At 37.6% G+C, this 127,911-nt stretch overlaps 1 protein-coding gene across 3 annotated transcripts; it reads right to left on the bottom strand.

The window, feature by feature from the left end:
* Positions 1 to 8,600: 8,600 nt before the first annotated feature.
* Positions 8,601 to 72,384, bottom strand: FLRT2 (fibronectin leucine rich transmembrane protein 2). Of its 3 annotated transcripts, XM_059475367.1 has the most exons (3): positions 72,311 to 72,384; positions 70,627 to 71,534; positions 8,601 to 16,438 (listed from the first exon to the last, which is right to left on the bottom strand). In XM_059475367.1, exon 3 carries the CDS (start codon positions 16,026 to 16,028, stop codon positions 14,043 to 14,045), a length of 1,986 nt encoding a protein of 661 aa, XP_059331350.1. In that variant the 5' UTR covers positions 16,029 to 16,438; positions 70,627 to 71,534; positions 72,311 to 72,384; the 3' UTR covers positions 8,601 to 14,042. The 3 variants fall into 3 exon arrangements, with proteins under 3 accessions (XP_059331350.1, XP_059331351.1, XP_059331349.1); XM_059475368.1 differs by lacking the exons at positions 70,627 to 71,534; positions 72,311 to 72,384 and adding an exon at positions 72,001 to 72,287; XM_059475366.1 differs by lacking the exons at positions 70,627 to 71,534; positions 72,311 to 72,384 and adding an exon at positions 67,513 to 67,587.
* Between the last annotated feature and the right edge of the window lie 55,527 nt (positions 72,385 to 127,911).

Raw genomic sequence — 127,911 nt, 5'->3', positions numbered from 1 at the left:
GACAGTTTGGGAAGCCTATTAAGAATTCTATTTAAGTAATAGAAGTATGGAAGATACCCTATAGCATAGACTGAAACATCTCATTTGAATATTATATTCCTCTAATATGTGTCTAGTAATGCATTTAACTTTAAGCCAGATTTCTGATCCTTGTCTCTAGATGAACAAGCAATCACTATGTAACATACAACCACATAAATGTATGCTTCTTAGAGAAGTATTGAGGGATATGGAATACTTATCCTCTTCAGATTAAGCAACAATTCCCTACATTTTTAACTTAGAGAGCAATATCTCAATATGAGAGTAATTAATTAATTACTTTAACTGTTGGTAAGGTTAAAGATTCAGAATCTGTTCAGAAAAGAAAAATAGGACAGAGCATGAGAATAAGACTTTAGGAAAGTCTTAGAAGAATTATAATCTCATTAGAGAAGCCAGCCATCACACTGAGAAGGATAGTGTCTTCTAAAGTGGAATTGACAGCTTGTAAAGACTTCTCAGAAACAAATTTTTGCTATCTGAGGTTGCAGAATCACTGCAGAAACTATGATTTATTTTGTAATGGATTTCCACAATACATTCCCTTTCAGTAGGCTTTGTTTAGACTAAACCACAAACTTAAATAGTAGAGCAATAGTTCTAGAAAAAAAAAAAAAAAAAAAAGCCAAATTTTTTATCCACACTTTTGTGTTTTTAAACTCTTTAAACAAATTAATAGGTACTCCTACAGCTAAGATTATGCTTTCTAATCTTTAGTAGATTTTCTTACAATTGTGCAACTAATCTCTAAACTAGGGTACAGAGGATGTACAGTGGCTTCATTACAGCATTTTTACCATGTGCACTATGTGTCCTAGCCTGTAGCTCAGTATTACAGTATTTTTGTTGCCAGAAATGGGCCACAGGATCTGTACTGAGTTTATGAGGCATCAGGACTATGGCTTGTCAAGCTTACTTTGCACAACTTTTTCTTGATTTGCCTGCAACTTTGCTTTGACCTAGTTCAACTGTAACAGTATTTTTGTCTCATAACTGGATAACCATGTTTAATTTTTTTTTTAATATGGCTTGTCTTCCTATGGTATAACCAATTTCACATATAGTTGTAAAAAGTAGTTGTTCTATATAAGTTTGTGAGCCTAATGCAATGTGGCGATGTAGAGAATCACAAGGTTGGCGTGTTGGTGGAGTCCTTGAGAAGAGGAAGCAAAGCAAGCAGTGCAGAGGAATAGTGGTGTGGGAAAAGAGCAGAGCCACAGCCTGGCACCAGAGATCCCATGGCTATGAACAGCTCATCACCACTCAGTTAAAGAAATGCAGACCTGAACAAAACTGGGGTATGGGGGTATGACAAGTGCATCATATGTAGTGAATTTGAATGCACTGCGGACTTGCACAGCAATAAAGAAAAAACATGTGTGAAAGATCATTTAAAAAAGAAACAAATATTATCACAGCAAATCCTAAAGTGAAGAAGAATACAACAATTTCATCATAGTCTTCACAGTGAAATAGTTTGGGTGCTGGTGATTTCTACATGGTACCATAACTGGCGGAAGGATCCTCCCAAAGGAGTGTGAAAGGTTCAAGAAACCCATTAGCAGCTAGGAAATGTGTGATACACTTCCAACTGTACTGTTACTGAGGGTTGTTTTGCTTTTTATTTTACTTTGGTTTGGGGCTTTTTTAGTAATGGTGATATCCTTTCTTTATGCTCTTTATTTTCTTAATTTTCTGTTATAATTAGATGTTGGCTGGCTTTCTCATTAAACTTTAAAATTATATTAATTATGAAGTCCTGACTTTATGTACAATCATTGTTTATTTTTTTACCTATCATGTTTTTAACCAGAAGTATGGATATCTTGATGATACAATTCCATTAGATTTTGTATATTGTTATTGAGTTCCTGTGGAGTCCATATATCAAGGAAAACTCTCAAAATGGTAAAGCAGCTTCTTATGTACTACTAAAATGGCTCCAGCTAAATTTAGTGATTTTGAGCAGACCTGACTATTGTGAAATAAGAAAAATGCCTAGCTTTTACCCAGTGCTTATCTCCAGGTTAGTGCAGGATGTATTCTTTTTCCCATTATAAGCAAGAATCAGCAAGTATGCAGGCTCAGGATCATTAACATTTTAGTGTCAGAATTTGTCTTTCCAGTACACTAGATGACACTGAAGATTAGAAATTTATCTATGGATCTACAGAGGAAATCATAACTAGATGGCCTTCTACATAAATTATTCTAATCTGACAGTGGTTTTATAAGGTGTTTGGCTAAAAAGATATACTTTAGGATTCATTTCAAAATGTGAAACTCTTAGAATAATTCCCTTTGAAGAAGACTGTAACAGGATCCACAGATTATTGCAGTCCTTTTAAAGTCCCATGCAATTTACATCCTGTTGATCTTTTTTATAAAGAGATGCATCCAAGTACTCTTTAAGGATGTGGATACCCTATTAAAATATTAATATAAATTCTTATATGATATGAAAAACTAGAGCCTTCAGCACAAACTTTGAATTTGCCATAAGTCACAAAGGCTTTCGCTTTTGTTAGTTTAATTTACGTTTCTAACACTTTTTCGGGAATGTAGAGCACGTAGCTGGTGAAAAGAAACTGGAAAATGTGGATCTCGCACTCAGCGAGCAGATCCCAGTCCCCCCAGTACCATTCACGATGCTCAACAGGCTCATAGGCACACGAGAGGTGACTCAGCAGGGACGCATCTCCTGCGCAGGGGTGCTGGATGGGATGTTGCAGCGGCAGGCGGCAGGAGCGATGTGTGCTGCCGAGGAGACGCGACAGGCACCGCCATCGTCCATCGCACCGCTGCCATCCTCCTCTCTGCAGCCCCTGCTGAGGGCTCTGTGCCACCTGGGCAGGGCACACTGCACAGCGAACTCCTTGTGGGCCACCACCTGAGGACTGAAAGGATCTGTCCCCGTTTGCCTCTTCCCTCTTGTCCCGCTGTCCTGAGAAAAACATGCACATGGAAAAATGGCATACGCTTCATGTGATTGGCTCCAACCAGGTTAGTCTAGCAGGAAAAACAAAAGGAAAAACCCTGCAAGAAATTTCAACAGAGCATTACCAAAGACCTGTCAGGGCTGGAAGCAGTTAAAACACCGGAGTATTTAGCATGGCTAAAAGATGTCTCTGCAGGATGGCTTCTGAAACACAATTTTTGAATAATTATGAGAAGTATCTTGATCAAAAAGTTTTGAAGGTCATAATGTTCATTAGAAAATACAACTGCATTTTACAGCAAGCAGTAAATTCTAACTTTTGGAAATTCATGTTACTTCAGTCATATCATCTCTGTCCTAAACTAATGCTGTTAGTGTTTTACTCATAACTTTGTTATTTGGTATGGTTATTTCACTTATCCTTCATCAGCTGTCTAAATCGAAATTCAAATGCGTGCATATCATCTTTTAGAATTAATGCAAAGAAAGTATTAATTCTAATTTCTTACTACTTCATTTCTTACTACTTCAAATTTGTTTACTACTTCAAATTAACATCATTCTTTCAAATATTGCTAATTTTTTCCCCAGTCCAACTGTTTGCTGGATTATTACGGCTTGAAGAAATGTTTCTCTAAACAATTTGTCTTCTAAAGCAAGGTGGAGAAATGTCTACTGTGATATTTTTTTAAAATTATCAGCATGCAGCTTTCCAAATTCATTTTAACATAGCAGACACTAGTTAATTTGGGGAAGAAAATGCAAAACGAAAATTCAGATTTTTAATGGAAAATGCATGAAACAAAGAATTTTCTTCAACTCAGGCAAAGATTTTCTAATGGTGTACTAATTTAGTCACTTAAAATAAGCAGCAACCCTAACTGAATCCCACAAATAGAGAAAAAATAGAAGAAATCTTTATATTTACCACAATTGTGTGGTACCCTATTTCTAAACAAAACTCTTACATTTTGGCCCATATTTATTTAAAAGTCATTTTTATTTGCAGGATTTCTGTCTTTCAAATTTATCTCTCTGTCTCTACACCTGCTTCAAATACTAAAACAGCTTTGATGTTCAGAGTAGTCTGTTAGTGGAACTTCATAAACTAGAAGGAACTTCACTACTTATATCAGTTCATTTACTATTACTGCAAAGTAAAACATTAAAATAATATTGCCCACCAAATTTCTAAGTTTTCCTGTAATAGCAGACTGGCTGTATGGCTCATCTCAGAAAGATTTTTTTCAAACAGATTAATGACTTAAGGAGGATGAGTGGCAATGAAAACTCCCTTTGGGCTGCTGCACACAAATGCATTTGCTCATGTATAACAGAAGTGCTCATTTGGGGCATTCCACAAAAATCCTCTAGAAAAATCAGGTTCTTCATGAAGCAGAAACTCAAAAGTGAATTAAAAGACAGCTCCTGTGACAAGGAAAAACTGTCAAATACAGAGAAAGAAATATAGACCACAGAAAAAAAAATTATAGAGAAAGTCAACATTAATGCTAATGATGTAGAAATACTTGAATTTTTCCCTTCTTGTTCATACTAGGTTTCAGTTTCATACATCCTTCTTTCACATTCTTCTCTGTCTACACTTTACTTAGCAACCACACAGAGCAGTCCTGCTAAAAACTGAATCCTCAGATGTGCTTTGTGCATTCCAAAGTGTACTCCAAAAGGTGCACACTGTCTGCTTCCAGGAGCTCTGATATTCTTCTCTGTAATTTTCAAGTTTTAGCGCATAGGTTGTCAAAGCACATAAATTGTTGAAAAACATGCTCTTACTAATACTGACATTACAGTGCTTCAAAAAAAAAGTTCATGCTACTCTACCTCTTTACTGTCTTGAACAAACTAAAGTAGAACTGAATTAATGCAAAAATCCAGATCAAAAGATCAGTAAAGGACTCAACATAGATCAATCCATAATTATACTACAGATATGCATTCCATCTGTCTATATATTTGTATATTCGAATATACATAAACATAAAAATGTATAAATATAGTGTGATTGTGCACATGTTTATGTGTGTGTGTCTTTTGTGTGTGTAAAATGGTGAGAAACCAATAGTGCAGGGGACAGGTACAAAGTAAATTACTGCTAGAGCAGCCCAAAGATGCAGACAATCAGAAAAGAGCCTAGTTTTTCTTGATTTAATCTTAAACGTAAACAATAATAAATCAGATAACCATATGAGGCATCAAACAGCAATCTGTCCTGTAAGCCAATCATGCTAGAGAAGGTCAATGAAGCATAAATGAAATGAGGTAAAAGCAACAGAAATTATGAGATTGGTGCCTCTGTATTTTTCAGAGTCTGGACATGAACTGAATTGATATCACAGTAGAAGATGTGACTTCATGAAAAATGGTTCACTGTATTGGCATCATTTCTGTAGCTTAGCTTTGCTGGGCAATCATCCCAGTTTGCAGGTACAATGGTTTTGCAGAAACCTTTTCCTTGTGTTGTGACATATAAGCAATAGTACAAACTGTTCAGTTTCAGGTATTAAGGAAATAATTAATTTCACAAGAAATAAGGGAAAAAAACCCTGAAAGTAGTGTCTGATCTGATGGCTAACACAATGATCAATCACATCTGCTGTGGGTTGGAATCTTGCCTGCAAGGACCTTACTATTATTTGCATTGGTAAAAGGAGAGTCATCAACAAATGTGACCTTTCAAACCTGCCTTGTTGCACACTCCTTCTTGAACATTGTGGCGTAGCTGGCACTCTAGAACCTACAGGAAAGAGTAATTAAAGATGCACAAACAAAGTTAAACCCAGATCCTTCCTTGCTTTTATATGTGCATGGGTTTTACCTTTTGACACAAGCCCTCCAAGAGCATGGAGCTCAGTGAAGGCACCTTAGTAGGGTTCTGGACAAACCAGATATCCCATATGATAATGCAGAACACCTGTAATTTGCTGCATCCCTCATAATATGATTCAGCTCTACTTCTACCAGCTTCAGTAGTCATCAAAGAGAAATGTCATGACTGCATGAATTTTCCTTCTGTTCTGGCCACCTTGCTTCTTGAGGGAGATCTCTGTGAAGTAGCTGCATTTCCTCCTCAATCTCCACAGAAAGGAATCTGATACTTCAAAGAAGAAGAAACCTTTGTTCCCTTCTCTTTGTGCAGCTGCTAATAATAATCTTTAAAACTGAACCTATGAACCCAAAGTTCCTATGACCACAAACCTGAGTTTGCTCGGTGTTACTCAGTGTTTCTAGCTCAAATTCTCACCATGACTATTGTAACTAAATGTTGAAAAATAATTAAACTGAAAATTGATATCAAAATTCTTTAAGATTATTTTTCTTAACTCAGTATTCTTGAATTTTGTCTTCTGATCGAAAGACAACACTGTCTTACTGCTGTAATTACAGCAGAAAATGGTTAAAAATTGATCTACTTCAAATTTGCTTCATTTTTATAAAGTTAAATTTCAAAAAGGAAAGCCAAAATAAAATCAGTAAACTCTATACATATACTTGCTACTTGTTTCTCATGAAAGAAAGTATTGCATGTATAGTAGTCTATTCCTCAAACTCTTCATAGCTGATAAAAGAAATCAGTGCATGAAAAGACTTCAAATAAATATCAATACCAATTAAAAAAAAAAAAGAAAACACTGGCTTTGAAACTAAGGTCTAACAAAAATGTAAGTAAAAAGCTGTCTAATCTAATTTCTTGTGAATTGAAAATGAACTATATCCTCCTAGGGATGGGATATATGAAAACCTTCAATACTTTTATGAACCCTTTTTTTAATTGCCTAAAGTTCTTAACTGGATACTATTAAAAGAACTGCGATAATATGAAATATTTCCCCTTACTCAGGTTTCTATTTTTCTAAGTAATCTACTCTTGAAAACCCATATGTGCTTTTTGTCAGGTATAGTATTTTCTTCAAAATGAAATAATGTGCATGCCTTGCTTCTGCAGTCCTCACTTAAAAATGCATGCTAATGCTCTCCTTGAATAAATATCATTGTTCATGTCAGCATATACTGCAGAACTTGACTTCACATCACCTCTCAAATTTTCTTAACATGTTTTCTAAATGAGGAGAAATTCCTATCATTTGCATTGTTAGTCAGAGGGCAATGAATTATGTATTGGTTTCTGACCTGTGAATGCCCAAAGCAGTTTGTGAAAATATATGGTCAGGATTATAAGACCTTCATTTAAACTGTTTGACTTTCTAGTCAAACCAACATTCTCTCTTCCATTCTTTCTTCTTTTCTTTTTTCTTTCTCAGTATTCATACATGCATTTTTCAGTCACAATTTAGCCATAATATGAGGCTATAATAAAAAAAACCACACATGTTTATGTGAAAAAAGAATATTTTTGCTATGCCCACTGGCCCCTTTGTGGCTTTTAATGTCCTTATCTTCCATGCCTTTATATTGGCCAGTGTTGCTCAGAGCATACTTAGCTCCCCTCTCATTTTCTGCTCAGTCTTTTTCACAGCTTTCTCAGCTTTTCATAAAAGAGGTATGGGCCTTCTGCCTTATTCAGTTGATGTAGTTCATTTGGGGATACATAGTGTGAGGTGCTATACAATGTGTCATATTGTATGTTTTTAATAATCCTTCTGTTATATATTATTGTGGTTTATAGTTGAAGGCAGTGGGGTCAGGATTTCACTATAAAAATGTGCTAATTTGTTTCAGGAATTATTGGTAAAAAATTCACCAAGTCTCTCTCTGTGTAATGGAAGTATTTTAGTAATTTTTAGTTTCGGCCTTTGTTGACAGTGGCATTTCAAGTAGAATCAAAATATTTGTTACCTACTTTATTGGTGTAATGCAGTACCATAACTCTTCTTCAATGTGGTACCTTCCCCATATGGTATCATAACTCTTCTTCAAGGGAAGAACTCTTTTTAAAGTGGAATATTAAAAATTTTGTCTGAACAATAATGAAAAATGCTCCTCCATGTGCTTTCTTTGAGAGATCTCTGTAGTTAAATCCTCTACACAGAACAAATTGATACACAATTGCACATGCATGAAAAATTCCAGAGCTTGGAAGTATTGAAAATAAAGTTTTATCTTTGCTACAATAAATAATTTTGGGTTATTAAAATATTACCTGATGAAGTCAATGGTTGTAAATTCCTTTTTTTGAAAGAAAGTATTAACAATTGAAAATGATGATTCCTTTGTTGTCAGAAATACATAACTGATGGTGGGCATTTGTCATTCTCATTATCTCTATAGTCCACTCTCCTGTGGTAAGGCAAGTAGGTTTAGTTATCAGGATCTAATGTGCTTCACCAGAAACATCAAATGAGGGGAGGCATATTACAGGGGGAAAGAGGCAGGACCAGGTGAGGATATATTGCACACCAGCCCTAGGTAGTTTTACATGATACTATGGGTTAAGAAAGAAAGTAAGATACTTTGTGGAGGAACTGTGACATTCAGAAATATTAAATTTCTAAGCTTTGAAATAAAATAGCACTCAGCATCTTACTTTCTAGTAAAGCACAAAATTAGTTCTTGTATATAGAAGAGGGGTAATTTCCATTTCTAAGTAGCTAAATCATCTCTTTATATATAGTATATATTACAATATATGTTATGTATAAGATTTGCTTTATACAAAAATTTATTAAGGCTTATGTATTAATGTTGTGCATTTTGAAAATTTAAGAACAATTCTGAAAGACGAATCGGAAAAAAAAGTCATATTTCATGTCAAGGAAACAGATTAAATAGATAACAATAATTAAAAAACAGATTCATGATTGTCATGTCATAAATGTCAAATGCATTTATCAACTGGCTATGCATATAATGAGTCACAGCTTCCACATATATATATATTTGTTATTGACATGTGTAGCTCCTTAAGTGTACCTATTAATTGCAAACACAGGAGTACAGTCTGTTCTCATTTTACATTGCTTTTCTATATGCATATTAGAAAGAGATAACTTTTTAAAGACAAATCTGAGAAAATGAGGTAAAAAATTATTTAACTCTTTGAGAGACAAATATTAGTTGTCTTTTAGAAACTGAAGAGAGGATTGAACAGACAGAAGTTTCAGTAGAACATCTGAAAATATCTCCATGAATGAAAGTACAGAAAATGGATAATTTTGTCCCTTTCAGATACCCCCATCCTTATTTTAATTAGCTTGCTAATATAAATACAGCAAAGTTGTTGTATTTTTTAAATAACTCTTTACTGAATATGTCAACAAGATAATATATAGTGTATAGTGAGGTTTTGAAGTTAACAATGCGTGCAACATGGCAGATTGCAGAAAACAGGTAACGCAGACTTCAAACCATCTATTTTTCCATGTTAAAGATAGAAAGTATACCAAACACAGAACAGAATCAAGTGTGCATATCTCAGTTTAAATCAATTTTATGAAAGATTACCTTCAGATATTTGGGATATCAACTCTTGATAACAATTTGTTTAGTAGCTTATCTGTTTCTGAGAGGGTCAGAATTCAGCTCTCATGAGGCACATTTCCACAGAGCCCCAGTGTAATAAAAGGTTGCCAAATCCCTTCTGTGCTAGTTTTCCATATGGACTACTAGCCAGCGTCCTTTTAAAGAGTAAAACATTCTCTGCTGTACAAAAGTTTAATGCCAAATGCTTCAATATTGCCTGTAGTATCATCTGGGATACAAAGTGCCCTGTTCAATAGAGTTCAGGGAAGGAGTGATCATCAGCTTCCTAGGATTATCTCTGTGTTTAGAAGAGAGCATCAGGCAGGATTTGATGAGGTTCAGAGCCAGTAACTTTTGGTTTTGGCACTCACTTCTGTTTTGTTTTTCCACTGAGCTGTAAAGACAAGTCATGTGTAAAACCATTATTCTCATGTTCTAAAGAAAAAAAACTTTAATATCTCCATGTTAAATTTAAGGTGAAGAAGTACTATAAATGTAGAATTCAATGGGAATTAACCACTTTACTGTCAAAAGCTGAGACTGAACTTTCTCTTCAATGCCTTTAATAAAGTGCCTTATGTAGACCCTTAAAACAATAATATCACTATGCATAAAGTTTTTCTTTTTGCAAAATTTAAATTAATAAATTTTTCAGAGGGAGAAACTTGTTCTCATGAAAAAAAGAAATTTCTTCTGAGAAAAATATAGTTGAATTACTCTAGTAGCAAATTTCATATGCTACTTCATTTTTTACTTTTTCATGATATTCACTGTAGTCCTTTATTGGGTTACATGGAAAACTGCTAGTATCTTTTCAGATCAAAGTAGCTTATTCCCTAAATATTCTTATAAAGAAATTCAGTAATAATGTTCCAATAAGAACCTGTTAACACAAAGTCCATGCATTAATCTGGTATTTGTTTCTGCCAGCAAGCCACATGCAAGTAGCACTTCTTAAAGTGACAGAATCCATGAAAATAAGGACCTGTTTGTAAATATATACGTTTTCAGAAAGAAGCCAAGTACTAGGAACAGCAGTGTTGTGATAATTCTTTAACAAATTTCACTTAAATGCTTATTTTATTCTACACCAATCTTTCTGCATGTCTGTGTCAACTATTAGCAGTATACAATATAAGATGGGTGAGATTTTAACTGAAAAAAAAAATTGTCCCTAGATCCAATGAACTTGATCAAATCAGGGCTTAAAAGTGAACATTTTGAGTGAGTTGCACATATTCAGATTTGGCACCTCTGCTCTACAGCCTTCAGTTTTTATATGTGGTCGGATATCTACCCTAAGTGAAGATCACCCAAGTTTTACAAAGCCCAAGGAAAAAGCTACTAGTCTTAACCTTTATATTGACAAGATATTGTTGTCCATTTTTAACTGATTTTTTTCTACATACTTTACCTAGTGAAGTTTGCTTGCTAAGTGCTTATCTAGGTGAGAACTGAAATGAAAACTCAGATGTTTGTGTGGCTGACACTTTGAGAAGCCCCAAATTCTGTTGTAGGTTGAAATACATTAACCCTTTTGGAGCTAAGGAACAATTAAATAGGGAGAAACATTCTTCAAACTACAGATATGACCTTTCAGTTGACTACAACTCTGAACTTTTTTAGATAATATTCCCATCTCTATCCACAAATTTTAGTATAAGGCCCTAGCAATGTTTTTTCAGAAGAGCCTTTATAGTAAAGAAACTTTTGTTGGTATCACATACAAAGTGATTTTTTTTTCATACTGAAAAGAAGCATAAAGTAGGCTATCTTTAATATCACTGTGATTTTTGATCTAGGTAAGCCAGTCATAGTCTACGTATATATATATACACATACATACATATATATGTTTCATCATTCAAGAGCAAAATGACCAGTTTGTGAATGCCTTCTCTTTTCACCCTATTCTATAAGTAACCAGATTTGCTGTCATCAGGTTGGGCTTGTGGATCATTCACTTGTAGTACATGCCAAACTCCCTGAATATTGCTATAAATAAGGTGCCTATAGTATACTGAGGTCTAGAACAGAAGATTCCTCCTGCATCAGTAAATACTAATCAGCTTGTACTTTCAAAGGAGGCCTTTTGAAACCAAATGTACAACTAGTTATTTCACTGAAATTAAATACTAGTACCACAACCAATGGTAATCACTGGCTCTCCTTAACTTCAAGCAAACTGCAGCATTCAACAGAAGTGTGCAGAAGCACAACTGTTTGCTGCTTGTCTTTTGAGCTGTGGCATCTATAATATGTTAAACAAAACAAAACAAATTAAAAAAACCCAAGAAACCACCAAAACAAAAAACCAAAGCCCAAAAGTATAAACCTTATCATCACTAAATAGATGACAGAAAAAACCTGACCACTTTGCATAGACATTTCTATCTAGAATTATGCTATTTGAAATCATATGGTAAACTTTTAATCAGCCAAATTTTAGTGACATAACTATGACAGTAGCCACACAGGTTGCTTAGAATACCCACTATAGCTGGAGAAAATAGCCAATATATAGAATATAGACTGGAATTTCAAAATGCGATTTTAAAAGGTGTTGCTGGGAGGAAGTGGTTCCTTACAAAATGTACTTTGCCATCAATCATAACTGGGTTCATTTTGTCATTGCAGACAATTAGTGTTATCAAGTGATCTGAATTACAGAAAATACATGCTCATAGACTGCTGAGTTTCAAGAATGGGTTGAGTAAAATGAGTGAAGGAAAGGATTAAAACCTTTTTTTCCAGCATAAGGAGCTTCATAAAGTGACAAGTCTAAGCATTCCACTGTGAAGGTGCTTCAGCCTTTACTTCGAATCCACATGCAGCAACTTTCTCTCTACCCCTTCGTGATCACTGTAAAACTTTCTCTCTTTGGTTCCCTACTACTTCTGGGAAGTTTCGTCTCTATCTTTTTTCTTTTTCTTTTTTTTTTCATGATGTGATGTAGCTTTAGCTTGTTTCCAAACCCAGGAGAAAAACAGCTACATTAAAAAAGCAAACTGAAAAACCCCCAAATATAAAAAAGCAAACTGAAAAACTCCCAAATAATTAGATTCCACCACAGTTCTTGGCAGTCACTGAGTTTGCAGAGTGGCTGAAATATTACATAATTTTGAGAGCTGCATTATGGTTTTAATAACAAGCATGATGTTTTGCATGGTGCATGTAAAGCTCAAGGACTGAGAAGAATCTGAGGGTATAAAAAAACAAATTCTAAATGCAGCTTCTGCTTGTGGAGCAGAAATCATTATGGAAAACTTGAAAATGCTTAAGGTAAAAGAAGGGTAATTCAGAGGGACACTGTGTACCTGTGTTCTCAAAATTCCCCAGTCAATCAAATGCTTAGCTAATGTCAGTCTCTGTATACTTTAATTAGGAAGGAAAAAAAGCGAAACAAACAAACAAACAAAACCCACAAAGATTTGTACATGATTTTCCCCATTGAAGATATTTCAGTTTATAATAGCTCTACTGGTCTTCCCAGTACTAAATAATTTTTTACAATATATTTCTCGTTTGTTTTCTCTTTTTGTCTTTTTTTTTCTCCTATTTCTCCATACTGAACATAACTCAGGCCCCTAAGTCAAACAAATTATTAGCAAAACCTTTGCATTGCCATTATATTTTGCACCACATTTTCAGCAATATGCACTTTTAGATTTCAAATTACATGAACACATACATGAATACTGCAGAGCTGGGAGCACTCAGAATTTCCCTCATTCTGGCCTTACCTGAACATGCTCTGTCAACAAATGATGCTCTATTGAGAGGTGCAACTTAATGACAGCTCTCTGTTATGTACTGTTACATAACCTTCACCTCCCACTGAGAAGGGTCAGAGAATGCCTAAAGCTTCTTAATCCTACTGAAAAGCGCAAACAGTTTCTGAGATAAAGTATATAGTATTGGGGACATTTTTGGGGCAACTTTTGCAAACAGGAATCAAGGTCACTTTGAGTTTTACACTGACTTCTTTCCACGTTTCCTATTCCAAATAGATTGAAAGAAACTAATCAAACAAGAAAGTAGCTTTTTTGGCAGCACTCAGAACTCCAGCTTTCAGTTGGAGGTGAAAAGTGCAGACCTGACAAAGAGGAAGGGATGTATTTCCAATTGTTTGAAGCTCAACAGCAACTACTGGGTTCAAGTCAGAAGGGTTGTGCCCATTTTATCTGAATTGCTTTTATCTGTTCCTAGTGACCCTGTTTTAATATGCACTTATTTTCCTGTATTCCAGGCCACCTAGAAACTTAACATCCCTCACTCAGACTGCTTCGACAGCAAAGTGGTTAATGTTTGAAGAATGAGTCATTCTTTCCTTTGCCATGACATTGGGTTCTTATTGTACAACCCTGTACAGTACTCAGCAATAGTTTTTAAAGATTTAAAAAGCAAAGAGTTACAAAACCATTTGCAATTAACTTGAAATAGAAAAGATAGCACTTTTTTTTAAATCCCATTATATAGTACACCGTATAAATTACAGAGTATTCAAATGCATAAATGCATCTGTGTAACATTTATCAAATGTAATTTTTTCATTATTCCTGGGGGGCTTATTTTTTCTAGAGTTCTTTCTCCTTGTCCTAGAGACCCCCATGGTCCTTCACTATCACGTATGACAGTGCTCCAGGTCTGAGACGTTGCTGTTGCAGTATCGCATGTTGTTGGGGATGTGGCAGTCTGTGTAGTTAATGCCCCCGTTTGGGGTATAAATGGGCTGCAGTCTGAAATCTCCTTTAAGGAGCTGATCATTATTTAAGGAGACAATCTGGAAGCTGGTTTCCGTCATCTCCAGGATGGAGTTGTCCTTCTTGGTCCCTGCCTCACAGTAGTCGTCTTTCCGACGGCCCCGGTTATATTTCCACTTCTGGGAGGTGTAACGACCTTTTTTGTGCATGTGCCAGCAAAAAATGCTGAGCAAGACCACCAGGACAAATATCACTGCACCCCCAATCAACCCTGCCAGCAGAAATGGGGAGCCTAGGTTCTGAGAAGTCGTCTGCTCATGGCTGGAAGGGATGTTGCTGCCATTGAAAAAGGAAGCCTTGGTTGTGGCTTCTGAACAGACAGTTTCTTCTCCAGTCCGGTAGTTGTTATAAGTATCCAGTGGAACTAAACAAATCCGGTAAGTGGATTTGGGCTCCAGATTTACCAAGCTTGATTGCTGCTTCTCACCACTAATTATTCGTTCATGAACAATTCCTCCTACCAGACTATGGCCCATTTTAACCCATGTGAGTTTATATGCCATCACGGTAAAAAGTGACATCCAGTTGACTTGGATGCAAGTGTCATTCACAAAGTGGATGGAAAGCTGAATCCAATCAGACAAAGGAGGTGTCACCCTTTCTTTGTCCTCCCTGTCAGGCACAGTGGGGAGTGTGGCTATGATGGGAGTGAGAGGAATATATTTACTACTCGAGGGAGGAAATGATGGGCTGGGAACTAATGTAGTTGGCATGGTTGTAGCTGGGCCTGGGGTGATGATAGGTGGCAGACCAGGGGTGGTGGTGGGGCATGACAACATATTCATATTGAGCTCCCTGACTGCCATACCTCGGACCTGCTCTGGTCCCTGGCACATAAAACCACGTACATTGATGGAAGAAGGAATAAACTTGAGCCATTCAGTGACCCACTTAATGCTGCAGTCACACAACCAGGGATTATTCCTTACAGTGAGTTGTCTCAGGCTATGGAGATTATCAAATACTCCCTTTGCCAACATCCGAAGTTGATTGTTGGAAATATCAAGACGTTCTAGTTTGTGGAGGTTTGAAAAGGCTGTGAGTGGTATATGGGTAATCTGGTTGTCCTGCAAGTAAAGTCTTAGCAGATGTGTACCTGGAAGATCGGGAGGAGGGTGAGTCAGTGAATTCCGAACTATTGAGAATTCCTTGAGCTTGGAGAGGTGGCTAAAAGTGCCTTCAGCTATGCCTTTATTAGTGAGGAGATTGCCATCCAAGATCAGACGCTCCAGACTTGTAAGATTCTGGAAGGCCAGGTCTGAAATGACGGCAATTCGGTTTTCGTCTACGCGAAGTTCTTGTAAGTCCAGCGGAAGGCCTACTGGCACGCTGCTTAAGTGATTCTTGGACAAGAACAGAAGCTTGAGGCTGATGGCTTCCTGGAATGCCCCATCCTCAACGCCAACAGTGGAGATGGAGTTGTCATCCAGGTGCAGTTCTTCCAGCTTCAAAAGCTGAGCAAGAGCAGCACGTGAAATGGTCTGAATGTTGTTTTCCTGCAGGTGGAGAACCCTGACATTCTTGGGCAGGTTCATGGGGAATTCATCCAATTGATTTCCATAAAGGTAGACTGTGTGCACAGACTGGACATTGTGCAACTCTGCAGGAAATCCAGCATTATTAATTTGGTTATTATGGAGGTAGAGGACGGTTACACCCTCCGGTATCCCAAGAGGCACTGAGGTCAAGCTTCGTTCATTACAGTAGACAAAGTTTCGGTCACAGCGGCAAACTTTTGGGCAGGCCAGAGTTTTGGAGACCTGCATGTAGAGCCCCAGGGAAAAGATAAGCCATGATTTCATGAGAAGAGCCCAATCTGTGGGCCACATTTTAGTCCACAAACCCATTTCTAATTTAAAGAAATAAAGTACCAAAGTGTTTAAGAACTGATAACAATAATAACGCACAGGTAACAAAATCTCAGGTCATTAAAATTGGCTTCTATTTATGTCCAGTGTTCAGGCCAGAGTTAAAGTCTTGCAGGCTAAGCATAAAATAATCCTTTTATAATTGGCCTGCCTCCTACTTCTGATAAGGAAAACACAGTCTGATTAGCCAGGGTTACAATGTTTGTTGCCTTCCTCCATGTGTGCTGAAAGAACCAGTAGCCATGTCTTAGCAAATGACCCACAGGTTTCTTTAAAGCTACCAAAAGTCTCTGTGCTTGGAGGTGTATTTCACTGAAGTCTGTTGGCTTCTGTCAGCTTTCTGAAGTCAGCAAAGTCCTCATATCCACTATCTGCCAGATCTGGTCTGCCTGTAGAAGGAAAGAGAAAAGAAAAAGCTTAATAGCATGAAACGTTTAATAGGGAAAATTAGGCCCATTAGAAGACTATTCTAAGTCTGAGCTCTTTATGGATTTCGGGGTAAAAAAAAGGAAAAAAAGGCATTAATATTAAACATTAGCTTAATATTACTGCTAAATATTCTTGAAATAGATTTGATGCAAAGTCATTGCAATGACTGAAAGACTTTCAGTGACTTCAGTGAAGGCTAGATCTATTACTTTCATTTGCATACTATACCTCCAGTCTTTGTCCTCTCACAGTCTGTTTAAAATTTTAGAACTAAAAACAACCCAAAAACCTAAACCATTTAACTGGAAATTTTTGCTCAGGTAATTATTTTTCTTTTGCAGAACCACTGACTTCAATGACTACTATTCACTGATGCCTGACAGAGCAGACTCTGGGCTGTATGATTTAATCATATTCTACGTTTTTTTCATTTTCTACCAGACTCTGGAATATTCTGCTTCTATTTCTGTAATACCATTACATATATTGTCCAAATTAATGCACACTGCCGGATTATTTTGTCTTGCTCTAGTGAATTATTGACTTTGAGAAGAGTCTTTTAAACAAATATGGTAGTCCACGAATGTAAGATACCCAGCTGTTAGACATGTACTTGCTAAAACTATCATCTTGATATTGGTTCTGATGTGAACTATGCTGTCAATAGATTCCACAACTTGCTTTCCACTAAACGAAACAGGCTCACATCTGCTAAGTTATTGTTTCAGGAGATCAGCTCAAACTATGGCAGTTTTGCAGAACAGCTCCTTTGAAACCATAAAGGTTAGATATGGCTTTTAATTTTGCTACACAGTTATCTGTGAATGGTTACATAAACAAATGTGTTAACTTTGGTATAGCTGAGTTCCTTAATGTGTATCTTCAGCTTGTAAGCATAGGCTTTATGTTCACAGCTACTATTTATTATTCAGATCTATAATCCAATATTTCCTCTCTCTAAAGTATGCAATGAAAGGTACTTTGTTGTTTGATGCTGTCTTGTCTCGTTGTATGTTGTTTCCAATGATTGTCACCCCATCCTCCCCTCCAAATGCATAGTTGGACCTAATGAAGGATATCAGCCTTGGCAAGTACAAAGCATGTGTAGATCTCAGGGTCTTCAATTACAGACACATAAGCACAGTAATCTTCCAGGTTTTGTTTATCCAGATCAAAGCTCAGGCTAGAATTTCAAGAAAATAGAATTTTAGTGAACAAAAATCTTGTTTCTTAATGGTGGTTGATTTTTTATTTTTTATTATTATTATATTTATATTTATTTAAACAAATTAAGAACATCCAGGTCATTCAGAAAGAAACTTACTTTTAGTACATAAAACCTTGTTAGTCTGATACAGCTGTGCAGTTTATAACATGTCCCTGATGCTACTTTTGGGAATCCCATGGACGGGTAGTGTAGAAAGCATCCTTAGGAGTCAAACTGTTATATCCCTTCAACCTTGCACTTGCAGATTATTGTATTTATTTAGGGCATCATCAGGTATCACACTCAAGGTAAAAACAGCTGGAGATAAAAAAGTGAAACCCTGAAAAATCCTGTTTATCATTATGAATACAAATTTTAAAGATATGTAAATGTAATACTGTAATACAGCCTATAACATATTGTTCTTTTATAGAAACAGTAAGATTAGGTACCCCACCGTTCATGGGTTTCTCTCTCACAGGCATATTTCAGTCAAGACTGATTTCTTTTCAATTATGCCAGATGACGTGATACTGTAGAGAAACTCTTAACAGGATTACATTCTAACATGAGCCCAAGTGTGACAGTTCATCCGCCTTTAATGCGGCCTGGCTCCCGTCTAGATCACAGTGCTCTGATCCGTCATGACACTCTCTTTTAAAATGAGAATGGATATGTAGAGCATCCTCTGAGATGCTCAGGACCACAGAGAGTAATAACAGTTGTTCTCTCACTTTCCTGTCATTGTCAGAGAGAGACAGCCTGCACCTCCTCACAGATCCAATACCCTGCACTAACCTCGCTGCCGAGTCCAAGCCCAGTTACTGATTAAGTTTTATTTCACTCCCGGGTACAATGGAAAGCCCAGCTGAGAACGTGCAGCCACAGGCAGCTGCAGTTCCTGGTTTGCTGGGAATGTCCTAAGAAGGGACTGTCACATTAAAACTGATTTATGCATTCACCTCAGTCTAGTACTCTGTACAGTGTACTTCTCACCTAAGTAGATGTGACACCTGAATTAAAGATTTCAGTAATGGTTCAAACATATTAGGTCAAGCACACAGCATTTCTCATTAGATATTACGAGAAAAAGAGCTTTGATTGGACAGTAACTTAAGCAGATTCTGGAGTTTCCTTTTTTTGGTTGCACGAATTTTGCAATTAGAAATCTGGTAAAAATTTCCTGTTTTCTTCCCCCATGAGGGAAAGAAAGGTAGTCTTCTTATTAATGTCAGTATCCTCAACTCTAGATATCAGTCCTAAATAAAGTGATACAAGAAGATTATATGTATTTGGGACTACTCTTGATTGTACTAAACAAGGGTACAAGGACATATCTAACTAGATATCTATGACCTCATGGTTGACTCTGGTGTGGCAGAGGTAAAGAATGAGGAAGTAAGGATAAAACTGGATGTATTTAAATGACTTTTTTGGGAAGGGTTTTTCTTTGGTAGTCTTTTACAACTGCTTAATACTGACTTAAAATAGGGCTCATAGTTGCTGTACTTTTCGGCGTATCTCAGGGACCCTAACGCAAAAGGGAGTTCTGTGTGTCAGAAATCTCTACCTCAAAGACATTAAAAAGATTGAAGAGTTGGAAATCTACTTGATTTAAAAGAAAGTAAATTTTTGAAGTTAAACTCCAAAAGGCTAGAAAAGTATAAACAGTTTTTTTCTTCAGTAAACTGCCAAAACTAAAGGCAGGTAGAGTCACTCAGCTGCCCCTCTCCCCACCATTCCTGGCATGCTGGCTTCCTAAAGCAAGTTCTGTTTTCAATATGACTGCAAATACTAAATTGAGTCTCTCTGCAAATTTACTGATTTTTTCAGAAGTAGAAATTTGGAAATGGAGGAATTAAAGGCATTTCTTAGTTATCGTGATTTTAAATCTTGGGATTTGACTGATAAGCTATAGGAGGCAATAACTTTGCTTATTTGAAATGAGAAAGTTCTATGAACCAGTCTAGGTCGAGAAGAAGGCAAGTGTCATAATTAACTTAAGATTTAAGAAATTTTCCAGCAATAATTATTTGTTATTATTTGCCTCAATAATAACACATCTATCCATCAACAATTTGGGAATTTTTGTTTCTATTTCCTCCCCATGACACTTGATTTCTATTATTTCTTACTATACCCTCCTTAGACACAAGTTATATCTTCCAAGTGTGTAAGACATTTCCTGCCTTACTGCAGCCAGTAATATTAAATCTCATTAGAATTTAAGGAATGATACAATGAAGTCCAGAAAACTGCTTTGAAATAGATGAGAAAATATCACATGTTTTAGGTGGCCAAGTCTGAAAATTTGGCTTAGGAGTTCCTGTAATCAATGGAAATATTTGTTTTCATAACTTACCATGCATTTCTGATCAACATTTTTATCTCACTGTCTTTTTTCAAACCTGCCTTGTTTAAATTTCCTTTTCAGTGATGCTAGCTGGAAAAGAAAAATTCTGGCTTTATGTACTGGGTAAAATATAAGGTGTTTTGGTTAAAGATATTTTAAAGGTTGAAACATCTGGTTGTATGTTGGGAAGGTGAAAGTTCTTTACTAGTCATGCCTTTACTGGTCAGAATCCTCCATACAACTTCCAGCCTTTGCACACTGCACATCCATGCAATAATTAATATATTACTGAAAGTGATGTTGAATTATAAATTTGTGGCATCTAAGGGGAAAAAAAATCATCTCACTAGTAGTCAGCTTAAGGAACTTTTTCCTACCTCACTGACTGGTCTACTGCCTCAGTGGCTCTACCTACACTGTCTAAAGAATCTCCAAAGCTGCCCTTAGAATCATCTTTCCCATTTTTCATTTTGCAGTCTTCCAGTCCCTGTGGCTACCTGAGAACCTAGTGAAATTCAGGGAAGATAAGAGAGAATAAAGGGAGAAGATAACATGTGGAACCAAGCCTGCATAGGAATGTTACCTATGACAACACTGGTTACCTATAAGCACAGAGTTCTGAGGTGATCCTAAAGCCAGGTTGTCTCTCTTCATTAGCCTAATCATAGTTTACATTAAGGCTACAAATTTTTCACAGGTAATAACATTAAGAATGCTTGGCTATTCTTTCCTTTAAGGAATACTGAAAATAATAAAAAATAGGCCAAAGGAATGCAAGGCCTTTTTTTCTCTGACAGCCTAACAAGTTAGCATCACTTTTCCCAGCAGTTCATTTGTTTATCTGGACCTGAGTGCCATGCAACATAAATTGAAAGGCAAGCAAAGCCAAAACCAAACAGTCATACTTACTCTTTTCACTATTACCAGCCAGTGACTCTTACTTAGCACTAAACCATTGCGCATAAATTTTCTTGGCTGTACTGCAGACCAGGGTTATAATCAAGTCATATAATCTAACTCTACATAATTATAATACACAGTAAGTACAAGGCTATTATGTCTGGAATTGAATGACAAACAGAAAACAAATCTAATTCCTTTCATATGAAATCTAGTACAGAGCTCCTTGTTTTTCAGAAAAATGTCCCCGTGTATCTATCAAGTAGTAACAAGAAAAATTACAGAATAACACCTGACATATGTCTTTTTTCCATACAAGTATAGTTCATATCTGTGAGTGTACACATTAGTGAATATCCTGGTGTTTTGTTTTTTTTGGGGTTTTTTTTTGGTTTTTTTTTTTTTTTTTTTTTTAAGTGATTAGGAGCCTTGGGTGATAGTTTGCTGTATGTATTTCTCTGGGAGTGTCTTGGGTTTGAACTTTGTGCTCATATTTTAATAAGAGTCTATAATCTCTGCATCAAAGGCATGGGGAAAATGACTCAAAGGAATCAAAATGCTTTTATAGGAAGCCTTTTTGCAAGCCTGCTGTACTGGCTGCTGCGTAGCTATGAGTGTGTATTATGTAACAAGAAGAGGTAAGGAGGAAGAAAAAGAGGAGAAGAAAAAGATATACAGAGGAAAAAAACATCCTTGGTGCCCTCTTCTAAAAGAAGTATTGATGACAGGATAATGATGAGTAGCTAGTATATGAAGGAAATCTTATAGTGTCTCTGTAGATTGTTACAGACAAATGAAGTCTATATGAACAGATTTTGGCAGAGAAAGGCATTACTGTCTTTGCAATATTGTTAGCAAAATGATTCAGCAAATGTACACATCTGAACTCTTGTGCTTTCTTCTACTCTGATCAGGATGTTTCTGGTTTTACTTGTCAATTTGCATTTATAATTATTCTCAAAAGCTCAGATCAAGCAGCCCGAGGATGCAAGTGAAATTGATTTGGACCTGCCTTGGTGGAGACAGGAGAAAATTTAGAGAGTGGTACATCTTGCAACAAACAGTGTAAAGACATTATTTGCCACCCTTCTCTTTCCGGTTCTCCTGTAATCTTCCAGTCCTCCAAGCCTTTTTTCTCTTTCCAGCTACATTCCTGCAAATTATTATGCGAACACATTGCCCAGAAGGATGCAGGTTTCAGGAAATCCCATTTTAAAAGGCATGCTATAATAGTGAACAATAGCTTTGTCTTTGGAAATTTGGGTAGTGTACAGGTTTAACAGGACTCTGATACTGCCCAATTCCCGACTGCCAGGAGAGGGAGCTAAGCCAGCAGGAAACTTTCTCTCCCCTGAATAAACAAATAAATAAATAAATGTGGGACTTAGTTTCTTCCCACTTTGTCTGTCCTCACACATTTGCACACACTTCTTCCTCAAAGTTATCTGTGACTGCTGACTTGTTTGACGGCATCTCTGTTACACACCTGAAAAACTGAGTTGTATTGGACTTGGTTACTGGGAAAATTAATGTTCATGTATTCTTATAAAAGCACTATTCCCACCTTCATGGTTCAAGACTTTACTTGTGGGTTACTGCAGAGTGAAATTGGCATGAGGAGGCAAGTAAGAAGGAGGGAGACAAAAGAGAACAAATAATGGAAAATAGATAGGTTTTGGCGGGGGGAGCTCAGGTAGAACAGATTTTTTCCTTGCAGTAATAGGAACCAGTAACAGGTCAAGAGAGAGAACCTGCTACAAGGCATAATCACTATAGTGAGTGCTGTACTCCAGGAAGCAGAGCTGAAATAGCTACAAGATCAATAGCATTAATGGCTCAGGTGGGGCCATGAATTCAAGGCTGCCAGTCATCCTGCCAGGCACTGAGCTGCACGACACACCCTGCTCAGCTCCTCACACTTCTCCATAAATGGCTGCCAAAGAGCCAAAGTTCAGGTGTGGAGTTATGTTATCTTCATTCTGTGATAACACTAATTATAAGACTAATGTTATCTTCATTCCTGTGTTTAACAGTTACTGGATTGTAATAGAAGGAAGTTATTCTGAAAATGACATTGAAAAACTTCATCAAGACTACCTCATCTGTGAAACAAATAAACTTCTGAGTCCAGAAACAACTGTGTTTGCAGCCTGTGGCAAAAAAAAAAAAAAGAGTCCTTGCTCGCACACACATAGGTAAATACAAATTTTGTTCTTAAATAGTTTTAAAAATAAGTCTATTTTTAGTAATAAAATCCATCAATGAAATACTGTAAAAGGTCTAGTGGAAAAGATATCTATCCAAATTCATGTTTTGGTTTGCAATACCATCCAGTCTTATCTGAATGACTGTCTGCATGAATTAATCTTGTATGGACCTATTTCTATTGATAATTTCATCTTAGGAGTTCCCGAAATGGAAAATTGCCACCAAGAATATCCTGCCTGTGGAGTCCTGAATTCTAATGTAAGAAACATCCAAGCCTTGTATTACAACTAATTGTAGCTGTTAGAGTAAAAGTTAATGAGGATACACATGGCAAATTAAAAAGCAAAATCTTTAATTGCCTATACATGAGCATACAGGACTCCTTCACAGAACACAAGGAAGAAGAAAAGGTGCAGAATTCCAGGTTTTTAATCAATGTGAGTTTTTCAGTTGTGTAGGACTTCAAGGCAGCCAAAAGTCATTCACAGCCCAAGCATATTTTTACAGGGAAATATCCCTACCTTCATTATAGAATTGCTGATTGCTGAAAAACTACTCCAGATGGTGACCATCATGATATTTTCACTCCAGTGGGCAAACAGGAACAGATGATCACCTTCAGGACTCATATTAAATGGAGTATTGCACCTACTAGCAAAAGGTTATTGGCGTCTTTATTAACCTTGCCCCAAGGCCTACTTTAATTTTTCACCAGTCTAATGCTGCAGTGTTCAAAACGTAACAAATTTGTCAAACCGTGAGAATGATCTATTTAGTATGGCAGTATATTAATTCCCTAGTCTTTCACCCCCAAAAGCTGTTCTCATATCTTAGGTGAAATAGTTTTGATGGATCTCATCTAGGACTCCAGAACTCACCAATGTACCATGTGATGATGTGAAGTTGGTTTGAGAAAATTGGAAATGGCAGATGAAAAGAATCTCACATGAAGAGCTATCCTGAACGTTTCAACAAAACACATTTTCATTAAAATATATTATTTCACTGAAGCCAAAAACCTGCATGTAGATTTGTCAGTTGTGATAATGTTTTCAATAGGAAATGTGCCTGAGGTCCAATGCTTTCTGGTCCTTTGTGACCAAAGACAGAGAGAGAAAAAAAATAGGGGAAGAATAAAAAATTGATTTTTTTACTCTAAAACATAGGTTTGGACACAATTCTACTTTATAAAAGCATTTGTAAAATAGTGTTTACCTTCCACAATTTAAAACCATGAAAACTGTTGTGGAATTATCTGCCTCTGGACAGCTGCACTTAACACAGTGAAAGAAATAGAAAGATAATCTTTCTTTGCCTTCTTGACCATTTTCCAGAGGGCTTATAGCTTTCCTTGATAAAACTGGACAGGACTGTTTGAGAAAAACTATTAATACTAAACTAATTTCAAATAATTCTCCTTCTGGACCACATACATTCTGTACTGCGGTTAGCATAGTGCATTTTGTACTGAGAAAAACTGATGGCAACCTGCTGTTTCTTTGCAAACAAATTGGTCCCTACCTATAAATTATTCTACACTGTGAAGCAAACATTTGCTTTTATCTAGAGATATGTGGGCAGCCTGGCAAAACATCTGTGGAGAATTTGAGAAAGCTGCTTTTAGTGACCTAAGGAGTGGAGCATTGCTGCTTTGGAGACAACATTTTGACACATTTTAAATGTGTTGCATGGAGCTACATCATTGATGAGATCCTGTACGGCGTCACTTCACCTCGTGGGGTAACATTCCTTCAGGATCTCAGACAAATGAGTGTGACATGTCCTATTCTTGTCTTCCATACTTGGAGCATATGGCCTGGAAAGAAAATATGGAAGGAGCTGCCCCTCAACTTCTCAGACACCTCAATATAAATAAAGTTGAAAGTGTCATCATATGTTCATCTTTCCAACAAAGGCAGATGGAGGTCTCTCCTTCCTATTTTAATATCACTTAGCATGCTGCTCCTTCACAGCTCTAAGAACTACTCCATAAACACTTCTTAGGAGCTATCAAGAAGGATTATTAAAGTTGTTTGCACTCTCAACTTCTGCTTCAGAGAACCTGTCATGTATGGTATAGTCACTTATGGGGGCAGTGAACAAAATATGTTCCCCAGATATAGAAGAAATCTTGCTTATGCGACAGTCCCTATAACAGGCAAATAGAAGGTTATCAAACAAAATTCTTTAATCGTTGCAATCAGATAGCCAGTTATCAGAAAAGGAGAAAGATAATAAGATGATGTACAGCTAAGCCTCTGAAATTCCTGTTCAGCTAAATAGTTGAATTATTTATCAACTGTACAATATCTCAGCATCAACAGTGCCTGACAAGAGCCTGGGGATCTGGATTTGTTATCTTTTCCCAGTGATCCAATTACACTTTTCTGTATGCACAGGTGGAGAAAGTGCAATAATCTCACTGCACCAGATATGACACAGTTCTTCATACAGGAAACAACTTGTGCTCCTACATATCATCAGAAAAAAAATCAGTTATATTAAACACTAAAGGTATAGCTGCAACTGTAACTTCCTTATAGCAAATCAAAAACATCCATACACTGGTTATCTGGACACCGGTAAACCCAGTGATTTTCTGCATACAGAGAGGAAAGAAACACCAGAGGCAGTAGGAGAGAAGAGTTTACCAAGGGTACAGATCATTAGCAGATTTTTTTACCTCACTTATTTTGTTTGGTTCTGCTATTTATTTTTTGTTAATTGTCACTCAAGATTCCAGTAACTCTATGATAATAACTATTTTCAGTGAGAGCATCCTGTTGTCTCTTTTTAGTGTTGCTGGTCAAGCACATATCCAAAGAATGTATACATCTGAGGATTAAAAGGATTGAAGAAAGGATTATAGGATTTAAGAATTTCTTTGTAGCAGTGGGGGTGTGAGTCTTCCCCAGGTCTTGATTCGGACAGAGAGCAAACTTTTTTTGTCACTTTGCTCCTCATTTAGTGAAAGGCTACACTACAACCTGTCCCCAGGAACCATTCGGATGTCCAATTTAACCTTGAAAGTTCTTTGAGAAAAGAAGGCTGCATGGGACAGAATTTAACACAGGGCAGCTTCAGTTTTAGGTACAAGCAGAAATAAGAGCAAGCTAGAAATAGTAAATAGACATTTCTAATCCAAAGATTCTCAGCTGTGAGAGAATCCACAAGAATCTCCTGAGAACTCTTAAGGGATCACAAAATAATACATACAGGCAGTGTTAGCCAGCAAGAGCACTGCTCCTGCAGGTTGAAGGAGTACCGATGATTCGTTCAAACACTGACTGCAGCAGTTTACATCAACCAAGAAACTACTATCTGTCTTTAATTTCTGGCAGCAGCTCAGTTCCCTGGGGAAGAAGAGACAGAGCAGCAGAAGAAATGGTGTTTACATCTGCAGTTGTCATTTAGGTCACTTTTCAGTCTTCCTTTTGGTGTACTATTTCATTGAAGAAGCAGAGATGCTGCCAACACAGAAGGTGCTCAAAGACAAAGCAGAGCCAAACGGACATCATTTCCAGAAGCTCAGTGTGTTACTCCAGTCAATTTTTCTTTTGCCCCATGCTGATGACTGTAGGATCGAATATTCTGTGTGAATAGTTTCACCTGATACACCAAACCACAAATCTTCTGACCATGAACTGAGAAAGGAGCATACAGTAATGGCAATAGGTCTAATTTTGTCCACAATGTAGAGAGTAGATACACAGCAAAGAGTCTGCCATCTTTGTGCATTTATGAAGAAGCAGCTCAAAACAGAATAAAGTCCTGCTATTCTGTCCTGAAGCTTCTATCATTATATTTTCTCAATAACTTCTGTAAAACATTTTTAAAAGAGCTTGACTAGGTTTATTTCAACTATAAAGTTCAAAGCCTTCTTGTTGAACAAATCCTGACAAAGATGGAAAAGAACACAGAAAGCAATTCTGCTTTGTTTTTCCACTTCTCCCCTTTACCTTTGAGGTCTGTGTGTGGTTGCATCAGTTGATCAAAATTGCCAGCAGGCCCAAAAATGACATATACCAAGAGTAAAGCAAAAAACCATAGTCTTCTGCCATTAATAATTTATGGCGGGTTATTTTTAGCCATGTGTAGACAGCCAACAAGATACTTGCAAACCACTTAAACTCTCTTAGCAACTTTTAAGTGGATCCTAAGAGGTGCAGAAGCCTGGAGTTGGCCTTCAGCTCAAGTGCAAATTCCACCTGACATGTGCCAAATAATTCCAGGCAGCAGAGTCCTTATCAATAAGTGAATATGTGTCCTTGTGGTACTTTTCAGCACAGTTGTTATTGCAAGGAATCACAAAATATTATCAGCATTTTGTGCTTATACAAAGCTGGACCGCTCAAATGAGTTCAGAAAGGCAGAGAGGCAGTGCACAATAAAGCCTGAGAGCGAACCAGAGGGAGAAATATGTAAAGAAAAAATGAGATAGAGTTTAAGCTATTCTGCAGGCAGAAAAATATGCCTGCTCAAAAATGCAATTATTGTTTTCTTTTGTTTGCAAGCACTCTATTTTTTCAGGTCACTGCATGAATCAAATAAGAAGACACTTAAGTTTTCTATGCAGACCTCTGGGTACTTTAAATGAACTACATATAAAGATCTGCTACATGATTTGGGGATTTGCTGATGGGTTTTTCTTTGTACTAAAAATCGAGGTAGGTCCCTAATACAAATATCTTTGTAAGTATGGGAAATCTTGGATTTTGATATGTGTCTACACCAAAATTTTACCTACTAAATGCACAGGTTCTTTACTTTCACTTCTCCTTATAAGGCACAGTTGGCATAACCCATTGATGTAGGGTACAAAGACAGTACATGCAATCCATGGTATTTTCAGCAATATTACCTCTGCTCATCTGCTCTGACCTCTATATGTTCCTTTTTTATAGGGGGCTATAAATGAAGAGAATTTAAGTACAAATCAACTTTGATAGCTGCAGAAATATTGCTGTTGCAACATGCAAAAGAGCAGGCATGGGCTTGCATGTTCCTGTTTCATGGCACACACTGCATACATGCATGTGTATGTGGAAGCACAGCAGATGAGGAAAAATATCAAAATCCTCTCCTTTATGAAGACATGAATGGCAGAAGAGCCTACAAACAACCTGGAAAAGGATTTTGAGAACTTGACTAACTGCAGATGTTGCTTCGATTACTCAAAGAAAATTTTCTTTTAGTGCAAATCCCTGTTTACTCCACCTCTGTTTCTGGGCTACTACATCTGTGTTGTGTTGTGTTGTGTAGAATCCACAGCTTAGACAAGAAAGGGGCACTGGCAATTAGAATAAATATGAAGGGGGGAAGTCATCTGAGGCTGCACCCATCACCACCACCACCCCCATACACCTTCAGTTTGGATCTGGCAAGAATTTGTCAGACATTTCACTTCAAATCTACCTAGACATCTCTGACCCATTACTGCAAATAGCTGACTTTAACTCAAAAAGTAGTATAAAGTAGTAAAGGACAAAAAATAAAACAATTATAGTTATTCCAATGGATAAGACTTATTGACTCATAAGAGTTCAGCCCACAACAGTAGAGTTTGTCTACGGTAAAGTATTATTTAAAAAATTCTTTCCTTCCTATTTGAATTAAAATAAACCTAATTTCCTAATACCATACATCCTGAGAGATGCTGCTACATGTTCTATCCAGACACATGCTCAAACAAACCCACCCTGGCAGCAACTACCTTCAAGGCTTTTAAGTTTCTTGGGAGATATAGCCCTCCTCTGTGCCAGTGAAATAGAAAACCATCCTGTATTCAAGAGAAAAAAAAATCTGTTTCTATATTCACTGAAAATACTTCAAGCATTAGGCCTCTTTAAAAAAAATTATTCCAATCTTTTGCTTAGGGCTTATATGAAGGAGGAAATCTTGTCAAAGCAATAGTGTTCATTATTATTATGAATAACAAACTCCTTTTAAAGCACAGATAAGGACTGACTAAACACAGTCACTGTTTAAACACAGGCACTGTGGCTGTTCTGGTCACTTTCTGAGTTCACTTCCCACAAATCACTGAGCTGCACTGGAACAAAAGAAAATGTAGAGATGATTTAATAGGTACCTGCAGCAAATTAACTGCAAATACCACTCTCCACCTGGGAAGCTTCTGACTCACACTGCCTCACAAGAAGCATGGAATTAGGAAAATTCTTGCATAAAAATTATATTTTGAATACCAAGAGAAACTGTGATTCATTAAAATTACTAAGGTTTCTTTACACAGTAGATAGTGAATATTTCTGTGGAAATGGTTACACAATATATAGGTCTTTAAATAGGTTCCCTTGAAGAGAAGAGAAAGGGATGCACCCTCTAATATGTCTAGTTCCACTATTTCAGGCACTTCTGGATATGTACAGGGGGGAAACTGGATGGCAAAAAGCAACTGCAACAATTTCTTGTATTTGTTGGAGACAAAACGCTGAGACAGATGGACTGTTGGTCTGTCTCAGCTGAGAACTGCTTGTTTTAGTCAGTCATACCTTATGGTCTGAACTAGGGACTGAGCGTAACAACAGAAATGCAGCATGCATGGACCTATCCATTACATTCACAGAGTGTCTGAGACAGAAATTAGACCTGGTGGTATCCCATAATGTATCTGGAAGCTTAAAAGTCATTGAAACACCTCAAATTCTGCATTTTGAAATTCTGGGTATTTTCTAATGACTATAAATATAATGTTAAACCTAAACTGACCAAATAATGTATTCTCAGGAGCATTCCAAATGCAACAAGGAGGGTGACTTTACTGGCCTATTTTGCTTTTAAGACCATGAGTTTTTAAGGCAAGTAAGAAAATAAAATGGTAAAATGATGATGCAAAAACATGCTTTGAGGGCTAAGTTCTGGTTCCCTAAATAGCAATGTTCTGATTTAGCTTTAGAGGACTGGAACCTGTAAGGAGTGAAATAGCGACCACAGAAGGAACTGAAACATATAATCATGTTTTATATACTTTTCTTCAATGACCTCTGCACCTTTCCGATATAGAAAAACCCTAGCCACGCCAAAATATCTGTATATAAAATTGCATTGACTTGAAATTCTGACTGTTATGAATCTAGGGGTTCAGTTAGAACACACCTGTAATTTTTATTTATCTGATTTTTGTATAAATGTCCTTTTTTTTTTCTATTCCATTTGTATTCTTTGTATTATATAAATGGGATTTTTCTTCTCAGTGAAACTTTGGTGAAAGAGGTCATACAATCAGCTCTATATGAAGTCTGTGAACTTTCTAGGTTATGTCGTTTCCTTTTTGACTGCTGGGAAGGTTGTCAAACACAATCCTTTGAAGAAAGACTTGCTCACCATCTCACTTCACCTCCTTTGAGGTAGATATTTAGAAATATCCTCATCTTCCACTAACATAGAATCCGTAACTTTACTTGTGTTTCGGTGTAAGGACAGTTTAGAAAAAATGTCTCCCTTTCTAAATAAGATACTTATCACAAAGAAAATTTCAGAATAAATATAGTGATAAAAAGAAACAAAAGCAGAAGATAACCACATCTTTCCTTCTGATACTGTGCTTGATTACATTCTTTTACCACCCATAACACATCAACATCCATCATGATCAATGTTGTTCCCCTTTTTGTGGATGTAGTCTTCAAAAACTTCGACTACTCTCTGCCATTGTTAACCTAAGCAATAATACTAATAAAATTAAAAGTCTATTTTCTAAGCAATCATTACTTTCTTCCTGTTTGAATGTCCTAAAAATAAAGAAATAAAATCCAGACATGGTTTCTTGACAGCTGTGGTAATGGCACTCAGCAAATGCTTGGTAACAGCCAACAAGAATTGTTTATTTTCTTGTCTAAAAAAATGAGGTTAAAAATTTGTGATCGCAGAAGATATATTTCTTTCCATGTCATATTTGCAATCTCTCTCAGGGAGTCAGGTCAGCTTTTGCATCAATTACTGCAGGACATAGTAAATATCATCTCAGAATGCTAACACAGCCGTGAGAGTTCAAAACCCGCTTTATTCCTAAACCATAATTATATCCCAGGATCTGTTGGGCACAGTCATACTTGTCATTGTATACAGCATTATTCACCTTTCTCATCATCCTTTCTAATCCAGGCTAGGACAGTAGTGCTCAGCCATCAGTCTATAAGTATGGTGAAAAATGAGGTGGCAGCTTAAGGCTATTCCTTAGGAGAAGTGGAGTCCAAAGTGGAGTGAAGGGGAGGCAATCCTTGTGTGATGGTTTCTTTTTCCTGATGGCACACCTTTGATTAAATACTGAGCCAGAAGCAGACAGTCAGGCCTCTAAAAGGAGAGCTTGGAATAACTAATGTCACTCCACTGACAGAAAAAACTCCAGTCTTCAGTCTCTCTTGTTGGTAGACACTGATTTTTTCTGTGACAAGCTCTTTGGATGAAAACTACCTTACAGTTAGAAGCAGTAGATAAAGGCAGGATGGAAAATGACACCGTCCTTCTAATGTTTGGCATGTAAAATGCCTCTGCACCTTTAAATGGTGCTTTTTAATCAATGAAGAAATTAATTTTTCTAAGAAATGTTATGGTGGCCTGGATATCCCTTAGCATTTACATTTGCAATCCTTATTCTCATACCTATAATCACAAAGTTTTACATCTCAGGGAAGACAAGCTTAAGTACTTCTGCACCCACTGGTTGAAGGAGAAAATGCCATAAAAGACATGACAAGCATATTAAGATTCACAGTAAAATCAGGTTGCAAGTCAGAACCTATAATCAGACATAACACCAGTGGATGTGTTTCTTAAAGTCAATATGAGCATTAAGTAAAAAAATGACTGATTAATTCAATTATCCTACGTAGCTTCCCACTTAAATATTTATGACAATTCTATCTCTCCTGAGCATAATAAAAGTTAAAATGAAGCTAAACATCTGAAAGCAGCATTCTCTGTCAAGTTGTGTGGGTAGAATGTCCCACATATCTCACTAAAATGTAACAAAAATTCACAAGATTAAGTGTTCTCTGCTGCCCGTGTTCAACAGGCAAAGAAAAGACTTCATTTAGCCAGTATCATGGTAGAAACAGAAAACATTTTCTCGTTCTTTTTTTGAAACTTTTAAGGTTTTGGATTTCCCTCCTCAAAATAAGGAATCAAAAGGTCAGGCCTCATATGGTTATATGCTGGCTTTGTGAAGTGTTTTTTTTGCTAATACCAGCTACAGTCAATTATATTCACCCTAGCACTCATTTACTCATATCAGTTTGGGGTTTTCAAACTTAGGGGAAATGATGCCTCAGGTTTTATCTTTTATGTTTTTGAGATTCTATTCTACTTTAGTGTGCAAGCCTAGGCTTCTTAAGATTAGGGGATAGTAAGCTCTCTTCACAAAGTAGGTAGACAAAACAATTCCTTCTCTAGCTGGGGACCAAGGACAGCTGATCCAGATCTCAGGCCTAAGAGCATAAACAATGGTGGACCAAAGAGAGGAAACATGAAGGATGGGACTTCATGGGCTAAAGCTGTAATTAGACAATTAGCTCCAATATGATAATGGACCAAAATTTATAAAAGTGTCACACGCCGTGACCGGTCATCCATTCTGTGGCCATTTTGGTCGTGCTGCCCAAGGTGGATCTATTTGAGGCCTCTTGATAAATATCTACTTTATTCTTTAGCTTCTGTTCTAGGTCAGCCTTCACAAGGCATCAGTGCTGTAACAGCAGCCCTGGCCATGCTCCTGACCAGATGGCTGTCAGCAGGAGTGGAGCCAATTCCCTGGTTCATCCACAGGCTGTGGCAGCGTGGGCCTGGAGCTGACCTGCTGGGCCAGAGCCCAGACTCCTGCTCTCACAGGCAGCTCTGCCATTGCAAGGAACACCTTGGCCAGGAGCTGATGGATGGTTTGTTCTTCCCGCTGTGAATCCCTCCCTGTTTCTCCAGGGACATAAGAGTATGTGCTTCAGCTGCTTGTGTTCCCAGGGTTGGCTAAAGATCCCTGGCAAAGTCACAGAATGACAAGCATCATTATTCTCCTCCTGGAATTCAAAAAGCATTTTTATTTTTCAGTTTAGATTGAGAAATTGAGACAGGGTCTGTGTGTTCTAGGTTCAGCTGTGAACTGCATACAGCCCTATGATAAATATAAATACTGCAGACACTGCTCAATTGCACAGCTGGTAGAAAAGCAGCTCAGACTTGCCCAGGAAACACAGGATAAGACCCAACATATTGGATATGGCAGAGTAAGGCCAAGGGCTTGAGGATAACAATTAAGTTTGTGATGTAATAAAATGCCCAAGCACTAGCTTGGGCAGTAATTCTGAGCTACCTTCAGGATGCCTTCTTGCCCCCTTGGAGCAGACCAGAATGAGTACCACTCAAAGTGTGGCCTAAATCTGCCTTGGCTTTTGGGAGTGGTGTTGTGACTCCACAAAAGACAATGCTAGATCTTCTGCAGAGTTGAATAAACTTGCTTAAGGGTTGCAAAGTGAGATGGGAGCACAAGTAAAATTAAAAGTTACAAGTTCCTGTCTCTAGTCTGCATTCAATCAATGAAACCACATGTCCTCTCTGCTTAGACATACGGCTTTGAAGACATGGCCCTTAATGGCCTGAGGTTTGACTGTTCCAGCTTTGTTATTTTGGTTTGGTTTTTTCCTTTTAGCCTTTACTACCAACCTCAGACAGAGTCCCTCAAAGCCAGTAGAGGGAAGAATGGTGTTACAGTGGGGAACTCAATTAGCAGAAATATTTTGTTTCTTGAAAGCATGCAAATAGACAGTATGATTTACAAGGATACAGGGAAACAAGTACACAACTTCCCCTGATGTTGTGGTGAAGACAGCCTGGAAACTATAGCGCTGTGCAGAGAACAGCACAAACACACACTGCAGAAAACCAAGGCAACTATTCAAATCCATCTTTGTTTTAAGCATCAACTATTAAAGTGACCATTCTGGTTTTACCTTGTTCTCTCTGACAGTAGGTGACAAAAGGCTTTCTAAATCCTAAAAAGTTGCAAGTCTGCTTTTTCTGAATTGCAGAGGGAATTTGTCTTCTTGGCTTTTGAATAACTATGCAGAGTGAAAGCCAGAAGGAATAGTTGCTCATGCTATATCAAATATGCACAGAAGAAAGAAAAAGAAATGTAAACTTGGCATATTGAGACTCATATGGATTAAAGTGCCTAGATTATACAGCATGCAGGTTTTAATGTGGCCTGAATAAGACATGGTAGAATTCATGGCAATTATTTTATTACATGAGCAAAAAAATTAACCTCATGTTGCTAATGCTGCAGATTACCCCAAATCCTTGATGCAGCTATATTATGCGGACAACTTTGTAACCAAGTTAAATAATCTTTCTGTCTTTCACCACTTCTTGCAACTTTTTTTACTATTCATTGGATGAGCAATCTTAGACCTCAGATGGAGACAAAAAATTGCAATAGCGAAAAAGAATAACCTTTTATTCTGTTCCTGGAGTGCTCTTGAATCAAATATTATGATTTTCTAAAATATATGTATAATTTTGAATTGTACAATAAAGTCTTCTGTAAATTGCAGCTTTGAGATGGTTTATTATTGAAAGTGTCATTAATTGTACATTAGTTGGTCACAATAATCACATGAAGAGTTTTTGGGTTCATGCTCAATGCTCAGAATTTCTGGGATTGATTTTTCTGGTGGAAATGCTCATAGAAAGCTGTAAGACAAACTCAACACAACAGCTTACAATTCACTCTGTAAAGGCTCTTCTCAAGACTCATGTAAATGTGCCCAAAAAGCAAGGGAAAAGGAATGCAAATATATCACTCCCATTTTCAGGAATTTCTGCTTGCAGGGCCAAATTCTCCTGTGAAGAAAATGGCCATTTTCTTGTGCTTGTCTGGCTGAGAACATACTGCATAATATTTTGACACTTCAAATTGAAGTCTGACTAAGCTATGGCACGTACATTTGAAGAAATCAGAAAAAGGATGTAAAATGTTGTTGGCTTGTTTTTTTCTTTTGTTTTCAGGTATATTTCTAAACATATCTAAGATTTGTGGATAAATATTTATTTTTTAAAACAGATGTCACAATGTGATAATGAAGTTTGAGAATGTGAATGAGTTCTTTATCTTTAAAAAACTAAACCAAATCAAACCAAATCAAACCAAAAAACAACAGAAGAAAAAAAAAACCAAACCAAATCAAACACTCTCCATTGTAACTTTCTTCCCAATGTCATGTTCTAATATGTCATCATAACGTCTGTTATCTGTATGCTTTCTCAACAAAATTAATATTGATGTTTTTAGTCGAGTGTTAAAAAGACTTTACTGTGAGTTATTGCTTAGATTTTCATATTCAAGTTCTATAATGCTTTATTTCTCATATTTTCTATTTTTGAAGTAGGTTTTATTTGCACTAGGTTGCAAGACAATGTTCTTTAATTCAAGAGAAGCCAGAAATCATTAAAATTGGTAAAACAAGGTGGTCCATAGGAAATGTATAATTTTGAGAAACTACTACAAAATCATAGTCATGGATTCCTTTCCCATGTATGAAGTTTCATGGCTCTGATTCTATTCTACTGCCTTTGAAGGCAATGGAAAATTTCAGTTTCAGTAGGCCCTTTGTTTTATTTTCAGAAGCATTTTTTAAAGTTTCCCATTTTGAAGTTCCCATGATTTAACCTTGGGTGTGACCTTGAAAGAATTTTTATGCTCATGAACAGAGAGAATTACTGAAGCCAATGAGCCTGAAGGGCTGGACCAAATATCATCATTTATAGTGCCATATTCTGTTAACTGCATAGAATGCCAATATCTTGCCTTGACTTCTCCATCCCACTTTATAATTTGAGATATGTAGCTGTGCAGCTTATGCAATAGTTATACTGCTAACAATGGCAGTTCAGCAGAAAAACAGAGTTAATACTTTGTGGAATGACAGGGATATAAAACTGCAAGACAGTAGTTTCAATGTGTTAGGGAAAAACAGCAAAAATGCAATTTTCTCCAAGGTTCTTGGGACAATTCTGAACAACATTTAGTATAATAGGCTTGAAATAAATATTTTCAAGAAAGTAGCAGAAACTTTGTTTTACATAAACTCAGTTGATTCAGTAAAGCAATTATTGCTGCATCAAGGGATTTTTTAAAGACCTGAATAGTAAACAAGATAATGGGCTCTATCAGTTTCATGGGATATTTAAGGGTGTAATTCACTTTCAAAACAAAAATTTATCCTAAAGTTTCATCTGGTGATGCAGTGCACCATCCTGCACCGTGTAAAATCTCACTGCCATGGTTTGATTTAATTGGAAGCAGATAAAAACACCACCGTGCATTAACAGCAGTCTCACTAATTAATGTCAGCCAAAACTTTAACTCATTCCAGGCATCGTTGCATTTTACTTTTACACACATCCTTCTAAAAACATCAATGCCCCCTCCGCCTCCTCCACCCTGATGCAGCTCTCATTGGTACCAGCATGACGCCAAGAAAAAACCCAACTGGAGCCCTGTACTGGATGTTCTTTCCCCTATTCTGTAACAATGACCTCAGTTCACACACACACGTCTGTATTTCCACCTTTTCATTCGCTTTTTCTCTGCGGCACATTTGTTCCACATTCTTCCTCCCTCATTTCTGCACCCCCCAACATGAAGCACAATCCACTCTAGGAGGTTTCTGTGGGTTTCAGCAAGCGTGGACGGGCTTCTGACTGATATTCTCTCCCTCCCGTGACTTACATAAACTAAATGGCATTTGGATTCTGAAAGAAATGCATCTGGTTCCAAAGTGAATACCTCTTTTATTCTTAATTTTTCGAAACAGAATTTCTAAGGGTTTTTTTTTATCCCTCTTGAATATCAAAGTAATTTTTTCTCAGCAGCTCCAAGCTCCCCTTAGATTTGTGAGCTGAACATTTTGTTTCCTTTAGTGTGCTGATATCTTTCCAAAACAGCATCAATGAAAAGAAATAAATTCATCTTTCTTGAATGAGATCTCTGTTAAATAAATGGATTTAAGGATGTCCAGGCTCTACCCATAGGAGATAGCAAGAACATTTAATGCTTACAGTAAATGTACTTCTGTGCTAAATTACTTTTCACCTCTCAAGTATAGTAAAAACCTTAAGTTTCTACTACAGTATGCTCCAGTCCAAATGAAGACCAGCAAATGCATAGTCAAGAAGAAATGAATATTAGAAAACCTATAAAATCCCTGACATGCAACTAGGACAGTTCATTATATTTGGTCTGACTCGATTTCTTCTGTAAGTATAATAGTATCTAGCAGAACTTCCCTGCTGAAGGCCAAATGTGTAAAGGTTCTCTTGACCTACTGATTTTAATAAAACATGTGTTTCAATGTTTCTTTAAAATTAAATGTCAAAGTCTGGAGAGATGAGGTGTCAAAGGAGTACCGGATACCTGGAAGTAAGCACCACATAAATATAATTGCTTGCAATGAGTTGAAAAAAAAAATCACTAAATTTACAATTAAACATTGTTAAGTGATAATTTACTGAAAAAGTATTGCAGATGGTGAGTTCAGTAATCAGGAATGAAAAAGTAGTGAAGGATTCAAAAAGTATGGAAAGAGCAGCAAATCACGAGACATTTTTCATGGTTACAAGTGAAATATCTTCAGGTAGACTTCTGTAATTAGGACAAATGCAAAAATGCATAAAACAGAGAAGAAAAATTGTACATCAATAAGGTCTCAAAAAGAATAGTCAAATTCTACAGAAAGACAGGATAGACTTGTGATAAGAATCCTGATTAACTAGTATGTTACTACCCACACCAGTATGAAAGTATTAAATTTCTTGATTGTACTATATTTGTTTCAAAGACTGATGGTCTCCTATTGTATATATTTGATCTTCTGTTGAGATGAAAAATTTTGGTTTTGGGACATTTTCTACTATTAACTGCTGGACAACAGCAGTTGTGAAGGGGAGAAGGAATGGATGCACCTTGTCTTTTACTGAGCACTCTTCTGTGCTCCTTGGAGCAGCACAGTCTCTTAAATGCACTCTCAACAAGGATGAAAGAAAATGCTTTCAGTTAAATCTATTGTGAGATTTGGGTTTTAATCCATTTTCTCTCTCCACTTATATTTGGAAAGAAGGTATTATTTTATTTCTTAGTGTGCGTTGTATTCTACTTCCTACACCCACACAGGCGACCAAGTGGAGAGTTTCCTTTAAAAAATTCACAAGTAAGAAGTTGCTCTTACTTGTGAACCCCATATTACTTGTGTTGCCAGAAATGTTTCGACTTTTCATCTTAAACTGGGCTTTAAAACAAATTTTCTAGCCTGTAGCTTATAGCAGTAGGCAAAACAACCAATGTGAATGGTTGCAAAGCTCCTCCTGGTATTTTTCTATCAATGCTAACAATACCAATGCAGAATCAATACTCTCCTCACACCTCTACTGAACATAATGCTGCCAGAAAGGCTTTGTAAATCCCTGGGCCTCACATGACTCTGACAGGCTCTGATACCTCTGCTCTACTACAACACCTGACCGGCTGCTTTAAGGTACTTGCAAAATTTAGAGGCACTTGATTTTTCTCTGCCAGAGAATAGCTGCACTGCAGGACAAGCTCAGAACGTACCTCCACAAGGGAAACCATACGTTCATGAAAAATCATTGAGGTGGTGTTAGAGCCGCGCAGGAGCTCCTGCCTCGCTGAGAGTGTGAGCAGAACAGGATGTGGACATATGCCAGGTGGTGGAGTTCACAGGGAGGGCTCCAGGGTGTCCCCAGTCTCGGAGATGGGTGCTCAGCACACCTGTCTCTCCTTGATTAATGGGGAGGAGAGCATGGGTACCTGTGGAGGCTCTGGCCCTCATCCCCACCTCAACTACTATAACCACTGTCAAAAGAGAAGAATGTTCTCAAAACCTTATCAGCAGCTTCAGACAGATTAAAAAACACATGTACTTACTGATTATAGAAAAAAGAGAACAGAAATTACAAGGTTTAACACTTTGTATTACAACCAAATCAAAAATTGAATTGTTTGGGAAAAAAAATCACAGGGTTATCTCTTAACTAATATCAGATTTCTGCTGTAAATAAGACAGATATGGAAGTTTCTGAGAGAAGAGCTCACTGTAATCCTTTGTAAAGAAATTCCTAGCCAACTTAAATACACAATTTGCAATTAGCTACTACTATAATTATTGAGTCAAAACTCAGATGGGAATACCAGACATGAAAAATCAAATTTTGTACATATATTGATTAAAAGAAACAGATACAACTAATGCTAGGACTACATTTGAATACTTGTTTGAATATTTTAATAACATTCCCCATTTTCAAGCATATGATCCTAATAATGTTCACATGTGAGTGTTTTCTAAATGGCAAATTATTATACCTACCATTTAGACACCATGATTACACAAAGAAAATAAGATCTTAACCCATGAAGAACTGTCAAAAATTAATGAAGCTTAGAGGTATGGCAGGCAAGCTCTGAGAGAGATCTGGGAGCTTTTCAGACTAAGAGCTGTTAGCAGTGCACGCATGAGAGTGGCACTTAATTTACATGCCTTTTACATTTAAAAGCATGTTGTAAGCATGAACAATCCACCAAATATTTCTGTAGGCTAGATAAACACTAGAACAATTAGCTGGAGCAGAAAAATGAATAGCTGTATTTTGAAGATTTTGAGCAACCCCAAGATTTCTAACAGGATTTTAGATGTTTAGCACTTGATTGGTATGTACTTTTCATCAATGCATATTTTCTGGTGAAAAGTTCTGAATCAATGACATTTAAAAGCTTTGTATTACATTGCTATAATTAAATTTTTAATTGCAATTTGGATTTAAGTACTATTTAGACATGGCTGATATTTCCAGTGCTCATTTCCAGTGTTCAGTGTTCATCAAACCAGTATCCCCGTACTACTGATCTGGGACTGGTGAACTCTGAGGGTTGATTTCAATCAGTCTCACAGTTTTTCACAGAGAGAACAGATCCACCCTGGCCAGTAAAGGTGGATCTGGATTTACACAGATGTGGATATTCTGGGCTTATATTCTTAAAAAAAAAAAAAAAAAAAAAAGGTGCCATGGTCATTTTCACATTGCCTAGTTCACATCTCATAGTTACCACAGTTACCAACAGCTTTAAGTATCTGGTAAATCTGGAAAAAAATTATTAAAGCTGATGTAAGATGTTTTGGAAAATATCAAAAGTTCTATTTGTTATTACTATTAGAGAAAGAAAAATTAAAATTACAAAATTTAACATAGTTCTCATTTTCACGTGGGGTTTTTGAGGTGCAAATAGAAAACAATCAGGATTTATAGCTAGGATAGTTTAGATTCACCCCAAAGCAGTAAGGGTCAAATGCAATTAGCCCTAGTTTCCACATCAAAGTCAGACAGATCTATAAGAGTTTCTGCATGACCTGTTCCTAGCTTCAGCCTATAAAAGTTTAGATTGGAAAGAATGTCCAGAAAAGAGCACAGACTGTAGACATGGTATTAGATTAATATATGAGGAAATATTTGGTTGAAAACTTTGAAAATAGACTACAAAATACCTCAAACTGTGGCATGGTATTCTAAATTAATCTCAACTGGACCTGACAATTGCTACCAGCTGGTGGCAGCTCTGTGTGGAATAAGGAATCAGATTCCACTGCAGCTACCACTGGCTACAGCCAAATCCACAATTCCCATTGGGAGTAACAGTGCCCTTGTGACACCAAAAACCCCCAAACAGTAAAGGAGATGAAACTGTCCAGTTATTCCCTAGAAGGTCCCTCTGAGATAAGGTGAGGGACAGAATCAGATTATGTGTATGTGTGAAAGGAGGATGAAAGTGTGGCTCATGCTTCCATAGCACCTCTGCTGTATTTCTTCTTCAAACAGAGACTTTCATTGTTTGAGACTTTCAGTCTGATAAACCCTCACTACAACAATTAATAATTGAAAAAACTGAAACTAAATCTTTTCTACTTACTGAAATGACAAGATGGGAAAATAGAGTACAATTTATAAGCATGCTAGTATATTTTCTACTCTGTATCAAAATGACAAGCCATTTAAATGCCTTCATTCTTAACCTTTTTAATATGATATCAAAGGAAAATTGATCACACTCATATCACCCTTCACCAAAAAATGAAGAGAAAAAATTTCTCCATGCTGAACATAGATTTATGTATGACCTCCATTAACATTAATGAGAGCCTTTAGCCAAATCCCTAAGCCCTGCAGCAGAAACCTACAGTTAATAATGTAGTCAAGAACTAAAAAGATGGTGGAATAAGACATAAGAAAGAGCAAAAAAAAAAAAAAAAACAAAACCAGCAGAAATCAAACAGTAACAGGAATTGCAACGTAGGACAGCAAAACCACTGCAGAAATTCATGGTTTGCAGGGGAATAAGGTTGCTTGATTCAGGGTCTTGAAGAGGCAAAAATAGAGCTGGTGTGAAGAAGAGTGACAGAAGTCCAAGAAGCTTAGGAAGCTCACTAGCCTATCATCACCTCCAGAAATAGAGGCATACCCCTCAATGATGGTGCAGGTTGGAAGATATGGTATTTATTGGTATTATTTTCCAGGGATGAATCAAAATGATACTTTGTGTATTGTTTTGTTAGTGGGTAATTAGCTTCATGGGAAGAAATTTATCTGTCCTTGCTTCAGCAAAGGCAACAGGGAAGAAGATATATATGAACAACTCTATGCTTTTCCAAGCAAAAAACCTCAAAATAATACTTTAAACCAGATGAGCTCTTGTTATAGCTTGCCGTATATTAAACACAATTTTGCAGCATAAAAGTTAATTCTTTCATGTTTCCTATGTCTCTACGCACTGTGAGGGCTGAATGGGAAAAAAAAAAAGGATGCTGCATGGGAAAAAAAGGAGACACATTCAGGGATGAATATGTCAATTTTGACAATCTAAGCTGTTTTACCTTTTAACAACTTCTGTTCTCTTATCCCACATCTTTTAAGATAAATCCTACATCAATTCAGACCCCCTACAAACTAGTAGAATTTGATGGAAACAGAAAGCTAAATTTAAAGGAATTATACCAAGAATACTTTTGGGCCAAGTTCTATATAACAGAATTTCTGCCAGTGAAGGTCATCACAGGAGCAGAAAATCTAATAAACTTTTTTTATTATGTTATTACCTTTTATTTAACTACAGACAAACAAATGTCAGAATTTTTCATTTTCATGCCATGAGGGGTTGCAAAGATATATATATATTTTAAATTAAATAGATATTTGAAAGGCAGAAAAGAAGTTGAATTTAAAGCAGTCTGATCCAGTGTATCTGGGAATCTCTGGTATGTGGTGTGAGAAAGTATTTCTTACACCTGGAAGAGTTTTGCTGCAGAAAGGGTCCTTATGCAAGGCAGGCAAAATGAATAAAGATTTCATCTGCCATGTGTCCTAGGAAAAGGCCAACTTTTTAAGGAGCTGAACAGGAAGAATTAAATTCAGGCATTAATTTAAAATATAAGAGACTTCTCCAAATTTTAATTTGCACTGTGATTCTATTAAGAAACTCAGATTTGCTTAGTATTTGTGTGATTTGGTCAGCATTTGTGTGATGCCTGTTTCCAAAAATGTTCAAAACCCTTATTCAAATCACTAATCACATTTTGTTTCCACTTCAGTTTCTATGCAGTGAGAGTCAGAAATTTATTTACAACTTGTAAATTGACATTGCAAATGCCTTTTTCCCTCTTGCAGATCAGGAAACCTTTGTTAACTTGAGTGTCCATTTTGTCTTCTTATTTTGCCTTCAGTCATATCTATAGTTAGATTATTTCTTTATGAATAAAGAGTCATCAGAGCAAAATGTCTACAAAAAAATCACAAAGACCATGTTTTACAGTAACAGGTGTAATCTAAAAGTTGCATAGCATTAAACAGAGAAGAACTGTGATCTATGATTGATATATTGAAAAGAGTCACAGTCACTAAAACAAAACGAGAACACCACTGGAAGCAGCTGAGTGCTTCTCCCTCTTTCCTCTTTCTCACTCTTCTATCATTGAAATTACTATGTTGATGTTTGCAGAATTTATCAGGAATTTCTGAACAGGACAGGACAACATTTTAAATATACAGAACCTCATTTTTCTTTCACTTATAAATTAAAGAGCCATCATCATAAATGACATCATTTTGAAAAAGCAGTGAGAGTTCTAAATAAAATCTAAAGTCTGTTTTCTGAAATTTGTCAATAGGAAATATCCTTTATAGGTGTATGTATGTTAATGGGTACGTTTTCCTGTGAAGTTTCTTCTCTTCCTTCTAAATATGATAGAGACTTACACAGAGAAACGGTTTCAAAAGGGTTAAAGTTATAATATGAATGCTGTACTACACTGATGTCAGCAATTTACAGCAGGATGGTGGGTTCCAGTGCCAGAAGCTATGGCACAGGAGAGAATGTTATTTTAACAGCATGATTCTCTATGAAAGCCTGTCATCTTCTGTTCTTGAACCCTTGCTAATGTACTGAGGCGACATGCCCAGATAGAAAAGGAATGTTTTTCAGCTGTTATGTGGTGGCTATTAATATGAATACTGCTATACAATAAATATGATGCCACTGCTTGCCATCATTTTAAATTGACAAAGACATAGGAATCTCTTGGGACACTGTGTTTCTAAAGGGCCACAACCTTCATTCCTTATTCAGATGTAACTCTTAATAACCTATCTCACAAGAAACTTTCCTTTTAAGAATTTTAAGCCCTTGAGACCATCTGGGCACAAATACCATGCTGTGTCAGGCCACATTCACTGTGACTGACAGGGCATAATTCAACACTAGTTTGAATTTTTCTGCATTGCTGCTCTCACACTCCTTAATATTTGCTTAGCATGCCTGACAATACCACAGTGAGATCCAGCACATGCTCAGTACCAGAGAAGAGCTGAAATTCTGAACATTATGACTGATGAGCCATCTTTTCTGACTAACAGCCCTCACAACTCACAGTGGATGAATAAAAAATTTAGCATTTAAGTCTTCCTAAAATTTCCTTTTTTTTCTGTTTTCGCTTCCCCAAATCACTCAGCTAGAGTGCTACAAAGATATATGGACTTATTTTTCAAAACAAAAGGCAAAGAGAAACTTTTTGTCTACAAAGGAATTTTTTATATATTGCACTTTACCAGTTACTTATCATTTTCTTTTGGCTAACAAACTCTTGCAACATAATAGCCAATGACTATAGAGGTAATTTTTCAAGACTTATGCACATGCCCTTCTAGGCAAATTATTAACAATGCATGTTCTTGAAAAGATAATTCTGTGTATTCGACTCATCAGAAAGGAATGTGAGTAACCAAGACGAGCAGATGCACCTTGGTCATTTGAGCCAATTAGGTCACCCTAAGCAAACGTGGCACTTCAAGGCATCAGGTCACTCACAAAATCAGCTTGGTGATCTGAGAGAGCAAGACATTTCTGTGGAGCTTGTGGAACTTAAAAAAAAACAAACAGAGAAATGCATCTCTGTATTTGAATTTCCTATATGTCTGTAAAAATAAAACAATAATGTTAAATCGAAGTAACTCTCAATACTTTTTATATCAACATTAATATGTAACATGCATGTATATATTTGAAATGCTCATATTTGAAATACAGTGGCATAAAACTGGTTGTTTTACCTGTTCATACCTACTCATACATAATTCCTGCTCCAAAAGTTTACTTTCATGTACTTTTCATGTACTTTTTTGCCTCCATTGACAAAATGTGTTCCACTTACCCTGCTCTGTTTTTATGCCAAAAACACTGGAAAATGCAGAAGCATAACATTATTTCTTTTATACATTAAAAAAAAAGAGGGGGAAAAAAGTGTGTGGGGGCAGCAGATCTAAATCCAACTCTCTGACTGCATCACTGCTGGAAACAAAAATCAAAGTTTTACAGTATCTCAGCAAAGGAAGTAGCTAATCACAGAAATAGGTGATCTACCAGTCAGAGAACTGCGATTTGTACAAGCATATGCTGCAGAACTAGAGGAGGCATCCTGGGTCAATGAATCCAATTCCCTGCTATCATAAATAATCATGTCATATAATCCCATTCATCTCATTTGAGCTCCATCTTAAAACCCTTTTTATGAATTTGTGGAATAAATGCATTCATAGCTGGTTTATATTAATTTGTTCTTGTGTAACCTTGTCCTTCAGCAAAAATAACTCATCTTCCTCCTGCCCCCATTTATTTATAGCAGGCAATCATACTTTTTCTCAGCTATTATTTTGCTAGGCTAAATCCAGCTCTTTCTGTCCCCTCATGTAAAACAGCTTCTTCATTCCTCTAGTTATCAAAGCAGCTGGTCTGTGTACCTGCTCCAGTTCAAACATGGAGTTTTTTAATACTAAACTCTTCCTGTACTAATGATCAAAATTTCATTACCTACTGGAGATACATCACTTCAAGCATACTAATCCTTTCCTTCCTTCCTTCCTTCCTTCCTTCCTTCCTTCCTTCCTTCCTTCCTTCCTTCCTTCCTTCCTTCCTTCCTTCCTTCCTTCCTTCCTTCCTTCCTTCCTTCCTTCCTTCCTTCCTTCCTTCCTTCCTTCCTTCCTTCCTTCCTTCCTTCCTTCCTTCCTTCCTTCCTTCCTTCCTTCCTTCCTTCCTTCCTTCCTTCCTTCCTTCCTTCCTTCCTTCCTTCCCTTCCTTCCCTTCCTTCCCTTCTTTTCCTTCCTTCCTTTCCTTCCTTTCCTTCCTTTCCTCCCTCTTGGCAAAGGCACTCAAGTGGTTCATGATTGACTCACACATTCAAGTCTCCCTTCCCAACAGTTGTTCTCCCACCCTACAAATCAAAACTTTTGTTAAGTAACAATGTAAATACACCAACAATTAAAATGTTTCAGTATTTTAATAATTTCATAATAATTCTGTCTTAGAACAGGGAAAGAGTTTTCAGATATTATGTCAGTACTCTCATGAGAGGTCATCCTATATATGTGCCATTAGTTAATTTTATTCTAGTAAACTAAATTTCTAGATGAAAATGCTAATAACTGTCAGTACCAAAGATAAGGTTAGAGGAGTAATAATAATAATAATAATAATAATAATAATAATAATAATAATATCTGTTAAGATAAGTTACTGCATTTTAAACTCTCTTCCTTTTAGTGTTTAACACTTAATTTTTTTTTCCAGTCTCTAAGTCTCTAACTTTCCTTCTCATGCTAAAGAATTTCACCAGATCAGATGTTCTTTTGAAGTCTAGATAGAAAAGTACATTATCATTTTCTTCAAGAAAACCAGTTATCTTGTTAAACACAGCTATCAGGCCAGCCTAGCATCACTCCCCCTCTATCTCTGGCTGATTCTACACAGACATTTATATTTTTAAACATTAGTCTCAAAATGCATTTTAAATCTTTGCTTATGAGACGGGAAATGAACCTCTCGCCACACTAACAAAATGATCACTTCCTTCTTTTTCTTCCTTTTCACATCTTCTCCAATTAGTGAAGAACACTGCAGGACTTACTGCCTCAAATCTCCAAGGTGAAATTTGCACATCCTTAACACTTGCTGCATTCTCAGGTGAAGAAATATTAGTTTTTAAATACATGCTTCCACTAGCTTTTCTCTCTGTCTTTGCATATTTCAGAGTCATCCCCAGTGAAAATTCAGTGACAGAGTTCTAATCCTGAGAGTAAGACTTAATTTAACTTCTTTGGAATGAGTTATAAAAAATTATCTTATCTGTTTCCCTGCAATAGGGATAATGGAATATGTCACTCAGAGCACGCTTGTTTTTCTTGCATTTATATGTCACTTTAGAAATAGACCCCAGTGTTTAAACCCACTATTGTATCTCCAATGAATGACATTACAATCTCCTTTTCAAAGTGCCCACATGTACCCTTCTGGGATCCTGGCAAGTTGTTCTGAATGAAAAACTCTCACATTAGGTATTTTCTAGGAGTCCATCTAGATTAAATCATTGCTGTCTATATTTTCACTGTTGTGCTATGATAATAAGTTATTATAATATTACTATTGTTACTGACTAAGCCTACACTGTCAAAAATTGCTACTGTTTTATTATAATAACTTCATAATTCATTAAAGCAAATGAGAAGAAGGAACTGCTGCACAGGCTGAAAATTATAATCATAAATACAAGCTGCATAGAGAGTTATACGTGTAAAGCATCTTTATAAAACATAACTTAGTAACATAGGCTGGTGTCTTAGATATATGCAGATTAATCAGAACCAACCTGGCAAATAAATGCTGGAAAGGCACACAGTAGTAGATAGAATGAAAGATTAGTGTTAAAAAATACATGAAAAAGAAAATACTCTAACTTCTTTAAACATATGGTAAATGGCACGGTTCTGAGTAGAAAACGAATTGCTTGATATGGAAAACATATGCTACCCATCACATAAGGGAGAAAAAGGGCAAGACAGGCTAGTCAAAAGCAGTGGCCATCACCAAAGGCCTCAGAAAGTCCTGAAGACCAAAGTGCCACAGTCTTAATTGTCCACATTTGTAAACAGGTCTCTGAGCCTCTGCCCAGCTCCTGAATGATTAACTGCTGTCTGATTCACTCCCATACAAGGACACATAGAATCACTGTTTATTTTCCTACCTAAGAATGTCTTGTAATCCATCTAAACAGCTTGTACTTATTCTGACCATAAATTCTGCAGCACTTAGTTCAGCTGGATAGCTCCTAACTATAGAGAATACAATCACTTTAACAAGTAGTTGACTTCCAGACCCTTGATCTAAGGAAAAAACCACTTAAGAATATTCTCCTTATCTACCCATGAGCTTTTGTATTATAATGTCATCTCCCTTCTGAGCTAAATACTTCTACTTTGTGAATGTCTCCTCACAGTTGCAACAGATTATATTGTGAAAAATGCATGAAAAAAAATGAAAGTAATAAAACCAGAAAAATCTCTCTCTTACTCTCTCTCTCTGTTGACTTCGATTCTGAAGAATTTGAAAAATATAGATTTTTATGGGACTTTTCATACAAAGATAATCTTTCACTGCATCATCTATAAGTGTTTTAGAGACAAAAGATGACACAACTCTGAACAAAACTTCTGAGACTGGTCAGAATTTTTAACCAGCTAGGACCAAAGGTTAAATTACTTAACCAAGTAAGCTCAGTGAGTCAGCAGCAGAGTCAGAATGAATAAGCCCCAAGAGTGAAATTTCATCTTTTTGAGGCCAACATAATTTTCCCAACATTTTCTGCTTAGCCAGGATTTCACTTCAGTTTCTATTATATGCTTCTGCCTCCTCTAATCACTAAAGCACAATGGCTCTAAGTGGCTCTTCAGTTACTAAATTTTTAAACTCTTCAGTTACTAAACTTTTAAATGCTGTTTTGATGGCATTGCTGGTGATAGTTTTTGCCCTCTCATGTACTTTATTTCACATGATTTTCCTAAAGTGCTCATCAATCATTATTCCAGTAATATAAGCTTAGGCAAGTATCTTGATTTAAAATTTACTGACACTATAATCCCTTTAAATAGTTCCAGCATAGCATTAACTTATTATAGAGTGACAGTATAATACAAAAATTGAATAAAATAAATGATAAATAAAATTTCTGAAGAAAGATAGATCTCACATCAGGCTATTTGTATCAAAGCACATGATGGCAATGGACTATATTTGTGAACTTGATATAGAAACACTTCAGCAACTTTTGTTTACATGTACAGGTCTAACAGTGGCAACATTTTCTGTCATAAATATTTGGAAACTGTGAAACAAAAAAGAAATAAAATAAAACAAAAATTTTGTATTTTTGAGCGATCTGGAAAACCTTGAATAGACCATCAGATTAACTTTTTCTTCTTTCAACAGACAAAAAGCTTTTCAGATATTTCTTTAAAATAACTTTTTTTTTAGATCATTACTACACTTGATAAACTCATCACAAAAAATTGCAAATGCCAAATTTCTTATGGTCTTTTTGCGGCAACACTCAAAAATTAGTGGAAGCTTAGCATTGACACCTTCAATACTTTCTTGAAAATCCTAATTTGCTGATGATAGTCACTGTCCAGAATTTTGCTCAATATGCTTGAGAAATATTTGAAATTGAAGAAGTGATTCTTTGATTTAATAATTATATTTTTAACCAAATCAGATGGGAACATTTTCCGATGCAGTTTTACCAATGACATTCAATCTGGACAGCTACAGTTCTCACATTGCTGAGATAATGTGATTGCTATTAATAATCTCAAAGAACCTCTGAGATGGAAGGCATTGCATAGAGCCACAGATGGCTGCATAAAGGTCATTATTTTAATAGCTATAACATTAAAAATACTGGAAATTCCATACACTTGGCTGAGTTGTCCTGTATGTTTACCTTCAAAAACCAAGAAATTTTTGTGACAGGAAGAACCCTTGCAGGAAACATAACACTTTATAAATGACACTCTAGTGCAAGCTGACCTCATAGTAATATAAATATTGATGTTACTAATGCCACCTTAAGTATCCACTGAAAGTATCCAAATAGAAACAAACCTGCCTGTCTTGTGCACAATGCAGCAGTTTTAAGTCAGCAAGGCATTGCTTCTATTGCAATGTTTTATTTTAAATTGATTTATTGCACTGACGTCCATCAGAAAGGGAAAGGAGACAGAGGAGATGCACAAGGGAGTAAGAGGGGACCAGGAAAAGAAAGAAGACACAAATGCACTCAGTGCTAAGAACATGAGTTACAAAGTGCCAGAGCGTGATTTCATCTCCCGGCTGCACTGCGGGTACCTCTCCTGTGCGAATGCGGCTTCCTCGCGTGAATGGAAATTCAGACACTTTTAGGGCTTTAGCAATTAAGGCCTGAGGACATAATATCTGAAAGATATACATAACAGATCTTATGAATAGGTGCCTGTACAAAAACTCTTCCAGTGTTCAATTGATTCTTACTGTTATTTCAGTGCCTTGAGTTCTTAATTACCTAAGGCTCCAATTGGAGATGATGTTGCTGTCAGTGCATTCTCTCTGTCAGAGTGGAAGATGTGAATCCTATTGTATGCCTCAGCTCTGATCAATCAATTTTGCTATTCCAAATGACCAAACATGGTTAATTAATTTATCTTAAATAGTGAGAAGGTTTCCTTATGCCAGCTGTGCCTGCTCTGTCACTGAAGACATATTTTCAACACTAATATATCAGTGCTTTGTCAAAGCTAATTCCATTTGTGCTAGAAATGAGGCTTACATAATTTATTGGAGACTATGTATTAATTTTTGCTATTAGAAAAATATCCTGATGTTCTGCTTATTTGAGAGAAAGGCTAAAAAAGTAAAGATGTCATTCCAGCTAGCAGGACAAGTATAATGACTTTCAGTTTCTGAAAAAATGCTCAGCATGTCTCACTCTTTTTTTGAATAATATCTGGAAACAAAAACGGTTCAGAAAAGCAGTTCATTAGGTGTCTGAAGAATTCAAGCCTGAATATTACAGGTATATATGGAAAATACATATAGACGTATTGGATCCTGGTTTTATAAATTTTCTTTAGATCATTTTGGTTCAAACTAATTTTTACATGGTTTTGATTAAAAATGGTAAGATGCAGCACTGAGCCTGAATCATACTCAGAATTCCTGTGTACTAGCTTACATTCTAGATATTCATGTAATAAATTTTTGTCTCCCTTTGTGATTCATTTTTGTCTCAGTGCTCATGTTCCAATGTGACAAGAAGAAAAGGAATTAATCCTTTTCCAGGTAGGACTTTACAGTAGAGCTAAATCTAGTAATAAAATCTCAAGTTAAGCTTTTACATATGGCCATTTATTGAATAGATGTTCCTCTGCATGAATTCATAAACATATAAAGAGTTTTAGCAAATACTCAATGAAGTGCTTCAATGAAGTCTTAACTAACAATCAGGGACATGGAGAGGGTAGTCAGTAGTTATCCCATTTCTTTTGTGTTGGTGGGAGATATTTCTATTGATTTTGCTGAAGGACAAATCATCACCCAAGTCTTTAACATCAGGAACTTCAGTCACTTATATTAAAACAGAGATATAGCTATATCAGTGCTATTATGCCACACAAATACCTAAAAACAGATTACAACCAAATCAATCAATTATCCATCACAATGGGCTGGTAATTAAATTTCAGGGGTTTATGCAGCTCAAATTTGCATTTGGGACACCAAGTAAGTAATTCTGCATCACTTTAGATACATTGTTTCACCAAATCAAAACCTTTTATTTGAAATTTATTTAAATATTTCTAAAATTTTCAGCCAATTCTGGACATAATATGGGAAAGAAAACATGACTGTATTACATTTAGTAGTGGATTCCTCATTAATATGGTACATTCTCTATAATTTTTTGTTATTCTGGAATAATATTCTGTTTTATTCAGGAAAGATAATCAGATCAGATAATAGAGTTGACGGTTCATCCTTCTGCTCAAGTTCTGAACTAGCATAACTAATCTAAGAAAATTATGTCAGTGCAGACCAACTGATGAGCAGAGCTGCATGTTCAGAAAACAGAGCATGTATTCTAGCATCGTCAGACACATCGGATATTGAATCAGTAACTGGATGCCAATTTCAGCCCACTGAAGCTCGGCCAGTATGATATTGCAGTATTTTCTCTTCAGGACACAATTGGCAATGAAAATTTCATATACGTATGAGAAATTGCTATGATAAACTGCATATTGCAAAAAATTATTCCAACACTCTTTATTAGGGAAATTATTCTGGGAACTTTTAGCAGAGACAAGTTGTGCAAACCAAGGTTTTGGAGACATAGAAGCTTTCCCTTAAAATAAATCTTAATTCCTCCCATGTCTCTAGAAGGAAACTGGTTTTGACAGACTGTATTTTGCCTCTGTTTCATTTAATTATTCACATCAACATTTACCAAGGGAGATTTGTCTTTGCTCAAATTTTCATTCCATGCCAGATAACCTGCTGCCTATTCTTATTACTTTTATTACTTATTGTTGTTGTATGGTGGACTTTGAAGGCAACACTGTTACAATTTAAATTTAAAAAAAGTCACCATGAGAAAACTTGATCTTCAGAAAGAGCTTTTACTTCAAACTGTCTCAGATTTATATTTTAGGCCATACTACATTTTGAAATTAAATCTTTCTCACTCAAAAACCATAAAAATATAAAGGTGGTTCTTCTTGGTCCTTCCAATGGAGATAAGTTGAAAGAAATTTCCACTGAAAGAAATGTGGAGACCTTGCAAAATGGTTATCATGTTCAAAACTCATTGACTTTCACTGGGATTGAAAGTATGCAAAATTCTGAAGGACTTGACCTCAGCTGTGAAAAGGATACTGCTTCTCAAATTTATTTTTGATCTAACTAGAAACAGAAGGAACGAGCATGAAATAGAGGCCTACATTTGACAGGAATAATGTCTTAGTCACTTTTAAAATTTTAAAAATTTTCTATTGCTCTAGCATGAAATGACTGCAGTACAGCTGCACGATTCTTAAGCTATTGGGGGGGGAAGCAATCATAGATACTGCTGAGTAATGTTTTCAAGTAAATAATTTTTAAACAAGTAACATGGAGTTAACTGTCCCAGTAGCAAAGGCCCTAGAAGTCAGCCATTGCTGCCTGAAGATATCTGTAAAAAGTGATATATACAAATGTTGCAGTCATGGTCTCTTTGTTACAGTATTCTTCAGATTTTTGCTGTACTTTATAGAGAACCTTACAATCTCGTTCACCTATTTTCTCTATATTCACTTCTTTATAAAGAAAAATCTGATATTTTGAAGCTGCAGCTTCATTAGGAATCATCTGATTATAGTAGCATTTTTAATGCTTCTACTTGGGCTGGAAGCAGACAATTGTTTTCCTGGGTTTATTTTTACTATTCTCCCAAGTCCTTCATATAGCAAAATGGCAATATATACAAGCACATGTATGAGTTTCTCTACTGGATGGCATACGAATCATCAAAATAAATCAAGAAGCTCTGTTCAAACTCTGTGAAAAGTTTGCTATTCATGGGATGCCGTTTTTTTTAAAGTTTATATTAAAAACCAGAGGACTCTTTTACATTTCCCTATTACTTAGTATATTTAATGAAAATCTAACATGCTTTTACAAATGAATTTTTGAATATGCCTCTTTGGACTAAATATAGTGCTTTTGATTCTGTTTTCTGTTTTCAAAAATGTTGTGGATTTTTGCAATTGCTTTTTAAACTACTGTGGATATAAGCAGTATGCACAAATAGGCAGATGATTGTAGTTGCCCATTTGATTTGTCAATGTAGGACATCTATACATTGATTCATAAACCACGAGCACTCTCTACTTTACTTCAGGCATTTCAGGTCTGTACATGCACTGTTTCTGATTATTTACAGCTCCAAATATGTTTTGCTGTGACACTGTCAATATGTCTGATAGAAGAATGTTCACCTTCTTTCTGCTATATCCTATAGGTAAAGATTTGAAACAAGGAGTAAGTCTCTTCATTTTCATTTATGTAGATGTAAGGTAATTCCAGATTTTAGAAGAATGAACCTATATTTATACTGGAGAAGTATCTGTGGTGAAAGTGTGATCCTTTAGTTTTTGCTATTTCAGGTTTTACAATTCCTTTTCCCTTACTGGTAATGATACATCATGAGAAGACTTACAGAGTGAAAAATTATCAGAAAGATCCCTCTCTATTTAGGAACAGTAATACAAGATATGGTGTTATTTATTTCACTTTTTGTTTATTTGCAGCATAGCAACGCATGTAAGGGAAAACTTCCCCAAATGACTGTCAGCAATTATAGAATATGGGTACTTATTTATAACAAGGAAAATATTCCTCCTGGAAATTGCCTGAAAAGCAAGAAATACACTGGGATCATGAATTCAACCTGTGTAATTACCTGAGAGAAAGGAAGAGGAGATTTGTTTTTGGTCAGATCAGTTCTAATCTCATTTTCCCACAGCCTAAAATGACAGCTTTGTACTTATATCCATTAGTGAACCTGTGGACTCCTTCCTCTCTGATAGGAGATGTTAAAATAGATGGAATCATAGTACCATGAAAATGCAACCCTTTAACCTTGCTGGGAAGACCCAGGTTTCAGCATGTCTGGGGCTTTAAGTATTAGAGATTACATAGAAGGGCAAAGAGAGGGAGAGGGAGAGAGCAAGAGAGCAGAGGTGAGAGAGAAATGCTGTATATAACAGTTCTAGAAGAACAATCCATTGGGAGTAATTTTTGCAACATTGTTATTTGCAGCTGGAATATGCAGCACAATTGATGCCATTTTGCTAATTACTTATCTAGACTGTGCATGTGTACCAAGTCAGTGGAGTTATAAACATGATTGATGTACCCATAAATTATTGTGTGTACAAACCACTGCCCTGAATTTCACAATCAGGAGGAATTTTAAAGATTTTTAATTCTGACTGACCAGGTTTCATGTTGACTATTAATAATTCTCTGCATTATATAAAGACATCTAATATTATTGAACATCGCAGAACACTTTTGTAATAGCATCTTTCACTAAAGCTTTTCATATTGGCATTAGGTTAATACAGTGATGAGCAGAATAAGATCACACAGAACAGAAAGCAATCTGGCTCATTATTATTCACTTTGTTTTATATCTAGTTGCAAAATATTGTACTAGTTTCTATAAAGGAAACAATGACTAATGAAAGGACACATTTATTATTAGGCATTAACAGCCTCTGGGGTACTACTGAAATTTGTACTGAAAAAAGGCCACTAAATCCTGAATGAAGAAACATCACTGGTTTCCAGATAGCTAAGTCTTACTGTAAATTCTGGAGATAAATATTCACTGGTACGCAGCAATACTGAATTTTCTCCAGTAACATTACTGCAGTTGTCTCATGCTGTTCTTATCTTTCTTAAACAACACCACCATCAGAATATGCACAACTATAAGCCTAACTGAAATTTTTAAACACCAAATTGATAGAGGACCTCTGTCATTATTCTCCCTACTCCTGCAATAGAGAGCTCCTGCAGCAGGAGAAATTACCTAATTCATTAAAACTGTTAAGTTTGAAATTTACTACAAATTGCAAAAGTCCACTGTTGCATTGATAAAGCCATTATGTCTGTAGTCCTCTAGCAGAAGGAGATGATAGTTAGGCTGGTAAATTTTTAAGAGCCATATTACATGCCCAAAATGGTCATATGCCTGTGAAAATCAATCTACAGTAGTTATAGCAATGGTGGAATGCATGAAAATGAAAATGTCATGGAAAACATGTCAGTCACAATGGGCAGAGCAATTGCTGAGACAGATATAAGGATCATAACTGCAATATAAAATAGATGCCTCTATAAATTACTCCACAGATGACTCTGAAACTCCAAACTGTGTGGCAAATAACTGGAGAAGTGCTGTAAACCTGACCTTAGGCGATTGCATGCCCAAGCATTTCCAGTTAAATCAAGAAAAAAATATTTACTTTGTGTGAGAGATTTGCAGAGCAGGGTCTTCTATTGACTCTGAGGAAGCCAGGGCACAAACAGCAGTGTCAGCTACCAGACTGCAATCCTTCCCCCTTATTATTTAAGAAGGAAGGCTGGCCTACAGTCATAGCTCTAACAAGGAGCTCAACAGAGTTTTCGGTTTTATGTTGTAGATAATTCAGCTATAAACTGGTCAAGCCCTGATTCATGCAAGTGCTACTACACATCTAATATCAAGCCACTTGTGCATCAGAATTCATTGATCAAATGCTGTTCTTTAATCTTCCTCCTATCTTATGTTTACATTCTCTCTTTTTATGTCAGGAAAAATAGTGTAGAGTTTGTTTCTGATAACGTGCTTTTTATGAGGACTTGCACAGTGGGATTGAGGCTCACGTCTGCTTTGTAAGAACAGAGGAAGAAGAGCATGTGGAGGTCAAAAAGCAGTTTGTCTTCCTTACCTAACAAATCTTTTCACTTCTGACAGGGACTGGAAAACAAGGATTTGTTAATAGTGGTGGGTTTATCTGAGTCCCCCTTTCATTTCATATACATCACCAAAGACTATGCCTGGATTTCAAACAGTAATAAAAAGATTTTGTATTCAGCAAGAGAAACGCTGTGTCATTTACTCCTCTTGTAAGCTTTTAAATATTGCACTTTTTTGTTATTTCTTTTAGTCTATTAGGAAAGATGAATCAGAAACTATAACACTGTTTCTGTTGTCAGGAATGAAATGTTGACTAATTTCTTACCCTAGTAAGGGTATTGTAATTTCCACTTGTGCTTCATTTGTCTGAATTGTCCAATAAAGTATTTGCTAATCTGACAAAATTTGAGTTTTCTCCAATTTCCTAAAATCAATTACTTAAAAGCATGTTTGGTTAAATTTTAGTGCTCATGAAAAGGAAAGGCAGATAGCACCAAGTGAATCATCACACACAAGTTCCTGGCACAGTTCTGCCAAAGCAGTTCAGCCCCACACCTGTCCTGGAACTATTCACAGAGCTAATCTATGCAGCAGTTATTCCCGTGTGGGCAACTATCCATGAGAGGCTTGACTGAGACCAGCCAAATTCATCTGCCTTGTGTTTTATTGCTCACAGGAAGCTTGATCTGAAAGAATGAAGGGCTAACATGTTAACTCATACGGTGCCATTTTTCCACTGAGCTTTTTTTTTCTGTTTTGCAGTTACAGTAACAGCATTCTAGTCAGATTCTTTGTTGGACTTTTTGCAAGATAATAAGAAAGCAAATAACTAGAATTACATGTTTTTCCAAATATTATTCCTACCACAACACTCATGGAGAAGGCTGACACAGTAAAAAAAATTGCATACCCTCCCTAACAAAGCAAGAAGCAAGGACATATATCTTTAGTACAGCCTTCACCACGAATTATCTCCTTCCTTCAGGTTAAGGGCTCAGACTTGGTGCTGATGCTGATTGTGGGCATTTGGTGTGCCTGGGGGAAGAAAAATGCCAACCCTGCCATATGTACATGCACAGGGAGTTTCTGCAGCCATTGCTGTTTAGTCTGTACCCTCCTTGTCCCCTGACAAGGGGACAGGGCTGAATTCTGCCCTGAGTTCAGCTGCAAGAGGCAAAAGCATACATAGCACAGAGTTTGATCAATGTTTGACCTAGACAGTGATTTAATCAACAGGACAGCATGAATGCACTGATGATGCAGAGAAAACATCACAGTTCTGAATTTTACAGTGCACAGTGAACATTTCTTTCATCGGGTTTCTTAGAAACAACAGTAATAAAGACCCACTTTGGTGTCATTTGCTCCCTTGGCACATTGCTCCCCTAATTCAGTCTTTTTTTTTGTAACATAAGGGATCCCTAAACTCTTTCAGATGGGATGTCTAACAAAAAAAAAAACTACTAGGATGTATAATATATACTTTAAATAACACATAATAGTAATTATTCCCCTTTGATTTATTCACATAAAGAAATTTTGTGTGAATGAACCCATTCTTGAGAGGAAAATTTAAGACTAGTTTATCACTAATTGCTTTATCCATCCCATCTTTACTCTGTGTCTGTTTTTTCTTATGGTTAAAATGCAACATTTCTAAAGAGAACACAGAATAATATTAATAGGGAATAGGTTAAAGAGCAACAGACTCACAAAACCAGCAAGGGCTCTGTTCTAGAGGTAACACACTCTGAGAGAACATTATCTGTCTGACAATTCAAATGTGCTATGTCCACAACAGAAAGAATTAGGGAAACCCAACAGATCTTTTTGTCCCATCTTAGCTCATCCTAGAAGGTGCACTGTCCTACTTCTCCCTCTCATGGCAGTCCTTTTCTTCTCAGACAAGTAACAGCTTATGTGGTTAAAACTGTGATAATTAGGACATTCTGATTTTCTGTTGCATACAAACTTGTTTATCTCTGGACTTCATTAGGTCCAGACAATTTTGATTACTCACTTCCATCCTGTTTTTCAGTTATTTTCTAGTTACTTTCCCTTTTCAGCTTTTATCTTCCCTTTGGCACAATACTTCAATACTTGACCTTCAAAAATGATATGAGAAGTATTTAAATGAAAAGAAAAGCTTCTGTGAGCATTATTATTAGTTTTGATAGTATCTTTAGGCTACTTGTCCTCAATGCACCTAACATGACAGCCATAAGAGGATGAACTCCAGCTTAAAAGAAAGATCCTTCTTATCTGAAGAGCTAACTAAAAATTCTGATTCAGCCTATATTGCCACATGCATTTAAAAAACAGAGGCAGTGAAAGAGACAAATAGGAGAGTAGTATGCTGCTACCAGAATACAAACATATGTCAATAAAAGTGCCCCAGACCGTGGAAAGACAAATTTCATAGCAAGGCTCCAGGCCTTTTTTACTTCCTATTGTATTAAAGAGGAGATAATCTTTTAGCATGGCAGTGAAAGAGTTAAAAAGAATGTCTTTCGACAAGCATTGGCTATCAATCAACACAAGACAATATACAGCACTATATTTAAACACCCCTTCCCAAGACTGCCAAGCATTTTTTCACAAGGCTTAGGCAGCCTGTGAACTGACACTGATGTTATCTGAAATTTAAAAGTGTTTATTCTCCTAGAGCTCAAAAAGGATCATCTTTCTGCAGCTGGTTGGCTATACCAGAGGATGCCTTCCCTGGGTCAGCACATGCATAACCAGACAATCATTCGGCAGCTTGTAAAATATGATTGCATATGAGATATTGATGGCCTAAGGGAAGTTCTGAATACCAGAGGTTCATAATTAGAATATCTATGCATTTCATTCAATAGAGTTTCCATCAATGTCACAGAGATGAGTGGTTATGAATTTCAGAGTCGTCTCTGCTCGTATGGACTGATTTATGTACTTTCAGTTTTGGACAAATGAAGGGTGAAGAGTTAAAACTCTTCTACCTAGAGACCTCCTTATCCTTTCAAGGGCTCTAAAATTTATAATTGCCTCTCCTGGTGTCAGGATCAAGCTCCACAGTTGGTAACTCATGACCTATTTATGATCATGCCATCCATCCACTTTCAGTCATTCTGTCCTCTTATCTGTAAATTCACAGTCACACCATGTAGGATGTGTGGATCTGCTGATAAGACATTTTTGCAGGAAAGAGAATCTGGGCAGATCAACAGTTCTGTTGCCAGAGCTGCTGGCAGCAACTCTAACATCTCATTTATTCCAGATTTATAAAGATCCACTGTGCTGATCTGAGAATAGAGCTGAGTGTTTGAATTCTGTGATAATAGACAAACCTGTATGTGGTAAGAAATATAAAGTTAAATAGATACTGATAAGATTATCCAGTGTGGAACAGAAAACAACCATCTTGTTAGTATTGAGATTTTCACAGCTCTGAATTGTGGGCTTGGGTGTCCTTTGGTTTTGCTTTTGGGTTTGTTTTAGTGGGTTTTGGTTGTTTATTTGGTCTTTACTTAGTTTTCAATGACAGCATTTTACTGGAATTATACATAACTAAAAAGTAAGGTTCTAGGTTATTACACAAGAAGGGATACAGAACCCCATATCCAGAATTTAAAATTGAACCAAATTTCAACATTTTTCTTAAGACTGTATATCAAATGGAGTAGTACTTGTGAAAACTGTTCTGTATTAACTGTAGAGGTAAAGCACTACAGTAGAAAACGAATCAAACTAGAAAAACTCATGTAAGTTTCCATTTCAAAATTCTTCAGAATCACTCTTTGCCCCACCACCTAGTTAAACAACAAAAATGGAAGATGCTAACTAAGCTCTAGAAGGAAATATATTTTGCTAAATGATCTGTTGTTACTCTAATTATCTTGAAAATCTTTTTTGCTGTTTTTCTTTTCTATATTTTGTGTGTGTGCCTCCCCACATGCATGTATTTACATTTTATCATTTTAGATACATATTATCACATGAAGAAAAAATTTAGAAAGGTGATTTTATGGGGCTCAACATGGCTAAAAGAACTAGGGTAACATTACTGTCAGATGCTTTGCTACAGATGCTTAGGCATCTCTGGGCAATTATAAGGGACTTGACTCTGTCTGTGGCATTCAAAGTGCACATTCTTAAAGGAATGAGAGGTGTCCATTGTGCTTCTTTCTTTCCTAAGTATTTTCAAAGCTATAGTGGTAGGCACTTCTCTCCGTGAGTAAAGATGGTAATTCTGCTGCACCACTGATAAATAATAAGATTTTGAAATTAGTTTTGTTGAACAGTGAAAGTAATTTCTCAAATAAAAAAAAAAAGACTTCCACTGGCAAAATGCATTTTACAATTTACTGTTGAACTGTTCAAGAAGCAGCTCTTCAGTGAGCAGCATGGCACAGGGCCAGAATGAGCTATTTCAAAATCACTGTTAGGCATATACCGATTTGATACACAGGATTCAGCAATACAGATGAGAATGACTGTCTGTATGTGATCATGTTCTGCTAAATTTTAACAGTCCTTCACTGTATACTCATCTTCAACGTGAGGAAATTTGTTCTTAGGCAACTAAATCTGTTTTAAAGGAGGAGAAATTTATCAGGCCGCATAACAACACATTTTATTTGCTTAGTTTACTTATTTTGATTTGGAAATAATTTTTCAATGGACAGGTCAAAGCACAAAATGATGAAGTATGGAAAAAGTTTAAATTAAATTCTGCCTCCACTTTCTCTTCTCCAGTTAATGATGTGGGGGCTTACAGTAATGGATCTGTACAACATGATGCAATATGCATATAGAACAGTAACATATTTAATTGGAGTCCTACAATCATCAGATCTAAGGTAACACCAATTCAGGCATCAAAATTATTTGGGGTTTGTTTTTTTGTTGTTTTGTTTGGTTGTTTTTTTTTTTTACATAACAAATGATGGAACTTAAGAGCAAGTTATCAACCGATATGGCTCAAGAAATAATGTGTAGTCTTGGAGCATTTGTGACTAACTCCAAAGCTAAGTGGTTAAAGATAAGAATAAGGTTAAACTTGGATGAGCCAATGAGATGGCCTGTGAAACCAGCCTAACAAGACTCTTAAATAGGGTACATTTAGTTGGATGCAAATCTCTCAGTGACACAAGAAGCACCACCTAGGAAAAACTTCCAAGATCACAAAAGAAATTATAAGGTATGGCTAACACATACTCCTTCATTTAGAGACACCTGACATGGTTTCAGTTAGCATTTAGGGCATGAAACAGGCTCACTAAAACTCCCTCACCCACCAAAACCATAATTCATTAAATGATATGCACACACAATGTCTTGTCTGCAGATAGTTTCTACAGAAGTATACCTATGTATGCTGTGCCTGTGACAAACACAAATACTGCTTCAATTCTAATGAAGACACAATTCTAGTAACTTAAATTAATTTTACCTACATAGTTTCTTTCCTTTACATATGTGAAGAAACTGCTACTGAGAGCATACATACATTAGTATAATCAGAGACATGCTGCTGGGGTTGTATCATCTTCAATTACAGCTAAATGACATCACTTTGGGGTATTGAAATCATTACTCACATGAGTATTACCTAATAATGAGAAGAGTGTCTATGAAATTAACTTGCCAGTGAAGGAGAGAAGGATTGAGTCTGGAATCCAGTCCAATAATTCAAAATGCAGTTCCTCAGCTGTGAAGTTGTATTTCACAAGCACAGGTGAGTTTGGGACAGGCTCCTTCTGTTGATCTTGGGAGCAATACCCCTTGGGAACACCTCAGCTTTTTTACCCACTATAGAAGTTTCCAACACACTGCAGGAAAAGTATACTTTTTTCCTTATTGTTTAATTGGATTTGCAGTTCACCTAAAAATTAATTTTAATTAATATTAATTATATATGCTTTGAATGGTCTGAGGGAGACCTCTATGACTAGACAGTCACAGTCACCTATATATGTAACCCATACAAAAACTGTATATATATGGATGCACATATATATAACCTACATTTCTTTTTCAAAACTGCATATTAATTTTCATGTTCTGTCAGTATGATATTGATATAAAATATTTTTTTGGCAGTAGTTTCCAGTGACATTGGAAAGGTCATCCTTTTCTCTGCAGGAAAAACACACAGGACATCTTAAGAGAAAGAAATATTTGTACTCTGAACCTACAGGTCTGCAGCTGACGACCCCATGACTCCAGCTTGACTATGTTTTGATCCTCTGCAACCTGTGTGAAGATTGAAGACTGTACATGAGCATCTCCAAACCCCCCCAGCATTCCTAGGACATGCTGCTGGAGCACTTTCCCACACAGATAACCCTTTCAAAGAGGATGTCTCTTGGCTAGATCTTATGGAGCAGCTTGGCCAGGGATGAGCTGCTAGTGCAGCTGTGTGGTGCAGCACTGGAAGCTCTGTCAGAAAAAGCTCTGCTCCTTAGTTTAATTTGACCTGTGGGTTTTGTGAAGGAATGCCAAAATCTGCCAGTGAGAACTGGGAGTAACACTGCAGCACACTGATTTCTGGCTTTGGGAGGCGCTGGTGAAGCTTTTCATTCAGAGCTCTCACCTTCTCTCCTCTCAAGAGGCCGTGGAGTACTTCCACAGAGTTTACCGCATTTACTATGAGGGAAATGTGTAGCATCAGCCTGCCCTGGCTTTCCTGAACCCAGATGTACATGACAATGAATGTCTAATAAATCAGACATGGAATTTCAAAATCTTTTGCTCGTAATGCTCCCACAAGATCTCAGTCATTTAAAAAATCTTGAAAATTTTTTATGAAGAGAATATTTGGAATTGCTTTAGATTAATTCAGGCATCGAGAAGGAACTAGCTTGATATCTATATGATATTTTTTAAGATAATTAGATTACCAATGACAACCTGGACACAATAAAGAACTTTGGCCAAAGAGCAGAACTTCTGTCACTTCGCCCAAACATTTTCACTGTGATGTTTTCAAAACTAAATGATGCTAAAAGAAAGTAAGTACTGGGTAGTAAGTACTGGATTCTGTGGCTCAAGGTATGTCTCTGCTTGGGTCAGGATTTGCAGAAACACAGTGCAGACCATCACAGTAATCTACTGACCTGTTGGAAGCAAGTCACCTCTCACCTGGGGCCAAAGCAAAGCCATCACTTTGCAGGACCAAATCTGGCAAAGATCTGATGTATATCAAAAGAGAGGTTTTTTTTTCTGAAAGGACTTAAACAGTTTCAAAGACAGTACCTTTGAATGATAAAGAATTTTCTGTGTCATATGCCTTTTTAAATACATCCTTGCACTACACTAGGCTAGGAAAGATTTATGAATAAAACCTCAAACCAAATAAAGCAGTCATAGCTTCAAGTAAAATATACAGAAGACTGTTTCTAGGTAGAGTTGAAACACAAGACTTCTTTTAAAAAGGGAAACTTTACAGACCTTGTTCTGCATCATTAAGTTTTCAGGAATGCTGAATAGAGCATGATGGATTTAAGTTGCTGCTAGTATTTAATTTTGATACAGTTCAAGGGGCCACATCAGAAAAAGGAATCAAAGACAGAAAAAAACCAAACAAACAACCTGTTAATAGGGAAAACCATCAGAAAAAAAAAGAAAAGCTATAAGAAGGTCCCAACACCTTTCACCAGTGCCTGAAAATATCAGATTAAATTTTAGTATTCCTGAGGCATATTATTTGATGTGATTAGAATATAATTTGTTAAACAGAGCAGAGCTTTTATTTCAAACACTTCTTTCCTGAGTATCATAGATGGATTAAGGTTTCGGTGTGTTTAAAATAAATGAATAAAACATGCCATCATTTTAATGATGATCTTTTTGTGGTTGTTTTTCTTTAAAATAAGCCAACTACTTGATATGTGTGGGTTACACATAGCTGTAGGGAAACTGAGGCTCATATCATCAGTGCATGTCCAATTAGTCTTCTTTTAAAAAAATAACAGCTGTACATTATTATTTTCTATTTTTTAATAAGAAAAAAAAATAAAAATATTTGTTTAAAAATGGAAAGAAAATAATAGAAAAGAAAAAACAGTTTTTACACCTCTGGGGCAAGCTCCAACTCTTTTGGTTTCTTGAGGAAATAAATAAAAAGCTTTGCAGAAAGACTTCTAAAAAAATTGCCCAAGGGGGAGGGAAGGAAACACCTTAAAACATCACATTACCAAGCGCTGAGGTAATCAACTACAATCTGAGAAATGTCAAACAGTGGTATTCACCTACTCAAAGATTTTGCTGGTCAAGTTCTTAACTGCCATTTGCAATCACTAACTAAAATATGGAATATAGTTGTGGATATAAACAAGAGGCAAATTAGTATCAGGAAGCTGGGTTTAATAATCCCCTAAAAAAGTCCATCTGTTTTATAAAGACCCCTTTTTGCTTGATCTCTGACATGTATTCCTAATATAGACAGTACTGGATTTTTTTTCCTTACATTTTGTAAACACCCTACCATAAATTCTACTCATAGTATATCTGATCTGAGTGTTTCTCTCAAGTTTCAATTATGTAAGCACTGAGGGGCAATGAAATTTCACACAGGTTCAGCCTGCTTTAGAGTAAGTATTATAACATCAGACAAATATAAATGCAATTCCTTTAGTACTAATGTTCAACAGCACTGGTTACTTCTTGTTTTTCTGATTTTTGCAAATATTTATCATATTATCACTGGAATAACTGAAATTGATTGAAAGCACTTTCATGTTTGGAACTGGAGTTTGTTTTTGTTTTCCTGCTTAAAACAATTGAAAAATCACATTGTCTGCAATGAATATAAGATTGATAACCTAAAAAACTAGATGACTTGCAGGTATAAAAGACTAAAACAATTCATAGTCTGTGCTTCCTATCCACTATGGAGAAGGGAAAAATACACCATTGACTACACCCCTCTCACAGATAGAGGTCAGTAATGGACTGGATTTGAATCTGCCTAGTGAAAGCCTGAAAGTTACATGAAAGTATCCTAGACAAAAATGAACTCATTTTGAGATTAAAGAGGTAACAGAAATGAGTGAGAAATAAAGCTCTCACTTTCCTGAAAACAGTATTATCTTAAGTGTGCCTTCTCTCTAGTCCTTTAAATAGAAAGTTCAGTACAGGAAAAGCCTGATAGTCATACTTGATTTAACTGCTTTTTGTTTTCTTCACTTGGTAAAACTCTGTCTCTCCTCCTCTGCTGCAGAAGGGTAGGGAAGTCAGCCCTAATGACATCCCACGTTTTAGATACTGCTATTTTGAGCAGCTGAATGCGAGCACATTCTTGGTTCTTGAAGGAAAGCACAGCCTATGTAATGCAGATTCCAACTGGGGGGGTGTAGGGTTGCGCAAAGGAGATATGTCTACATCCTAAATCAAGCTATCCAGCAGGCCAGGATATAAATGTAACTTGTAACAGTGGCTCAAATTAGATCCAGACTTCCCCAAGCCAAACACAGATAACATCACCTTATACAAAATATAGGGTGTACGTGTGCGTGAGGAGCAGCTCTTAAGAAGGCTGGGTGCATTCCAGCTCCACTTCTTGCTGAAGCCTTGGACTTTGGAGAACACTGATGACTGTTCTAGTCACAGGTAGTTTTATAGACGCTGTATTTGCACAGTGCTCTGACTTGTTTCACCTACAGTACTCCAGGCCTGAACTCTCTTAACTGCCTTGCTACCATATCAGCACACAGAACAACCATTGAAACAGCCTCTTGAAATCTCTCCTCACATAATTTTCAGAAACAAGATCAACACTCACATTCTGACATCACTTTTGTCACACAGAAATAATGACTTTAAACACACCTCTGTTATGTCTCTTTTTATTGTGCAATGTTTAGATCTTTTTCATTATGCAAAGTTTATATCTCTGTGATAACATTGCATATATTGACTCTCAAAGGAGAAAGGGAAGAAAGGTGAATAGAGATATAGGTACAGTACCTTTTAAGAGTTTTGAAAAAACTGCCAGGATGAACTTTTCTCCTTCCAAAAATACATATATCAAAAATAATTCATTAGCTTTGTCTCAAACTACAAATATGTAAAGGTCTTTCTTTGGAGAAAGACCATGTCAGTGAATGCATCAAGGAATTTAGTCCATGGAAATTTGTGGGGGGGTTTGTATGGTTAGTTGGGTTTATTAAATCCAAGAACTGATCAATCTCAACCTCTAAACTGGTTCAATTTCCCTGCAAGCACTGTAAAGTTAGTTACAGTAAATAAACCTCTCTTTAACACACACGCTCACTTTCAGAGAGAGAGGTGGGGGGAGAGGGAGAGGGAAGGAATGAGGGAGGGAGAGGGAGGTAGAGAGGGAGAGGTCTGACTTGCTTTTATTATCTTTTCCTGCTCCTCGTGTAAGGAACCTCTCCCTTTCTATTTGGCTGAGCGCTGCATTGCAAAAGGCAGTATCTGAAGAAATACAATCAGTACCTTCCACACACAGTGCAGGAATTTACACGGATTTGTGCCTTGGATTTATTAGCTTATTGTAAGCCCTAAAACAGATTTCCTCCATTAAAATTAATTAAAAGCTCCTGTTGACTGCTTCCCACTCTGAAAAGAAGGTGGCGAATCTTATTCTCCTAACTTTAATGATTGTTTATTTATCTTTTATGGGGTTTTATATCATATTCAAGAGAGGTCTTTTCAGCTGCTTGACTTCCTTTTGCCATCTGCTATTTTTTGTTCACGCACCATCCCCACGCACCCAGCACCCCCGTAGCATTTATTCTTATTTTGTCAGATGCCCGTCAAACTCGTAGGGTCTCTGAGCGGATCCTTTGTATTCCGAATCTCGATCCGACTGCCCTTAGCTCTCCCCCACCCACTCACCGCCAGCCCCGCTCCGGAGGCTGCTGATGGGGATCGGATGGATCCTCCTGCCGGGCGCAGCTCCCGACTCTCCCGGCAGATTCCTGAGCGCTCCGCAGCGCCGAGCTGAGCCGACCAGCTCTCCCCAGCAAGGCTCACCTCTAAAGGTCCCGTTTCCCCGAGCCTCCTCCCGAACAGAGCCGCTGTTGGTGCTCAGAGGGCGCTCTGCCGGTGCCCCTGCTGCAGGGGGAGTGCTCGGCTCTCCCCTCCCCGCGGGGTGGGCGCCAGCTCGGCACCCTCCCTGCTCGGCGGGGACCGGGACCGGGTTGCAGCTGCCAGCCCCGAGCGCCGCTCCTGAGCCCCACGCTGGCAGAGCAGCCCGGGGACCCTGCTCGCACTTGCCGCCGGCCATTCATAAATCCTGCTAGTGCGGGCCCGGCGCCGCGGACACGGGGCTCTAACGCGGCCAAGGCGGAATTTCTGACACAGCCTGATCCCGGCTCCGCAACTTTGCCATCTGGGAGCAGGCAAAGGGCACCTTTGCGGCTTTAGATCGCCCGGGGCTAGAATTACCAGAAAGGAAAAGAGTAAGAAATGAAATCCCAACTGTACCTGGCGGTGTCTGGGAATCCCTCGCCGGCACCGATCGTAATCCCCCTCCGCGCCTCTGGCCCCCCACACCAAAACTTTGCTGCCGCCGCCGCCGCCGCTCCTCGGTGGTGGCCGCCGCCGCCCTCCGCCCGGCGCCGCTCCCGGCCGGCCCCGCGGGCCCGTTCCCCGCCGGCCGCCGCCGCTCCGAGCGACCCCCGCGCCTTCCTCCGCCCTGACGAGGCGGCGGCATCGTCCTACCCCCTGCTCCGCCACCGCCTCCTCCGGCGCGCAGCCCGCGGCTCTGGCATTCCCAACGCGCTTTCTCTCCTCGATTCGCTCTCTCTTTCCCCCGCCGTTCCTCCTCCTCCGGTAAAAAAATAAACGAGAGGGGACCGCGGCTACGCTTGGTCTCGGGGTTTCTTTCTTTCTGGATTTTTTGGTTGTTTGCCTTTTTTTTTTTTTTTTTGTCTCTTTCTGTCCTCTGGAAATGATGAAAAGATCACATGAGGAGTAGGCTCGGCGACCCAGGACCCTCGTAAGTCGGAGAAGGCATCGGACACATGTATGTGAGTATATTTGTGAGCGTGTGTCTGGCTCTCTCCAAGTCCTGCGCCTGCCTCCAGCCGGGATTGCAGGATGATCTTAGCAGTAGTGATGCCTCACATCTCACTATTCCCTGCTAATGTAAGTCGTGCCTTTTTTTCCTCCCTGCCTGACACCCCAGGGAGATGTTTACAGTAATGAATTCAGTTGATAGCCATCTCTCTCTCTCTCCTGGAGTCCCTCCCACATTTCTACTTTAAAGAATGCTTGGAAGGCAGGGCTGCAACCTAAAGCTTTCCAAGAGGCAAAGTCAGGCTAGATTTTCTCTTTTTCTTCTTTCCTTATTTCCCTCCCCGTCCCCCCCGTCCCCCCCCCCCCCCGGCTGCTTTTAACCCCTAGGTTGCTGAGGACGATTTATCCAGCTACATCTGCTTGGGCTCCCCCTCTCCCGCTTCCAGCAGCGGGAACCAAGCTGGGCTGAGCCTCGCCGGGGGATGTTGGGGCAGCGGAGACCCCGCTCCCCGCGCTGCCTCCCCGTCGGGGCCGCGCTGCGGAGCGGAAGGTGCGCGCAGCGCGTCCTTGGCGGCGGGACCGCCCCGCTCCGCCGCGCCGGGGACTCTCCGAGGGTATCGGAGCGTGTCGGAGGGGAAGCCGGGAAGTGAGCTGAGAAACTCCCCGAGCGGCGGTGCTGGGAGATGCCCTCGCTAGCAATAATTACAGCCGCGCTCTCCACCAACATGGCGATATTTCATGTGCAGCCGCCGACAAGCCCGCCTCCCCCACCTCCCTCTTTTCCTCTCCTTCCTCCCTTGTGAACTTTTAGATACACAGCACCAGTATTCAACAAATATAACACAGAATAAAAGAATCTCCAACCCTCAGGGAAGAGACGGACCTCGTCTAGTACTCTGTCTGATTTTCATCGTCAGCCATAAAGACTTAAAAACCTCTGGAGAAACCGCCTTTTGCCCTAAAGCGGTAACAACACCCACTCCCCTCCCTCCACCCCTCTATTTCTCCTGTACACATTCAGTGTGTGTACATATGAGTGTGTGTGTGTGTGTGTGTGTGTGCATGCCGGGCTGTCTGCGCTTGTTTCGGAGTAACCCTTCCCCCGCCGTCCAGCTCCCTGGTAGGCTACTGCCTTGTCCTGGAACGTCCACTTAAACACAAAGCTTTTTAATACCGAGAAGGACTTGAGCGATAGGATCCAGCCGTCAAGGTAGAACGTGGGGTGCGCGAAGAGAATTTGCCTCAAACTCCTACATTAGTAAAGAAAACGCACAGCACAGCTTTTGCTGCGAGTTACTTTAAGAAACGGGCTGAGGAGGGATGGAGGAGAGCGAGCTGATCAATGCCATGTGTCGAGGAAACAGAAAAGGGAACCGAAATGCCTCGGGGTTGGCTTCCCCTCACCCCTGGCTGCTCAGTGGTTCTATTTGCTCGGCCGTACCTCATAAGCTGAATCACTCGCTATTAGCTCCGCGCCTCCTTCGCCCTGCGCTTGGGGGGGCTAACCCACTCACGACTTCAAAGGCTCAATAGAGCCGTACCGAGGAGCCCGGCGAGGCGAGCGTCAGCCCAGCGCCGTGTGCTCGGCGCAGCTCCTGCCCCCCACTCGCCCTGCCCTCCACCTCCTGTCCCCCGAGGGGGCTTCGAGAGTCCCCGCGTACGGGCAGCGCGGAGCCGAGCCGAGCCGAGCCGTGCCGTGCCGAGCCGCCTGCTCGCTCGGAGAAGGACTTGCGCCCTCACCTACGCGGAGTGATGGGGGTGGGGAGCGAGCACGGACGGGGAGCGCAGGTAGCCAGCATTTCTCAGGGGACTCAGCAAGTGGAAGGGAGTTAAGGAGGAGACCCCGCTTCCCTCCCCGCTTTACGTCCCCAGGATGGAGGGGAGGCAGCCCGGGGCCCTCCGCGGGTCCCGGCCGGCCGGCAAGAAGAGGGTGTGACACCGGTGAGCCCCTCGGTCAGAGCCCGCATCCCCGCCCCGGAGCAGGGGCTGCTCTGTGGTCGGAACTGCTCGCAGCTGCCAGCTGGTCCCGAGGGATGAAAGGATCAGGAGTCCTGTAGAGTACAAAGGCTAATGTGCTAGGTTTTGTTTTTTTTGGTTTTTTTTTTTACTTTTTAAGATCTTCCTTTCTTTCTTTCTTAGCCCCTGTGCATACTTTTCAGAGTTCTTATTTGAGTATGATTTATATCACCTTCATGAACTGATTGACAGCCAGTGCATTTTCTGGCGGACAAACCTTTCTTTCTCATGTGTAATCCACCTGTCCCTCTGTTTTCCACGTCCCCGATACTAGCAACCTGTCGTCAGCACAGGAGGCAGAGCTGGCCATTGTCGATCACAAGTCTTTCTGCCCTCTGTGCCCCTAATGAGGGAGGAAAGTGGGGATGTTAAAAACTTCTGCAAGGCTGCAGGCAGTTGCCCTGCTCCCCAGTCTCAGAGGGATTAGACGGAATTATTCCTGTTCCTCTCCCCGTCCCTGGACCCTCAACCAGTTTATACTTCAAACCAGTGAATGATACTCAGGACACGTTTTGGTCAAATCAAGACTGTGTCAATCCAGAAAGTGACTTAATCAGGCGTTACCTGCTCCTGCGGAAGTGGGTTCCTCCTCGGTAGGTCACCCAAAGCCCACCGGGTCCGGCAGGTTGAAAGGGGAGAAGGTGGCAGCACGGCTGGGCTCCAGCATGGTACTGTGTTAAGGATCACCACCGAGGTCTCTGTTTTCCATAGCTGGTCACCAACACCCAAGGTTGCTCTCAAGGAAAGGAGGAAAGAAATCTTGCCAAACTGCTCTCCAGCCGGTCATTTGACCCCGACACCCACCGATGACACAGAGGAACACCCCGTCGAAGCGGCTAAACGCCTCGCAATTTCCTGTCTTCTCTTCCCGCAGGCGGCCCCGGCGCACCGCCGCCGAGCGATCTTATCGCCGTGCCGTCATTATTCACCGGTGACAAGCAGAGATGCAGCGCTCCTAAGTGAGGGTGACAGATTTCAAACGCGGGGCTGCGGCGTATCCAGCCTCAGACATATTCTTCCTCAAACTTTGCCTAGCAAGAAAGTCAGCGGCTTAACCCTTTGCAGCTCTTTCTCTCGCCCGGGGAGCGAGACCCCAGCACCGGGGAATGCTGGCTGGGGAGAAAGCAGGACAACGCGGCTACTTGGCTGGGCATTCTTTTTTACCTGCCATTTTACATTCTTGGTTATTTTCACTTGAAACAGATGAGAACCGCCAGCTCTGGGAAGCAGATGGAGGGCTTTTCTGTGATTAGGGGCTGGAAAAATCCTCTTGGCAAAGCAAATCGCTGGGGACTCACCTGCGGTCCCTCTCTGTCACCGCGTCTGCAAACTCATCTGCATGGCACGAGTTCCTCTTATATGCACATATACAGAGCTTCTGCACTGTCCCCAGCGTGGTGCGGTTAAAAGCACGATTCCAAAAGTGCCATTTCACTCAGATCTCCAGAATCAGCTCTTTTACAGGTTATTAACTACAACAGAGAAAGGAGCAAGTGAGAAAGAAACATATTTTCAGGAAAGAAAGAAAGAAAGAAAGAAAGAAAGAAAGAAAGAAAGGAAAAAAAGCCCTTTTCACACAGGCACTTTGTACTCAAAGGAAATATTTGCCACCACCAAACTCCAACATGTCAGAGCATGTTTCCTCCTAAGCATAAGAAACCTTAAAACTGAGAGAAAAGCATGTGCAATTCAAAGATGAAACGAAGTAATGAAGTGCTTGAAAGCTTTCCAAAGTGTGTACCACCAGCCCAGAGCCCGATGTCAAGACAACATCAAGACAACAGGGAAACAAGACTAACAAACTCTATTGGTTGTCTAGTATTCATTTATATATACTTAAAGTGAATTATGATATTTCTGTCACCCTTCTCTGCCCCCACCCCCCCGCTAAGAAAAAAAAAAAAAAAAAAGGAAAAAAAGGAGGGGGAAGCACACGACCTCTGACTGCAGCAGGTATTCCGGGAGGTCCTTCCAGAGCCCCTGTGGTCATGCTGTAGGAAGGATGGAGAGGCAGGTAGATGTGTGTGAATGGGAATTTCAGTGCTTTCTTCATTAGATGTGTAAGATAAGGCTGGACAAGGGAGGAGATGAATCCTACAGTAAGCAAAAGAACTGGGAAAAAAATATCCTCCTCCCATCCACACTTCCAATTTCCGATTTTAAGCACAGCAGGCAAATGAACCGCATTTGAAGAACAACCCCCAGCCACACTCAACCCCCCGTTCCCAAAACTGCCCCCCAAACCGACCCTTTGGACATCACAGATATCCCTGTCCGGTTTGTGACGGCAGTGCCGCGGGCGGGGCCGCCGGCAGCGCTGTCCGAGGGAGGTTCCGCAGGCCGGGCAGGGCAGGAGCGCTCCGCGGGCGCCGAGCGGGGCCGCCTGCACGTCCCGCGGCGCGGCCAAGGTGGCAGCAGAGCACAGCGCTAGCACGGACAAGTTCCCCGCTCGCTGCTTCCAGCGATTCCTTCCTCGCTCTGCTTAAAGTGCTGGGCGCCCCTTCCCCCTCTCCACGTAATCCCGGTAATAGTCTGAGTGCTTGGACTTTAAGCAATTTTTTGCCCTCACCGTCACCAGACTATAAATGTGTCAAGGATGCATTTATTTATTTATTTATTTGCTAGCAAACCGCTTTGCATGGTTGAAAAGCTGTAAACTAAAAGGAGATTATAGAAATATATTATCTTTAAATTATGTGTGATCATACAAGAGGGCTAGCCTGGAGTGATGGTCCACTGATCCATAATACAACCTCACTTATTTTATAGAATATGTAAGATGGGATAGCATTAAGAAATGTTATAAAAATGAAAGTGTATTTTTTAATATTTTTTTTCTTCCGGCTATATTGTTAGATTGATTTCTGCAGCTTGCAAGAAAGAGAGTAAAAGGAAATGGAAATAATTTTGTAACTGAGAGGTTGGTCTAAATTATACTGAATAATCTCAATTTTGTCTGTAATGTAAAATTTTACTTCAGGCATTAAATTCATGCAGCTGACAGAAGGAAAAAAATCACTAAATTTATTCTTCATCAAATTTTGGAAAATCAGCTTATTAAAAAAGGTTTTGAGGAAGGAAAGGGAAAGGAAAGGGAGTGGGAAAGGAAAGAGAAAGGAAAGGGATGGAAAAAGAAGGAAAGGGGCAGAAAAGAAGGGGAAGGGAACCAGGTAGACATAGTTATAGAATATTAATGTTAATTACCATAGTTTTCATGCTGATGACAGTTGCACAAATGTAGATCAATCCAACCAACATTTAGTTGAATTTGATAAAATTAAGGAAATTAAAGTGGTTAAATCATGATATAAGAATCTAGCAGTCATTAAACATTGTTATGGATCATTTCTTTGTGGTTTTGTTGTTTTTTTTTTTTTTTTCATGTATAGGCAATGCAAGGGAAAATAGAATAATGAGAAAAACTGAAATCAACCTATATGAACCTATATGAAAATAAGAATTAATTTATGATTGACCTAACCTACCATGGTGAGTGGAAGACATCAGTAAAGCCTTCTGAGTAACACACAAACAGCCAACATAAGTTTAACTTTCACATTTTCCAAGTGTAATCATTAAGGTCCTTTTCATTGTCATAGCCAGCTTTTAAAATAGAGGAATATCTTCCATCTCTGGTTCTTTCACTGCACCTTTATGTTTCTGGAAAAAATAATCCATACCCTTCTATCAGACAAACTCTTGCTTCACTATATAAAGCTGAAACACCTCAGTGAAAGTCACACAGCATTCATAAGTTGCCCCTTCTGCATTCAGTGCTCTTCTTTCATTCTAAGTGGAGAACCCTAGAAGGCAGACTATCAATCTACCGTAGAGAAAACATCCTTTTCTGGTCACAAGGCTATCCTCCCAGTCTCCCATGGTAGTTCAAGAGCTCACTTATTCTAATTTCCTACTGATAAAAAAAAAAAAAAATCAGATTTATTTGTACTTTCTTATCCACAGGTTTGGCAAGCTCAAATCATTCTTTCACTTTTGTCTCTGTCAAGTCAATTTCTGTGAATTTTGTATTTTCTAGAGGATGGTTATAATTATGACAGAGTGCCTCTTCATGATCAAAGAGGAATGTCCTAGAGTGACTTTATGATGCTTGTATCCCCATTTGTCTGTCCTGTTTATGCTGGATATTAAGTTCTGCACCTTTAAGACTGGTTCCAAGAGCAAAGAGGGGAGAAGAGTTTGTTTTCAGAAAGTGAACTTCCAGAATACTTTGCCTGTTTAATAAATTGTTTTTTTCCACTTTTCATCAAGAAAATATTTTCCTGAACTAGCAGGGGGGAAGGGTCACTTGAATCTGCCTTCTAGAATGACCTCTTTGGAAGTTTCCTACCAGATTTGCCCTCAACCAGGACAAGGAGCCAGTTTTCTTTCAGCCCAACAAACATGGATGAACAGATATATATTCTCATTAGAATAGTGAGAATATATAAAAGTTGGACAGGAGAACGTTATTTTTAAAAGATTAGCCTGATCAAAATATCTCAATATTATTTAAAGAGAGAACATAAAAGTAATGCTACAGTTTATAATATAGACCCCCAGGCTCATGGCATAGCTTTAGCTTTATATTTGCTTGATTTCCCTGTGTCACTTTACACAAGGTTAGCAAACTTTGATCTACAGTATTTCAAAATATTTCAAGCTCTATCTGACAACTGTTAATGCTCTTTCAGTTCCAGTATCAGCTAATTATGTGTAATAGGATACAATGGAGAATGCAAGTTTTCTATTGAAATGTATTGATTTCTGCTTTTTCTGGATTAGTCCCTAGATTCTGATTAACTGGTAGCATCATTTGGTAAAGCCTTTTCTAGTCTTTTCTGTTTATTTATTTAAGAGCATATTGTTGTAAAAAGATTAGGTGAAAAGGAAAATTGGTTTCAATTACCTAAAGAAAAAGCTAGAAAAATGTTACCCTGACCATCAGGGTCAAGAAGCAGAGGCTACATGATTTCACCTCCAAACTCAGAAATAAATGAGCAATAATCTTGGCATGCTGGTGTGCAAGAGGTCCCCTTTCCAGGGACTATTACTAGAGGGCAGAAAAACATGTCACCATGGTACAGACTGATTACCTGAGAGGAAGAAAAAAAAAAAGAATACTCGGCAGATGGTATCTGTTTTGAATCCTGATAAATTAGCAGTAAGCTTTCAGGTCTTCAAGAGGATTTTGAGGCAGTGAAAATATCTTGTGAAACCATTTGTCTTGCTCTTTAGCACTGCAAAGCACCCACATCACAGATTTGTGGACTGAGGGGGATAGGAAGGTTGTCACAACAGTCAACAACTTCAACTCTTTTAAAACATAGGGCACCAGATAAATTTTGTTCAGACCAAAACCATTTTGTTAGAATTTAGTTAAAGAGATTCTATGTCACTTCAGTAATTTCTTTGTGAACAGGAAGACACTGCCTTTTAGATTTAAGGGAAATGTTGTTAGAAGGAGCAGGGATCTCTGATTAGATACCCATCCAGGTAACTAATGCCTGCTGAGAGAAAGAGAAGGGATGTGCACTTGTGAATGACACATATTACATTGAAGTAGAAATGCAGTGCTAAAAGTTATGAGGCTGCTTGCTAATGGATATTATGAAGGATATGGTGCCTAGTGCCAGTAGATTTTTTATTTCATTCCCATAGATATAGAACTGGGAAAGTCTAAATTTGCTTCACTGATGGGATGCTGAAGGAACCTTCTGGTGAGAAAACCCATCTGCAGAATTGCACCAGGATTGCAAGTTTAGGGTGAACTTAATTCAACTAGGAGTCATTGTTAGGCAATTCCATTCTTCTTGTGGAATTGTGTTTTCCATTCAGCAGTCTTTGCAATTCTCAAGACCTTGAACAATCCCTGAGGAAGGACCAATTTTGCCTTTTATATGTACCATATACATCCAATCTCTGAAAGGATACTGACCATTTGATATAAAACCCCACCTATATGCAAAGATAACAGCATATGGAAAATTAATTTTCTGAATCATGTGCATACATATATATTGAATTGTCTTGCAGAATTTTTAACTAAGTAATTGAGGTCTGCTTCTTCTTTTCTTTTAACTCAGACACTTCTTCAGTCCATGATGGGTTTTCTATTCAGTTAATTCTGCTTACTTGGTGGTGACAAATTGCACTTGAAATCTACCATGAGATTATTTAGTTAAACATACCACAATTAAAGTGTCCTAGGTGGAGTAGTTATGAAGAAGAGCCAGGAATATACCCCCAGGATAAACTGAACTTTTTACTTACATCATAAAATGATCCTCCTTTCTATGCCTCAGGCAAAAAGAATGCTAAGAAGTTAAGATATTCTTTTTGGTAGGGTTAGAGAAGAGAGTGAAATCCTCCCATGAGAAAATGAAGCAGCTTGAGTATGTAATCATTAATTGGTGAACTTTACTAAGTCCAAACAATGAGTTAGGGAGAGAAGTGTTTTCCGGTTTTGGCTCTTTCTTTTTTAATTTTGAAGCATATGCATATTTGTCAGAATTTGTTCATCAGAGGGACAGATTTCTACAAGCTCAGAGAAGCTGGAGTTTCACTATAGGAACATCTTTGGTGTTTGTTTCTTGCATTTGTGAAACACGAATAGTCTTAGCAACCACTGAACAACATAGGCTAACTATGTACTCCTATTGGCTTTGTCCTTGGATTTCTCTGGTCTCAAAGGTTGTTGGCTATTGAACACTGTTATGGACAGTCTTAGCATTCTCATAATTTCCAGTTTATTGCTGGACTTGGTGTAGGGAACAGCAAGAAAAAGGGAGGACAAGCTGGAAGTCAAGGGTAATCCCAGAAAAAGGCAGAGCCCTCAGCCATTCCTGCAGAAGGGAGACAGGGTGGACAAAAAAGGGGGCTTGGTGCAGGGTTCATTAAAATCCCCAGGCATGCCAGGATGGAGATCCAGGTTCAGTGTTCACAGAGGGCTGGAGACAGGACTGGAAAGAAGGCTGTCATGCCTGTCCCATGTCCATCCAGAAGAGAGGACTGGAGACCTGCACGTGTCCAGTCGTGACTGCCGCTGGGCACCCCCAAGGTGACACAAAGCCCTGCACCAGAGCAGAGCTGGAGAGAAGGAGTGAGGAGGGGGATTCCCAGGGAAGGATGGATCTGGTCAGGGCCCATGGGTTCCCCCAGGACTCTGGATTTATCACACTAGCCACCAGTAACTGCACATCTAACTTACTGAAAACATGTAATACTCGATGAATACATAACATCAGTTCTCTAAAGGGCCAGTTCATAAAGTAACAAACAAGATCAAGCTCTTTCCTCCAACAATAGTTACCATACTGGATAATCTATTGTGCTATGTATTTGAAAGATAGAATATTTCATCTACGTGTAAGAAAGTTTTAAGTTCTTTTCAGATGCTATCAATGCTTCTCTTTTCTTAGTCTTTTCATTTTTGTGCATGAGATTGGACAGTCAGGGAGAAGATACACCATTACCATTTTGAACAGTTGTATTATAATTATTCTTATAACTGATGATAATGTGATGGAGACAATTCCTGATAATACCCCAATAATAGGGTAAGGCTATTGCTTGAGACACACAGACTTTTACAGTCATCTGATCTGAGGGGACTCAAGCAATTATTGATCAAAAATTTCTGCTGTGCTCCTGCAAGTGCATTTTTTTGCAGCAGTTATTACTGAGATGTATTCTTGAACCTCTGCAGATGACAGCAAAATATGTACTAGCACTGACCAGGGTCAATTTCCAACTTCCTTTTTTTTTGCTAGGCTGTAAACTGATAACTATCAGGGGATGTTGCCAGTCTAAAAAAGCTCTTCCTGTTGAGGGAAAATGAGGAAAGGGATGGGTGGACAACTGGGGGAGGTAATAACTTTAACCAGTTTTTATCCCCCACTGCAAATGAGTCAATAGTCACAGCTCTAATTTAAAGTTAAAAAAAAAAGTCTCCAACTTTCAGGAATGCAAATCCTCAAACTAGAAAAAAGTCAAAAAAACCCCAAAAAACTAATTAACAAACCAAGACAAAATAAGTGAATGAGATAATTATTTGAAAATTTGTAGTGAATATTGGGTTAGAATTCCACATCATGTCATAGATTGCTGTCATGATTTCCATTACAAATGCAGGCTTTAAATATCATGATTTTCAATTTTGTAACTAAGAAAAGATTGGTGTTAGCAGTTCTGGTTTTATTTCACTTTTTGTTACTGCTAAAGTTGCATTTATTGGATTGTGTGTTTTGATTTCCCCTCCCTTTTTATTCTACATTTTAAACTGCCCAGAAATGCTGAATAAGGTTTGTGCCATGTGATACTTGAGCTAAGGAGCGTGTTGCAGTCAGTACCTGTGAACCCATCATTACCTGTAGCCTCAGGCTGTTGTCTACTGTCACCTACCTTATCCTGTGATAGAATTATTTGACTTAGCTAGGTCTATTTCAGGTTTGCAGGGGATGATACTAAATTTACCATTTCCTAGGAAATCTGCTCTTGGAGACATGTGAGTGGATCCTTTGGGAACATCTCTTCTGTAGTTGTACTAAGAGAGAGAGACCATTAAATTCCTTTCTACCCATTTGGTTACTATCACAAATCTGGAATTGTATACTTGGAGATAAATGGAACAAAAATGTCTCCTGCTGTTGCAGGGCAAACTCTATTGAGTCAGCTGAGTCAGATCACACTGCCTGCACAACTTTTGATGCAATGAATCAGAGAATTAGTATAGCTGTGCCAACACCCTGCTACTTCTGGCCATGACGTTATTTGACACTAAAGAGAAACGTGCAAAAAATTCATAAACCACCTGGCCAATTGTTCAAGTTGCATCTCTCGATTAAAAAAGTTATGGATGAGGAAGCAGAAGTCAGAGAAACTGATGATCTTTTTCTAGTCGAGTGCTCAGTTAGACACCTTGTATTTAACAGAACATGAAGAAGCTCCCTTTTGTTTCTCAGTTTTTTCTAAATGATCATATTTTATGAAGCATGCACGTACTAATCTAGAGACATAGACAATTGGACTATTAAGATTCATTAAATGCATTGATTTGTCTTTTTCTTTCTGTTTCTTATCTCTTATTAATGATGCACAATGACTTGTCTCTCATTTTTTTCATCTGTTTTCATCTATATTCCTCATATTTTATCTCGAACAAAGAGTAGTCTTGTGTCACGAAGGCTCATCAAAGTCATAATTGCACTTCATTTATCTGCATTGAGCTGTCTGTCATCCGTTAACATTTTGAACGCTCTATACATCTTTCTGCATTTGTCTGCATTCTTCCTCATTTGCTTCTCCTGGACTATCCATTACTTCTTGCTAGCTGATTTCTGCTTTTAATTGTTTTTAATTACCAGGTTTTTTGGTAATCTTCTGGCAGTTTCAACAAGAAATATTGGTAATGCTTTTTTTTCTGCATTTAGCAAGAGTTTATAGTCAACACTACTATTTATCTACAAGACTAACGTGCCCCAGCAAGGCAGGATAAATCTCAGTATTGAGGACCTGTTATACACCACAACAACCTACACACCTTTTCATAATCTATCTTTTATGCTCTGGACATTGTCCTTGACATAGCCTAAAACTCAAAAGCACTTATTGTAAGTAATTTCTGCACAATTGTCAGCTGATAAATATTAGATTGGTGGCCAGAAGGGAATAAGGACTGTTACTAATGATTTTCATTTACTCTTGGTTTTATCATGCCTCATAAGGTTTTTTTAGTTAATTAAAATAGTTCTTTTTTTTTTTCTTTTCCTATCATACAACTGCTTTTGCTTGTTCTTTTCCTCCTAAGTACCTGTCTCATCATCTTTATTTTAAAAGACTTGGCAAAACTGGGTTATAGAAGGTGTTTTAGAAATTAGATAAAGAACTCAGATTTCAGAGGGCTACTTTGAAAGAAGTAAATGTGGAAACATTAGTTTTGGGCTGTACAGATACTGTGTTCCTTGTCTGTAAGGTGGGACAAATGAAAAAACCTTCCTTCACAAGGAAATCCTGTTCATGAGTAGGAGAATGTTATCAGACAGAAGGTTACTGTAGAAGGATAAAATAGTATACACTTTATATTTCAGATTCTTAACTGAGGCACATTGGCATAATGGAATCAATGAAATTATGGCAGTTTATATGAAATGAAAACAAATGTGGATGGTTTTGCTTTTGCATTTTGTGGAGAGTCAGATTAACAGTGGTATCATTACCTCATGTAGGCAGGTTTCAGAGGCCTAGGAACTTTATTTACTTGAGCTCAGGTGAACAAGACACTATTTCATGTATGGTAAATATTTAGAATAGAAATAATATCAGATCACAAGAAATCTGCTGAAACTCAGTTTACATTAATATCTCTCTGTAATTGATTTTTCTACTTTCACCAAGAGTGAAATTTCTGATAGTGTGTGCAAACTATTATATAGTTTTAGTACAAAGAGCAGAAGCCATGTCAAAAGGGACAAATACTTCACCAGACTTCTTAACTTTTCAAATGTTGTTTTAATTTCAATTAATTTTATAAATACTAGAAATATTTTATATACACTGTATTATGAAATTAAGATAGTCTTTAACAGGCGTTTTTTTTTAAATTAGCAATGGAATAATCTAAGGAGCCTATGAAGCATTCCTAGAGTATGTCTAGTTTGATTTTTAAATGTTTTTATTAAGCCAGTAAATTTTAACTGAAAAAGAACACATAGCTTGGAAACATAATGAGATAATCCATCATGATGACTAATTATCTTCAATGTCAATTATACATTTGAGTATGTCTACCTTGAATTTTCAGCTATTGTACCTTACTACAGATTAGGACATGTGAACCTTCTCATGGCAAACAAAATGGAATGATCTCCTTAACTTCCTTTAGTAACAAAATCTTTTTTCCTCTTCTCCACTCTTTTGTTGGTTACCGGTTCCTTGTCAACTACAGCATCACCCACCCACACATCCCAGCTGCTACTTTCTCATTTTCCTTCCAAAACACCAGAATACATCACCTGTTATCAATGCTGCCATTCATTCCTAAGAAACAATCAAGAAATAGGTACTTATCCAAGGCTCCTGGCAGCCGCCCGTGTTTGAAAGATTGAGGAATTCTATTTCTAGACTATTTCGTGATCTTCATGAGCATATAGTACAACATGGCTCTGGAAAATCTCCTAAACTTCAACTAGAAAGAGCTAGTAACACAATGTGAATAGAATAAGTTCGTAGGTTTTTCTTGAGCAGGTGGTGAAAAACCAAATTCCAGCTGTACCAGATAGAAGGAACTCTATTTTTCTGTCCTTCAGGGCCACAGACAAGACTTTATCTCTGACTTCCCATGTTCTCTGCTTCTCTGGTGTTCTGTGGAAAATTCTTTAATTTCTTTGTTCAGCTTGCTTTTTCCTGCCATATAATTTGTGCAGCTAAATGCTATAGCACAGCCAGGCCTACTGGCTGTCTCTTCTTCATTGCTATTTAATCTCCTTTGCTACCTTACACCTCCTTTCTGCCAATAGATTGGCTGTGCCACTGCTGCCACTTGTGTCATTGAGGCTGTTGTTTTATTCATCTGTGCTGAAGTATACTGTGGATTAACTACTTCTATTACTTCCCAACTTGGATTTATTTATTGCTTCAAAGGACATAAGTCTTCTCATGCTGCCTGATTTTCTCTTCTCATACTCCTCTTCCCTCCTTCTTTCTCCCACCCTTTCATTTCTTAACCTCCTTTTATCTTAGCACAGAATCTCAAGCCCTAAATCACAAAGTGCAATGTAATAACCACAAGTGGCTGTGCTGTTATAACTTACAAAAGAAAATGAAAAAGGGTCAGAGAAAATGCCCCCATTAATCTCTGCATTTTATACAACTGTTTCTGCCCCTGGACAGATAGCAAAAGATGCCAGCTTTCAACTCCATCCCAGCCTGCCTATAGGCAGAGGCAATATGAAGTGGAAGATGAAATGACCCTACCCCATAGACATCTTCTATAAATGACATATACATGTTTTTGTTTTTGGTTTTTCCTTTTTTTTTTTTTTTCTTTTTCCTCCCCAAAAACTATATCTCAAAATTTTCTCCTCATGTGTTACTGCCAGTGCTTTTTTGTATCTAAACACAGCAATGCTCATTTCAGGTCTGCTTAGTAATGGCAGATGAAAATAAAAACTCTCTTCTCTTGAATATCTGACATCATCATTTCGAGCTACTGTCTGCTCAACTGGTTATTGCTCATCTTCTCCACCTAACACTAACTGCTCAAATTCAGTGTTTTCTGGCTTTCCTACTCCTGACACACAACTGCCAGGAAAGTACATGACTAACATGAGTAACTGAGAGAGCTGTAAGTTAAAGTATGGAGCCAGAGGGTGACTGGCTCTGTTTGGGACCTTGTGGCACAATTCCTGATCAAGAAGAGGGTCTACTGCTCTATGTAGTTGCTACTGAAAGTCTTCTTCAAGAGTTAAATTGAGGTGAAGAAAAATTTAACTGTGTCCATCAGTGTTTCAGGCCACATGTTCAAAGTCCTTCCCTATCTTTTGGTAAACAATAGGTTTCTGCTGTCTCTGAAACTCAGCAGATACCTTCTGGTCATCTGCTAGAGCACAAGAGAATTTGAAAAAAAAGAAGGTTGTGACTTGTTTTACATTTTGGGAATGCAGTGCCAGGATTTTAGTCATGTTTTGAGGAAGGATTATGATGGCCCTCTAAAATTAATCACCTCCCACTTCTTTATCCAAATAATTTATCTGCCTTATGTTGTATTTTCTGTATCTCTGTGACCTCTCCCTTCTCATCAGCTCCTCTCTCCAGTGTGAAAGAGTGACAAGATGGCTCATAGCACCATACATGATTTGAAAGATATTTACAAAAAGACCTCCCTAAAGAAAAAGATGCAGGGATTTACACTATTTGTGCAGCCTTCAATGGAAGTGTGAGAAAAAGTCTGAAAAGAAAATAAAAGTTACAAAAACTGAAAATGTGAGGTAGGAATTGAAACAAGTTTGGGAGCAAGTGGGTATCTAAATACTGTTTCCTATTAATTTAGATTGAACGTGTTGTTAACCAGCAGCCTGCCACTTTTTTTTTTTTTATTTTCACTTGGATGCATTTCTCAAACCATGAAAATCCATGGCAAAGAAATCACTTTTCAGTGTTAAATGCAAATTAAGGGTTTTTTGTTTTATTACCTTTTCCAACGCAGTATTTTGTGAAAATAATTTTTCCTTAGTTCTTTCCAACACAGAGATTTTCAGATATACAGTGTATAGTGTACAAGTGCAATGTATACACAAATAAATATATTTACATAGCCAGGGATCTGTCTGTACTGATGCAATCTTTAAGCCAAATTCAACATTTATACAACTTGTCTCTCCATGTAATTCTAGTGTGTTTGGATTAAACAAGTCTGCAGCTTTCTAATTGTCATGGTTTAACCCCAGCTGCCAACTAAGCAAAACTGGCACACTAATAAAAGATCTGACTCTTCCTTCCAACCCTGCACAGACCGTACATCTGGGAGATGATTTTGGAAGTGTGAAGAAGACAAAACATCACTTCCTGGCGTGTGTTCTTCTCCAGATTAACATGTCAGCACGCTCTTTTTGATTGCTTACCTGCTGTTAGTGCTCTGTGAAGGGATCCTGTCACCACAGGACTGTTTCCCACTCAGGTTAGTGGAAATTTTCAAATTGTGTGTCAACCTTTTACAAATCTAGCTGGGCAGTAATGAATGAGCAATGCCCTTTTTAAGCCAGTGTAAGTCACAGAGCATCTACTCTGGATGCCTTGTTGGGTGGCTCATCACTGAATGCTGGGTGTGGAAGGAGTCTTTTGGTATTATCAGGACAGAAATTCTTCTTCTCTCTTCTCAGAAGAATATAACCAGCTAAAGGTAAATCCTCATGGACTCCAGTTTTCCGAAAGGATCCTCGTAAGTCATCATGGCTGGCAGTAGGTGTCTTGCTGTGTTGAAACCCCAAAACCTTTGTTATCTTACAAGGCCTGAACTCTTAAATCATAAAAATAATATCAGTCTGACTGCTTGCTTGCTTTTGACATGTTTTGCTTCTAACTTAAAAGCAGTAGTTATTTTCAGAGCAGTTGGTGATAACATCTTAGAAGTTGAAAAAGTCTTACAAATGATGTTGCAAAATGTTTGATATTTTCTCAGGAATGGTTTTTCACCCTTCCATTGTAGATTTCTGTCAAGAAAGAAGTTGTTCTCACTGATGTGATCCTTGGTTTTGGTTATGCCTATTGCAAAGTAGATGGCAGAATTTCTGCATCCTCCACATCTCAGTAAAGGGTTTACATTGATAGCAGCTGTATTAGTTTTTAGATCTCAGAAAAACATGCAGATGATTTTTGGTACTGGTAAGAGAAAAGTTGAATTATGAGCAAGTTGCTGCAGTGATTTCTGTAGATCCAGTGGTTAATTGTGTGCCTACTGGATGTTTGTGCACATATCCAGGTTTTTTACCTTTTTTTTTCATGCATATGCTGGACTTGTAGTTGAAAAGTAAACAGAACTCAAAAACCAGTTAAATATATAAAGATAGAAGAATATAATTATGTGACTGAATATCTACTTACACAATGTAGAATAATGGCTCTAGATCCTACTGGGTGAATAAAATGTATTTCTTAAAGCATCCAAAAATACTTTCATAGTATTAAGGGGTAAATGGGATAATTACAATTAAGGACATTTAAATGAGTTTCTTGTGTACATTTATGTGTGAGACTCATGCTGCTAGATAGGATTTTACTGCAATTACTAGCTAATCTCTTTAATAGTGTCCCCTTTGATTCTAATGGAAAGGAAACAGGCTGAAGAGTCATAAGTAAGGCTTTAATTTAATTTGCTTACTTATCTAAAGGTAAATAAAATTTTAAAATAACTACCACTTAAAATGCAACAAAACCAGAGAGAAAGCAGCATATTTAATGTGAATTCACTGAACCGTATCTCTTGAGACCAGAGATCACGAGTATTTGCAAAATATGTTTCTGATGGACTGATATATTAAGAAGTGCATGGCCAATATGTACAGATTGCCTGGCATAAATGCCTTTGACATGATCATTCCAAAATGTGCTGGGACTGGAGTATTTTATTTTCCTTGGTGGGAAATAAGTATGAAAAAGAAGATTTTACTCAGAATGATGTATATCAATTATAGTAGTATATAGCATCAGTGCTAGAGAGAGATATGGTCCTTCAGAACAAAATCCTCAACAAGACAACTTGACACGCAGATTATCTTTTCTTTTCCAGGGGTTTTCTTCTCACTTTTACTACAGTACTGTTTAATACTGGTTCAAGACATTGCTGATATTAAGGATCAACTCATTGTCAGATGAACCTTATTCTCTCAGAACTTCAAAACTTCCAAGGATGCAGACTGTACTCTTGGCAATCTATTCAGTCTTTACTTCTTTCTCTGGGAAGAAGTTTTTCCCTTATTATGAGAAGTCAAGGTGGTCAAGTAAAGCCTGTGGTGACTGGAAAAAAGAGAACCACCACTATAATTTAAAAAAAATGTAAAAAGGAAGACCCTGGGAACTACAAAATTGTGAGCCTCACCTCCATGCCTGGGAGGCTGGTGATGAGTTGTGTCCTTCAGGGCTCATCTTGGGACCAATGCTCCGTAATATCTTCGTGAATGACACAGACAGTGAGATTGAGAGCACCCTCAGCAAGCTAGCAGATGACAAGAAGCTGAGTGGTGGGTGTGACAGAACAAAAGGATGGAAAGTCATCTACACGGACCTGGAAAAAGCTTGAGAAGTGGGCCCACAAGAACATATTGATGTTCAACAAGTTCATGTGCAGAGTGCTGCACCTAAGTTGGGGCAATCACAAACATGACCGTAGACTGGAAGATGAAGTTTTGGAGAACAGCCTGAGGAGAAAAGCTTGGGGTTTCTGGTGGACATGAGCCTGCAGTGTGTGCTTACAGCCCTCCAACCATATCCTGGGCTACATCAAAAGAGGAGTGTCTAGAAGGTTGAAAGAAGTGATTCATCTCCTCTACTCTGCTTTCATGAGACCCCACCTGCAGTGCTGCATCCATCTTTGGCATCCTCAGAACAGAAAATACATGGACCTGTTGGAGCCAATCCAGGGGAGTGCCAGGAGTGCCACTAAGCTGGTCAGAAGGGCTGAGTTCAGCTTCTATGAAGCTCAGCTGTTACAGCTGGGGTAGATTTCCCTGGAGAAAAGGAGCCTGTGGGGAGAATGTGATGTGGACTTTAGGTAATTAAAGAGTGATCATAAAATAGAGGGGGTAGTGTAGGACAAGGGGAAATGGTATTAAACAAAAAGAGGACAGATTTAAGTTAGATGTTCAGAAGAAATTCTTTACTGTGAGGGTGGTGAGGTACAGGAGAGAGTTGAGTTGAGAAGCTGTAGATGCCCCATACCTGGCAATGTTCAAGGCCAGATTGGATGGGGCCCTGTGCAACCTGATGTGGTGGGTGGCATCCCTGCCCACAGCAGGACTTGGAACTAGAGATATTCAGGGTCTCTTGCAAACCAAGGTATTCTATGATTTGATTATTCTATGATGCTCTTTCTCAGTATCTTTAGAGGAGGCACTTGGCTAAAACTGGACAAAGTAGCTTTATAGCATTCTAAAGAGTGGCATATAAATGGGAATAAGCAATTGCTTTGGTTTCTTGAATGTGCTCTCCTCTTGCTCCTGCAGCTCAGAAGGCAGTTAGCCATTTCTGTTGCAGATGCACACTGATGGCTTGTGTTCAGCTTGCTAACCACTGCAAACTCCAGGAGTTTTCCAGCAGAACTGCCTGGAACCAATCCATCCCAGCCTGTAACACTGCAAAAGGCTCTGTTTCCCATGTATAGGACTCTACATTTGTCTTTGCCGAATTTGATAAGGCTCCTTTTCACCCCATTCCTTCAGCAAGTCTGGGCTCCTCCATCCTCAACTCTATTGACTGTTCCTCCCTTCCTGGTTGTCACCTGCAAACCTGAAGAAAGGGCACTTCATCTCCTCCTTCAGCTTATTGTTAGAGACACTAAACAAGACAGATATGTAATGCAACATTAGTGTTTCAAGAATTCAAGTAGTTCATTCTGTCTTTCTGGTTCTGACACTCACAAGTCTCCCTCTTAACTGTTCTTAACTCTGACCAGCTGAAACAAGGGTAAATTGATGGGCTCTACACCAGAAAATGTCTTTTATTTCACTGAAAATGTTGTCTGAACGAAGACCAAAAGATTGTGTCATTCATCATACTGGGCATTCTTTCAACAAAAGGATTTCAAGAAAATGTCTGGTTCAGCAAATGCATAAAAGTCTTGATTTTCATAGCTGTACAGTTCAGTACTATGAGGGTAACCTTGGTGTATAATTATCATTTCTAAGAATGAATTAAAATAAAAGATCTTTGTGATGAAAGATGTACTCTAAAATGTGAGTGCTATATTCTATGGATTGTCATTATTTTAAAGTCTTAAAATAAATAGATGTTTCCAGAAGCAAACACAGGCTATTTAGATGCCAAATTCTTTTGTTTTCCTAAGCATCCCGTTGAATGCATAGAATCCAGCATTTAGCACTTGGCATCTAATTAACTTGTTATCAGGGAGGAAGTCACAGAGCAATGCCATTCCCCATTCTCATAAATGCCAGAATCTGTTTTAGAACTGTAGAGGCAGAGCACTAATAATAAAAGCTTTCTTAGCTTTACTCTTTCCCTTCCAGCTCTACACCATACCTTAAAGAAATCCTCCCCCTACCTTAGGGGAAAAAAAAGGAAACAAAAAACAAATCCTAAAAAACCCTCCATAGCAAGCTATAACCCTCAGGATTTTTCCTATTATTAACGTACATTGTTATTTTATTCTGCTTTGAGAAACCTTATTCTTAGTACCTTTTTAAGTTAATGGAGATGAGATTCTGGGGTAGATGAACTAGGGAGTTTGCATATTTTCTATAACTAGACTTCCAGGAGACCAATTAATTTTAACTGGAATGATGGAAGGACAGATCTGTTATTCACCTTTTCAAAATGCAGAACAGGCTTTGCTTGTATTGAGTAGGCTCATCAAATTTACATCACCATTTAATTAAATGTTTGTAGCAATAATTGACCTCAGGAGTAAGTAATTTGGAAATAAATAGATTCCACTGTTTCTAAATACTATTTTACTGACTCTGAGATGCTATTCATAGCCCCATAGCTTTGCCACAAATCTCATTAGCAATTTACTTAAATGCATATTTCATTGCAGAACTGACAGTGAATCAGAACGAAGTTTAACAATAGAGGTTTCAGAGCATGGTCCAAACAGAAAATAACGTGCATTTCTCTGAGAAATTTTAGGGGCAGCTCAAAAGTGAGATATGAAAAAAATCAAACCAAAAAACAAACAACCAACAGAAACCTAAGCTAAATACTGATTTATTTAATGTCTTCATGTCTTTCTATTTTAATTTTACCCGCTTAAATAATTGTCTAAAGAATTTGGTGCATATCTAAATTTGAATTCAATAGTGTTTCAAGTAAAAAGGCAGGAGCTTTTTATTAGTTTTGATGAAATACAGTGATAACCTCGAGAAGCCAAAATGGACACACATTTCATGTCCTCCCTCCTCCAAACTATCGATTTATTACTCTGCTTTTGTTTAAAACCTATGAGCTAAGTTCAGAGGTGATGCATAAAATGTGTAATTTAGAGTCCTTTCTGCTCAGTTAGACACCTTAAGACCTACTTACACTCACTTACTAGAGTATAAGTCAGTGAAATGGAGTGTAAATTGATGTGATTTACATGTGGAGGAGCTGGCAGAGTGAGAAGGCATTACCTATAGGAGGGAATAGACTTTGTATGAGCACTCTCTAATGTTCAGCTGGTTTTCTTGCTACACCTCTGTACCCCTGAGTAAAGATGTCTGTGTTTGACTGCTTAAGTTTGACTGCTTAATCCTGCACATTCCGTGAGACTTGCTGGGCCAAAGGCACTGATGGAATGGAAGAAGCATGATAAAAGCTGTGTGCTGAGGAGTGAGTGTGGGGTTTATAAATAAGTAACTAAGGGCTACGCTTCCCATCCCTCTTCGTAGTAAGCTGTAAACCCAGCAGTTCTGCAGTTGTAATCACTGTTCTCATCTATGGCTCTTGCTCTGCTTTCTATCGGAAAGATTTCTACATCCAGTGCACGCTGCATGTTTTGCCCTGATGCCTTGTTTGACAAGCTGGCAGGTAAGAGGAGAGCTCCACCATATTTTCTGTGGGATAAGAGCATGCACCTGGCAGTTACCACGTTGCTGTAATTTCACACTCGTACCCTGCGGTAAGTTGCTCTTTTGCCAACTGAGCTATGTAAAACCTTGTCAGCTCCAGAGCTGCACCACTTGAAATATGTCTGTTGAAACACTACCAGTACAGAGGCAATTCCTGCAGGATAAAGAACCATAAGCCTATTAATCTCAGTTTCTACTGTCTTAAAACCTCTCCTGATAGTACACCAATTTTATAATTAAAAAACCCCCCAAAACCTGACCAAAATATTTAGCCTTAGATCATGATTATAACAAAAGTAAGACTCAAGTTTCAAGTTAATCTGAAGTACAAATAAAACAGTGAGATAAAGCATAAAGAACAAAGGAATAGGAGTAAAGGAGATATAAGCTATCTTAGTAAAGACTTTGGGAAGACTTTAACCTGGGCTCCTCTGGAAAGTTTTGGAACATATACAGATAAAGTGTGAAAAAAACCAAACCAAAACAAAGAAATGTATCCAGCTTTTGGTTTTCCGGGAAAAGCAGATGCAATTGTTCTGGCCAAAAAATATTTCATCAAATGTTGTTAATTTTGCTCAAAATCTACCACTATCTTTTATTTTTTCTTTTTATTTTTAAAATTTCTCTTTTGTTTTGTTCTCTTTTCTTTAACTCCACATTTTGATAGAAAGCCTTCATCAAGTCATTACTGTATTTATACACTTAATTACAGAAGACGATAAAGGTATTCATATGGGTATGATCCGTATGTAAGCTTTTTGCAGAGTATATTAGTATTAGATACTGGTAAAGTTAAATTTTAGAGACAGAGAGAATTTAACCATTATATGAACAATATTTTTTTACAATTATATGCTTTTTAAATTTTGTTTCTCTTAGAGCCAAACTGTAAATAGGTAGCTAACCACAATAAGTAAACCTACTCTAGGATTAAATTGCTATTTCAGTTTGCATTCAAATCTCGATTGATACTAAGAAGATTTTGCAGTGCAGCCAAAAGCTTTTTTGGTGCAGGACTGAATCCAACTAATGCTTTCTGAAACTGGAGTCAAGACAAAGAAAGTAATTTTTTATTACATATTAGAATGATCATGTGTTCCAGTATAATTTCAACTCACTTTCTATACAACTAGCTTCCTCTTGATTTGAGTTATAATTTTCATCCTTTTTTTCATTTGTTTCTAAATGAAGTCTTGCAACCAACCTTGAATTAACATATGCACATCTCCCAGATAGTAATAGTCATTCTAAAATGATGAACACTGCGGTTCATCTATTAAGTCCTTCTTTCAATAATAAAGACATGAAATCATCAAAAATTTGGCCTAATTGGTGTCTACAGTTATGGTCCATTTTCAGCTCATTGTTAAACTGTACCCCCCAACCCCCCCAAATATTTACCTAATTAATAATTAAAGGAATATACTACCTGTTTCTGTTTCAAAATAGTTAACATTATATCCTAAACCAAGTGTTTTAAAAGAAAGAATACATCATTGAGGCTAAATATGGCACTGAGTTTAAAAATAAAAATAAAAATTAGAGCTTCGGTGATCCTGTAACTAAAAAGGAAATAAGGTTTTATCGCATTGCTTTCTGTTTAAAAAGAAATATAAAGTGCAAGGAATAAATTTAGAAGAAAGAGAAAATATGCAAGCTCACTTACATAGTACATCCCCAAAAAGGATAATGAATTTGAGGCCACTTGGACTTGCTGTTGATGTTCATATGAACAAATCTTTATTATAAGGGGAACTGACTCAGCAAAGCAGAGAGCTACAGCAAATGTCGGTGAGACAATTTTCTGTGAACCAGCAGGCATCAGAAAGAGTTTTCGTGTGTAAATGCAGTTAAAGGAGGCAGCAGTCTGCCCCCGCAGGGGCTCTTTCCGTGGCTGTGATCAGCAGGATCTCTTGGGGCAGGGTGACACTGGGGCCAGGCGCTGGGCGGCCCTGGCTGACCTGAGAACTCGTCATGGCGCGGTCAAGTGCGTGGAAGTGTTGATGTGCCAGCACCGCTGTGACATTTGAAAAGTGTGGCCGTGGTTTTGGAGTGAACTAAAAGGAATATAATTATCTGTGATATTTATGTGTCTCCAGTTACTGTGCTATTTTGGTGCCAGCTGTAGAGCTGGGGTAATGGCAGTGGCCCAAGGAGATTCTTCTCTTGCCATGGTTCTTCTGAGTGCAGGAGATATTTTTACATTTCTTTGTCTTCCTGCACTTCTGCTTCTTACAGGATACCTGGGGATACCAAATTGTTTCCCTAAGATTCACAATTAACATGAAAAAAACCCCAGAAAATAAATAAGAATGATGGAATTTTTTCCATACAGTCATTGGAAAAATAGATCCACCCTGCCACATATTAACATAGGAGCTCAGGAAGTAGATTCAGATTATGAAGTCTTGCAAGATGGAGCCCTAAGAATACTTAGTAAAGAATTCATTAGCTAGATTTGGTAGTTTTTATTTTTCTTTCTTCTCCTTCATTTAATCAAATTTCTAGGGAAGTTTGGACTAAAATTCCATCTGAATTATAGGGTGAGGTTTTCTTTCATTTCCTTTCGACAGACTTTGACCAGTTAGATTTGAAGATACAATAACTCACCAAACAGAATTAAATGCTGTTTGTGAACACCTTCATCTCCTCACAGTTTTAGTAATCATCTTCAACAGTTTTTTTACTAAATTCATCTGCATTGGTGTCAGGCATGGGAAGAATTGTAAACCTGAATAACTGCCTTTAAGCTGTTAGCAACATTATGTAATTTAAGAACAACAAGGTTTTGAGTGCATTAACTAATTTTCTGCTTTTTAGAAGCCTTAATAGCCCTTGCATGGGTAAATTAGGCATTTTCTTCAAACATTACCCCTATATTGAAGAAGTTCCTAGATATGCAGAAACATGCAACATTAGCCAAATCCATCTACTTGTTTCAGCTAGGATTCTTTTTCATAAAGAGAGTGCATAGCTATTTGTAGATATTTATCACATAGTTGCTTATTGACTGAGATTCTGAATTACTTGGGAACTGTTTTTAAAGAGCAGATTAATTGCTACAGTATTTTCAAAGGTACCTCATCTTTCTAAGGTAATTCTTCACTTTTAGGATTTGAAATATTTTATTAAGTCTGATGCCTGAGGTTTATACATTGACATAATCCCAACCATTTGTTCTTGTTTTTTTTGGTTTTAAAGGGCAGACTGGTGCATAAAGTTTTTGTTCAGGGGATGCATATTTTAGGGTGAACCAAAATGCACCTTCAAAGGTACAAAGCTATACTGAAATCTAGGACCCACATTCTCTTATGACTGAACTACTGTAGCTTCACTGAAGTAAAAAGAGGTGCTCCAGATTGTCATAAGTGTGAAATGAGAACAGGATCCTTCCCTAACATGCATCACTGTGAATTTTAACACCATACATATGTCTAAAATCCATAGAAATTCGTATCTTTATTTGGCTTTGGAAGTACGTGAAATTTGAGTGAGCAGTTTTCTCAACCAAGAATTAAAAATAGCAGATAGAGGTATCTAATGCAGAACAAAATTAAAAATGGCATATGAATCAGTGAACAATTCACACTACAACCTTGTTGATTGGTTCACGAATAGTTTATGTTTTCTCAAGCTTTATATTAAGCAGTGTTATTCCTGATTTTGTGATGTTACCTGCATTGAAAACAGCATATTCCCTGATCATTGACGAGTCTCTTTTGGGTCAAATTTTTGCTATTTTGTTCATCAAATAAATTCATATATTGAATTCTGTGATTCTATAGAATGAGATAAGGTAATTCCCTGTAGCAGTATCAATATTATACCTCACCACCTGTTTTTGGCTTCAGCTCTATAGGTCAATACTGTTACTATTAGAATAGAAATGCATAGAAGTGTATTTACTTAGGAAATGCCTAGATCATAGTCACAGCACGCCATGAAGAGAGGAGCTTTTCTAAGATCTAGTCTAATTGATGGAAAGTTATTAACTGTCCCACACAAAGGGAGAGCTCATGAACATTTCTCAGAGTAGAAATAGTCATTGAGATCTTTAATGAAAAGCAGAAGAAGTCAGTGTTTCAAAGGAAATGAAATAGTCAATGGTTCTGTCATATCCTGAGTTCCCTTCTCTCCATCTTTTCCTGTGTCTAAGACTGTGATGGCTGTATTTTGGGTTTGGGCCCGTTCCACTTGTGATCTTGCTGAACTTTTCTTCTTTTATCTGATATCTGAAGCAACAAAGGACAACCATACACTACTAAGAAGAACATTATTTTCTCCAGCTCCCTTTTCCTTGTGCCTGCAATATTTGCTTGAAAGATGTGACATGGTTCTCAGGAAAGATCTATTTTCTACATGCATTAGCTAATCCCTTTAAAAACTCCATGTAGTATTAACTTAGGCACACAGAAGAGCAATTTTTCATTGTTTGGAGAGCTCCATCTGTATTGTTTTACTAAATAAAATGAAAAGGAACAATCAAGCTCAGTCAAAGCACTTTCAACAAAAGATCTCACATGTACGGAACCACATAAAAATCCCCTTTTGTCAGTCACTGATTCCCTACAGGGACACTGATTTCACAGCAAGAATAGACTGGTGAACTCTGGATGTTCATTCTTTCCCAAATTGTGGCATGATTCTAAGACCATATTTTGGTTTTATTTGATCCAGGTTATGGTGCTTGAGACTGAAGTTCGGACCTCTCTCTTACCACTGGAAAAAAAATACAGCCTTAAGAATAACTTCCCTAAATTAATCTAGTAGCTTGCATGCTTGGGAGTCAGTGTGTTAGTAAATGAAAAGAGTAGGTGACACCAATCTGCAAAACATAAAATAGAATGCATTATATTTCACCATTAAAACTCACCTTCTAATCCTCAGAATTTGGTGTAAAGACAATAGGTGGGCTAGTCAAGTAAATCAGGTCTCAAGCCATGGCTGAGAACCTCAGAAAGCCCAGAGTACAGCCTGACTGTTGATGTAGCCTGGTATTGCACCCTGACAGCTCTGCATGGAAGCCATCCAAATGCTCTCACTGTGTTCAGGGTGGACCCTGGTCATCCACATTGAGGAGGGGGAAGAATAGAATATAAGGAGGTCCTTATTTTCTTTTCTCTTCTCCTTCTTGACTATTTGGATAAGATTAGGTGGGATGATGTGAGTATCAGTGGTGACATCTTTCCTTGTTTGTCCACTTTGGATAATCATTAGTTCAGAGCTGGATTTGAACTCTGATTTTTGCCTCTTGGTATGTTTTCAGCTGCCTCAGAAAGATGACAGGATAAGTGAAAAATTCTCTTTCCAAGGACACAAGCAGACAACAGCTAGCACAAGGCATATGCTGTGACAGGAACAGCCACAGCAATTTCAGGAGCACTGAAACTCTGTTTGAGGTGAAGTTAATGGGAGTTGACTTGGAGAAGGAGAAAAGAAAAATTAAAGAGATATTACACTGCTGCAGCAATGATTTTTCCAGTTGTGTTTTATAGACCAAACTTCATTAGCCATTTCATCAGTGTTTTCATCTGTGAAAAATGGAGAAATAATTCATGAGTTCCAGGAAGAAGTTAGAAATACATTCATAAATTTCTTCATTAGAATTTTTCCAAAGAGAACTTGTAACTCCATTTTGAAGACTTGACACATTTATAAAACTCCTGAAAGGGTAATAATCTCTGTGCCCAGTGTATTTCTCGTATTTTTATTTCTGCCTTCTTAGTACAGTATCTTTGTATTCTTCCTAAACAAACTGTGCTTAAGAATGCAAAGTTTTATTTTGCTGTTATGTCTTTGAGCAATGCTTAGCATCTCTACATATGTTAATTATGAGCACAGCAACACCCCTTTCTGGGTCTAGGGATAGTTAAAAAGGGTATCAGTTGTAAGGGACACCATAGATAGATGGAAATAGGGATTCTAGTCACTATTCCTTACTCAGACAATGGCTTTGCTCTCATGTCACGTTCTTGTGACAGTGAATAAGTATTGAAAGAATGAAATAAGCTCCAAATTTCTGTCCAGCAAAAGCTGTCTCTTGAACTTTGCTCTGAACTTCTGATCCCATAGAGATAATGTTCTTCCTAGCATTGCTGAACTCCTAAGCCATAAGTAATATCCAAAGAACCATCTCTCCTCTATCTTTTCTCTAGAGAAAATTTTCTATTTTGTGCCCATGAGTAAAAAATGGGATCTGAATACTACTTTTAAACAAAGCTTAGGAGTCAGCCACTCTGCCTCTCTACATATATCTGACTATATTCTGAAGTACAAATGAAGAAAATTGCCTTAGTACCTTTGAGGATATAGCTATTAGACACTAATGTTGCTCCTTTTGGCACAGTGGCATAGATAAAGAGAGACGGGCAGAAAATATCAACTTATCAAGCACCTCAGCAGAGTGAGACAATTATATAAAACATATTTATATAAATTATTTCACCTGCTTGCTTCATTTCCCTATTAAATAGCTCTGGTTACTCTTATCTCCCAGAGAGGGTCTTCTAGGAATCACCCTCATAAACTGTGCTAGCATGTATTCAACAGTAGCTCAGCATTAGCTCAAAATTTAGTAACTAATAACACTATAATTTTGTAACTGTGATTGAAAAAAGTTGTGAGTTATGGCTCACAAATGTAAAGTAGAGAAAGATTTTATACTTATTAAAAGGTATGACTTCTGAAAGTTACCTGCTTTTTCACTGCTGTTCTATCTTTGCATAGTCACAGATTTCCTAGGAAAATACCTGTTGCTCGGAGAGAGGGTTGTGTGATCTCATACTGCAAATATCTTTTCTCCTCCAAGCCAAGAAATTTTAACCAACTTATACCCCAGGGCTTTTACCTGACTGGACAGCTGGTTGTATGTAGTTTTCCCAGTCAGTGTTCTCTTTAATTTCCCTTCAAGTTCTCTCCCTTGGAATACTCATTAGTGAAATACTGGACAAAACCTCTTAGGTTTTACCACCTGTGCCCCTAATTCTTAACTCAATATGGTCAGAAATAAGGATTGACTTGCCTGAAATCAACTGCAGCACAAAATTGGGGGTACAGAATGATAAGGTTACAGGCATTTTATTGCATATTTTTAGTCCAGTAGACCATGGACTTTAATAGCAGCAAGGGCAAGATCATGCTTTCATGAAGGAAAATTTTCCTTCCTTTCTGAAGGAAAATTATCTTAGTATATATAATCTTTACACAATTTTAGAAAATCTCGGTTTGCATATCTAATTTATTTTTATTTTGTAATTTTTTTCCTTATTTTTTCTTGCAAGGCTTGAGTAAAATATATATCAGGATCTTTTAAGTGGAGACTGGGGGAGCAGAACTCCTGCAAAGTGTTAAATAGGCATGCCACTGGTAGGGAATGCTCAATGCTTTGGTGCTCTGGGCCCATGAAACAGCAAGTTCCAGTGACAATTAATGAGAATTCATGACTGATTTTTAGCTTGAATATTGTGGCTGTAAGTGGAGTCTTAGTACCTTAGTGATTTGGTAAATTAAGAGACTTTGGCTTCCTCTTTGTAGATGTTTCTGTAGCCTTTATAACAATTTGTGGGCATGTAATCTTCTGAATGCTACATATCCTTGTTTAAGAAACTTAAAATAGGTTTGGTTAAACATGAAGTGTGAACCACTGCGCTGTGGTGTTTCAGCCACCCTTCCTTCCTACTTCCAACATCCAGATCTACAGCCCTCCTTGACAGAGTTATCAAGGTTCTTTTCTCTTAAGAAAGTTAATTTATACATATCAGATTTCCTCTAAGGGTGAGGCTTCTAAATAGCACCCTGCTTTTTACATAACTAGGACTCTGGGAGTGGCTTTCTTCTGCACTCTTTGATACTGGAGGACTGGCTTTCCTGGGCTGCCCTCTAATTTGCAGTGATTTTGGTGAGAAGAGATTAAGGTCTGTCATGCCAGAGATTTGCATGAGCACTTCTTCATTTCACATACAACACTTCAGTTTAATGTTTGATGGGAAAGTAGAGCTCAGAGTGTCTGACCTATTTATCTCTTTTCTGTTCCTTTTTTTGAGATAAAATTGTCGTTTGGATGAATTGCACACAACAGAGTATGTGTGTTTGGTTACTGTGTCACTTTTGGTAAATCAAAGAGAAAAATCTTTTGTAATCAGCTAGACTTTAATTTAATAACACTTTTGATAAATTGCTTGTATACAATAGGTTATCAAACCCAAACATTAAAGATTTCAGTTTGACACTGCTGGAATGAATCATACAGAGGGAAAAGGCCAAATTCACAGTTCTTTATCTGGAGTAAAGAAAAAAAGTCCTATCAGTTTCAAAACTTGCACTAATGAATGAATAAAGAATTTAAAATCTGGCCTAAGGAAGTTAGAGATATGCTTGAAGCATAACTGTTCATTAGAACAGCATTTACAATTCCTTTAGCAGAGAGTTTTAGCACACTGTGGATCATTGTTTATTTTTTATTGTATACTACCATTAAGAAATACCTCCTTTATATTCTTTTTCTTTTCCTTTCTTTTCCTAATTTATGTCCTTTTCTTGTAACTTGTTCAGCTTCCCACATACACAACCCCCATGCTGGATCTGCTGCACTCCAAAGCATGTGAGTGACAACAGGCTTGACAGCCCTTGGGGTGGTGAAAGATCTGGCGAGAGCAAGCCTCCCCAGCATGCTCATCAGGTTAGTGAGGATACTGTCATGGATGGCAGTGCCATGTATCCTTGTCAGCCATAAGTGTAAAGTGATTGCAGCCAAACCTTTCCTCACAACAAAAAGAGAAAAGGCTGAAAAAAAACCTTCTTGAGACAGTGAGTTGAAAGATTATGATGCTTTCCAATAAAAGAGGGCTCCCTTCAAAGTACTTTGCAGGCATACCTGCTTCTTGTTTCTATCACTTGCACACTGTAAAGAGGCTTTACACTGGCTGTAAATATAACCTATTTGAATTTTATAGTCTTTTATGCTGCTGCAACAGCATGCTGAGGCTTTAGGATAAACACAAACTAAAGCCAGCTTGTTCCATTAAGACCTTGATTCACCTGCTTTAGAGATTTCCCTCTCAGAAAGATCGTGGAGGTAAAACATCTTTAATGGGTTACCCTGGCTGTGCAAAGGAAATATCTACTAAGGGAAATAATCTACTTCAGTCTCCCCAGAACTCAAACCCAGCCTGTTTTCAGCAGCTCTGTGTGTGTGTGTGTGTATATCTGTGTCTGTGTCTGTGACTGCGTCTGTGTGGACGTGGACAACTCTGTCCTTCCTTTAGGTGGCCAGCAGCAGCAGAGACCCTCTGCAGGAGGATGATAGCAGAGTAGGTGTATCTGGCCCATTCAGTGGAAAAAGGCCTGTGCATGCTGGCTGTGATATGGTGGAAGGAACAGGGAAACAGCTGTCAAGCCCAAAGTCAGCACCTCAGCAGCTGGGAGCTACCAGCAATTTCTGTTTGTGCTACTATGATAAAACAAGAATGCAGTCAGTCCCATTTCAGTTTGCATTAAAATGTGCTCTTTACTTGCTGCAGAGGTAATAATCATAATAACTCTTGCAGATGAGCATTTACCATATTTGCTCTCCCTGTCACATCAGATCACCATTCATGACTGAACATCCTGAGGCTGAGAGAAAATGATAGTACATCTCCATTTCCTTTGCACACCCTCATATTAGCCAGGTAAAACATGACTTCCGCAAAGCTCCTTTTGATAGAGGTAACAGCAATTGTTTTCTATTTAAATCTGGTACGTGAAGGATTTAAAGTTAAGTGACATTTTCTAGGTCAGAAAGAGATTCAGCACCTGTATTTTTCAATGGCATGCCAGAGCCCTGACTTCTGCCTTGTGCTCCCACAGCTAAATTTTATCTCATAGAGCTGAACACTGGTGATGAATGTGCTGTGGAATTTACTTTGGAAAACAAATATTTAACTTTCTACAGATCACTGAAGACCTGATAAAACTCTTGAGTGTCACCTGCCTAATTTCTCTCTATTTTTAATTGAAAAATCTTCTTATTCTTTTCATCTAAATGTGTGGTTCAAATAAGAATGGAAAGGCGATTTGCAGTTCTTTTCAAATATCACTCATGCAAATAGGATTCACAAAGTCAGAGTGTTCAGAGTGAGTCTTTGAAGGAAAAAAAATCCTTTTAAAAGCATCAGTTATTTCAAAAAGAGGAGTCACATTTATGATTAATCAAGAAGGCCAGTGCTTCCTTCTTGCTTTTGGGAGTGGAGAGGGAAATGGCCAGGAAGGCAGGGCTGGGCTGTGTGTGGGGTGATGTGAGCAGCTTGGATATCCCGGGTGATGCTCGCCCGTGCACAGGCTGGTGGTGCAAATTCCACGGTGGGGAAGGGCAGAACAGGAGCCAAGGAAGCACTCCAGAGAGCCAGGCAGTGAGATAGATACTGTGCTCCCAGCAAAGACACGGGAGTGCTGGCACCAGCTTATTAATCTGCTCCATTCTCCAAAATGGGAGATTGGAGTTCACAAAAGGCTTTTGTTCTTGTTTATTGTTTATAGTAATTTCCTATGAGAACTGAAGGCTTTCTTATGTTAAGGCAAAAATTTAAACACCTCAAAGTTGCTGAAAAATATATCCAAATACAATATTGATAGGAAAAGTCAGCCTGAAAATGCCAGGGTGAGGAAGGGATTCTGCACAGGGCATTTTAGACAGTTGCTTTTCAACTCTTTTCAATAAATTAACTAAATATAGTGCTTTTTTATTGTTTGCATTTCTTTAGATCACTCTATAGCAAGATTCTAATTTGACAAAATTGTTGTTTTTTTTTTTACTTCAAGATCTTGTAGATTTAAATTTTAGATATTTTATGTTAAACTTTTTTCCCTCATCTCCTCCCTAGAAAGCAAAGGAGATCTTTTATAAATCTTGACATATTTAATCTTCTTAAGTTCTGATAATAAAAAAAAAAACAAAAAATGTATGTAAATAATTTGAATGCTAGGAAGTATTAGGATAGGGACTGAGTATGAAAAGGAAAACATAATTGTATTACCATATTACCAAGTTGTTTAACTGCCCATAGGTTCAATACTTAATTAATTTCTGCTGCTCATTTTAACCTAAAATGGGATATAGTAAAAATGACAAAGTGCGTTGAAAGGAGAGAAGGCTGATTAGAGAAACAAATTGTTTCTATATTAAGTACATACAAATAGATTAAGATTATACAAGACAGAAAAACACAAACAAGGGGGGAATTACAGAGATCTGAAGCAGCATTATTTGCCTGGGGAAGACATGTTTATATGCAATGACTATTCACTACTTCTCTAAATTCAGGAAGCAATGGAAATCAAATTATGTTTTCATATAGTAGGCTCAAACCAAACAGCATGTTTTGGTTTTCTCCTACATAAAAAAAAAAAAAAGAAAAAAAAGTATTAATCTGTGTAACTTGTTGCCAAAGTATTTGCCAATGCCAAAAATTTACATAAATTTTAAAACTCATTAAGGAGACTCAAAGAAGAATAATCTTTGAAAGGCTAATAGATATAAGTTAAAACCTGCTACTCAGGAAGACCTTGAACTTCAGATCAGAGGAAGCTGTTAGACTGTACTAGGAAAGTAGGTCTTTAATATATTTTGCTGTGTTTCTATGCTGTTCAGTAGAGGAACTACTCTTCTTGCATTTCCCTTGATCAGTCCTGAAAGCAAAAAACTACATGTAAATTTTATTCTACCCCAAAAAATTACCTTTTTTCTGGAGTTTGCAAAACCTAAACAAACATCCAAAATTTAGCAAAACGAAATATTTTGGTTGTCAGAAAAAAAATGGCCAGGTTTAAGTGAATCAAATTTAAAAGAAACAGTAAAAAACAAGCTGCCTATTTACAAAACAGAAAATCTCATTTTCCTCCCACATCTCTTCATATCTATTTGCAGTCATTACAGGTAAGAACATACTGCTGGTGAGGATACTTAAACATATAATTGCACTAAAAATATAGCAGGTAAAGTAGTAAAACAGGCAGAATAAGATAATACAAAAGTTAGGCCTATTTTATATTGGACCGTGTTTAAAATTTTATGATGAGTTTTGGACCAACTCCACTGAAAAAATTAGAGAATCTCTTCCTATTGTTTTTGTGACATTTTACTTCAGGATTATTTTGTTGTTCTCCTTGCCTCAGTCAGTTTACCTAACTTTCATGATGCAGTCATCTAAAAGAACAATTTACAAGTTGTATATTTTAATAAAAGAAAGTGAGTGAATTTTTCTTATGTCAGCTCTGAAAAGAAATTGTCTCTTCTGCTCACTCTTTGTAGCTAATTATGTAATCCCCTTCAAATTCTTAGCAAGCATAAGCCTGCCTTTTCTGGTAATTGATACAGAACTACCCTGATCTATTAAACTAGGGCACACCTAATCCTAGTATCGCACCAAAAGGAATTGAATAGGAAAAAAAAATTAAAGCACAAATCTTCAGCATGTGAGAAACAAAACTGATTTTATTTCCTCTAAAGATGGTGTTCTAATTCTGCAAATTTAATTCTGCATTGCATCTAGAAAGTCCTAGCTGCAATAGTTCATATTTATGGTAATATTAACACTTTTGTTTTGAGAAATCTGGACGTTATATAGGTGTGACCATCCACCCTTAAGGAGAAGCAATTCTGTTAAACTGTCTGAAGCTAAACCAACTGCAGTTGGAAAAAGCAGACAAGTGTTATACAGAAACTGGGGTTTTTTTTCCTTAAAAAACCCCTTTTCCTCTCTGTCTCAGAAATCTGGACTCTCATTCATTTCAATGACAAACATTTCCTCTTCCTGTAAATTCTTGATTTTTCCTAGCCTTAAGCAATCATGTCTGTGATCATGCTGCTGAAGTAAGGAGATTCTGAAAGACCAGCAGACTGAGAGATGGCTGAGAAGTTGGCGGCACGGCTATTTGTCTGTAGGTAAGATATCCTCCTGTTAGTAGTGTGGAGAAGCAGTGATGACCTAGCACAGTTGGAACTGGATCTGCTTGCTCTGAACAGCTGGGAGAGCAAAGATGAAGCGTCAGCTATTTAGTGTAATTCCGTGTGTTCTAAAATCCAGAATGTCATGGGAGTGATGCATCGCCTTGGCTTGTCAGACTGGTCCTTCTGTGGTACAGATTATGTCTGAGGCTGTCTGAGTTTGCTCAGTGTTTGAGATAAGGAAAGACTTTGAATCTTGCTAAAATCCCTTAAGAAACCAGACACCTGAACTGCAAACAGATGACATAAGCAGCAACAGTCAATAATTTGGAAGTTTATCTCTCACATGTACAATTCAGTGGGTGTTTAAACATTGATTTTCTTGAAATTAGAATCAGGCTCCCAGGTTCTAAATTAATTTTTAACTAATGTACAGAAGGAAATGCTCCATTAAATTGCTGCTACTGTATTACTTGTCACAACAGCAACACCACCTTCTGCTGTTGCAGAGGCCTCAGTTCAGCAGCCTCTCATCCTCCAAACTGCTTGAAATCAATAACACTCTATTCAGTCTCCCAGCAAACAGTGAAAAGTCTGTTAGCCTAATCCTCACAGAGAAAAAAAAAAAGAGATGGAATTTTATGTGCTTGTTATTTACATTTAAGAGTAAAATAAGGGTTGAAAAATACTCTTTTAAGGCTGAAGTGTTAAAGTTTTGTTGTTTACCTAGCACTTTGCGTCAGAAATTTCCTTTGTTTCATGGACTCTCTGTGGACTCCAAGGTGGGTAAAAAATTCGGACCTGCAGCCTGGGGTCAAAGTATGAACCTCTCCTTCCTGAAGTTTTCAACTCTGCATAGAGCTGCTGGACTAGAATGTATTCATATGATGTTCAGTTTGCCCTCATTTTCCTTTCATTGAGGGAAATTTGGATGTTCAATGAAGTCGCCAATCAGATGTGCTTAATATTAGACTAGGTCAGGAAGTCACAAGTTCTTTAAGTGCCTTTTGTGCAGGAGCAATTAGAACCTGATAGCTTTCTATTTCTCTTGTTACATGGAGGCTTTTTAAAATATAATAAGATAGAAACAAATGCAGTGGGGTGATTTTTATTATACCTAGCTCATCTAGCATTGCTGTCAAGTTAAGTTATAATTTTCCGAGGATATCACCAAATCGTACAATTATGGTTTTTCTATTGTAAATCACACCATCATTATTGAGATAGAAAATCTACAATAATTATACTATCATCTCTATTTTTGCTATAAATTCTGCTATATATCAATGCGCAGAGAAATAACAGCCAATATATATCCAGTGCATATAAATGAGCAGCTACTTATTCCATTTAAAAGTAAAGCAGCTTCTGTACAATCTGTTGCGTGTCCCCATCTCTGTAAATGGGCCTGTGAAACAGTTTAGGCCATCAGACTGCATTGACCCTTTGAGGTCAATGAAAAGAATGTTAATGAGTTCAGTGGGCTTTTCAGTCAGATTTTGGTTATGTACCTATTCACCACAGATGTGCATTTCAACTGCAGAAGTAAGCAAAAGTATTTAAGCTACAGGTATCATCCTTAAGTCATGACTAATTTGCTTTCACTTCCTAACCAAAATTTGCTTGGTTTGGTTCAGGATGCTTTTACACAGCTTTGCTCTCATTGCTGTAAAATAGAAACAAAAATTTACTGAAAACTTTTTTGCCTGCTTGCATAGTTTCAAAAAATAGTTTTGTGGCACACAAATGGCTTCAATTAAGTGAAAATATGTTTAATTTCTGTAAGTCAATAATTTGAAACAATTGTGTTTAGAAATTTAAATTAGCATAATGAACAGAAAAAAAATACCTCCTCTAATCTTGATATTGTTTTAGGTTGAATACATTTCATTGTTGACATTTGAATTTGTTACTGGTTGAAGTTTAAATTACAACAATGAAGGCATATTTGTTTCAGGTTTAAATTTCTCTTTGTTTAATATAGCTGTCAAGTAATGAGAAAAATTCAGATCATAGAAATAACTTTTTAAAATAGAAAAATATTTTATAAGGTGGTCAAATTTCATTTGGCTTAGCTTCAAAAAGGAATGGGTTATTTCAAATTTGCAAATCTATGAGCAACAAATTTTGTATCTGATTTGCTTCATTTGTAAAGGCAAGCTGAAGCAAACTATTCCCTGCTGATGCTCACAATAAGCATATCTCCTGATTTCCCAAACCATTGGGGAGGATAGGTTCTAAAAGCTAGTTTGAAGTCCGTGATAGAGAAAGAGATTTTCTTCTAGTTCTCTGTTTTGCCTGATAATCTTTCTAAATGCTCTGATAAAATGCAAGCTTAAATCTAAATTTTGTGTCTATTCACAATGATTCTCTTGCAAGAGCTAAGAAATAGTCCAGGTCAAAAAAAATCTTGAGGAGATCATATTTGGCTGAAATGAATGATTTTTCTAAAACTACATTTCTTATATACGGGATGCAATTTTCAAAATTTCATTTTGAGGGGGAAAAATGTCACCACAATGCTAAAGAAAATCTCATTTTACCATTTTCATAACAATTAAGTTTTGCTGTTGATTTTACTACTTAACATTTCCAATTTCTATTGCAGATTTTTTTCCCACACTCTGTAAATTACAACACTTTAAAAGCTTAACCAACCACAGGAATTTTCCTTCCCTTATGTCTCTCTTCCTAAAACTTACCTTCCTGGAGGGTTTGGAGTCTGAAAGATCTGTTATACATTGAATTTTTTTCCCAATATGGAACTATCAGCACCTACACAGCTCTAAGGGTTGATTTGCTAAAATCTCTTCATTGTTTGATTCAGATTTCATATAAAAGAGTAAAAATTCTGCAGGAGGCTCTCTCAAAGTGTCCAATGCTTGGTGCACCTGCAAGTAGAGGTGAACAGACCAGCTGAGGAGGTCGTAGGTATAGATCTCAGGCAATTCAGTACAGACCTGGCTGTCCAAACTGAAAAGCTTACACTTCCATAGTGATGACCTGGTTCTGTGTGCTATTTTTAAAGTAAAACATGAAATTTGCCCACCTCAGTGTAAAGAGAGTGTGGTTGGACCAGATGACCCCAGCATGGTCCCTCCCAGCCTTACCCTTTCTGTGATTCAGAGAAAGCAGCAAACTGATTTTCCCTCCAGGAGGATGCTGAGGGCTGGGGGTGAGATATGGCAGGTGCGTGCCGCTGGGACATAGGTGTGAGTGACATTTCTGGCATGTTCCTGACCACAGAGTCTCCCCCTTGGCTAATTATTATCCAGTGATTGCTGAGCCGGGGAATACTGAGTGGTTCCAGCCCCCTGATTGCCTTTTAGTGTGCTGCTGTGGGGGCTCTGGCTGGCTGCATGCTCCCTGCCAGGGAACCTGTGTGCCCGTTGTTTAGTCACCTAAATCCTTTGTAGACACAGCCTTTGGGGAAAATAAAACTCCAACTGAGTTAGAGGACATTTAGGGCAGGACTGTCAAAAATGAAGTTGTTTAACAAAGATAATCTCCTGTTGACATATCACACAGTGCACTATTTTGTAGAGAAACTGTTGAATTTTAATTACTTGAAGAATCTGGAAAAAAAATCGCTGGTTTGATTTTCAAAGTTTTCTGTATTTATAGTTTCAATTACTTCACCGTTTGTTTATGTTAAGTATACTTCATAGCTATTAAATTTATATATTTCACACAGTCTCAGGTTTTTTTCTTTGTTTGATGTTCCACAGGGATATATGGTACATTTAAGAAAGGAGTAAATTTTACATTACTTCATATGGCTTATTGTTCTGACTGTTTCTGTGTATTTCTGACAACATACTCAGGCTTTTTTGAAAGTTTTGTTGTAACTGACTGCCAGCATCTGAAAGTGCATTTCAGGACTAGTGCTTGAAGTGTATATACTTTTTCCAGGCCAGTTGAGTAATGAAAACATATTTAATTATTTCCATGCTCTCGAATGGTGTACAATGTAATTAACTATGATGCAGATTTCCAGGCTAATTAGAACAAAGTGTGGTACCAAATTAATTGGACACAAAAGTACCTCTGAAGAGCAATGAAAGAAGTTTATGACTTTTGTTTCATAAAAGTAACATGAAAGTGGTATGAATGCAGTATATAAAAAAAAAAATAGGAAAACTGTTAAGATGATCTTCAAGGCAAGACAAATTTTTGTCAGTTCATTTAAGAATCAAGTGGTCTTTGCTTTATGTGATTCAAGTCTCCTTCCTTTGAAGTGTAGCTGCCCACCAACATGCTGGACCTCATATCACACAACTCCCTATACAATCTTCTCCTCAGGCAGGAAAATCTTTCCCTATAGGTACTTGGATTCTCACGAATCTACTGACATATACTCTCAAGATTTTATGATATCTGCTATTTTTCCTAACAATTTCTAGAGTCATACTAAATTTTATGAATTGCAGCTTTCTTAGGAGGGGAAAAGAAGATACAGGAGAAGTCTGAGAATTCTGTCATATCCTAAAACAGGGAAGGGAAGGGAAGGGAAGGGAAGGGAAGGGAAGGGAAGGGAAGGGAAGGGAAGGGAAGGGAAGGGAAGGGAAGGGAAGGGAAGGGAAGGGAAGGGAAGGGAAGGGAAGGGAAGGGAAGGGAAGGGAAGGGAAGGGAAGGGAAGGGAAGGGAAGGGAAGGGAAGGGAAGGGAAGGGAAGGGAAGGGAAGGGAAGGGAAGGGAAGGGAAGGGAAGGGAAGGGAAGGGAAGGGAAGGGAAGGGAAGGGAAGGGAAGGGAATTTCCCTAGAACTGAAAGGATATTTCTATCTTGTTACTTTTTTCTTCATTGCTCTGTCCCTATTTTTGTTATCTCATTATAAACAGATAATCTTGTGTGAATAAAGGTAATGAAGAATTATATTTACATTTTCTTCAAACTGCAGCCCTAAATCTTTCTCTCTAATTCTGTGAAATATTTTGGGGGTTGACTTCTGAGTCATAGTGCACAGCAGACGCAAAACTCAGATGGGTTTAATTTTTACAGACCTGTTAGTCTCACCTCAGTGCCAGGTAAAGTTATGGAGAAGATTATTCTGGGGGGTATTGAAAAATGCCTGAAGAACAACACAGTCATCAGTCAGCACGGCTTCATGAGTGGAAAGTCCTGCTTATCAAACTTGATTTCCTTTTATGACAAGGTAACCCATCCAGCTGACCAAGGGGAGCCAGTTGATGCACTCTTGAATTTCAGCAAAGCTTTTAATATTGTTTCTCATGATGTCCTCTTGGACAAAATGTCCACCACCCTTCAGCTGCACAAAAACACCATGTGGTGGGTGAGCAAGTTGCTCATGGGTCAGGTGCAAGGGTTACACTGAATGGGTGCTGCTGCCATCCAGGCACTGCAGGCCTCCATCTTAAGCCCACTCTCTTCGATGTCTTCATTAACAAATTGAATGCAGGACTCAAAGGGATACTAAGCAAGTTTGTAGATGATGTAAAATTAGGAGGAGCTCCTTGCTTTCTTAAAGAGAGGCCCTGCAAAGAGTTTTCAACAAATCAGAGGTCTGGGCAAGTGCCAACTGTATGAAGCTTAACAAAGACAAGTGACAGATTCTGCGCCTGAAATGAGCACCCTGGGTGTATGACAAGCTGGGAGGGAGAGACTGGAGAGCAGCACTGAGGAAAGGGACCTGGGGACCTGGTCAATGGCAAGTTGAACATGAGTCTGCAGTGCCCTGGCAGCCAGGAGGGCCAAGAGTGTCCTGGGGGGCACCAGACACAGCATCACCAGCCAGGCGAGGGAGGGGATTGTCCCCCTCTGCTCTGCACTGGGGCAGCCTCACCTTGAGTCCTGTGGGCGGTTTCGGGCACCACAATATAAGAAAGACATTGAACTGTTAGAGAGCATTCAGAGGAGAAGGAGGCTTTGGAGAAGCCTCATGAGGAGCAGCTGAGGTCACTCACTGAGGTCTGTTCAGCATGGAGCAGAGGAGACCTCACTGCAGTTACAGCTTCCTGGTGAGGGGAAGAGGAGAGAGAGACACTGATCTCCTCTCTTTGGTGACCAGTGACAGGATGTGAGGAAATGGGCTGAACTTGTGTCAGGGAGGTTTAGTTTGGATATCAGGAAAAGGTATCTTCACCCAGGAGATACCCAAAAGGTACCTTCACCCAGATGGTGGCTGGGCACTGGAACAGGTTCCCCAGGGAAGTGGTCACAGCACCAAGACTGACAAATCTTAAAAAGCATTTGGACAATGTTCTCAGTTACATGGTGTGATTGTTTGGACTGTCCCATGCAGAAGTTGGGCTTCACCAGTCCTTCTGAGTCCCTTTCCTGCTCAGAATATTCAGTGATTCTGTGACACTTTAATGCCAGAGTATAACTGGTTTTAAGCGTGGAAGTGAGGAAGAGGCAGACTTTCTCTTGTTATTCAAGGAATGGCTACAACAGAAGTGAGTTTTTCTTTGGGTATGTCAAAATCCTCAAAGTAAAAAAGGCAAATATAATTTTTGCTTTTGTTCTGCTTCAGCTTTCTTCCAAACAAGAAATTAGTTATAAAGAGGTGGCAGAGGTGCCTGCCACCTCATGGAGGGTGGCAGGCACCTTTACCTTCTCTCCCTGGCAATCATTCTCTCTTACAGATCCATTGCTGGGGATCTGGCATCTTTCAGCTGGTTTTCATGAAGAGGAGAGCACAGTACTATGCCAAAATCCCTCCTTTAAAAGGCATAATCATTGTATTTGTTCCTTTGATTTCAAATATGGGTTATGGCCAGTATTTTGAATTTGATCTGGGCTATAAATGGAATGTTAGAAGAGAAAAACACATCAAAACCAAAACACACCTGAAATGTCTTTTAAATCTTAGCACCTATGATGATATTTATTATCTTTACAGTGTGGGGAACAATCTCACATTCTAAATGTTCTTCCAAGAATCCTCTGTAACAATGATGGTGCTGGAAAAATTAGTGATGGCCTGTACTCATGCTTAAAAAACTGAAGCTATGCAGTCCATAACTACAGTTAAACTGTAACCTGAGACTGCTCGTACCCAGTCAGACATAAAATGAGACTGTAAGTTCCTGAACTGTTGATAACAATTCCCATTGATGTTATCACCAGTCAAACTATTCTCACTGGAAATTAATTGTCAAAAAATTCAAATAGAGGAAAAGCTGCTGCGTATGCAGTTGTTATAGAGAGAAATTAAGAAATATTTTCCACATACATGCCATTGAATCTGCACTTGCATAGACTAAATATAAAATTTTTTTACATTTTCGGACTTTTACTTAAAATATTTCACAGCTAACTAAAGGACACAATTCTGTTAGCTTTGATATACAGTTGTTCAAATAATTTAGGCATTAGGGAGATGACCTGAAGGACATTTTCATTTGAGCTTTTCTTTTTTAAAGGGCTAAGTCTGTGTTTTTCTCTTAATTTCTCTAAGAACTGTAGATCTTGTGTCCGCAGGAGAGAGAAGATGAACAATACAAAACATTAAGCTCAAGAGGAAACAGACACAGAAATGACCTTTTTGGGTTTATTTGTTGTTGTTTTTTTTTCCAAAATCCTTCCCTTACCACTGCCGTAAGAGGCAGCAAGAATATCTTAAGAATGGCAGAGTGCAGAACATGCTAATAGGCTTTACTGGCCCTGACCTGTCTCCTCTGAGGCACTCAGCCCTGAAATGGTCTCATTTAAGGTCAGGTTTGTGAATTCAGTCTTTTCCTGATGTGAACACATTAGTCTTGTCCCACCCCTTGTTAGGGTGTGTTGTGCTGTCTCCAGCCCTCTCTCTGCCCCAAGTGCTTTTTGTCACTGACTGGGCTTTCTCCTTGTCATGCTGGTGGCTCCTGCTGCCAGCCCTGGCTCTGCCTGTTGTGTTGGGCCCCTGCTCCCCTTTGCCCTCAGCTGCTGAGGGGACAGTGCTCCTTGCTGCTCCCTCAGCTGCGGTGCGTATATGTCATCTGATCCCCGTGCAGTGCTCTGGAAGACAGGGAGAATCTTGATGCCTTTGCTGCTGTGTTCTGGGAGATGTTTTCCTTCAGACCATTGTTTAGTGCATTACTTTTTACTTGAGCAGGAAAGGAAGGACGATTTTACTTAAATAATCAAGGATTACACAATAACTTACAATGCAGTGATCTAATTCTCAAGACACTCAGCAAAAGCTGTTTCAAGAGATTCAGGGGCAAATGGGGTTCAGCCCTTCTGCAACTCAACCTCACATATGTTAAGGCCCTGGCCCATTACATGGAAAAGTTTCAATAATTCCAGTTTTTCTGTTGCTCTCTAGAATGGTTTGTTCCTTTTGGAGGTAATTAAAGCATGGAGTAATTGGGCTGTGCTCTTAACCAGTTCCTATAACAGAGGCAAGAAACAGATGATTAAGAGTTATGTTCCATTTATGACAGCCAGGGAACAATTTTTTTGCTGGAGGTGCAGGATGTATTGACTTTAATCCAATTTCTGCCTTCACAGCAGTGAAAAGGGGGTGGAGAGAATATGTATGTCTCAGAACAGCCTAACCTTGTTTGTGTCAGTCATGTTGTGTCTAAATCTCTATTACTACTGAATGAGCATTTGTGTCAATCACTAGAACTCATTGCATCTTAGAGCAGATAAAGCTAGGGATGGATTTAAGTCCTTTGCATTTTTCTGTGGTAGCTTGAAAAAGAGATTAATTTATCCACTTGATGCACTTGGTTGAAGTTAAATATGCTTTACTACTCTGACACAGATGAGGAAAATATTTGAGGTTTACTTATTAGTGCAGGTTAAAAACCACTAACAGATGCTAGTTTTCATTTTGCAAAAGCAATTCTGCATGTAAAAGAAGGAATATCTCAAGTTTTCATAGTTCACAGTGAACAACTTGTTCAGACTGGAATTAGACTGAAGGAAATGGTCTTTTTCTCTGGACTGTCAGCTGATGTTCAATCGCTGCTAACAATGTTCACAGGGAAAAATTTTTTGTATGCTGTCCTCGTCCGCCATATGGGTTTAACTAAGTCTGTGAAACAAATACAATTTTCAGGGGGAAACAAGTCAAAACAGAATTTCTCTCTGTAATATGGCTCAGTTAAATTCCCCTTCTCAGGTAAAGTGAAAGATTTATGTTTGAAGGAGCCTTAACATTAATACATACATGTGACATATATAAAATGCAATTCAAGCATTTTTCACAGCTCTTTGATTTGTAGTGTGCACATATGGCTGAATACAAGATTAGTATTATTATATCTACTTTGATTCTCATTCATCCCTCACCTCCCCATGTACAGTTTGCATCACCGTCTCCTTCGTTCATCTGTGCTTATATTTTTTTCTCTCCTCTTTTAAAAATGTTCTTTTTTTTTCCAAATCAAGATTAAATAAACTGATATTAACACTTATTTTGAACAATGGCACTGCATTGTATGAGGAATTTTTGATTAAAAACTATTAGGTAAGCACATAAGTGGTAGAAAATGCTGTGTGAAATGTAAAGAGAACATATAAGAGTTGACCAGTTTCCAGAAAATTTAAACTTCTGGTATGTTCTTTTTTAAGTTTTAAGAAGTATATAGAAGAACATATACTTGATTTGATAAACTAAAAATGTGCATATAATGGAATTATCTGGCGATATCTGTCATGGACTGTTACCAAGGCCACAGTCACTAACAGAGGCTTATTAGGTGTATAAATACATACATGCATATCATGTATGTATTTATAAATGACAAGATTAAAAGGGACATCGGGCAGTATGGCATCCATACCAACAGATACTTTTCTATGCTCTGCAAAGGTAAAAATTGAACTGAAATGCTGAAAGCGAAAACTCTAAGAGTGATAAAAGTCATTATTGCTTTGTCTTGTCTTTGTAGGGCAAATGACTTGAGTTTTGAAACATTAACCAAACAAATTCCTTGTGCAATGTCCTGGAGAGATAAACAGCAGGATCAGGCTTCTCAACAGTCAAGACTCTAATTTGGGTAGGCACAGGGGAGAAAAAATAGATTATTTGGGAGAAAAAATAGATTATTATTAAGGTGTTATTGACCTTAATAATAATCTATTAGTCAATAAGAAAAACATAGAGAAGGCTGTTGTTTGATTCTGCTCCTCTGCCTTTTCATTTCTAGACTGAAGCCTGGACACTTTTCCATGTTTTATTCAATCTTTTCCTTTGAAATTGTGCTTTGAGTGTGGGATAGAGATGAACTTCTTTATATTTATTGATCATTATGGAGAAATAATCTGACTGACACTCTGAAATGGTAGACTGAAATCCCAGACCTTGTCAGTCTATGGATATCCCGATCAGTATTTTCCAACATACCAAGAGAACAAATTGCTTAGAAAAGAGGTAGTAGATTGTATCTTGCTGCTTTCAAGTCAGGTGCATGTTTTACTGAAACTACATAATTGACATAGACTCTCTGCAAATGATAAGTAGTTAAAATCCTTAGATTATAGCATGCAGACAATCTAATACTCACCTCTGGCCTTAAAATCTGTTGTCAAGTGTCTTTGACTTGTAGGTCAACCGCTAATCTTTATTTGAATTTTCAATAGACTACGATTTCACTTTCAGTGGTTATTTTCTCTCTCTGTGCACATTAAATTGGTACATTGCTTTAAAGTATTTTCCTGATTTTAAAATTTATAATTTCACAGAATGGATATAACTGTTCTTGAGACTTACCATTGCACTTGGAATCCTTTTCATGTATTGATAACTTGTCCACATAATTGTGATGGAAGGAGACTATTTTCTGACCTTTTCTTTGATTTCAGTCCTGTTCATGGATGATTTTTTTTTCTTGCATCACAGTAATATCTGCAAGCTGGTAAATATCTTTGAGCTTACTGGTTATAATTAATGCCTTAACAGACATCTTATTGTTTTTGTATTTATATAGTATTAGCATGTTTCTTCCCTTCCACTTCAGTACAGATCATATTTATACAAATGCTGGATGGCTGCCTAGTCTTTTTTTTCTGTATGTACAGAAATAACAGAAAGATCTGTGTAGGTCTTTGCAGATGGGAATGGTCAGATCATATGAAATCAATTGAGAAGACCACATTGGAAATCTAAGTCAGATGATTCTTCTTGCAATGGCAATATTTTGCTTACTAGAAAAGAACTTCAACTTCCCCCTTACTAATGTGCATTTGATTGTTTGGAAAGACTGCAAGAACTGTAGAGGCATTCATAACTATCAGCTAAACTTCAAGTACAGGCTTGAGGTCTGGTGATAGGCAGGAGAAAAGGCTGCAGCAGGCAGTGCATTGCTGATTATGGGAATATTATGCACTACAGAACACCTCACATATTATTTGTTTATACCTATTTGTTTATACTATACTACTAAATACAGCTAGGAAGACCACAGACAAAAAAGCAGGCTAGAAGAAAATGGCATTTAAGGTCTCTGTATCTTTCTCCCACCCATTATGCCCTACAGTCAGAATGTAGTAAGGCATTTCTCTAGCAAAATAGGATGTCTTAAAAAAAAACAACAACTGAAAACACCCGACCAACACTGTGCAAAATTTCTGTGATCCTTTCTATGTATTTATATCTCAAAGATTTCACTTTCCTATAAAATCTCAAGTTAGCTGTCCTCCCACTCTGCTGGGGAGTGAAGTGTGTCAAGTGAAGCATCTCTAAGCCCCAGAAGAGAAAGCTATCTTTGTAAGCTTCTCTGCAAGACATCCTCCTGATAGGATAGCTCCCTTTCATCCTCTCACTTAGTCTGCAGCAGCTTTCCCACCCAGTCTGCCCCTTTTCATGTTTTATTTTCTCAAGACTTTCCCATTTTCATCCTTAACCTATGAGCACTTTTTCCAGATGTGCGGCAAATGCTGCCTTTTCAGAACACAGTTTTGAAAACAAAAACATTCCAGTGGCTAATTTCTCTCAGAACATTGATGTCTTTGTGTGAGTAGATACCAGATGAGTTCAGAAGCTTGGGGGAGGCCTCTCCTTTCAGCCTTCCTGGTAATATGAGTCAAAACTCTATATACTCAGCATGAAAAGGAAACCTGCTTCCTCTAGCACCGGATGGGGCAGAAAAATATCTGCAGCTGAGTTGATATTATTCCTTATGGTGGTTTAGTTGTTTATTTTGAGATTTTGTTATTTCTTGATTTGGTAGAGTCATTCTGTAATCATTACAAGGTGTGCAATGCTTTGAATTCCTCTTAACAAAATGCTTGAAGCTGATTTCAGTGACAGATTACAAATTTGAAGACAGAGCTTGGTCCTTTGATTTGGCCTGTCTTCTCTGATGGGGTGACGTGACCCCTATAAATAAAGTAATACCTGTTGAGGCTGCTGGAGATCATGGCCCATGTTTATGGAGGTGCAATGCTTTTTCAAAAGCTGTTTTTTATCTATAGTGAAAGAGTTTGGGAAGATTAAGGCACTAAGAGGAATGGATGAACAGTGAGATGAGACCGCAAGTTCAGAGATGCCTTGAGATAAAAGCTACTAATAAAACCACTTTTTTTAATAAAAACACACTGAGTGTTAGGAATTTCTTCTGAAACTCTGAACATGCTGGAGAAAATATAGTCTCAAATGAAATTAAAGAATCCTAAATTATTGATTGTTCTGCTATATGTGGACCTGCTTTTTAAGGTACTTTAGTTAACTTTTGCTTTGAGGCTGTTGACTTTCTCTGAAAGCTAATCTGAGCCCCTCTTTTATTCAAACAGCTCAAATATTTTCAGATTACTTCTTAGAACTTTTGGAGAGAAACTGAAATGGCTTTTGGCTGTGTTAACACACATCCAGGAAATATCTAATGGCTCCAACCAAGCCCAGTACAGCTGTTGTAGAGGAGATATTAATGATCTTAAACATCTTGAAAAGATACATGCTGTATTAATGGATCGTGACAGCTAAAAACAACGTCCTTTCCGGTCTCTGTCATTACTCAGACTTAACACTACTTGAATAATGTCAAGAATTTTTTGTGAGTAATTTACTTCACAACTGACTCCAATACTTGCTGAATACATTCTTTCTACTTGTGATCCATCCTAGCAGAGACATAAAGAAAAAGTAGAGAAGCTTTCAAATAGGTTTTTCTAAATGCGTATAAAAAGTGTCAGTTTCTAAGAAATGTTTTAAAAATAACAGGACAAACATATTAGTAGCACATGTATCTTCACAGTTTTTAATTCCAAACAATATTTTGATAAAATGCAATTGACTTTCCCCCCATTCATTGCTTGATCGCAAGTCTGACATTGACAATAAGTTGCAGCCTATTTTAGGTAGAGGAATAGGATGAAATCTAAGGAAAATACAGTGTATTCCTGTAAGTTGTCAGCTATTCATTAGAGAATAATTATATTTAGTCTTAATCTGCTTGGATCCAGAAAGAAGCATTAATTGTATGAATCCCATTGTTCTATGTTATGCACAAACTTGTATAGTACTTGTTCATTTTAATTTATTTTGTATTATCTAAAAGGTTTTCCCTCAGAGGTGCATAAGAAACAGGGCAATAATTTTTCTTTGATTATACACTTGCATTTAGGTAACAACATAAATGTATACATGTCCTTCGGATTTTTAGTTTGAACCTGAGTCCTACATTTTATCCTCAGAGATTTTGGGGTGGCTGTTAATACTGCTCATGAGTTAAATGCAGGAGATTCTTCAACAGTGACAGTGTGAGTGGCATTTGATTAGATAGATTGATTGGGTTAAACTACTCATGTTTGTCTTGTCAATTATAAACTTTATTTCATTCTCTCTCCACAGAAGAGAGACCGATTTATAGTCTGTATACCATCGGATCAATATGCATTAAAGACAGTCACTTAAAAAAAAGGTGAGAGAATTTGTGTAATTGGCTCACTAAGGACTACAAATGAAATTATGGCAAGTTGAAGTTTCACTGGTGTAAATCATCCACTGTTTTACAGATTATTAAGCATAAATGGAAGGATAATCTAATGTCATTACGGGATCACTTGCAGAATTTTAAATTTTTTCTCAAAATTATTTTCCTGGAATCTATTTAAGAGATGTTCAAGTAGTGCTTGTTCTTTAAAAAGTCCACCACTGGAGTTACTTTGGAAAAAAGGTTTCAATTAAGGATGTTTTCATTTCTAGCCATGTTTTTCATGTCTTGTTTGAGTAATTAAAAAAAGGGGTTTATTTTCCCCTTTTACTCAATTGAACTATTTATTGTCTTTTAAAAGATTAAAGTGTAGCTTTCTGGTTTAATATTCTTTAAAAGTGTTTCTTGAATAAATTGTGCATTTTATCAGTGTTTTCACATCCTAAAAGAAATCTATTCTGACTTCCTGGGATTTCCTCAAAGTCAGCAGAAAGGCAAGCATTCCCCTTTTTTATCTCCATTTATGAAAAATGTGGTTAATCAGGGATAAGCAGGATCAGTTTTTGGAAGAATTATTAGGAATGTGCTACAAGGTCACAGATATTAATCTATGGGTTGATAGATTTCACCTGGGTTTCCTCTTCAGATCAGTTGTCACCTGTGAAGTAGATAGGAAGCTGCTTTACAAAAGGCTTTGTTAGAGTCTTATAGTTTATAATTATTTATGGTTTAATAGTTTGTAACTGGTAAGAAGCCTCCTTTTTTCTTGCATTTTCTGAGCAACAATTCCTCTTTTCTGAGAAATGAGAGTGATGTGATTGTGGATCAAAGTGACCTGGCAGGGCCATGTGAGCATTCTTTCTAGCAGGTTTTGAACAATTTTTCTGAACAGTTCCTTTCCTTACACACCATCTTTCCATATGAGAACTGCAAAGCTGATTGTGACCTTTCTGCACTAAAATCATAAGCCCTGCTAATGTGGTTGTAGGTTCTCTGGGATCCTGGAGTAACTGCCCTATTTCTCCAGTTTGGCCTTGATACTTTCTGTGCCTTTGCTTACTTTAATTTCATTAATTGCAAGCACGGTTGACCTTGTTTGATAGTAGAAAAGGGTCTCTCCAGAGTTTTCAGCAGGCAGTCTGTTTTCTGAGGAAAAATTCAACAGAATTGCCTTCTCCAGTTCTCAGGGTGGCTGATAGTGGTTCAGACTAAAGATCAGGATTAGTAAAGTGGAGTTTGAGCATGTGTAGCAAGCATCCTGTCAAAACTGATTGGATCATTTTACTTTTTCCATGCTGCAAGCCCAGAAACTATACGGAATGTTCCATTGCTATAGAAATTAATTCTTTACTGCCCCTACCACTAAACTGTTTCCTCTAAGACCTAAAATATTTTATCTAACTATTATGCCAATTTAATCTTAAATTGACTTCTGAATTAAAGATGATGTGCTTTCTGTAGTTGTACTAATGAATATATTTTCACAGCAAGGTTGATTGATTCCAAACATTGTCTGCTCCATTAACAGTGACGGCACACAGCATTAAAACCAAACTTCTTCAATACCTGATTTTATAACTGAAAAATAAATATGTTTGTCTTAAAGGAGAATATTTTTGGTCAGTTAATAAATATTTCAGATGTTGAGCCAAAACTCCATCTGGAATTATCTGAGAATTAATGTCTGTGATTTTTTAAAAATATTTTTTGGCATTTTTTTGGCAAGAACAGAAGTGATAATAGAATTGAGAGTGCCATAGCCAGATTGCACCTGGGGGAGGGGAGGAGTGATTTGGTTTCTATGTTGCTGCTGCTGTGAATGCTGACATCCCTGAAATCTCATTAGGTAGTTTTGAGTTTGAGGGCTGCAATTAAGATTAAAATCTAGTTCATCAACACAATTTAGTCCTAAAGGCAGTCTCTAAGCCAGAACAGACCCAAGGGATGTTTCATCCGAGCTGTGCTTTTGTAACAGGGGAGGTAGAGAATAACTGTCTGGGCAATAAAAAATTCTGTAACAACTGACACTGTTATTACTGCTGAAAGTGGCTTAAGGTAAAGGCAAGGTGGATGTCACTGTCACTAGATACTTGCTCTGACCAAGGAGTGGATACCCATAGTAACCAAGACCAAGTCCCTATTAAGAAACTGGGACTCAGATTAGCATTTTGCCTGTTCAGTCTGGTTGGACAAGTCATACATATCAAGGGGCCCTTAATAATTTCTTTTCTTTTTTTTTTTTTTTTTTGTCAATAGATCAAGTAATTTATACTTACTTATTAAGTGATGGATTTAATTTTAGGAATTGTAAAAAAAACAGCAATTTCCAGACTTCTTCTGGAAAATACTTGTGTTTAGAGAGTAAGCTTCCTCTGACAATGTCTAAAACTTTTTTTTAAACTGTTTTACATGGAAAGATCTAGGTGAAAACAATCATCTGCTAAATGTAAGATTGAAAACCTTTGGGCATGCGCAAGGTCAGCAGAAAAAGTAAATAATACAGATCACAAACTGGGTAAAAAGCACACATGCTGTTACTAAAAAGCAAGCATCCAATGTGACATATGAGCAAAGCTGTAGTGGGTAGGGTGCAAGGGTATAAACTGCACGGACTCGGCTTTCAGCCATTAGTGCCTACGAGCTCATTGCTGGAGTGATTGCTAGCCCAGCTGAAGAGAGCCAAGGAAACAGTTCAGGACATAACCTACAAAACTGGAGCAATAAGGAGGGTGTAATCTGTTATTTGTTTACATGGTGGGTGAAGCAAGAAGTAATGCATTTGAACTGCACAAAGAGATTCCTCCTCAGGTCTCTGTTAGCCCCTTTTGTCCATGATGATATCGTACTAAAAATACTCTAAGCTATATCAAAAGCAAATGCAAATGAAAACTTCTTTTAGATAAATGTGAGAAAACAAGGGGGATAATTAACTACAAACAAACAACCAACACAAACAAACCTGTAACAACAAAAAAGCACCTCAAAACCCCAACAACAAACAGCCCATCCAAACATAGCACAGAACCACTAAAACAGCAACACAAAAACCTCCTGGGGTATTGAAACTATGTGGTCTGGGAGCTTTGAAAGACAATATTTTGAGAAGAGAGGTTAATATATTTGTGGGAGAAATCAGAGGACTCCAACAGATTCAGAGAAGCAGAAATTCAGGACTGTTCAGTGATGATCTTGCAGGAAGAGGATGAAGGCTGCTCAGATCCAGCTCAGAGACTTTGAGAAGTGATGAAGTTGTTGTTGGTTTTCTATGTTATGTTCGCAGGAAAAATTCCCTCCTTCATTTAAGAAGAGAAATCTACAATACTTTGGTACCTTAGTACTTTGATACAATCCTTTGTAATTTATCAAAAAAATAATAACATGTAAAAGATATTTTTTATTTACAATTACTCTGCTCAATAAGGATTATATCTTGATTGTTAAGACATCAAGTAATTATTTTAGTGCTGAATTAGAACTGGAAGAAATTTCCTAAAGCAAAACATTTCTGTGCCTGCGTTTCATTTGTGGTTTTTACTGACATACCATTATTAAATAGGTGTAGCACAGAACTTCTGAGTGTACTCAGTATTTTGTTGTCAAGGAGAGGTTTGGAAATGGTGTCTGGAGGCCCTTGCTACACATAAATATCATGTGTTTGAGGCTCTTGATATAAATTTTTGGTCACTAAGATACTTGGAGAAAAAGATTTTTCTTTTAAATGAGGAAAATAATATAAATTGCATATAATAAATAAATATAGGTAAAACATACTTGACTTCTGTTCAAAGAAAGGCCTGATTCACATTGCATTAATGTTCCAAATGTCCCCCAAGGTCAAGTTCTGAATCTTTATTTTTGCAATGTGCCTGTGGTCAGACTGATCCTAAAGTAAATTTTATGCTCCTTTGTCCTCGTTATGCATCAGGGTTATGTTTAAATCAAAGCATAGATAATGTAGTGTACTGCATGAATTGTATTAGATGTGTTTTATTGGTTTACTTCTGTGTTTGAGAATAACCAAATCCCGTGCTTCAAGATACTGCTTGATCACTTTTTATCACAAAACAGTCATTGGAACCTGGCTTCCTGGGAAGGATTTTACAAGTGTCTTTCGATTTCATCTATCTGGTAAACTTCATTAGAAAGCCTGTGTTTGTAAACTTTATTCAATATAAAAAACTACAACCCTCAGCAGATGAATGACTGGTCAGTGGCAGTCTTTGACATTGGAGAGACAGGCTATCAATGTTATTTGGGAGGTTCTTAAAGAGATAAGGGAATGTATGGAAATTAAGTAGGAAATCTAGCAGTGTTATTTCCAGATGAAATGCATTCAGTTCCTTTCACAGGGCAATAAATACACCAAAAATAAGCATTGGTTTTTGATAAAAGAAACCCCACTTCAGATTCTTAAGAAACACACAATTAATAGTTGACAGTGAGGCGCTTCCTACTGGGAATTCCTAAGCATCTAGCAGGGGGGATGAGTCGGTGGAGCTATAGTTGGGAGCGGGTAGTGAAGAGATAGGTAAATATGGGTGTAGAGTTTGTCGGTGAGCCTAGGGTTGTTCCCTTTGGCGAGTTACAGGGCTATAGGTTTGACTATGGGGTGAGTATGAGGGGGGGCCTTCGGTAAGAGGACGAATCTAGCCAGTCCGAAATGAGGCTATAGACTGGGAGCTGTATGTGAGAAATAAAATGGTGAAGTTGTCAGCCTAGGATACTACCATTTGTCAGTTACAGTATATCCTAGATTTATATCATTCTTTTTATGATGACTATAACTTTGTTTATGAAACTTACTTACCTTTTTATGAAGTATTTAATTTCTTTTTGTATAAAATTAGTACTAAATTGGAAAGTTTATGACAGATCCTGTAATACTGAATTATTTATTGACAAGCACTGTAGTTTCATTCCTGTAAATATCGGTAAAAGTTGATTTTTATATTAACAAATACATAGTCCATTTCAAGAATGTACCCTGGTAATTTTTTGGGACTGTGAATTCAACAATTTAATTATATATTATACTCATGCTGACATCTGTTGTAGAGGTTTCGCTATGTTTTTGCTGCTTTAAATTTTCTCAGGAATAACTTTCTTAAGCACATACCATTTGTGATACAGGAAAAAAAAATAGAGTGGGAGAGACCAGAAGCAGTTACAAATGGTTGCAGTACCAGCCTTAATATCTTGTCTCAGCTCAGTATCAATACATTCTCCTTGAGGTTGAAACTAAGAAGAGATTTCTCTTAAGGCTTGTACAATGCCTGAAAAACCCTCTTATAAGACTGAGTACTGAAATTTTGAAGCTTAGAGGAAGACAGATCTATCTTCATAATATTGCAGAAATGGCTATCTCCTAATCAGGTGAGAAATCCTATTTAGGTTATTTTCTCTAGCTGTTGTTAGCTCTATCTTATTTAAAAATAGTCTTGCACAGATGCTTATCCAGAGCAGCTCTGATGGCCTCATATGACTCTGACGCTGCAGCTGAGCTTGTTTGGCAAAGGAATTGCTCCAGCTGGTTAATTCCCACCCATTGGTAGGTTTTTGTCATTGGATGACACTCTTGATGTCCATTGACAAATTCTACTGTAGAGGAATTCTACTCCTTACAGGAGAGCAAGTAAGCTGGGACTTCTTCCTCAAATATGTGGCTGTATTTAGTTGTACAAATTTGGACTTCACATTTCAATGCCTCCTGGAGGAGTAGTTTGACTAGACCTCTGTTTCATCGCTCAGGAAATTCCCCCCCAATCCTTATGGACTTGCCAAATGAGCCAGTCTCAGCTGGCTCACACAAGTGGGGTCTCCCCACCTCCGCTCTCAGTGCGCACACACATGTGGATGGGAAACAATCGCTTTTGTTGATGCAACAAAAGTGCAAATCATGCAACCAATGTTTGCTTTGTATATGCCCTGTGTGCATAGTAGGAGGAATTGGGAGTGCCTGACTCAAGTTTCACCAGCAATCAGAAAATCTTCCCTATATCAGAAACAAGGCAATTTCAGTGTGTCGAGGTCTGATCATGCCTTTCCCACTGACTGCGAAAATAGATTTTCTCTGGCTCTATTTTTTCTGGCCTATTATATGGCTCTGAACCAAGTACTAGCAAAGGGCTGCACTATTATCCATGTAAGACAAAAATAGATAATTTCGGTCCTGAATTGTAAAGTTGTTGTTGTTATCTCAATAACTCCCTTCAGTGGAGACTACATTCATTACACCATAACACTGTCATCCTTTTCAGATCATCCTTCCCAAAAATCTTCTAAATATAAAAGCATCTTTTCTTTCAGCCCCTTTGAAGGACTGATTTTTTATCTGCTGCTCTTGGCGATATTTTTCTTTAATTGTTATAGGAATCTCAGTCCTGTGGTGAAGGATCACAATAAATTAATAAATACTTAAAGTTAATTGCTGCCTGTTAGCCGTGAAACTATAATCGACAGTGATCATATTAACTTGTATTTAATTAGAACATATCTAAAGAAAGTAAGGGTGGCTCACTGCAGTAACCACTCCAAACAACAAAAAAAAAACCAAAGAAAACCCTATACCTTATTGCTATTTTCAGTGTGTATCTTCAAGTTTCAGTTAATAATTGTCTTTTGCTTGTCAGTGATTATTCATTTAATATTTTTATCTCAAAGTCTTTAAACACATATAATAAGACACATTCTTTTTGGTAAGGAAATGAGATGAATCTCTCTATGCATCTCCTCATTGCATTTTTTTTAACCTCTTCTTTTTTAAAGTCATGTATAAATAGTAGATCTTGTTGTAGTTTAAAATCAGTCTTCCTAATTCCACCATTGCGGAAAAATATTCAATCTAACTTCCCTTGACTGTTCTATTTACATTGTCCAAGATTTTTTTACATCTTTTAGTAGCAGTATGATGATTTGAGACATGTATCTACATCATTTACTTGTCTAGACAGCTGTGTGGAAAGCAGAAGAATCATAGAATAAGATACTGAGTCATGTACAGAGCTGCAAAAGATTAGGACTTTGCTTATGAATGTTGCTGTAATGAAAATAATGCTTAGTAAGTCTTCCAAAATCTGCAACCTTGCAAAAAAAGTAGCAAGTTTTTGTTTGGTAGTTTTCCACTTAATTAACCCTTTCAGCGTCTCTTAAAGGTTTTTTATAGGTTAAAAAATTGTTGAGCTTTATTTCTCAAAACAGCCATTCTGCCTTTGTTTCCAATCCCAACCAGGCACCATATATTGAAGTTATGATCTGCTTTCTTAGCTGTTTTTTTTGTTCACTGGACTTCTTTTGACACAAGCCAGAAGTTAGAAAAAAACCCTTCTCATTACTATTAAGCAGTTGAAAAGCACAAACTATATTACAGAAAATTTCTGGATCTAAAAGTATTTTGGGAGATATGTAAAAATATTTGTGATTCAGGTAGCTGTCTGTGTCCTTCAAAGACATTAAAAACCCAGACTGCATAGCTAGTAGGTGTTGCTTAGTCACAAAATCCTACATGTAGTAATCATAGCTATAGACTATTATTACACTTACATTTTCATTAGTGCTATAAACTCCCCTGCACAGCAGGATTTAGAGGCAAAATGCATCTTGTAGAGAAATTAAAAAGAAAAGTGTTCCCTTCACTGATGTGTTCCCTTCACTGATGTGTCAAAGTTGAAGAGTTTATTATACCATGATGATCCTTAAAACATATAGAGTGAAATAGTCCAGAAAGAGGGTGGGATTTTTTTGTATCTGGAGCTCCTACCTCAGTTAAAATTGGGCATCATATTTGACTTTTGTCCTTCATCTCCACAAATTCTGTGAGATTTGTTACCAACACAGTCTAGGTGAAAATTATGATGAAATTAGCATGAACATTTCTATGCTGACTTTCTAGAAGACTAATGATTCAAAAAGTATTATTATCTACTAAAATATTGGAATTTTGTTTTTATACAATTAACAACACTTTTCTGTGATCATGTGTATCATATACAGAGTTGCTCAGGCCCAAAGAAAGATTTTTTTGTGTCCTAAAATATATTTGAAGGATGTCACAGAAAGATTATGGATTTTATGGATTCCCAAACCTGAATAGTTCCATAGATGTAGATGGCCTAATGTATTTCTGACAAGGAATACAGAAATTTACATATATTTCAGAATGGTCTGATTTTAAATCAATATTTAAACTTATGAAATTCAAAATGCATGAAACATTGGTATTATCTTACAAATCTGAGTCATTGCATTGAAATTCATTTAACAGATTGAGTAAGAAGCACAAAAGTATCAGGGATGTGGTTCCATAAAAAGCTGAATCTCCTGAAGCCTCTTTAAAATAGGTTTGATTTTCACCTTGTCATGATCTTGGTGGGCTCAATGCTCATGCTCAATATTGTTCAAAGTTGTTCAGACTTATGGAAAAGAAGTCTATCATCCAGGCAATGGTAGAATTTTTCTTGAGGAGGAAATAAAACAACATTTTCTTTCCAGCTGCACTTTTCTGAACTTAATTTTATTTTGTATTTTGTATGAGCAATCAAAAAAACCAAATGGGTCTTGGCTCTCAAAAAGTGAGATAGAATCAAAATCATAAAATATCTTTGCCTGTTATTCACAGTCCTAAGCTTTAGTTAGCATATGATTGATTGAATTAAAGAACCTAAAATGGGGGAAAGCACAAGTAAATCCCTATAGCTCTGGAATTGTGAAACAGTTCTAGTTAAACAAATATTAGAAAACTGGAACTGTAATGGACACAGCAAATGTTAGGCCACAATTATTTTGAAGGTACCTAAAGCTCTGAGGTTAAAAGGGATTCAAACATAAATTAACAAGGAAAACAGAGTGGTGAGTTGCTAATTGCTCCACTAACATGGCAATGTGCAACTTTTGGGAAATTTTAGGACTTTGATCAGAATAAGAACAAAGACTGACACCAGGCCACAAAAAAGACCATGGGGTTCTTAACAGGATGTAGGATATTTTAATTGAAAATTGCTGGATGAAATTCAATATGTGTTCTTTGTAACTGGCTGTCATATCATGTAGTGGTAGTTAGGTAACTACTGTGCAGGATATTAATTGCTGCCTTTCAATTAAAAACATTCCCAATGAGTGGACAAGGCTAACAACTGGTGAGGTTTTTTAGACCCTGCATCTTAGGACCTCCTGGCTCATTAAACCCAATCTCATATTTCTTTTTTTTTTGTATCAACCAAAGAGGCACTATTATTGAAGACTAGTTGGATAGGGAGATCATGATGCAGGTTTTTTTTGTCCCTGAGATCAGCTCAGGTGGTTAGAGCATGGTGCTAATAACACCCAGGTTCTGGGTTTTATCCTTGTATGGGCCATTCACTTAAACATTGGACTCAATGGTCCTTGTGGGTCCCTTTCAACTCTGAATATTCTGTGATCTTTTAGTCACATAAAAAAATTAGTTCTGTTCATAAACCACTGCTTTCTCTACCAGCTAAAATTTTTATTTCAATAACTCTTAAACCTGCATAACATTTAACTTGTTTGCTCTACTTATATATATCAAAATAATATTATCCTCAAAACTATTTTATCCTTGTATTTATCAAATTCTTTTATTTTTCTATATTTTTTCATTCTTTCAATCATCCCAGACATTTAGTTTGTTTTTCTGAAAACTGATAATTGCCATTTGTATTTCAGAGGAGACCTTAATGTTTTATGTTTCCTTATTGAAAATATTGTTTGATATAGAATTTTTTTTGGAGCCCAACTTGGAAATGGCTTGCAGTCAGTCTCTAATTCACTGTTTTCACTGTTTTTCTTAAGTTTCTTACAATTTTGTATTTCAATTCTTACTTTCAGTTTTATTATAGACAGTCTTGAGAAAGCCTAGTACTGAATATTGGAAGTATATGCCTAAGTGACATTTTTTTTTGACAGAGAATGTTTTATTACCCTAGGTTTGTGATTGGTGATCCTTCTTTCATTCATTCATATAATCCTGTGACTGACTTCATTATAAACTCATCCACAAAGCTATGTCAGTATCATAACCAATGTCTTTATCTAAGATGAATTCAGACATCATTATATATAGTGAAGCATATATATAACCATGTAAGTGAGTTTATACTAATATAAATTGTATATATAGTTGTCTTTCATCTACATTCTCAACTGTAAGCTCCCTCTTGTCATTTTATGGCTTTAGATTACATCTTGGGTATTACACTTTGCATGTAACTGAGGCTTTTCATCTACAGCACATTTTAAAGAGTAGTGTTGCAAGTTACTTAACTCATTTTCACAGTACATTTTGACTGATGAACTGGAAGAGCTCAATGCCAATTTTGTCACATGATAAAATATCTAATACTATATTTTAGATGTAAATATACATAGGGATAATAAAGCTATGTTAATTGATATGATGGTTTATCTTTCTGGCCATGATTGAGAGTTTGCTAGCTTAACCTATTAAAAGCTTTTCTCACTGAATTTGAAAATAAACTTTAATCCTATTTTGTGAAAAGAATGCCAAAACATGTATAGTGATAAATAGTGTAGGGGTTGTAATAAAAACATAGGTCTGTGACAGTCTTGATCTACTGGTGACTTAAATACTGAAAAAACATTATAGAGTTGCTGGATGTAGGATCCTTCTAACAGGAACAAAATAACCAGATTATGTTTTCAGAATTCAGAATCTTTTACATAAAAAATTGCTCAAGTGTAGGCAGAAAGGTAAATACTTGTACTGCAGTAAAACTTCCTATAGCTTACAAGCTATCTGTGTGATAGCTTCTTTGAATACCTCGAGATAAATCAAAAGAATTTGTTAGAAAAAACAGATAAGTATGGCAAATCAATGACCCTGGAACTTCGTGTCCTCAAAGATAGTCTGGATAATTAATATAAGAATTATATTATTATATGTGTAATAAGAATATATTAATAATAATTTCTTATTGTCCACCTACTCTATGGAAAGATTTTTGCCAAAGATAATGGAATAGATTAGAAATCAGTGATTTATTAATTTCCAACAGGAAGACCAAAAATGGAAATTCCAGGCTCCTCCATACTGATATGCAATGAGACAGGATCTACATTCAGCATGCTGTCATTTTGTCATTAAGAATGCAGAAAATAACAAATTCAGTCAAACCTATTTTGTCTTGAACTAATGCTATTATATGAAGAAAAAAAAATGACAGGACATATACACATACACATACAGACACATGTACACATACACATACACATAATGAGTATTGCTTAGTGTAGCAGAAACTAAAGAAACTGCGATTCCAAAATAGTATTGCTTTTTAGTTAGTGAAAAATGACAAAGTATATTTAATAAAGGTATTAGGTGTGTGTATGTGCAACAGTAGGCAGGTAAAAGGAAACTTTTACCTCTGTGCTCCTGGAAACTCAGTTAAAGGGTGATTGAACCACAAGGTCTCATCCCCCCAAAACAGGGGGAACAGACTGATCATTTCAAGAATGTGGAAAAGCAAGCTGGAAGGTGGCAGCTAGCCAGAGGCTGTAAAAGAATTTCTTGTAACCAATCAGCTGAACATGTGCTTAAGGCCAGAAAGGCAAAGAAAATCTGATGCTCAAAGTCTTACAGAGAAAAAAAAAAAGATATATTTTTGATAGGAAAGACAACATGCAGCTTGCTAATCACTACAGTAAGCAGAGAGTTGAGGTTCAGATTTTTTTTCCTTTTTTTTTAGATCTCTATGGATACTCTGTTCAAAACTAAAGATTCAATTTAATTTCATAAATAACCTCTCACTGACTAGTCAAGTGTTTGACATATCTGAAAATAATTCACTTATATGAAGC

Source organism: Ammospiza nelsoni, chromosome 6 (genome assembly GCF_027579445.1).
Source record: "Ammospiza nelsoni isolate bAmmNel1 chromosome 6, bAmmNel1.pri, whole genome shotgun sequence".
Taxonomy (NCBI): Eukaryota; Metazoa; Chordata; class Aves; order Passeriformes; family Passerellidae; genus Ammospiza; species Ammospiza nelsoni.
This window is presented reverse-complemented; position numbering and strand designations above follow the sequence as displayed.

Bases quoted from the DNA above. Each gene is read 5' to 3' on its own strand.
- FLRT2 (XM_059475367.1), bottom strand. From the start codon at position 16,028: ATGGGTTTGTGGACTAAAATGTGGCCCACAGATTGGGCTCTTCTCATG.